This window comes from Euwallacea fornicatus, chromosome 5 (assembly GCF_040115645.1).
Source record: "Euwallacea fornicatus isolate EFF26 chromosome 5, ASM4011564v1, whole genome shotgun sequence".
NCBI lineage: Eukaryota > Metazoa > Arthropoda > Insecta > Coleoptera > Curculionidae > Euwallacea > Euwallacea fornicatus.
The window spans coordinates 4,559,743-4,666,419 of record NC_089545.1 but is presented as its reverse complement, the minus strand read 5'-3'; the positions used below and the strand labels follow the sequence as shown (position 1 = coordinate 4,666,419).

The 106,677-nt window shown below is 33.9% G+C and overlaps 12 protein-coding genes, 1 long non-coding RNA gene and 2 pseudogenes across 25 annotated transcripts; 8 read left to right on the top strand and 7 right to left on the bottom strand.

The window, feature by feature from the left end:
* Positions 1-330: 330 nt before the first annotated feature.
* Positions 331-6,814, bottom strand: LOC136339257 (uncharacterized). Of its 2 annotated transcripts, XR_010732110.1 has the most exons (7): positions 6,628-6,814; positions 6,274-6,385; positions 5,429-5,641; positions 3,168-3,270; positions 1,856-2,077; positions 731-794; positions 331-677 (listed from the first exon to the last, which is right to left on the bottom strand). XR_010732110.1 is itself a non-coding variant. In XM_066282359.1 (6 exons), exons 1-6 carry the CDS (start codon positions 6,641-6,643, stop codon positions 607-609), a joined length of 759 nt encoding a protein of 252 aa, XP_066138456.1. In that variant the 5' UTR covers positions 6,644-6,811; the 3' UTR covers positions 332-606. The 2 variants fall into 2 exon arrangements, 1 of the variants encoding a protein (XP_066138456.1); XM_066282359.1 differs by lacking the exon at positions 731-794 and having other exon boundaries at positions 332-699; positions 6,628-6,811.
* A 4,505-nt stretch (positions 6,815-11,319) lies between these two features.
* On the bottom strand, positions 11,320-14,460 carry LOC136339008 (uncharacterized). Its single transcript, XM_066281886.1, has 6 exons — positions 14,260-14,460; positions 13,690-13,795; positions 12,083-12,310; positions 11,922-12,027; positions 11,667-11,861; positions 11,320-11,600 (listed from the first exon to the last, which is right to left on the bottom strand). Exons 1-6 carry the CDS (start codon positions 14,354-14,356, stop codon positions 11,439-11,441), a joined length of 894 nt encoding a protein of 297 aa, XP_066137983.1. The 5' UTR covers positions 14,357-14,460; the 3' UTR covers positions 11,320-11,438.
* Positions 14,461-15,357: 897 nt separating this feature from the next.
* On the top strand, positions 15,358-23,167 carry LOC136339262 (ATP-binding cassette sub-family C member 4-like). 4 transcript variants are annotated; one of them, XR_010732112.1, is made up of 19 exons: positions 15,358-15,540; positions 15,903-16,151; positions 16,215-16,419; positions 16,476-16,701; positions 16,752-17,084; positions 17,140-17,408; positions 17,546-17,744; positions 17,814-18,070; positions 18,138-18,314; positions 18,372-18,565; positions 19,535-19,946; positions 20,011-20,161; positions 20,226-20,332; positions 20,389-20,512; positions 20,609-20,788; positions 21,248-21,375; positions 21,433-21,678; positions 21,729-21,896; positions 21,998-22,136. XR_010732112.1 is itself a non-coding variant. In XM_066282366.1 (19 exons), the coding sequence occupies exons 1-19, from the start codon at positions 15,467-15,469 to the stop codon at positions 22,269-22,271; spliced, it is 3,966 nt and encodes a 1,321-aa protein (XP_066138463.1). In that variant the 5' UTR covers positions 15,358-15,466; the 3' UTR covers positions 22,272-23,162. The 4 variants fall into 4 exon arrangements, 3 of the variants coding, with proteins under 3 accessions (XP_066138463.1, XP_066138462.1, XP_066138464.1); XM_066282366.1 differs by having other exon boundaries at positions 21,736-21,896; positions 21,998-23,162; XM_066282365.1 differs by having other exon boundaries at positions 20,389-20,788; positions 21,736-21,896; positions 21,998-23,167.
* Positions 23,168-23,220: 53 nt separating this feature from the next.
* ste14 (isoprenylcysteine carboxylmethyltransferase ste14) lies at positions 23,221-26,802 on the bottom strand. 2 transcript variants are annotated; one of them, XM_066282381.1, is made up of 6 exons: positions 26,395-26,802; positions 26,211-26,243; positions 25,309-25,570; positions 25,105-25,214; positions 24,939-25,046; positions 23,221-24,869 (listed from the first exon to the last, which is right to left on the bottom strand). In XM_066282381.1, the coding sequence occupies exons 1-6, from the start codon at positions 26,578-26,580 to the stop codon at positions 24,693-24,695; spliced, it is 876 nt and encodes a 291-aa protein (XP_066138478.1). In that variant the 5' UTR covers positions 26,581-26,802; the 3' UTR covers positions 23,221-24,692. The 2 variants fall into 2 exon arrangements, with proteins under 2 accessions (XP_066138478.1, XP_066138479.1); XM_066282382.1 differs by lacking the exon at positions 26,211-26,243 and having other exon boundaries at positions 26,395-26,800.
* Positions 26,803-27,290: 488 nt separating this feature from the next.
* On the top strand, positions 27,291-31,268 carry LOC136339266 (BTB/POZ domain-containing protein 6-B-like). 2 transcript variants are annotated; one of them, XM_066282373.1, is made up of 3 exons: positions 27,291-27,848; positions 29,549-29,629; positions 29,693-31,268. In XM_066282373.1, the coding sequence occupies exon 3, from the start codon at positions 29,693-29,695 to the stop codon at positions 30,989-30,991; it is 1,299 nt and encodes a 432-aa protein (XP_066138470.1). In that variant the 5' UTR covers positions 27,291-27,848; positions 29,549-29,629; the 3' UTR covers positions 30,992-31,268. The 2 variants fall into 2 exon arrangements, with proteins under 2 accessions (XP_066138470.1, XP_066138469.1); XM_066282372.1 differs by lacking the exon at positions 29,549-29,629.
* A 2,502-nt stretch (positions 31,269-33,770) lies between these two features.
* LOC136339275 (uncharacterized) lies at positions 33,771-52,264 on the bottom strand. Of its 2 annotated transcripts, none has more exons than XM_066282391.1 (5): positions 52,132-52,264; positions 36,752-36,852; positions 36,495-36,699; positions 36,241-36,436; positions 33,771-34,365 (listed from the first exon to the last, which is right to left on the bottom strand). In XM_066282391.1, the coding sequence occupies exons 2-5, from the start codon at positions 36,843-36,845 to the stop codon at positions 34,207-34,209; spliced, it is 654 nt and encodes a 217-aa protein (XP_066138488.1). In that variant the 5' UTR covers positions 36,846-36,852; positions 52,132-52,264; the 3' UTR covers positions 33,771-34,206. The 2 variants fall into 2 exon arrangements, with proteins under 2 accessions (XP_066138488.1, XP_066138489.1); XM_066282392.1 differs by lacking the exon at positions 52,132-52,264 and adding an exon at positions 51,954-52,058.
* A 6,309-nt stretch (positions 52,265-58,573) lies between these two features.
* On the bottom strand, positions 58,574-60,140 carry LOC136339278 (uncharacterized). 2 transcript variants are annotated; one of them, XR_010732114.1, is made up of 3 exons: positions 60,034-60,140; positions 59,087-59,441; positions 58,574-59,028 (listed from the first exon to the last, which is right to left on the bottom strand). It is a non-coding gene; the product is annotated as an uncharacterized lncRNA (long non-coding RNA). The 2 variants fall into 2 exon arrangements; XR_010732113.1 differs by having other exon boundaries at positions 58,574-59,441.
* An 8,011-nt stretch (positions 60,141-68,151) lies between these two features.
* On the top strand, positions 68,152-69,895 carry LOC136339274 (coiled-coil domain-containing protein 25-like). Its single transcript, XM_066282390.1, has 4 exons — positions 68,152-68,340; positions 68,395-68,486; positions 69,077-69,335; positions 69,658-69,895. The coding sequence occupies exons 1-4, from the start codon at positions 68,202-68,204 to the stop codon at positions 69,855-69,857; spliced, it is 690 nt and encodes a 229-aa protein (XP_066138487.1). The 5' UTR covers positions 68,152-68,201; the 3' UTR covers positions 69,858-69,895.
* A 244-nt stretch (positions 69,896-70,139) lies between these two features.
* On the bottom strand, positions 70,140-73,083 carry Tgt (tRNA-guanine transglycosylase). 2 transcript variants are annotated; one of them, XM_066282374.1, is made up of 7 exons: positions 72,802-73,083; positions 72,648-72,737; positions 72,038-72,330; positions 71,265-71,426; positions 71,013-71,181; positions 70,753-70,952; positions 70,140-70,470 (listed from the first exon to the last, which is right to left on the bottom strand). In XM_066282374.1, exons 1-7 carry the CDS (start codon positions 72,931-72,933, stop codon positions 70,326-70,328), a joined length of 1,191 nt encoding a protein of 396 aa, XP_066138471.1. In that variant the 5' UTR covers positions 72,934-73,083; the 3' UTR covers positions 70,140-70,325. The 2 variants fall into 2 exon arrangements, with proteins under 2 accessions (XP_066138471.1, XP_066138473.1); XM_066282376.1 differs by having other exon boundaries at positions 72,648-72,753; positions 72,802-72,910.
* Positions 73,084-75,609: 2,526 nt separating this feature from the next.
* LOC136339276 (gustatory receptor for sugar taste 64f-like) lies at positions 75,610-77,695 on the top strand. Of its 2 annotated transcripts, none has more exons than XM_066282394.1 (4): positions 75,610-76,010; positions 76,363-76,683; positions 77,199-77,288; positions 77,527-77,695. In XM_066282394.1, exons 1-4 carry the CDS (start codon positions 75,927-75,929, stop codon positions 77,596-77,598), a joined length of 567 nt encoding a protein of 188 aa, XP_066138491.1. In that variant the 5' UTR covers positions 75,610-75,926; the 3' UTR covers positions 77,599-77,695. The 2 variants fall into 2 exon arrangements, with proteins under 2 accessions (XP_066138491.1, XP_066138492.1); XM_066282395.1 differs by having other exon boundaries at positions 75,969-76,010; positions 76,348-76,683.
* Positions 77,696-77,747: 52 nt separating this feature from the next.
* LOC136339269 (gustatory receptor for sugar taste 64f-like) lies at positions 77,748-81,550 on the top strand. The gene is made up of 7 exons (XM_066282380.1): positions 77,748-77,762; positions 79,035-79,289; positions 79,352-79,506; positions 79,563-79,688; positions 79,744-80,061; positions 80,872-80,961; positions 81,431-81,550. The coding sequence occupies exons 2-7, from the start codon at positions 79,055-79,057 to the stop codon at positions 81,521-81,523; spliced, it is 1,017 nt and encodes a 338-aa protein (XP_066138477.1). The 5' UTR covers positions 77,748-77,762; positions 79,035-79,054; the 3' UTR covers positions 81,524-81,550.
* A 424-nt stretch (positions 81,551-81,974) lies between these two features.
* LOC136339268 (gustatory receptor 5a for trehalose-like) lies at positions 81,975-86,110 on the bottom strand. 3 transcript variants are annotated; one of them, XM_066282378.1, is made up of 9 exons: positions 85,938-86,110; positions 83,654-83,875; positions 83,416-83,601; positions 83,213-83,358; positions 83,011-83,136; positions 82,806-82,960; positions 82,579-82,750; positions 82,421-82,510; positions 81,975-82,360 (listed from the first exon to the last, which is right to left on the bottom strand). In XM_066282378.1, the coding sequence occupies exons 2-9, from the start codon at positions 83,700-83,702 to the stop codon at positions 82,304-82,306; spliced, it is 981 nt and encodes a 326-aa protein (XP_066138475.1). In that variant the 5' UTR covers positions 83,703-83,875; positions 85,938-86,110; the 3' UTR covers positions 81,975-82,303. The 3 variants fall into 3 exon arrangements, with proteins under 3 accessions (XP_066138475.1, XP_066138474.1, XP_066138476.1); XM_066282377.1 differs by lacking the exon at positions 85,938-86,110 and having other exon boundaries at positions 83,654-85,034; XM_066282379.1 differs by lacking the exons at positions 83,416-83,601; positions 85,938-86,110 and having other exon boundaries at positions 83,213-83,337; positions 83,654-85,034.
* A 779-nt stretch (positions 86,111-86,889) lies between these two features.
* On the top strand, positions 86,890-89,368 carry LOC136339298 (beta-galactosidase-1-like protein 3; annotated as a pseudogene).
* Positions 89,369-90,016: 648 nt separating this feature from the next.
* Positions 90,017-92,667, top strand: LOC136339263 (beta-galactosidase-1-like protein 3; annotated as a pseudogene).
* Positions 92,668-95,717: 3,050 nt separating this feature from the next.
* On the top strand, positions 95,718-105,855 carry LOC136339179 (uncharacterized). Its single transcript, XM_066282202.1, has 7 exons — positions 95,718-96,060; positions 100,806-101,011; positions 101,225-101,360; positions 101,416-101,549; positions 102,593-102,715; positions 103,045-103,177; positions 103,247-105,855. Exons 1-7 carry the CDS (start codon positions 96,015-96,017, stop codon positions 103,312-103,314), a joined length of 846 nt encoding a protein of 281 aa, XP_066138299.1. The 5' UTR covers positions 95,718-96,014; the 3' UTR covers positions 103,315-105,855.
* Positions 105,856-106,677: the final 822 nt, after the last annotated feature.

Sequence of the window (106,677 nt, the reverse complement as noted above, 5' to 3'; positions counted from 1 at the left end):
TAAGGGTAGTCTTAGACAGGTACCAATTTATAGACTAATTCGGAAGCATTTAATATTTCAAATCATTGTACAGAGAATTTACCGCTCGAGCATAAAATGTCATAAATATCAGCTAAGGTCTACCAGTTTGGTTATGACCCCTTTCTAAGTTTTCGTTCATGCCAACCCTTTTGTCTGGTGATGTTCGCTTACCTGCTGGACGAAGTAATATTTAAAGAGAAAAATGTCTTAATGATAAATCTATTCAGCTTTGAAATTCTACTTCAGAAAAATAGTCATTATAAAAATAGGTATGCAGGTATGTATGGGTAGTGGAGTCGCTTTAAATAATAAACAAAATAGTCCACTGAATTTGTATCGGTTTATAAAATCAATTGAGGCATTTTACAGAAATCCAGCTCTAAAGTTAACCTTAAAATACATTTGTAACATTTTAGTTGTTGTTTCATTTCTACTAGAAGAAAAACGTGATTAGAAAAGCATTACAAAGAAAAAGTATCTCGAAAAAATAGTGTTTCAACTAAATATTTGGTTGATAATATACTTATTAGTACATCAGCATAATAAAATTACATAAACAGTTGTTTTGTCCCAAATGTAATTATTTTATGCCAAAAAATGAATTGCTTCTTGTATCCACGCTGACATTTCCATTGGTGCATTTAAAAGCAGATCTTCTATAAAAGAACTTTGTAGACCCTATAAAAACAAAGTAAAAACATGAACCTACCCGCTAAATTTTGTGTTTCCCGCATATGATAAGCAGTGCACATATGTTATATACATTAAAGTATCTGAAAATGATCGAAATGTAATAAATGTATTCAGGGTGTCCCAGGACTTTATAAATTGTCTGATTTATAAAAAAAGTTTTTCTAAGTGTGCTCAAGGAAAATCCCGCACTAACGGGTTTTTCGAGGAGCGGACCGGGTGTCTCAAGAAGATTTCACGAGGTACGAAAAAAGGAGAGTGCTAATATATCTCAAATTTATAAAATTATCGCATTGCTCTAAAATGGTGCTGAATTTGGAGCTACAAAAGAGAGGTAAAAAAATTTGAACAAATACAAACATGAAATTTGATAACACTGTTTTCGAACGTTACATGATTCGTTATTAACTTTAGCAAGTTTTGTGTCCTATAACCGAGCTTCTAGCACTATGCGTGTAGGAAATAGCAATATTAAACCATGGGAGTTGGACCACCCCGCGTTAATCCCAAGTATAGTAACTAGTGGGACAAATACGTCTCAACCTACTTTTTCGATGATAGGACAATAGAGCCACCATTGCCAAGTAGTTCGCCTATAAATACAACTGGAAGAAGCTTAAACCAAATTTTCAGAAAAGATTAAAAAGCAGTAGTTAAAAATCGGAGTAGGGTACCTTAAATGGAACAAATGTAAGGCACATGGAATAATGCAACAAAGTATAGATGGGGTTCGGTTTAAAATAAAATAGTTGAGTGCTAATGTGCTTGTTTTGAACCATCCCATATGTTTAAACCACCTTTGGCCTACACGTTTGCCAACCTTTGCACTCAAACCATTCTTCTATTTCTGCAAGGTTTTGAGATAATTGCTGTTAAGTAAAATCTGGGCCACCCTGTACCTATATCAAATGTTAACATCTGCGAGGGTATGAGAGAAATAATGATACAATCACTTAACGTATTTTACAATGTTGCGAATTTGTGAATCTTAATATAACGTTACTGATGAATATTCAGGGTTTATGCTCATGTCTTTTTAAACTTTTCGTTTTTACCTCTAGATGAATTTTTATGGTTTTCAAATCGATTTTTTCAACTTAACTAGGAATGAAATTTTGAAGAATTACGACTCAGTTACACTTACCAGTAAACATTGACATTCTTCGGCCGGAAATGTAAATTCTTGATTGACTATGTCATAGATTAAGTAATTAATCATAAACAGAAAAATTGGGTTGAACATGCATTTACTAGAACAATCTTGTTCGTAATTATTCCACATTGCCAAAAAGCGATTGGCTTGGGTTAGAAGGGCCTCTATGACTGGATCTAATTCCTCGTTATTAAATATACCGGTGAGGGACATCTAGGAATTTAATTATATTATAAGAAGATTTCGAGGCGAGTATTTATCATAAATTTAGGGCAAAGTGTTGTTTGAAAGTTTATTTATCTAATAATCTGAATTGGACAAATATTTTGTAAACGTAGTTTATTTAAAACGAATGTAGGTAATGTTTAATGTAAAGCATGTAAATCACTAATGGTTACACTTATAGATTATTAGTTGGTATTTGCGCAAATTAAGTTTTATTTATTGGCATTAAGTGTATGTACAGAGCCTTAAAACTTTGCGCGTCACTTATTGTGTGGAAAAAGAGAGAATAAAATCGAAATTTTCATTACGGGGTTTCAAATCAATACCACTAAAGTCGATTTTGAGGGTAAAAAAAACTGTTTTCTTTCTTTTTGAAAATAGCAAATATGGCGTTATGAATAGGTTTTTTTTTCATCACAAATACGCTTTTTGTTCAATCATTGAAGAGCTATTTTTTTAATTAGCTGTGGTTAAGAAAATTCTCATTTATGGTATCAACTTATTCATGATATTCCGTCTGTCATTTTAAAAAGTAAAAAAATAAATTGTTTTTGTTCTTAATCCTTGGTGGTTCTTTGAGACTACGCGATAAAATTTTCAATTTTCTTTCGTTTGTACAAAACGTGAGAGGTAAAGTTTAAAACACCCTATACATCATATAAGTATCTACAATTGTCCCGCATGATTGTTACTACTATATTTTGATTAGGGATTTAATAATTATTAATAATAATCTCTTTTTACCAACAGTAGATAAATTAAGATTCGCCATATTATCAGGAAATAACTCATTTAAAGATAAAAACGCATATTATACCGGTTTGCCGAGAAGGTATATTCTATTCCAAATTGCTTAATAAGATTTTTAAGCAAAATCATTTTTTTTGTCAGTATTAGACAAATATGCAGTATGGAACATTGAATTACACACGGAAAAACTCATGACCTACTAAGAAAATTGAAAAATACGGGATTTCTTATTTTCCATTTTTAAAATGGAAAGCTGTGTATTACCTGAATGGGTCCTTTAGGTCTCTTCAAATTAAATCTAAGATAATGAACAGAAAATAAAACTTACCGGTTGGTGTTGAAATAAAACTGATATGTTAAAGTCTAGAACTATATCCCCTTCTGCCCCCAGTAACCAACAAAATGTTGTATTAACGTCTGTTACCTCGCCCCTGAAGGAAAAAATTTAAATATACAAGATTTCAAGTCGTATCATTTTATTTTTCGTGAGTGATTTTTCTTGATTAATCGTGTCAAAAGAAACTATTTAAAAACCAAACACTAGTAAAGGTTGCAAAACAAGAGACATATATTTTTTTTAAATGTCAGTTCATATTTTTGTCATTTTATTTCTCCATGTATCCACGATTTGTTTATCAGATAATTTTTTAAAAGAAAGATGCTCCCAAAAATTGGGGAAATTTCGGTGAAAAACGCTCTAATCTTATCGCACTAATGGTTTACTTTCTGATATTGTCAGTTAGTTATTTTTGGGCTTTTATTCCATGATTTTGCTCCACCAGACGAAATAAATTCATAATAGGAATGCGAGCTTTAATTTTGTCACAACATAAGCAACAGTTTTTAATGAAATAGTGTATGTGCATTTGAGAAATCGCTTAATCGAGTCATACAGCAGATTTTTTTGCTATAAATGATACTAAAATTTGATTAATTTCCATGTGCAAAAAAATTTACACACTAGGTTTTTTGTAACATAAATGTGACACTTTATTTTAAATTAAAGTTTTTCTAGTTCTACACAGCAAAACAAAGTTAATCAACATCAGACAATAAATACAAATTTTATGGTGGTGTATGGTTACCCTGTATGTGGCCGAAATTTGGCCATATGTAGACCGGTATAAAAATCCAATATGGCGTTAAAAAAAAAAGTTGACAGTCAGTGTGAAAACTCTAGAAGGCAGAGGAGAAATATGGTGGTGCCATGCGCAGCACCTTCACAAAAATGTCAACAATCCAAGTTTCATCAAAATGGGATTGATAAACCGAGGCCAACTAGTGGATTGGTACCTACTTACTCGTTTTAAATAGTTCGAACCATTGAATATACATAAATATGAGGGTTCAAGGGCGTGTTCACTTAATCTGTCCTTTATTTAAGACCTCATTACAAATCCATTTGTTACGTCATCAATTGACATTTTCATAACCGATAATCACCCTGCTTTGAAGCTGAGTTATACTTGATTATGTTTTCTGCGTGTGTTTATCGTTTGCAATTGATTGAAACTAAAGAAAAGTGACATTTTAGACTAATGGGATAATTAGGCGAAATTAATTACATATTTGTTATTTAGAAGTTTATAACTTCGATCAGAATCTGTATTTAAGCACTGCGGCTAAATTTTTATCTAGATGGTCATAGCATTTGTGCATAGTAGAGGCTTTTCTTACGTATACATTGAGGGCCAAAAGTGCAGCAAAAATTCGTTAAAAATTTAAGGAAATATTTGTCATGAAAATGCCAGAAGACGTCAAATATTGTTTTTAGTGGTGCATTTTTTGACGTAACAAAAATGTATACAGGGCCACCAATATAGTAGATAAAAGCATTTTTTAATGTTTTTCTTACGAAACCCATGTATATTATGGTATTTTTGACTTCTTTGAAATATTCTGAATATATTTCAGAGAACACACTCCTGACTGAATTCAACAGTTTTCGAAAAAAATTACAAAAAATAGAAATGACGATAACACTATTAATACTTAAAAAATAACAATACAAAGTACTACAATCTAATGTATTAAATACTTGAACTGTGCCCCATTGATTTACTGAAGGCGGGCAAGTTGCAATTCAAATTCCCCAAGAATCATTCTTATCATTTCAGGAGATGCTTGCAGAGCTTCTTGAGTAATTTTATTTTTTAACATTTCTTTATTGATGGGTTTATTTAAATACAGTGTACGTTTCAGATAACCCCACAAAAATATTCATATAGGTAAGGTCAGGCAATTTAGCAGGCCAATCTGATTGCCCTTTTATTAGAAAAAAAAATTAAAAAGTATATTTATCTACTTTATATGATTAACCTTATATACATGTCTGTTACATCAAGAAATATGCAATGAAAAATTATATTTGACGAGTTGCAGCATTCTGATGAAAAATATTTCCTGAACTTTTTAATGAATTCATGGGGGATTTTTGGTGTTCTATCCATAGACATTGTTACACTATTGAAACAATCGATAATCCTACAGTATTTCGATGAAAAGTGACGTTAATTTATCCACTAGAGTTCGTATTCATTCATAGAATGTTATAGTCAATATTATTATGCTTGTCGAATTATCACCTACCTGTAGGATCCACTCCCGTAAATCGGAATATTTGTCACTCCAAAATCGGCTATATAATCGAAAGTCAATTTAAGTTGAGCCATTGGTAAATCATTAAGGCAAATATCAAAATTTCCAGTACTGGCGTCCGATAGTATATGGATATTATTATTTCCCAGAAAACTCTTATCAATTGTTGCTGAAATTGTTGCATAGTTTATGTTAAGATACCCACTAAAACAAGAGTTTCAATAAATAAATATATTCTTTACACTATTGGTGGGCCTATGTTAACTAACATGAACAAAAAATGCTAGAACAATCTGGGTTTTGTCATGATGTATAATGTAAAAAGTAGGTATAGGCGAATTTCATTTGCCTGATTTCTCATCCGCTATCAAAGAATTACGTTCCTAGGCATTTCATTAATTGGATCACTCTGTACATTATGATTAGTACTTTTTTAGGATTCTGAACAAATTTAGAATAATATTCTAATTTCGTTTATTTTTGAAATTTTGATAACTGAAGCTTTAAAAACGTAAAATTTGTTAACTTACTAGAGACCCAATTACATATCGGCATTTAATGTATAGACGGTTACAAAACTACTAATTTTCTCGACGGAGATAATTAGTCTGGTACTATCACATTACACTGAATAATATATGGAGTTAGACATCATTGCTTCATGGAGGATGCAATTTTTTGCATAATACATAATGAAAAAACCATGATTATTTTCCGTCTCACGGGGCTTTGAACCATTCTGGTATGTATTCAACCCTGCATTAATTTACTATTTTCTTTATAGATGATCAGTTGAAAAATATGGATAAATAAAAGATATATACAGCTATACTTACACCATGTCATTATATGGAGTAAAATTGAATGATCTGGTGTTCCATAGTTCGTATGTTCCAATGAACGACAAGTGGCCAATTATGTCTGAGATGGATGTAAAGATCTGTATGACTGCAAGCACAATAACTATTCGTGAGATTGCTTATATTTAATATCAGGCGATCTAATACATCACAACGAATAATCTAATTTGATTAGAATAAAATTGTCAGTCTGCCATAACTGTGAAAGAAATCTACACATCGTTAAAATTACTTATTTTATTTAATTTCACCACTTACTCCTTAGAGTGAACAATTATTGCATTTGCAATTGCAATACAAAATCTGCAACAATTGATCGTAACAACTAACCTGATAACTGCAACATGTTCGGGATTCAAATAATGCAGGCAGTAAGGATGCAACAGATTTATCGTCAGAATCTACTTAGCACTACCTATATTAAAAATCGAGGAGAAACACCCAAATCTTCATTTATCCTATAATTCTCTGAATGAGATTGTATTGGAGATGTATTTGGTTTATCAGTGATTCTTCATATGGTTGGGACGTTTTAATCAATATAATCGTTTAATCCTAGGATTGCTTATCAAAAATGTATAAATCACAATAATAGCCAGTATTCTATAATGAGCACAAGATCCTTTAGAAGATGATGATATAGGCCACTTTTGCAAAAAATCATATAAATAAAGGACTGATTTTCAATAGTTTTAATAAATACACTGACTTTCAAAAAAACCGTAATACCAAAAAGAACACATTGTATGTATTTGAAATTTTGGTATGATTTTAGACTTGTAAAGAGAAAAAAATGATAAAAATTTCAAGTTCGTATTTTAATGCGATATGAAGTTTTTCTTTACTTTTTTATCTGTGACGATCGTTCTTTTTGTAAATTTTTTTACAGGCGGATAGCGATAAAGGTATTATTGTTAGTACCATATTAAACGTGTGGTAGTGCAAAATGCTTCGTGTACGCCAAAATGCAGTTTATCGGCAGTTAACTCCCTTTGAAAGGGGAAGAATGGTTGGTATGCATGAGGCAGGTTTACCTTTCCGCGAAATTGCACGTAGATTGGATCGAAACGCATCAACAGTGCTAAGAGCTTGGAGAGATTGGTCTAATGAAGGGTCAGTAAATCGTCATCGTGGTAGTGGCCGTCCAAGAATGACGAACCAACGCGAAGACCGGCGACTTCGTCGTTCAGCGACAGGCGCCCCGTTTGAAACAATTCCGTCTCTTGGTGCTACCTGGGTAGCCACCCTAAATCGAAGGGTCCCCCTTAGTACGATGTATCGCAGAATTCGAAGTTTTGGACTAAATTCATATCGTCCTATGCGTCAGCTTCCATTATCACGAAACCACAGGGTGGCCCGACTGGAGTGGTGTCGTCTGAGAGTGCAATGGGTGGATAAGTGGAGAAGAATCGTGTTCAGTGATGAGAGCCGATTTTGTTTATGGCGATCTGATGAACGGTTACGTGTTAGAAGGCGCAGAGGAAAGCGATTAAATTTGGACTTTTTGGAAAGGCGTCATTCTGGTTTAACACCAGGTGTCATGGTTTGAGGTGCCATCCAGTATGGTAGTCGATCTCCTCTTGTTTTTATTTATGATAGATTAAATGCTCAGAGGTACATTAATAGTGTCTTAGAACCGGTTCTTGTACCACACATGCACGACCATCTTGGAAGCACATTTCAACAGGATAATTCGCGACCACATGTAGCCAACGATACTTTGAGGTACTTGGAAGCTGAAAATTTGGATACTTTGCCTTGGCCAGCTCGGTCTCCAGATTTGTCCCCAATAGAGCATGTATGGGATATAATGGGTCGGAGACTTCAACGTTTACCTCGCCCTCCAGAGACCACAGATGAACTCCGCGAGCAGGTGCGGATTGCCTGGAATACAATACCACAGGAAGATATTGACAATTTAATTTTAAGCATGCCACGTCGCTTACAGGAACGAATTAATTTAAGAGGAGATACCACCCATTATTAAATTATTATTAAATTTTTTCACTTATTCACAATAATTTTCTTTTGATATTTTGATCGTTTTTATCTATTACCCGACCCAACGTAATGCCAGAATTTCAAATGTGTACGATGTGTTCTTCTTGGTGTTGCGTTTTTTTTGAAAGTCAGTGTATTTACTCTTTTTTCTTTGTTTTTCATGATGATGATGCATTGCTGCATTTTTACTACAATTGCCAGTCTCCAATTCATTAGAGAAAAAAAGCAGCGTTTACGCCGTGCTTTTGTTGTATGTCAGTTAAATTAGAAGGATTTGAAACCATTAAATAGTACTTTTTTATAATAAAAACATCTCCGAAGTAATCATTTTAGAGCAAAAAATTCAGGTAATATTTTTTTTGGTTAGAAGAACCACTACTTAATTTTATGAATGCACGAAATACAAGAAAGTGAATTGTCTCGTTTGTTTACTTAATTCTATTTTAGTGGTGTTTAATAGAAAATGTTCTGTGAAAAAATGTTTTACGATGTTCACCAACAAGAAATATGCTAATGCGGTCTTTATTTATAGATTTTTACAGCTGCGTTTGAAGCTGCCGATTTCTTACCCTAAAAGACAATTCATTGCATGTGTTTCTCTTTAATTTAGCCGAGTTGTTCACTTGAAATTTACTAACATACATATGCATACGTATACCCAAGAAAAACATGAGCAGCACATTGAAAGAAAGAGATATTGATGATTTCAAACACATCTAACTTAGTTATCAGCCAACAAGATAGAGCTACGTAAGTGCTGCCCAATAGTTGATTTTATGCTCTTTCACATGCTGTACCCAAATTTTTATTATGCGGTAATGCAGAGTACAAATTTTAATAATTACCTAATAATGTGACTAAAAATCTAGAGAGAAATAATAATTTAATCTCTTTTTTATACTGTTGAAAATCGGGCCTATATTTACATATATGACTAGTTTGGTCACAAATGTGCTGTATAATCATCTAACGTATTCTTCTCTCGTCTGTGGAAATAATATAGAGGTTGTTCCAGAAACTATGGTTTAAACTAGTGCTAGAGGGTAAACAATAGAGTGATTCAACTACATTTTTTCTTACTCTGGCTTAGCAAATAGGACATTAAGTCTGCGTCATATATCAAAGAAACACCCTGGGTATGAGCCAACGCATGACGCATCTCTGCCGGCAAAATGTCACCAAAGGATACTAATATATGAGGGCTTCCGGAATGCTGACTATTGTTTGCTTCATCTAGTCCGTCTAAATCGTTGGGTTCAATACTAATATCTACTTATGTTACCTACTTATTAGATATAACAAACGCATTAACCCTAAGTCTGAAGACATCAAAGCATATACGGGGTGTTGGAAAAAGTGCTACGTATTTTCGGTACCTTTGTAGAATTTTTAACTCGTAGACATTAACAGAAAATTAATTAATTAAATAAAAATTCTGTCAGTGTCTATCACTGTAGCAGCGATTGCTGCTTAATTATGAAATACCTGATTTTTGGTATACTACTGTGATCAAAAAATAAGGTGAATTTATTTGTAAAATAAAAAATCTTTAATTGTTCTTCCAAATAAATTTCATCGCCTTCAAAGTACTTTCTGTCCGACACAATGCACTTACGCTATAGTTTTTTCCAATCATCGAAACAGTCAAAAAAGTCTTTTTCCGGGATGGCCTTCAAATTTTTTTTTAATTCGAATTTTACCCCCTCAATTAAGTCGGAACGGTGTCCCCGGAGCGGTCTTTTGGGTTTGTTGAACAGCCAGAAGTCAAACGGTGTTAGATCAGTCGAATATGGTGGAACGATATGAGTCAAGTTTTTGGTAAAATATTCTCGAAGAATCGATACAGTGTAGGACGGCGCATTATCGTGGTGCAAAAACCATTAATTGTCTGCCCATAATTTTGGTCTTTTGAGGTGAATCTAAACTCTTCTATTCTTCACGCAAACCACGCATATCGGTCAAGTAATATTCCTTGTTAACAGTTTAGACAGACGAAAGAAATTCATAATGCACAACACCGTGATTATCAAAGAAAATCGTTAGCATAACCTTGTTTTTGGAGCGATTTTGGAGTGATTTTGGAGCGTTTTTTTCGGTCTCGATTCACCTTTTGCACGATATTCGCTCGATTCATCGTTTGTTCTCAGGTCGTATGTATAGATTCGAGTCTCATCCCCTGTAGTGACGCGTTTCGTGACGTCCTAGTAGTCAGAAATCATTGTATTACAGATTTCAATACAACGCTTTTTTTTTCAAAAAATTTTAGTGTTTTTTGAACCAATCGGGTTTTGACGCGTTCGAGACATAAAACATTTTCTAAAACGGTTAGGGTTGATCGAAATGAACTATCCATAGCATCAGCTAACTCGACGATTTTGGACAACCAAATCTTTGATTTCTATGGGATGGCTTTCATCGGTAGATCCTGATGATCGTCCGGAGCGCTCTTCATCTTGAACTCCTTCTGGGCCGTCTTTGAACTCTTTGTTCCACTTGCAAATATTTTTTTCACAACATAGCTGTATCACCGAAGGTCTTCTGTAACATCCTTCACGTTTCCGCGGCAGAATATTCGTTCCGCAAACAAAATTTAACGTAAATTCTTTGCTCAATAAAATCAGGCATAGTAAAATTGGAAAAATCACTTTTGTATGTTTACAAAAGCACATCTAGCTCTGCAATAATTGAATATAGTGAGATGAAACATTGCATAGAGTCACAGACGATCCTTTCAACCTACAAAAAAAATAATTTCATCATTTTTATAGTACCCGCGAAGTTTACATTAAAAACTCACCTTATTTTTTGATCATATTAGTAGAACGGGTGGTGTATGAAGCGGTCTAGAAAATAGAACGAAATTTGATATATCCACTACATTCCGAATATTTTGGCCAGCAAAATGTCTATTTGATCGAGTAATGTAATCTTCATAATCTTTGATAGGAATTTCTTTGGCCATTTACGAAACCAAGCGGTGCATTGCACTGCATTCTGGGAGTAAGTAAAAGGCACATAGTGCGTAATTAGTTAGAGAATGCTTTATTATTCAGTAATAGTAACATTTATTTTATTAATTACACACGCATAATACAAATGTATGGAATATAGGAAATTTTAGTCTTTGGAGGTAGATCAATTCACAGTAACATGTGATAGGTTTCCATCTCTTTTTCTAGATATTCAGACGCTATTTGTGCATATTTCAATATGTTTGCTTCTGATGCATATTCAAGGAAATCCAATTGATCGTTGTTAAACAAGGTGTCAACAATCGGATAACTCGAATGGGCAGCAATTTTCTAAAATTACAAATTTAGCGGCATTAAGTTCGAATCTATTATCAAGGTCAAGGCAAGAATATTTACCCTGCATCTTTGTATCAAATAAATTATTATATGTTTCTCTTGGTTTAAAACGCATTCCAGTAATCCAGAAATCACGCAGGTTATGAGGTCAATTTCCAACTCCCAAAATAACACAAACAAATTTGCAAATGTGGTTACTAATGTAGAAACAAAGTTATTTAAATCTGGAACTTTCCAAAAACCTGTAACAATAAACTGAAAATGGATAAATCAACATTAACGCATATGTGTATTTAAGTAATTTTAACAACTTGCTTTGACGACGTTCAAATGTGGTTCAATTTCCAAATAGTCTACTTTAAAACCATCTGAAAATGATATATTCATATAAAAACTAGCTTTAACTGAATTAAGGTTAAACCTAAAAAATAATTTGTAGCATCAATAAAGAGTAAGAAAATGTCTTTTTTACTTACGAGAAATTTCCTTCACCGAACAGCGGTATTGTGTTTGAGATACCGCAATCCATATCATACTCGTGTAAATTGAGCCCCACTTCTTCGGGTATCAATATATTAGAACTAATTGTAAGCACTTTGTTGTCTTCATCATATTGAAGTTCGAATATGTCCTTTTTATTTGGATCTACTATTAAATTGTCCAAACCGAATAGTATTAGATCAGAGTGTTTGAGGTATCCAACCCTAAAATATTTTACATACTGCAATGGAAATTTGAACAATTACTTTATAATGTGTGTGACAGTAAACCATAGAGGAAACGAGCATTAACTGGAGGGCCTAAAATTCGTTATTCCTATTAATTAAAGTTGAACCCACCGGAGTTGTGAAAACACGTTTGAAAATACGTATCTGCAAAGAATGCTACGCCATGAAATGAAGCAGAGTTGGAAGTTGATGGATATGGATGATAAACTGGTCATTTAAGAGCACTTTCGACCATAGTATATATTATGGGAGGATATGGATTTCCATGGACGCACCAAATGGAATTTTATTATTTTTTAAAACCAGATAATTTTGTTCTTGGTAAAAGTTTGAGTATTCCTGCGAATTCAAAACGCAGTTTACAAAATTTGTATATCTCACTTCATTTGGGGGAGGTTCGAAAATTATGAAAATGGCCTATGAGTAAAGTACCTTAATTTTTAGTTTTAAAATAAACATGTATTATGAAAAGTTGTTTCAAATTAAAGGATAAGCCCTACAATAAATTTTCAAGTTTTTATTCCATAAAACACTTTTTCGAATTTCTTTATTATTTACCCCGCATAGAAAATAAAACAAAAACTGGCATATAAAATAAATTTGTTTTATTTTCTAAACGGGGTAAATCACAAAAAACACGAATAATATTATTTGCATTTTTGACGTTTCCTCTATGTTTCCTCTAAAATTAAAAAAAAGGTATTTTACTCAAGGGGGCTTTTTCATAATTTTCGATCTTCCTCATATGAAATGAGATATACAAATTCGGTAAACTAAGTTTTGATTTTGTAGAAATACACAAACTTTTCCCAGCAATAAAATTTTCTTATAATTTAAAATTAAAAAGATATCCCATATGATGCGTACTTTCTATAAGTAACTATATACATACGATATACGATACGTATTTGAAACTAAAACGAAGTTTCATCTACAAAAGTAAGAATTTACAGAGTGATCCATTAAAAATAACGCAAGTCTTTAGTAATATTTGGAAAAGGCTTCAATTAATTTTTCTTTGATACCAGAAAATAGTTTAGAAAGTTTTGTAGAACTTTTCTGCTTGACACACTTTCTAAAAGATTTTTAGAGACGCGATCGAATTTTGTCTAAGAAATTTATCCGGAATCCTTTGTGATATCTAAATATAAAGTAATACTATAATATTTCGTCACGTTACTTTATCAGACAAATAGCTTGGGTCGGTCCCAGTTTGCTTACGAAAAATTTTGCAAATTTGGTATAAAACTTTTTACAGAAACTCCTTATTTATCTAGATAAGTCAAGTAGGAATTCCTATAAAATTGATCACCCCCTAGACACATATAAATAACGGGGCTAAAAATGATACTTACGATATTTGACTTGTTAAGTTCAGATTGGCTTTCTTTATAAGAATAAAGTCTTTGAACAATCCGATATATTCTTTTATTAGAATTCGAATTATTTTTGATATTTTCTCTGCAATTAAAATAAAAAGGTTAATAAGTTTTCTGTAAGATACAATAATATTTATAATAAAACTAAACACAAGTAAAGATTTGGAAATCTGGATCACTTACTTTATTTTTAGTATACGCGTAATAAATTAACCTGGAATACATTCTTCTCGGTTTGATTTCGATATCTACAAGCAATGATTAAATAACATTGCAATTTTTTTTATTCAATTCATAAAAAAAAATCTATTTTTCAAAGAACACTTTTGATCTTCGTTTCATAAATCGAACCTACCAGGTTTAGTTGGAAATAATCTTGCGATGGTTAGAAAATTTCATCTTAAGCTTATTTATGTGAACATTTCACAAGGCCTTCAAACAAATCTCTTAATTGAATTCTTCGAAATTATATCAACCAGCAACAATCAATACATTTAATTGAGTTACAAGGGGGTGTCAAAATGTATTACTCTTTCGGACTCTTACCTAGGACGGTCATGTCATCATTGATGTCATCACCTCTAACTTGCTGATGAATTAATCCACAAATAAGTATTAATGATAAAACTAAAACAGCCTTCATTTTTCTGCTGTTCCCCCTATATGTTAGTTCGAACTAAATCTTTCTCCCAAACAAAAGGTTTCGTACATAAAATACGCAGCACCAAGCCTAATTCCACAGACGGATAAATAAATCACTTGAACTTTAATACCCACCTGTTTCTCATGAGACATGTAATTATCAAAAAATTATCTTGTGTAATCCGATAATTGTTTTGATATTGTACGTTATTTCCTTGTTTAACTGACTGTCGCTATTTTTATCGCTGGGAGTAAGTACCTTGGTGGCGGTGACAAAAAGATTAAACCAAAAAACGGGTTTAGAAACATACAAGGATGTAAATTTGAAGCTCGAGGAAATGGTGCCGTGGAATCTGGAACCGTTCCCGCAAAACCCCTAAAAAATGGAAACTCTCCAAAATCGTCTTTTTTATTTGATAATATGTAACAATAATAAATGTTAATCCACGTGTAAATAGAAATTCCAATATGTCTGTATATTTTATTAATCCCCTGGTAGAAGAGCCATTCTAAAAGTAAGTCATTCAGGGAGTTTGTAATTACGTAATTTACTAACAAAAATTTAATTAAAAATTTCATATTGGCACCTCTTTGATACGTAAAAATGAAAAGCAACTTTTCTATTTAAATTACTGTAGCAAGCCTGAATGTTTACAGTGGCTCGGCATTGCTATTTCGAAATGACTACACGAGGCAAACTTTATTAACTTAACCAATGTATGTTATATAAAAACCCTTAACATCCAAAATATCCTCCCGGAATATTCCGTCGGACTTATTAATTCAGGATGTTAATTACAGAACGGAACATCATATTGTATTTGTATTTTTGCACAGCGCTCCATCTGTGCTATCCTCCATCTATGAATTTTATTTACTTTCGTTTTGCACTTTTAAATTTTTACAACATAATGTTTACATACAGATTAACCAATCATAAAACTTAAATCTAACATAATAGAAGTAAATTCTACCACTCATTGAACAGACAATGCGTTATAGTCTCTTGTGTGCAAGATATTTGTAATTTTCACAATATAGCGTGAATATTTCATTTATTTAATTTAGTTTCGAAACCGTAAGTTATAGTATTGTTTGCCACCTTACCAAGATGGATGCAGCTTTCAAACTGGAAAAAGAGAATCCCAAAAAGAAAGCCAATTTTCTTTCCAAGTTATTTTTTGCGTAAGTATTATAGTAGAATACTAAGTATTCGCACATACACGTAAAAGAGCAATTTAAAATCAATTTTACGTCTGAATTAGTGAGTAAGCGGCAGGCCCTTCCAAATACTTCAAACAGGACTCGAGAGAGCTCGGGTATTTATAACTGTCAAAATAACATGAGCCCTACTGTGTACAGCCGTCAAATTAATATTTTTCAAGCCTTAAAGTTAAGACCCCAACACGTCGTTGTAGCTCAAAGACTTAAGTTGTGCACCGTATTCATTATGTAGTTCATCTACTGATTTATTCATTTGCATTATAGTGAATCATCTTCACTCTTACTGATGGTCAATGACTGAACGAAAGAAAAATTACTTTCAGATGGACTATACCACTCTTCCATTTAGGCAGCAAAAGGAAAATCAAGCTCACAGATCTCTATCAGACCTTGCCAGTTGACAAGTCAGAAGTAGTAGGAGAAAAGTTGCAGCGGTACTGGGATGAAGAAGTTAGGATAGCAAAAGAAAAACCAAATGGGAAACCCAGTTTACTTAAAGCGCTATTTAAAACATTTTTCTGGGATTGTTCAGTCTTCAGTTTCTTCTTCTTCGTTCAATGCATAATTTTAAGGTACCGTTGCTTAAGTGGCATGAAAGTGATTCAAATTAGCAAAAACTATTATCTCTAACGTAGGCCACCCCAACCTCTAGCGCTAGCGTATCTAGTAAAAGAATTCGAATCTGAGGGTACTGGAGATCGAACGGTTGTCTACACATGGTCCTCAATACTCATTTTAATATCCCTATTCACAATTTTCTTTATGCACCATGGAAACTTTGGAGGGATGGCTGTTGGTATGAGGGCTCGGATAGCTGTCTCATCGTTGGTGTATAGAAAAGTAGTACAAAGTGCCATTAAGATAACCAGAAAATGCTTACATTTGTCTTACATCAGATTGTGAAGCTGAACAGGCAATCTCAAGGAGACGCTGCAGCTGGACGCATAATAAACATCCTCTCTAACGATGTTCAGAGGTTCGATCAAGTGGCTATTATGCTACCTCACATATGGATCATGCCAATTCAGGTGGTATTGGTCACTTATTTGATGTGGCGGATTATAGGAGTATACTGCTTGATCGGCATTGGAGCAATGATCCTCATAACCGTGCCGTTGCAAAGTGACTATAACATAAAATATATTTTAAGTTTGTTGTAATCATTCTTTTAGCTTACTTTGGTAAACTTGCAACTCAGCTACGCTTACAAGTGGCTCAAAGATGCGACAATAGAGTCAAACACATGAACGAAATCATTAACGGTATTCAAGTAATCAAAATGTACGCATGGGAGAAGCCATTTGAGAAACTCATTGAATGTTTAAGAGCAAGAGAAATCAGCGCTTTGATAAAATCATCACATTTGAAAGGGTTTTACTCTAGTTCCACTGTATTTGTAGAGCGTCTAACTCTATTTCTAACTGTGATTACCTACTCCCTAATGGGCGAGAGGGTTACAGCAAATGTCGTGTTCTCGATGGCTCAGTTCTTCAATATTCTGCAATGTAAAATGTTTATTCGAAGTAATGTTGTTTTCAAATAATATTCATAGAATTTTAGTGGCCATGGCAATCATATACCCCCTGGCAATTACTTTAAGTGCCGAGTCATGGGTGGCTATTAAGAGGTTGCAAGAGGTACTAGTGTTGAATGAAAAGGAGGAGTCTATTATAGAGAAAGTTCCGGAAAAAGTGGTAATTTTGAAAGAAATTAGTGCATCGTGGGTCAAGCATACTACGGCTTTAAAGAACATTAATTTGGTTGTGCCTGAAGGAAAACTGTGCGCAGTCATTGGCCCTGTAGGATCGGGAAAATCGTCACTTTTGCAGGTTTGTATTAAATTCTTTTTTTCTTATTTGACCCACCTCGCATCATGATTGTCTTGCTTATGTGTATGAAACTCCCTATAGGTAAGCTCTAGAAACGGACATGCTGTACATAAATAAGGTATCTTAATTCTTTTTAGCTGCTGCTTGGAGAGCTTACACCTACTGTTGGAACAATACAGTTAGGAGGCAATATCTCTTATTCAGCACAAGAACCTTGGTTATTCGTAGCTTCAGTCAGAAAAAACATTTTGTTTGGCAAAGAATATGATTCTCTCCTCTACAAAAAAGTGGCACGTGTTTGTGCATTGGAGAAAGATTTCGAACAGCTTCCTTACGGTTAGTAGTCCCTTCTAGTGACAAATTAGGTTTAAATAGGATCTAACCTGAGCTAACTTACATGTCCAGGTGACAGAACCTTAGTTGGAGAAAGGGGAGTGTCCCTCAGTGGTGGACAACGGGCAAGAATTAACCTGGCGCGTGCCATCTACAGACAAGCTGATATCTATCTCTTAGATGACCCTTTGTCAGCTGTGGATACTCATGTGGGCAAGCACTTATTCGAGAAATGCATAATCGAATATCTAGAGAATAAAACCCGCATTTTGGTCACTCATCAGCTCCAGTATCTCAAGAAGGCGGATCTAATCATTGTCTTAAATGAGGTAGAAACATGTTTTATTCCTTCTCCGAGCTGAAACGTGAGGTTATATGGCAAATATTCGCATTTAGGGAAGAATAGAATGCGTGGGAACTTTTGATGAGTTGTCCAATAGTAGCCTTGATTTCACGAAATTGCTGGCCACTGCTGATGAAACTGAAGAAGACAAAGAGGAGGAGAAGCAGGAGGCTGATCACTCTGCCATTGACGTAGCAAGGATTAGTTTAAAAAGAAGAACCTCAATTATTGTTAGTCATGATAGCCCTGTGGCTTAAAAATGTTTTTCATCTTTGTGAATCTTGCAGAGCAAAGCTGAGTCTTTATTTGAGCAAACAGTTAGAGATGAAGAGCACGACGAGGATATGAATTATGAAGGAAGCACTCCATTTAAGGATTATTTCAATGCGGTAGGAAATTGGTGCTTTTTTACGTTTGTATTGTTCCTGTTTGCAATGTCCATGGCTGCGTGTACTGGTACTGACTATTGGGTTGCATATTGGTAAGTTCTCAACAGTATGCAATTGAAATCAAATTGATATTCTTTCTATAGATACACGTTTTCATGTTGCTCATACATTTTTTTATGAATGAGTTCCGGAATCTATCATGGTTAGCGCACTCTTCCATTTTATCCGAAATCAAAGATTTTGTGTGTGAAGTCAATTCATTCTTTTAAGAAGTAGCCATCCACTCTCGAACAGGTTCACTCAAATATTGATTTCATGAATTTTCGTGTGACTAAAGAATAGGAATCGTAGGGCCACGTATAGAAGTGTTTGTAGTATGAATGTTTAATTTTAACTTATGTCTATCAAGTCGTAAGAAAAATAAAGCGAATTGCAACTTTTTACTCGTTGTGATTTTTCAATCGCAAGTGCGTGCATCTAAATTTAAAAATGTACGTTTCTACGACTAAACAACCGCACCATTAGACTTAATAAGTTTTGCCAGATGATCTTCCCCTAGATGTTGCCAGATATCTCCACTACCCTCTATTGGTTATCTTTTGAACAGCGCATTGTGAGGTATTGACGCGCCATCTGTATGCAACTTGCGGTATTGCACGTTATCGATTTGCGGTTGGTCGCTTAGTATGGATGCTTTTGCACAATTAACTTAGCATAAGCAGTATTAGTCCAGGCGCATTTCGAAATTTCAGTCTTAATTACAAGTGTCCACTAGGTAGAAAACGTATTTATATGGTCGAATAAAACTTTTTACTTTCGTAGTAGTCGATAGATTTTATTGATAGTTCGATCAAACGATCTGTTCCCACATTCATAATTTTTTCATCTTTTCGGAACATAGAAATAATGTGAGGAAAAATATTTTGAACGACATTCGGCCAACAGATATATAATGTACTTAGGTGTCATTATATAAATTATAATTCAAACTTTAAACTTGTTCGTTAGTTCCTAATCATCGGCCTTACAATGCTCTCGACTATGTACTAAATGAATTTTAGGACCAAGCAGGAAGACATTCGCTATGTATCAAATCAAAACATCACAAACGTTACTACTTTTCTCAATGCATCTAATATAAAAAAATCAACAAAAATCAGCGCCGAAGACATATTTGACGAAGTCGAGGCAGATGGTCAGGGGTATACACTGTTTAAAACTCAAGTGGCCATATATATTTATACTGGCCTAATAGTGGCAGCCGTAGTTTTCACAATAACGAGAGCAATTTTCTTTTACACTATGGCCATGAAATCATCGACAAATATTCATAAAAAAATGTTCCATTGCTTGCTAGAGGCACCCATGAGATTTTTCGACGTAAACCCAAGCGGGAGAATTCTTAACAGGTTTAGTAAGGATATGGGGGCAATTGATGAAGTTCTACCTAGGGTTTTGATGGACGCAATTACAGTGAGCGACATTCTACTTCCCATTAACATTCAAAATATATTATGAAGATTGTTTGCTTTTGTAGATTATACTGGTTATGGCCGGTATATTGGTAAATGTAGCGGTCTCAAATTACTACATGATAATAGCTATGGTAATATTGGGGTATGCCTTCATGAAATTAAGAGGTTGGTACATAGCTAGCGCCAAAGATATCAAACATTTAGAGGGAATAGGTATGTAACGGTTCACAATCATTTACACAATCACTATAATTAATATTATAATTAAAACCTACAGCAAAATCGCCAGTCTTTTCTCATATAACTTCATCAATTAGCGGATTGACTACCATAAGGGCTTTCCAGGCTGAAGAAAATTTAATCCAAGAGTTCGATGAGCATCAGGTAATATATCAGAATTTGCATCAAAATTTAAGATATTACATTCAATACGTTTTTAGGATGCCCACACATCTGCATGGTTTTTTACAATTATGTGCATGGTATCATTTGGATTGTGGTTAGATATTATCAGTGTGATTTTTATAACCATCGTCACCTTCGCCTTCGTGCTATCTATTGAATGTAAGATCATAACTTATAATATTACACCTGCTACTTCGGGGACGCAATTCATGAGTCTCTCTATAAGTAATTTGATATTGAAGCAAATTATTCCAGTTGGAAATACTGCCAACGGAAGCCTAATGGGTTTGGCTATATCACAATCCCTTATTTTGACTGGCATGGTACAGCATGGTATGCGTCAAACTGCCGAAGTAATTAATCAATTAACGAGCGTTGAAAGAGTGATGCAGTATACAGTTCTAGAGAAAGAGGGCCCGTTCAAAACACCAAAAGGTAATAAGTTAAAGTCTGTTTCCACATCACTCTCGAGCTTAAATGTGTCGGAAAAATACTTGTGTCCATTTAGAATACCACTAAGTTTTATTGATACTTACAACCAGAAAAGATCTGAAAACAAGATTCTCGGAAACATTCTTCTGTATAATTCTGTATGCATGTAGAATATAGGACTGATTGGCATGAGTGAAAACACTTGAAACGAACATAATGAGCAGTTGAAGCGGAAGCTAGGGACACGTAGAGCGTAAAATATACCATACGTTTTTGAATATTTTCAAATTGCAATTTAAGCTGATGACTTCTGGGATGTGTAGTCCTATGCCTATGTCTATCGGTTTTGGAGTTTTAAATATTAAAAAATAGGTTTTCACTAGAAAGTTTGTAAACAATTTTTATTCTAATCTCTTTGGGTGAAAGTTGACACCCTCTAACTAATTTTATTTGTTCTCTTAGATAATATGCCAAAGAGAGCATTCCCAGAGAAAGGAGCGATCGAATTTAGAAACATGTCATTAATCTACATTAGAGGTGAACCACCAGTTCTTAAGAACCTTAATTTCAAAATCGAAGGTGGTGAGAAGGTGAAATGTACCAAAAAAAATATGGATCTTTCTCGTTTCTACTCTGTGATTCCATAGATTGGTATTGTCGGGAGAACAGGTGCAGGCAAATCTTCGCTAATTTGGGCCCTTTTCAACTTAGCACCAATAGAAGGTCAAATTATTATAGATAATGTGGACTCCAGAACTTTAGGCTTAAATGATTTACGAAAAAATATATCCATAATTCCTCAAGAACCGGTGCTCTTCAGTGCTACCTTACGGTACAATCTTGACCCTTTCAATGAGTTTGTTGATAAGAGCATATGGGAGGCTTTAGAGGAGGTATTTTCAGATTTAATGTAAAAGAGTGAGATTAGATTGAAAAAAAACAGTTTTTAGGTGGAATTGAAAAACTTAGGAACCACCTTGGATATACAGGTGTCAGAAGGAGGAAGCAACTTTAGTGTTGGTCAGAGACAACTACTATGTCTGGCGAGGGCGTTGTTACGGAAAAATAAAATTCTGGTCTTGGATGAAGCGACAGCAAATGTAGATGCAAGGTTGGTTAATAACTTAATCTTAACTTTTCTAAATTCTATTTTATTCTTCTCTTCGACTTCATCCATAACTTAATCCTAACTCCTTCTAATGAATATCTCAGGACCGACAGTCTGATTCAAGCAACGATACGAAGAAAATTCAAGACTTGTACAGTATTAACGATAGCACATCGTCTAAACACAATTATGGATTCAGATAAAGTATTGGTAATGGGTTCCGGACAAGTGCTAGAATTTGACCATCCGTACATGTTATTACAAAAGACAAATGGACACTTCCATCAAATGGTTCTACAGACTGGCCCTACGATGACAGAGCAATTAAAGGCTATGTCATTACAGGCATGGACATATAGCCATGACCCGAAAGTGTAGAAGTATTTATCTTAATTTCGTTTTCCATTTTGTATTCATTTAGTTTAGATTAAATTCCTCTTCTGCATGCCAAATATTGAAAATGTAGGGTAAATGAACTGTTGGTTTTTTATTTATGTTGAAGCTTTATTTTTATTTCCAACAACTTTGAACATTTGCAATATTACGCTAAATGAAGATTAAAAATGTGATTAAAATTCAAACACTCAGAAAAAGCAGGATTGAAAATGATGTAGGAGTATACAGTGTGTCTTAAGTTTGATGATTTTATAGTCTAGTCAGTTTTTTTTTATTGTTGTGACAGAAGTAAAAGAAAATTCGTCAAAATATTGGTTTTGTAGATACAAGGTGTTTTAAATAAGTTGAATATGGAAGTTTTTTCGTATTTAATTTAAAAGCAAAGCAAAAAATGGATTTTGATAAGAGTTTTTGTTGTATAATCGAGTAGCTTGTTTGTTTCTATAATTTTGAGGCACCCTCTATATAGGGTGTAGACCATCCAGCACCTATCAACCATTTGACCAAAGAATTACAGGTACAGATAACTAAACTCACATAAGGTGAAGAAACTATGGGTATGTGAGGAAAATTTACGGGGACTCATGCATAGACTTTCAAGTAGGTATTACTCACAGAACAAATAATTATAGACTTGGACTTGCATTTAATTTTTCAACTTGATGAGGGACGCGAGATTTCTAATTACATGAATTCAACATTTATTTGCAGCCAAATTTTTATAGGCTCGTCTCTTTTTACCCTTTGGATCACATTGGACCTCACTTCTATCAAATTTTACGTTTAATGTATTGGTAACAAACGGTACAATTTAATTCAATGTTCTAGGCATTTATTTGCACGTTAAACACATGTATCGATATCATTATGATTAATATTGACTTGTATTTTATAGTCTTAAGAAAAGGTATTGTAAGAAAACACAATAAAATTTTGGTCAACAAAAATATATTATTGCTCTGAATTATGTTACATAAGTACCTAAGGAAACATATAATAACAAACATGAACACGAATTATCTACAATAAGTTAATGACTCCTAAAATATAATCGATTATTAGAAGATTATTTAACATTTCAGAAATATTACAACCACTTTAATAAATATTCACACAACGGATTATATATTGTGCCCGAGAATAGATAATCCACTTTAAATAAGTCTTTCTTCTTCTGATTCTATTCTATTTGAAAAGAATTTTAATTCTATAACCTCGAGTAGATACATTCCGATCCAATCGAATTAAGTTACCGTACATCGCGAAGCTTCCCGCACCAGACATTTTTTGATACACCCATTAGGTACAATAAGATGAATATTTTAACAAATTTTGTCGTAAGCTACTTCTTCGAATAAAATAAAAATAAAACATTGCTTACCACCCAAGTACTTCTAGGTAAAGCTTATAATGGCAAAACGTTTCAATAATGACCGTATGAACAGTTAGCAAACGTAAATTATGGTCAATGTGACACCTACAGCTTTTTCCAAGCAAGCTAATATCTATTATTAATTTATTAAATGCTTTTAGTATAAGTTCGGTATTACCCGAACGTTGTCACGTTGTTTACAGATACAATTTGTAACAAATTGTTGTTAAAAGTATGAAACAAAAAAGGCGTCATGCTCATCCAAAAATGACATTTGAATAAAAACCTGAACTGAATTTTAACTGAAAATGAATAATTTGAAATGGTTTTCACGTTTTCTTTTCTTAATTTACTCTAAAGAAACATATAATTAATAGCTGACTGCAAAGACATTAATAAACATCTGCTAATCTTAACAATTTTGGTGTCTTTGCCAGAGCAGTGAATCCTATTCACATACTAAAAAAACCCTAGATATTAGCTCATAGTGAAACAGCAAAGACATAACAAATAGTCCTTAGGGACAAGTATGATTTTTAAAGAACAATACTTAATCTAGTAAAACATATGAAATTAATGCCCAAATGTTACTAAAATTGAAAAATATAAGGATTAATGTGTATTAAAGGAGCCTTTAAAAGAGTTAACTACATACTGGAGACTCTTTGGAACACATGTTAAGATTTGAATTCTCCACATTAACAAACTTACAGTATAAAAACCTTTTTTACGAGATTCCACGAATTAACATTAAAGAGAATTAGTGCTAAAATAAACGCTGAATTTATATTCCCAAGGGGCCATCAAAAAGTAGGGAATCTTAACAGGACTTGTTAAAAGAATTTTGGTTTTCGTTTCTTCTAAAATTAGTACAAATAAATTTCGTAACGTTCTATAGGGCAACTAATAGTCCTTGCATTACTATGAAATGTTCTTCATTTATGCTTACTAAATCAATTAGTCATTTTATGTAGTAATTCAAAAAAGCAATTCAAAACATGGATTGAAAAATTTGGCTTTAGTTTAAGTATTTAAATTTCATATCCTTTAATATAAGGAATTCCTGTTCCCACTCTTTTTTGATAGTCCACATAATTTTGACCAAAAAAGTTTAACAATGTAATTTCTTCAATGTAAATCCGGCTGTTGAAAAACATCCAGGATACCACTGTATAGGCCACAATGCAAAAAGGATTCAGCAAAATAATCTAAATTGTAATAAATAAAAATGTCTCAAAAAGTAAAAGGTTAAGCAACATTTTTTTTTTAAATCTTACTTGAGTTCCAATTGCCCAATAAAACCATCCAACATAACTAGGATGCCGGAAATATGCATAGACCCCCGTCGTCACAAGTGTCTGATCATCAGCTTTTTTTGATTGAACCTATAATCGATTTAATGTCAATTCAGTCATGTTCACATCCATCATAGTAGTGTCTTACCAAATGATTAAAATTGCGACCAGCAGTAATCATTGCAAGTTTCCTTAAATATTCCCCAAAGACACATATAAAAAGACCCACATACGAAATACTCAAGTGTTGTTTAAATCCTAAAATTGTGTTAAAGACCCCAAAATAGAAATACGATTTACGAACAAATAAGTTTAAGTTGAACAAAAATCAATTATACCACTTAAAACTTACCAGGAAAGAAATATGCCTCAATGAAGAACTCAATCCATGAACTGACTGCAGCAGCTATGTATTGTGGGCTGTGGTTAAGTACAAATGAGTCCGTTGAAACTTGAGTAGGTTGAATAATTGCTATGGCAATAAACTCGGAGAAATGGAAAAAACTCATAACAGACATGTAAATTCCAAATATTCGCCAATGCGCTGGACCCGTTAAAAATATTTTTAGTCCAGTAGAAAGAAGGGCACCTAATAAAGCCGCCCGCCAGGAAACCTATAAACATATTTTACATAATTCAATATACAGATTGCCACACATAAGAAGGAATAATAAGGGGATCTCGGAACGGGGTACCGCCTACAGCGGCGGTAATATGGGATTAGTAACATTTTCTATCATCAACTATAGTTTAGAGTCACCTAAAAAACCGGAAAAATGTAAAATTTGCAGCAACGTTTTACTGCAGCACCATTTTCATGTAGAAAACATAGCTCTAAGTAATTCTTTGCACATGGTGATATAAATTCACTGGGAGTTAAAGGTTTTTGTAAAAAATCTATAAGACATTTTAGAGCATTAGTAAGCACACATTAATGAATATGTTATTTCTAGTAATATAGAATTTTAGTTGATGATGAGAATTTTTCATTTAAAGGTTTCGTGTAACTAAATAAACTCCTCAAAAAGCAAATTGTCAGTAATATGTACCAAAAAAATAAAATAATGTTTTTCTAAGCTTAACTGCTTAAATGTTGTCAACAATTTTATCCTATAAAGGTTTAAAACAAGCAAGATCAAAAAATATATTTATAATTACAATAATCGTATAACAACTACAACACAATATAATAATTGTTCCTCACTAGACTGCTTTGACACCTACAATGTTATGTAGTGTAATTTTATTACTTACTTCATACCCATTGTACTTGCCTCTCGGTAAACACTAAAAATTTCAAACTTAAACTACTCTTGGAAAATATATATTTTTGATTTAATTAAACATATAATGTCATTTCAACGTTATTCAAGCGTACCATTTAATTATAAAGTATAGTGATCAAAATATATACAAAGAGGGATAACTTTATAGTTACCTCAAAAGCTTCATGTTTGTGCTGGATCCTAAGACGAATAAAAGTTATAGCAGTGGCAATACTGAAGCAATAGATACTGCTATAAAAGAATATGTTTCCTATAAAAGTGCTGATTAGGCCAAATACAGTATATAAAGTGAAACTTGTACTAAATTCTACAATGGCAATACTTTTGTGAGGGATCATTTTATCTATTAATTAAATTACTTCTTTTTTAATATTACTTGATAAACATAAAATACGTCGTAAGCAAAAAAAACGAAGCCTGAATGGTTGAGTTACATTTCTAGTAAAAATTTGATATGTTTTAATCTGAAATAATCTCTGAAAATAGGCGTCTTGTACATTACTTCTGCTTTATATTCATAAACACTGCCATAACCAAATTCCTCTTAAATTCAACAGATAAATAAAAAATAATCAGTCAGCTGTTTGGAATTGTGTCCAGTTTGTACGTAGGACAATTAAAGCAATGTTGCCACAAGCGAGCTTGGGGGTATTGACGTCTAAAGAAAGTCTGGAAAAAAGAATTTTGAGGAAAATTCAAATTAAAAAACTTAACATATTTTAAAAAATTTAAATATTGTTTGATTGAGAAAATTACATTTTCTGTCTTTTTGAGAGAGATATTTTAAATATTACGTGATAAACAATTATTGTGCCGTTGATTGTCTAAAGTCTAAATTTTTATTTTTTAATATATTTAAAATCATATTGCTTTAAAACGTATGACAATTCTTATTAAGAGGAGGAAAAGTCTTTTCTTTGTATTATTTATTTAGGCGATACAAGAATGGTCGTAGAGCAGTACCCTATGTTGCCTTTCTACTTTTCTGTCTGTTAAATATAAAAGGTGGAAAATATTAACAGATGCGACCTTGCTTTAAATGACGTTATCATTTCCTATTGAATTTAAAAAGACCTAATATATGTAAATAAATAAATACTAATAAATTTGATATTAGCAGATAATTAATAATAATTGATATATCATATATTGTTTGATCGTTACTTTAGGCCACGATCTGGTGCTTTGAACTGTTATCTTATCTGAGGTTATTAATTCACTCTATTGGCCTGCGAGTAAATTCAAAAAGTCTGGGAACGCTATAGTATATTACTGAGCACCATATTATATATACTTTATTCCGCCATCGACAGTATTAGTCGAAGTTCCTTGATATTGAAACATTAGAATTTAAATAATTTTTCTCTCAGAAAAGTAGCCTCTAAAATTCATTCCTATTGCCAAAGTGCAGCAGGCTTCCTATCCTGACCTTGGCTTTGATAATCAAAATCACTCAGTTCAAGGATATATGATACGCATCAACAAACTTGAATACCCGTTTGATTAATTATGCTGTGTCTCAGCATCTAGACCTGTGGTTAGTTTTTGTTTTTCTATTTGTTTGAAGTATTCTTTGAAATAGAGAGCAGTTTAAACACTACTGAAGGTAAGTTTTATATGTTTAAATATCCATTCGTTTTTAGACTAATTATGTAATAGAGCATGGTTTTTGTGCATTTGTTCTATAACATTAAAGCTCAGTTGTTTGGTAATGACTTAAACTAGGTTCAGCTAAATCCAATGTTTATATGCATATATGAACACACATAAGGTATTTATTGGATTTGGACGACCCAAGTTTGTAGCATTATTTGACAAATCAGCTTAAGTATACAGTTAACACCATCCAACTAGATGTGTAGATAAAAATAAATAATAGAGCTCCTTTAGGCGTGTATTACACTTTGTAACTTATTCAAATTTAAGCTTAGTTTGTAGACCCATCAAAAAAATGGTAGTTAAAGTGTCGCTTTGGCCTGATGGAATCAGCATTATTGCTAGTTAAAATATTCCTTTAGTTTACAGTTGATGTTTAACTTGTTTGAAGCAGAGTTTCCAAGATGAGAATGCACTGCTTGCAAGTCTGCATGCAAATCTTGGAAACTCTAAGAAATACAAAGTCAGTTAAATTAGGGAAAAGTTGAAGTATATGGAGACTATATTTACATGGTGTTTGAAAATTATTTCATTTTATTTTTGATTTAGAACTTTAATTTTAATTTTGAACTTATTCTAAAACATTAAGTCAGTAAAAGGAAAATATAGGTGTTTGAAACAATTGATGTGAGTTCAAAAATCTATTAGTACACATTTAGGAATGCTATAATAGTATTTTAAGGCGCAAATTTTCTGAGAAATTTCATAATAGAGCCCATTGAGCATGAATCCAAGTTTGTGGAATGAGGAGTAAAGCAATGAGTTGGCAAGGGATGAATGCGTCTAATGCGCATAGTAACAACGAATACTCAAAAATAATAATTCACTCGAAAGCAACTAACAATATCAAGATTTTTCAAAGTTAACAGTACTGCGCGAAAATAGTTATTTGTAAATGCTGCTTGCTGCTATATGCCGATTATATTATACACATCCATTGTACCCAACATAACGGAGAAACAATTATAGTAGTATGGTAATGCACTTTATAATCAAACTGTTATCAGCAGGGCAAAGTAGTCATAATCTTTTAAAATTAAACCAACAATTTATTTCAAGAGTTAAAGTAAAAAAAGATTTAATGGAGAGGTTGAGAGGTTGATTGCATTGTCTTCGTTTAGAATACTTATTGTTCTCTTAGTAACTTAGTACTCAAATACTGTGAGGTAAGCTATAACTTAAGCATTTCGAATTATTTCGTATGAATGAAATGAAAAAATGATCTAAAGGCTTAACAAAAAACTTTTGTAAATGACTAATGTTTTTTACTAATTTACACTGTTACTGAATTACCAAAAGCATTTTTACCAGATTTTTTTAGAAAAAATAAGTATTATTTCTTAAAACATTTTTTTTATTGATAATATTTATAAGTTGATTATATGTATATTGTCTCATACATAATTGAATGGGATATATTGAGTTGTCTAGAAAGTTCATGCTGATTTTGAAGAAAAATTTAAATTTTAGTATACATTTATTGCAGTATATAGGTGTCATTTTATTTTACAATCTTTGAATTTCAAAAATTTATTTTAAGGCATACGTGAGAAAAACGCAAAATATGAAAAAAAATGTAAAACTTTACCACTATGGAAAATGGCGCAGTTTTGACCATGGATCTATTAGCATTTTTTTTTTATTTTGCAGAGTACTATCACTCCTCCGAAATATGTCCATGATGATATATGCCCTGCATTCTTGCTTTTTCATTTCCTCAAATTATACTAGGTACCTACTTATTCAATTTTGCATAAGGTAAGGTAAGAAGGAGAATTTTTTTCCTTGTTTCAGATGAATTCCATTTCTGTTAACCCCAACTATAAACAGGACCGTCTTCTCAACTTCTTCCACGATCAGAAATTTGTCGACTGCACCTTTAAAATAGGTGACAAAGAGATAAAAGCCCATAGGCTGATTTTAGCATGTAGTAGCCTAGTTTTCGAGAAAATGCTTTATGGTAATCTTGCCTCAAACGAAATTGTTCTCTGTGACATTGAAGTAGACGAGTTTAGTCAAATGCTGAAATTTATTTACACCGAAAGTATTATTTTTACGGGTATACTCAACGCCTGGTCGATGTTTTATATTGCCAAGAAATATATTCTTGATGACCTCGTTGAAGTATGTTTAGAGTACATATCTGACAATCTCACTTTGAGTACTTTGGTGCTCAGTTACGAGTACTCGGAGCTTTATAGTCTGGATGCCATAAAAAATCAGTGCTTCCAAGACATTGTGGATGGAGTCAACGGAGTCTTTGTTAGTGACTATCACATGAAGCCTTCAACTCTCCGGACTATATTGAAGGAAGATCTTGTAATTACAAAAATAGATCTCGTTTGCAAAATACTCGATTGGGCCATTACAGAGTGTGAATTCAAAGGTATTAGCGCCAAACCAGAGAATGTGATAGAAATCCTCAGAGAAGAAGACATTCTACAACACATAAATAAGAAATGGCTTTTGGAAATCACTTGCGAGTATTGTAACGACGTTTTAGTTATGTGCTCTTGCGTTGACGAGCTAACGCATAAGAGTTTAATATATCTTAGTAGTGAAGTGGAGTGGAATGGTGACCCACCAGTAGAAAAATTTGCCAAATTAGTTCCTTATATTTGCAAATCTAAAAAAGTATTCAAAATTGCCCGAAGAATCGATTTGCAACCATCGGAGGAGTTCATCTCTAGCGTCTCTGTCAGTACCGAAATGGTAGTCTCGGGGATGATGCTGTGCACTGAAATGAATTGCTCAGTAAACCTTAATGATGCCGAGGAATACAAAGGTTGTATAGTTATCAGGTTTTGTGAGCAATATTCGGACAAAAATGTTGTGAAGCCCACAATTATGAACAACTTATTTCCATATGATTCTCAAGTGTTTATACCTCTACGCTTTGCAGTTACGTTAAGGCCTGATAAAATTTATGATATTAGAATTTCCTATAAAAATTACTGCTCAGAAAAGAGATCTAGTATTGTTTGCAGTTATATGAGTGACGAATTAATGGATAAGAAAAGAGGGTACTCGAAAATGTACTTCTACGATTTCAATGGGACTTTAATTAAAGGAATTGCATATTATCCAGTTTAATGTCTAATTAAACGATATTATCTTTTGAGGCCAAATATATGTATGTGACATGTTTGTGGATATTGTCAATTTTTATATGTGAAATAGACTCTATTTTGTTTAGGTAATATAGATATTTATTTTATTACTTCAAATGCTTTAAAGCAATCGCGAACAAATTTAGTGATAGTAAAAGCCATTCTTCCCTTTATGAGGGATTGCTAAGGAAAGCTGAATACTTGTGATACTCTTAAGAGATACCTATTATTTAAAATAAATGAATTCGTTTTAACCTGAAGTATCTACAAATTATTCATGATGTAAACATCTTCCCTTATGTTTAAAACTCGAATCACTGCTCCCTGTCATTTCAAAAGGGTCTAAAGACTCATATGTCAGGAATGAGGCATCCCATCACGTATACGTGAAGGTCTTTAAATGACTCTGATATATTAAAAAAACTATTATCCCAATACTGTTTATGTTCTCATTAGTCAATAGGGCACTACATTCATTTCATTTAGAATTAAATACATTTCGAAATCCTCACAAATATATTTCTACATCAAATTTACCCAGATTTCAACTTCAATTTTACCTAGAAGATTTGTCTAGCTAGATACAAGACCAGTGGGGAGATTTGCAAAACGTTTCCGTGTATCCAAATTATTTTCTTAAGAACTATTTGATCGAAACCCATCTACAGAATGTTTCGTAACTATAGAAATTCCATGATGTTGACCCATAGAGGGCAAAAATATCTTGCTGAAGTTTTTGTGTGCGGGAAACATTTTAATCATCTATTTTTTTATCAAAAAAGTACTATAGTTTCAGGTATGGTGGGTTAATCAATTCTCTTGAGGGGATGAGGCCGATTATATGCGAGTGGAATATACTAGGTATATTTTCTCCACGACTAGACACGTGGACTTTCCGCAAACTCACCGAAATTTACATCTAAACGATTCCTTTCAGGCTATCGTCTACCATTTTGTTTAAGCCGACTTCATATATAGATTGTTTAACACAAACATAATGTAAGGAACTTCAAATATGTGTAATCATAATGTAGTTTTTCAGCATATTTATCACATATAGGCATATTTTTGATATACATCGATTTTCAACATCGTTTCTGTTCAGTAAAGGTTCCATAAATTATTGTTTAGGCAAACTGATTCGTATCTACCTATGTATGTATATACCGCATTCAGTTACGAGTGTGTGTGCTCATTTCTCCGTTGTGTTTACATACAGTCTATCCTATTGATAGTGTAGTATCAAATTGTATGCAATATGTATGGACCATATATAGTATGGAAATGGAATTTATAGTGAGAATCAACCTTGTTTGTGTACGGCATTTGGTTAGGAGCATGTGCACATTTCTACGTTTCGTTTACATACCATTAGCCCTGTTAACATGTACGGAAAGTATATAGGATCGAAAGAGAATACATATTGCAGATCAACCATGCCTTAGCTCAAAACGGATATCACCATTCTTTTTGAGTCAAGGAACATGTACGCGGACACAGACGCTATACATAGAGGTATCACCAGTTCAAGTCGAAAGATAGAAATTTTACATGTGGGAAAAGGACCGCACAAGATTTAATATGCTTCTGACAAAGACCAATAACGAAGTGGGCGGAGTCAGTTCGGCCAGCGCGTCCACTTCGATATTCAGATTAGTATCAATTTTGCTCTTTTCGTGGCGAAGGAAATTTTCTGAAATATCAGAGCAAAAAACATTGTAAATAAATAGACTCCACGTGTTAAAACTGAAATTCCTTAAATTCCTAACCTGCACTGGTTAATTTACTTATTTTCTTATATAATTGTAAATGATAAACACACCGTTCCATTTTATTTATCAATTAACCCCGAGTCTACAGTCGGTACTCCGGCTCAGTCTTGAACCCACGAAAAGATCATAAACTAATATTAGTGAATTTAGATCATCATATTTACTAAACATATATCTAATTTATTCCATAATAAATAATAATAATAAATATTTCATCCATCACTAGAACTTATTTCAGTAAAAATTCTGAAACAGGGAGAGATATGGCAATTGGATCTGGACTGACTTCTCCCACATCGTTGCTCTTTCTCGGAGGCACGTGAAAACTTATGCCGTCTTTCTCCCACTTGCACAATTCCTATGTTGCGACTTGAACTGGTGATATCTGTATACGTATCACCGCGTATATGCAAATCGTGTGGTTATGTTAATAATTTATGTACCAGAACGCTGTTACATTGCGTCACACTTACGCACATGAGGGTGCACCATAAAAGTACTTAAAGGAACACTAAAATAAAGTTCAATTTCTCCATCACATCATACATATATCGACAATTCATCATTTTGTCTTCATGATTCATAGAATTATAAACGTAATCGTAGAGAAATGTGATAGGCAACTCGAACAGCAAGGGTTTTATTGGTCTTGGACAAATTTGGTCTTCGACTTGCTTCGTCACGAATATTCCACGAATAAAGGAATCGTGGTTAAGTTCTGAAAATTGATATATCGGGAGAAAATAAAAAGTTTAAATTCCATAAAATTAGTTTTTATGGGGAATTGGCTCACAAAAGATTGAATGAATTGGGCCACGGATAAGGTAATTTTGAGCAGATTTCAATTTTGATTTAAAAAATAGCGGCCGTTAAAAAACAGGAGCGGACAAATTTTCAATCTCCGTCTGTAATAATGACTGAGGGCAGACTATGCATGTGAGTACATATCCGATCTGGGCCACTCTGTTCTAAACAAAGTTAAAAGCAAAATTAAAAAGACACATAAATAAAGTTTATTAATACCAATTCTACGTAAAAAATATAAAATTACTACAGTCGAAGAGATAGAAAAGAAAAAGCAATATTCACAAGCAGAAATAAGGTATCTGGCATATACTTAGAGGAAAGTAGAGCTAATTCACAACGTCGCATAAAATCCTTTTGAAAAACATACATAATTTCTTATTGATCTTTCTTCTTATAGATCTTGCACGAAGTCAATTACCATACTGCATAAACTAAGTAATTTCGTTCTACACTTCTAAAACTGTGAGTGACAGTAAGGTACACGTGGAAGTTAGTGAACGGTCTCATCTATCGATTAAAGAAGTGTAAATAGTTGTTGCAACTGTGTAAAAAGGTTTTTAGAATTTACTACCAGATTTATAGATACATTCACTTTCTTGCCCTGTTGCTGATGAAAGTCTTAAAGACGGATTCCTGGATTTCTGGAAGCCACGAAGTTGAGAAGCTCTTCGCTGTCTTCGCAGACGAAGGGTTTCAGATGGTGGCAAGCTACATCATGCCACTTAGTGCCATCATTGTAGAAGTTGTTGAGGACAGCCAGGCAGGATTCATCATTACCCTGATGAACGAAAAAGTTATAAGAATGTGAATAGAGTAGACATCAACATTTATCGTGAATAGGTGCCGCTTCCATGCAGAAATTAGGAAAGTAAGGGAGTTTTAGTGAGGAATCTAGAATTATGATTTTATATGTATAGCGGATGTTGGTCTAGTAGAAGGAGTCATGTGTATGAACAGTATTTTTAATGATATGGACCATAGACAAAGCAGCATTATCGTCAAGGGTCTTCGTGAATATGAAAGCGCCTTGTCAATTGTAAGCAATTTCCTGGTAACACTTATGTTTACAATGCTGAATAGAAAAAAAATGAAACCGTAAATTGTGTTAATGCTTAATTAATATATTGCGGTCATATATCTCCTTTATATGGTGTAGCTATGGACTTAAAAAAAGTAATAAATTACTAAAGTATTAAGAAAAACATCGAAGATACTTGAAAGATAAAAATTGTGCATACCGTTTTACCTATCTCTGTTTTATCCCTGTATTCAAAATTCCTAATCAAAATATTCTCGAACACGAGTAGCTTAATTTGAATTATTGTACTTAATATTATTTATATAGGCAGGTACTTAGATGCTATCGGAAAAAGTCAATAGAATATGGATTATTATTTAGCACAATAAGTAAAACTTTGTGAAGTGGAATTGACCAGAGGTCTGCTAAAAATACGGCAGGCACATGTTCTTTATCACGGAACCGGCACCCCTTTTGTTTATTTTTCAAATTTCGAAATGAGTAATAGTTATTACAAGGATCATAACTCGACTTTGATTGGTCTTTGTTGCTTATTACATTTCTGAGGCAGTACTTACTCACTGAATTCTTACTGAATTATTATCAAATAACAAAAATGTTTTATTCCGTTTTAACTTGACTTTGAACGATTTCAACTAACGATGAATTAACAATTTACGACATCATCATCAAAATCATGTTTGCAAATCTTCACAGCAATTTCAATTAGGAATGTTACGATGTATCCTCTATTAAGTGTACTGATTTAAAAGGAAGTGTATCTACAGGATGTGTCACTTTTAATTTGAGTGTTTTCAGGGAATTGTAGAAAAGTGAAAAATAAGATGATTTGAAAAACGCATATTAATAAACAAAAATGATTCAAAATATAAAGATTTTTTTTTGTTTTTCTTTGCAACTTTTCCAATTTTTCAGATATTTACAACAATTTAAATACGAGATGCGCATTTTTTCCAAGAGTTCCTTGCCATCTAACGCCAATTCCAAAATTTACGGGGTGATATTTTTTGGGCGTGAGCTTGCATTTTACTACCCTAAACGTTTTTGTAGTATGCCATCGATATTGGCCAATCAAAGTTTAAGGTCCTCGTTTAATTTAGAAACGGTTTGGAATTTCTAATATATCGCATATTGTTCAATAATTAGCAAAAATGTCAGAAAAAATAATTATCTGGTAGGTTTTATGAAATTCATAAGACCCTATTGTTCTTTGGCCACCTAATTCTCTCGATATGGCTCCATTAAATTTTTCTACTTCGACAATTATTAAAAGCTAAACTTACAAAACTTTATTTTAAAAAAATGCAAATCATACGCTGATCGCATATGAATAAAAATCGTTTCCGAAATATGAACGTGTTTATTCTCGCTTAATCTCTTGGAATTCTGAGAGAATCTCTTTTGAGAACGCTAACTTCGAGTTCTTTACTTGGACCTTCCAAAGAACCAACTTAAGAACTCTTGAGTTCAAATGGGTTTGAGGAGCGACATTTTTAAGAAAAATTGAGAGTCTCAACAGGTCTTCACGGAAAAGGAAACATCTCGGTATAATAGAAATAAAATTCCCCAATATCATAAATTTTTGCCACATTATAATATGCAGTTTGGTCTTACCTGTGCAGCTTCTCTGTTGTCGGGTTGGGGTTGACCGTATCCTCCAGTCTGACTCCAGTCACCAGAATTTCTTTGAGTGGTTGGTCCGATTTTAGCTCCGGAACCCGACCAGAACCACCCATTAATGTTTGGAGGTTGCAGGTCTGGACGGTCACAACCAGCGAAGTTACACTTGCGACCCGACGTCCAGATATATCTGCGAATAAATTTGCGATTAGGATTATTTATCTATTTTACAATTTAATATTATTTACCTGACATTTCCTCTAATTATCCTCTGTTTAACGAATTCATTTTCTTGTGGAGTTTCCAATGAGACGGCGTCCATACAGTGCCTCCTACAGATATTTCTGGCATCCAACCAGTCGACTTCCAAGTTCCTGGTTGGAGCATGTTCCCAACTGAAGAAATATGAGTGTGTGACGCCTCTAGCATCCCTGTATGTTGCGTGTCGTACTCCTATAGCATAAGAATGAGCCTTTTATAGAAAAAATTATGAATGAAGTCTTACTGTTCGCACAACTTCTGGGGTCTGGAAGGGCCAATCTTCTTTGGGCCAAGATTACTGTTGCCCCCATGAGAAGGAGGGTTATGTGTTTGATCATTTTGCCTCTGAAACGGCAAAAAATAAGTAAAGAAATTGAAGTATACAGGAAAAAATACATGTGATAATGTTTTGTTTTAAGTTATTAAGAGAATATTAACATGGGTATTAGGTCAAGAGAACCTAATTGATTGGCCTGTTGTTACCATAACTAACAATAATAATTAACTTGTTTGCTATAAGAAAATGTCCTTAAATAAAAAAACATTTGACCCGAATCGAATGGCTATGTGCAATGTAGTAGCTCCAGTGGCCTTGAAAGCATTCTGTAATATTTTCCTCGATAACTAATAGAATATGCTATGCTACGAGAGAGACATTTAGAGTTAAAGCTATGCATACAACCTTAAATTTTTCGAACAAAGAGCTGGCATTTTTATTTCAAGTTTCAAAAGCGCTAGTTATTTCTAAAAAACCAATTTGCCCTTTCTTCGTCGGCCACCTAGTTCTCCCGGTATGAGTCCAATGGATTTCTCTATTTCGAAAATTACTTAAAGCGAAATTTACAAAAGCACACGTGATCTTTCTTCAAAAGCTCAATCTGCTTTTTTGGTAGGACCTTTCGATTAATTGTGGATCGACTTATTAACGAAACTGCTGATTTTTTTGGAAAGTTAGCTCATCGACGCTATCGGAGGTAACCAATCGAAATATCGAAAGGTTGCAACTAAGGAACTTTTATGCGATGAAGGCATTAAAGGGTCCTGGGTTTTTCTCAGTCCAAAGTTTGGGTCTTGTCGCGAACCGCAAGAGTTTTAGGGGGCTCAGTGTCAAATCTTCGATAGATTAGTGGGAACACGACTGAAAAAGGTATGTCTATGTTTGATGTCAATAAAACTACCACATATTTTGAACTTTGGGAATGGTTTCTCAATCCGGAACGCCTGCTCTCATAATTCGATCGATGATAAGTTGATAAGAGCAAATCCACTGACAATTCTAAGCGCATCAAAAAAGTACCTTTATCGACATCTTCCTTTAAAGTCTCCATATGCCATGAAAGGATTTTTTAGTGGGTCCTGAAGGCACTAGAGTTTACCGAACTCTGTCACGGACGTTTTCGATCTGTAAGTACTAACCAACAAAGAAGAAGGAATAAATTGCTTCCAATTTGATTTGGTTGTCTTTGAAGAAGATCAAACCTTACCATTGTTGAAATAAAAGCATTTTTATCTCAGTTTAGAATCAGTAACAAAAAGTCGACCAACACCATGTACTATCACAGGTCAATAGAACGAAATTACGTCAGCGGGTATCCTGTAAGAAGAATTATTGTCACAAACAAGATCAGCTTCATTTGTAAAAACAGCTAGAAAGGACCGGAAAAAGAAGAATGGTACTAATCGGCCGTGAAAGACATTGTCGGGGTCAGGTGGTGACCTACTTGACGTGATCGGTGTCCGTCTTTAGATTCAGAGGAATGCCGGCCACTGATAATATATGGGTGTGCCGGATGTGTTGGTGAAGACTTTGTATTGATTCTTTTTTTTTTGCCCATAAACTGTACCAACACGATAATGTAACAACGTCATGGTCTATTGTTTGCTAGTGGATTATCAGACAATTCTTGATGCAATGATAGGAAAGTATCAAATAAAAGTACTAATATAAACTCTTTCGGTGTCGCATTGACAGGTAGAGTAGGCTGCTGCCGGCGATAGAGTGGGCCTGAGAGGAAAGTTAAATTCTAATCTGTGTGATTAAAACTCAGACAAAGTATGTAATAAATTAGATCATTGTAGATTATTATTTTATCGTGACAGCCGATAAATCTGTGTTACGAGAATTCTAGCCTCAAGTAAGGCAGTAATAGGTGGTCTGGTTCATGCTAAGGATGGGCTGTGAGATTTATCAATGAGATATAACTGATGTTTTTGTTTTCTTACTTTCTATGCTGAGGTGAAATTTAACCACTTAATTCAGTTCAAAGGAAAATGGTTTTAGGTAGGTATTTGCTCCAATTTGTTTATTGATTAATGTTTAGTATGTAAGTACCCTATTATGCTTATATGTGTAGAGTAGAAAAGCTGATAAACAGGGTGTTTCTAATGGATCGTAAAAAATGAAATGAGTGAAGATTGAGCTTATTTTAAGATAAAAACTTCATATACAGAAAGATCTTAAATTAGTTCCATTTTGATTTACATGGTGTTGAAGTTCTATTTTTTTTCGATTTTAATTTATTTTTCTGTTGTTTGCAAAAATAATGAACTCAAAATTGACAGTAATAATTATTTTAGCATTACGAATAAACTGAAATAATAATTATTTAAAATGCTTTTCACGGCATCACATTTTTCAGGGTCGTGCTCAATATTTTATAATACATCTGAACTTTTTTTACAACATTTTTAAATTTTATTCATTAACTTCATTTCATCCCTTATATCTTTTATTCACTTTTTTGTCTGTTCAGCCTTTTATTAGGAACAACAGTTTAAGAGATATTTACTAAAATATCTAACTTTATTCGCTTCAATTGGCATAAGGAAGTGATAAAATGATAAATCAAAATGGAAGCAATTTAGGACATCCCTTTATATGAAATTTTTATCTTAAAATAGGCTCTTGATTCACCAATTTAATTTTTTTTTCATTCATTAAAAAACACACTGTATATTAAGTGATATAGAAACCTGAACATCCCGTGAAAATGTTCCGATTTCGAAAACATTTTGTACAAATGCCAGAGGAACCGAACTAAGTAAATAATTAAAGTAGCAAGAAAATTATATAATTTTAATCCAGTAATTAATAATGTACCACTGCGCCACGATTTCTCACACACTCGTTAATGCTCGCAGGCATACTCCTCATGAGGTTTTTAATACCCTCCTGTGGTATTTTATTTCAGGCAATTTCTGTGTCATGTCGAAAAGTTGCGAGAGTTTGAGGAGACGGTTGGAAAGTTCGCTATCTCCTACCGATAATATCCCACATGTGTTCAATTGGAGATAAATCTGGAGATCTTGGAGGCCTAGGCAGCAGTTCAATTTGAACTTGTTGAAAGTACTCCAATGCTGCCCCTTGTCTTGTTGAAAGTTGGGATTTTGGAGGGTTTTTAAGTTTGGGATCAAATAAGGTTCCATTATGTCTTAAATGTACCGCCATGTGGTCATATTCGTTCTAATAAATGCTAGGGGTGACCTAGAGTTATAGGTAATGGTACTCCAGACCATAACGCCAACAACACGATGAATGGCCTCTCGACAATAGCTAGTGGTTCCCCCATGCCGTCTTGTAATCCTTGTTCGATAGTCATGCATGTCCAAATAGAACCTGGATTTGTTGCTGAAGACTATTGCATTCCACTCCTTTTTCCAGGCCAATTTTTCTCTGCTCCAATCAAGTTGTTTGTGTTCCGGAGTTAAAGGAAAAAAAAATTTTGGTCGATACGAAAATGGTCCAAAGCTTCTGATTCGTCGTTATACATTTCGTATTACAATAATCCTCCCGTGTTCTGTAAACCACTGATTGGTAACTGTTCTGGTTGCAGGGAATCCATCCAGTATAGCAAACAATCTTAGGCAACGATCTTGAAGTGGTGTTCTTCTGCGAATACGCCCGGTAGCCGTCACATCAAAAGTTAGTTTTTCAATTCTTCACAGCAATAATTAAAAAAAATATCCGAAATATGCAGGCCTATAAGGCTGAAAATATAATCACATTTTTTATGCAACATCATAAATATTTGTATAAATTATTAGCGAAATCAGAATATTTATAGTGAGTGTTCGGGTTTCTACGTTACTTAATATATCTATCAACAAAAGCACACATTTTTGAAATGATTTCGAACAATGTGGCAAATATTAATTTCTCAGATATGCAAAGTAGGAGTGTGACTGTTAAACTGGATATTACTTGTCAAAAAAGATTTAAAACGTATCACATTCTTTACTTCAATATATTCAAATTTTATTACTTTTACTTCTCATCATCTAATAACGATAAAACCATTTTTGCGTGTGAACAGACAACAAAAGTATAAATCAAGCTTTGCCTGTATAAGATAACAAAAACCATGAGAAGCGATGAAAGTTGCATGCTTTGAATAGTTCAAAACAACTATTTCCGGTTTTCCGACCCATTGGTTACGCACAAAAACGCTTTTATCCACTTTTTTTATGTTAAATTCAATTATATGATTGTTCAAGTGAATAATTGCTCGATTGACAGGGATATTTAACCAAAATTGGAAACAAGATAGTAGTAAAAGCTTTGAGGTTTAGGAAATTAAAAAAAGTGGATCTATGATAAATGTTGTTCGGCAAAATTGAAAATGGTATAAAAACTAAAAAGTAATCAATTTAACGATATTATTATGTTCCTCAAATGATTATTTTTGCTCTACCTCAGAACAACTATCAACACAATATCCGTGAAATACTTTTTTGTTCGTTTTAATGTCGATCAAAATGAATGGTTTTCAATAGCCTTGATATTAAACCTTTAATAGTACCAATTTTAAAGCTAAATGTGCCGCCAAATAGTAAGTACGTTAAATTGGCGTATTAGAGGACAATACGTGAACCTGAATGACCTCATAGGTGCGTTTCGTTACGTTTCTTTGTAATCATTTTTCAACCAAGGAAATTTTAGCTTTGGCACTAATGGTAAATATAATAACTCTTGGCTTTCTGTGAATGCTGCACTATTTGAAATTTTTTTAAGCAGAGAATTTCTAATAAAAAAAACTAAAATAAAAAATTAAGAAGCTGTCGGTTGGGGAAAATTTCCATGCAATCCGTGCTGTATCGGCATTTTATAATTACTCCCTCTGTGAGCCATTTGAGAAACTAGAAAATATTTTAATTCCAAATTTTCGTTGTAACAGCCATTGAATTCGCAAAAAGAATGTCATAGATTTATATAGATTTCTATATAAATCTAGATTCATTATAAAATTTCTGCACATTAAATGTGACCAGTTTCCGTGATTTACTTATGATCAAATCTAACCCTCGCGCTACTTACGCCCTATAAAATAGGCAAATAAGGGAAACTTGTTTAAAATTGTCCGTTTAAAATCATATTTTACTTGATAAAAACCTGTTATTCCTCGAGCATGTACAAGACGTCCCATATTCGATTCTCAACATAGAGGTTTCTGAAACCGTAGGGGATGTATAGTCAGTTAAATGAAGGCAAATTGTCTCTTTATGAGAGGAGTACTTTGTCTTTTTAATTTTTTTAAAATTTCGATTACTTCCAGAAAAATTACGAATAATCGATAATTGCTATTTTCTTTTTTCGTGTGTCTCAAATTACATAAAAACATGAAAATGGAGAACCTCCTTTTAAGACACTTTTTCCAGCGCTACAAAATGATTTTTTTTTTCAGAGATATGATATTTTCCTGTTATTAGTCTTTATAAAATTAATTTTAAAAATATTCTTTGAATATATGAATGATCAGTGTTTAAAATGTGCATATTTTCAAAATCCTGACAATTAATATTTTTGATTTGGACAATCACATCGACAAATCGGCAAGTGTGACAGCATGGTTTTTTTGTCAATTATCAATAACTAGCCTAATTCGCAAAAAAAAACGTCCCTATTTGACCAAAAGTTGATGACGATATTGGGAAAACGAAACGTTGTATATCAGAAAAACTATTTTAGTGTTTCTATGTAATTTAAAGCAGAAAAAAACAGCAAACAACAGTTATCGATTCTTCCCGGATATCTCCGGAAGTAATCTGAATTAAAAAAAAATTAAAAAGCAAAGTATTTCTCTCATAAAAACGCAAGTTTGCCTCCATTTAATCAATTGTGTATCTCTTACGGTTTAAGATATTCCCATGTTAAGAGTAGAATATGGGGCACCCTGTATGTGCCTAGCCAGTTTATATCCCCGAATTCAATCTACAGATTGTAAAAATATATCACTAGTTTCGATACTTATGATACTAGGTAAAATAAAAATTTGATCCAAGTACTCCATCGAAAGGAAGCGAGTTTTCAGGTCAAAGCTCAACGTATTACCATTGGGTAACGTTTTCAAATAAATTCGATTTTTATCCATACCATGTGGAAAACATTTAAAAGCCACTAACTTTTCTAATAAGTGTCTTTTAAGTGTCGTTTTCACTTGCCTCGCCTTTTGTTGTGTTTTAGCGGTTCGAAGCTTTAAATGCGGCAATTTTATTTGCGCTATGAGAAAGTTATATTGAACGAAGAGAAACTGGTTATTATAAATAACGTAATGAGACTCCAAGTCATTGTTCTGTTCTTACAATTTCGTGTTAAATCGAAGTGTTTAATCAGTTCCTTGTTTGATTAGGTTCCTCGTGCATTTTATCACTTTATATTTTTGAATTGGTTAGGAAGTATAAAGGCAATTCTCGGTCACTAGTAACCAGCAATTAGGTCCAATTTAAATGCCATTGCGGTCACGTTTTTCTCATTTGAATAGACTGACTGCCTATTAGAAAATTTTCCCAATCGTAGGTCCTTAATGGACTATTAGGATTCTTGCAAACTCTTTTGAGCCAAGGAAAGAGTTTTTATTTCCCAACGTTTCCACATTACTTTAACTGACAAAGCGGTTGGCTGTTGGAAGTCCGTGTATCATCTTTAAATCAACAGTTACTACTGCATTTTCTGGTTCGTCAGTTTCATTAGCAATAATTCCGAATCGTTTAATATCAAAATAGTTGAAGGATTGGGAAATGTAAATTTTTAAAAAAATTCAAAAGGTTAACAAACGCACTCTCACTATTGCAATAAACGTATCACGAGACATTCAATGAACGAACATAAGCGGCAAAGGAATAAAGTGATGTTAACATTTAAGACCGTTTTGTTATGTTTCGTTGTGAAACCGTTGCATCTTGTGATGATTTTCACTAAACTGCACATGTCACATATTCTAGTACTAAACGGTAATTTATATAACACCCAAAATGGAAAATAATGATGAAAGTATCCGGCCTGAAAAGAGGAATTTGTGTACAGTTTATCGTTGCCACATGCAATTACCGGGCATTGCATTATGATTCTATTGTTTGCTAAATTTTGTTGAAAAATAATGGAAATTTTCCTTGTCTATTATGTTTTCCCGTATAAAAACATTAAATGATTAAGTGGAATCGATTAATACTCCATGAGTTGCCGAAGTGAATCTCCCATCTCACCAAGCTTCTTCAGAGAAAGCTCTTTGGCAGAAAAATACGGACAAGCCATTAAACCGTATTTTGTTCATATATTGATCTTTGCGACATCTTTTACTCGAACATGTGTTTACATTAGCTGGTCGTGTGGGTAAAAGCTTACTTCCCATGCACATCAGGTTTCGGCCTTGGCACTGACCTGCTAATCTAGATATTGCGATTAAGAATTGTGAGTTTCTCGAAGAATTCGGTAGAATGGTCAAGATTAATGGTTTTCATGCAAAAATTATTAATGTTCAACGGAGTTTTCCATCAAAGAATTAAAGATGAAAAGTGGCATCGAATTAAACCATAGAAAGAACACTCTGATGATAATTAAGAAGAATAAATCTCAAAGACAAAAAGCGACTAGAGAGTTGAAGCAATTGCAACATAGATATTGAGAGGAGAAGCAGTTGACTTATAATCTCGAGGCTATCAATGAAGGTCCGGTTAGCTTCGAAATACCAAATTAATTTACCTTCTATATTCTAAGTGTTTTCACAATTTTATGTACATGACTAGCATTTCCTCGAAATACTTTCTACTAATCAAATTCGTAAAATCGTGTATTAATAGAAAATCATGCATTAATGGGAATCATTAAAATAAGCATTAAGGTTGTAAAGCGCTGTTAATACTTTGAGACAGCTCATTAACCACAACTAATTTCTTCTCCTATACTCCGCTTAAATCGAACACTAACAAATTATTAATACACAAAATTTTCTGTGACGAGGGTAAGATATCTTAAGAGATACAGTTCGTTTCCTACGTAAAAGGTCCTGCAAATAAGAATCCGATATTCAATAGTTTAAGAAACATTTACTTTTTAAACGCGGAGATGTTAAATCTGGGCTGCCGGGAGGCCGTTTTATGAGACTATGGCGTCCAATGCATCTTCCCGCATAATTTCCATTGAACCGCTCAGTAAACTAGACTACCGCTATGAGCTGGAAATTTAAAGAATCATCTGTTCTTTATCAATATTAATAACGTAAAGCTCAAATAAACAATTTCCTATTAACCTTAACCAAATATCAACCACAAACCCATGTTAATCACATAAATGGAAGAGCTGATGTAATTTGCAACTGTTGTTTGCAATTTCGTGTTCCAAAACTTTCAAAGATATCACGTATTATTAGACTTCAACATAAAACCACGAATGATGGATCTGAAGTAATTTCTGGTTCTCACACTACCTTTATTATCTCAGCCCAGTTAACTACAAAATTGCGAAATTACGCAACGCTAGTTGAATGCAACTGATGATTTCAATTTAGCAGGCAACACAATGCAGATGACCTGACATTATTTATTGTTATTGACTATTTCCATTCTCAGCTACTTTTTCGATAATTTAAGATTGTTTGCTAACGCTTTTAGCGCATTTATTGTTCGACCCAAATTCGTGCAAATTAGAGACTCTCCGTCTTGCAAGATCCGATTGGTCTTTTTTTCGGGGATTACCAGGCAAAGCAAATATTCTTTTTGAAAAATGCTTCAGCTGAGATCATCGCAAAACGATTAATATTGACAAGGTACAGAATCTTTGAGTAATTACATGAAACGCTTTTTAGATTTAATGGCACATCAATCATTCGGTTCTCGACATTTGGTACTAACTGTTTTTAAACTTGGCCAAACTGTATACTAATGTCAATAATTTATAATCATATTAACGTACTTAAAGCTTTGAGCCTAATAAAAAGTGAAATACACTCATTCAAGTCAGTTAAAAGCGTATTGCATTCATACTATCTCAATAGCGGTGCATATAATTACTATTTGCGTGAATGTTTCCCAAACCTAAATGTTAATTATTGTTTTTAAGAGAGTATCTAATTAGTTTACACGAGTTGATAAAAATTGCAAAATGTTGCAGGAGTTTCCTCACCTTCTTAATGAGTACCTAAAGAATCTCGCATTTCTTGTAGCATAAATCTCTAAGACGCCACTTGAGGTCGCAATTATTGCAGCAATAAATTGCGCTGATAATTAAATTTAACCATTATTTAAATCATGCTTACACGGTTTCGTCTACAAAAATTATTGTTTAATTCAAATTTTTAATTACCTTCGGCCCATATGGGCCGTTTCACCGGCAGGTCATCAGTTGAGTAACAAAGCTCGTAAAGTGATGATATATTAATTCAACAATGGTCCATTTGACGCAAACCCACGTTAACAAATTATTTCGTGTTTAAAAAAATGCTAAATATTTAATTTTAAAAAAATGTTTAGAAGAGCCAAAATTAAGAGAGCTAAATTGTATGAAATACAATTATCAAGCAAAATCTGTGAAATGTCATGTAAATTCCTCGTCGCAATCACTAATGAACGACAGTTTTTGAACTGAGTCATGTCATCATTTAAAAACATTGATTTGAGGTAAGTAATAGATGGTCGATTACATGCATGTAAATTTAACTATTCATTTCTCTTAAAAATTACAAGAATTTTTAATGTAAGAATCTGCATTTTCTACTAATGATGTATCGTTACCAGGAAACCTTTTCCAAAAAAGTATAAAATGATAGAAAGTGCATATATTATGCACTTTCTTTGATTTTACCACGTACATTCCTAAAATACGACGTAAAGGTGAACTGCAAGATAACGCATAGGTAATAGGTGAGTACTAAATAATAAGGAACAATCGCAAGAATAATAAGCTGTCTGGTCAATAATACAGATCTCACAATGGTAGACATATGCATATACTTGGGTTATTACGTCTTCCAGATATGAGTAAGTGATACGTGAATTAATTATGAAACTGTACCTGAAAAAGTCTAATAGAAGATGCAATAGCCATCATTATTTCCTTTTGATGAACCAATTTTCTATCGGTACCTACTTAACAAAATGAGCAATCGACTATAAAACTGCTAACTATGTGTTTTCTTGCTTTTGCCTTGGATTAATTAGCATCATCTTACCAATCAACTTGAAATTAATGAGCAATACAACTTTCCTCCTGAAGACAAATGATCACATGATGCCGCATTGCACACCATACCAGATTGACCTCGTATCACGTGCTTCTGCATTCAATTATTACATAATTTACAAAAGTACCAACTACATGATTTGCGTATTGGACAATTGCGAAGGAGGTCTATGTCTTCATAACTTATACCTGTTGGTGGTCAATTTAATATTTAAAGGGTTTTTAAAAATTCTTAGATATGCACATGCAAGCAGATAATTAATTATTCATCTAACTGAGATTGGTTTGTTCTAACGTAATGCGTAATCATTGCACGCACCCAACACTCATTATTTACACATTTTTTTTTCATTTTAAAATGTTACGAGTTAATCGCCACTCAAGGGGTTCCATCCATGCAAATCGGGCCAACGAAAAATGTCGCACCCCTATTTACGATTGTCTGGGTCCTGGTGGTTTTGAAAGAAATGCCTGGACACGACAAGTTATTTGTAAAGGAGATATTCTTTTCACTAAAACTTGATTATACAGGGTAATTCATAGAGGTGATACTATGTTACACTTTTGTTTTTTACTTAGAACTCATCGGTTTTACGTAATATTTCTCGTCGCCATGATATTTTTAATAAATTAGGTGTAGCATGTCCTATACGGACACATCTTCGATCGTTCCAAATCAGTACAAATCGTTATTTTAGGTGTGCATTGTTGCAAATTACAGAAGATTAACATATTCATGGAAACGGTAATCTGCGTTAATAACACAACCTTATAAATAATAAAATAACATTTGAGTACGAAAGCCATTTGAATCAAAATGGTTGAACTAGTTACAAAACATGTAATAGTATCTTTTTTAGGAATCATCCCTTATAACGGAATTTCAGTGCGACGTCCCCTAGAAATCGGAATTGTCGTGTTTGGGCGTTCTGTTTTTCTAAATAAACAGGGGTGCGATCGTTTCTTCCGCCACTCTGTATAATTTTCCGTAAATACTCCCATTATTCCTCTTGTTTAATTCAGATTAGGTCGACAAAACCACCATTGTCTTCAAAGGCAGGAACTGATCGGAAATTCGAAATGTTGATCAACTTGCATTAGCAACCAGGCACCTTTAAATGAAAAGTGAGAACTTTCCTATGATTGGTACTGTTCACAGTTACCCAATAAACAATAACTTTCATGTCACATCCAAATAATCATCAAACATTCTATGAAATCGAGAGCTTAATGGAAAATGTGTGCATTACGTATTCCACAAGCGTAAAATACGTACGAAGCAGACGGAACCGATTATCATCAGTTTCACCCGTAACGAATTCCCGAAGTGAAATTTTAATTTTGGAGATTAAACATTTAACAAACACTGCACGAATTTGTGTCTGATAACTGTTATTAGTTTAATTTTTTTTTATTTTGAGTAACCGGTTACACGTTAGGGAACGGTACAAGTATAAAAACGGTTTTCTAATTAAAATAACCTAGCCTAAGACGGGAAATAAGCGAAAATTTCGAGCCTATTTAAAAATATGTAGGAATCTAATGAATTTCTTAGATTAATTTACTTTCAAATAGCAAGAAATTAAGTTTAATTTATATCATATACTAAAATAAAAATCTTCCTGAATAAATGTCCTCTATTGAAATAAGTTGATCCTTAAATAATGTTCGTTTCTAAACGCGAACTTACTCGTAATGTTTTTTTTTTGAATATGTGAAATTTCACCATGTATTCAAGTGTCAACTTATAAATAGGAAACGAATTGGATAATAAATCATTATAATAATATATTATACAAAGCTCATCAAAATCTAGTCATTTCCTATAAATTACATTTGCGCACGAGCCGCAGGCGAGAAAATAGATATTTGAAGAATAAATTTACTAACAATGACGATTGATAATCAATACTTTTTATAGGAATAAAATAGAATTTATATAACCAGTTAGGAAATGTATTGTTTTCTGTAACGAGGGGACTCTGCGATATGAGTGGAGCGAGATGCCTTAAGATGAGGGGAGTTGCACAAAATAATGCGAAAAATTCATAATGAGTTTCGTGCGTGTTTTTTTTTATTTTGCTTCATGAGGAAGGAATTAGAAGAAAAAAGCACAAATTTGTTTTTATTAGTGTGGAGCAACGTATCTTTAGAGCTTCAGCGACCATTAAAGTTACTGCTTCTACTCGTTAAATGAATTTTTTGGTGTTAAACAAGAATGATTTTAGCGGAACACCTGATATTTAGGAGTCTAACAAACGTGGCGGGAATCAGTGAAATTTATGCATGTGACATATTCGCAATGGAAATTGCTAATTGCATAATATCCATTTGTAGGCAACAAACACAAGATTATTTTAGATCAGCCGTAAAATATTATGTGGGTGCCTTCACATTTTAATTTGCGAATTTACAGTCGAAGTTTCTGCTACATATTGTACTACTGTAATGAGTACACAATTTTGATATAATAAATATGAGAAACCTAAATATTTAGTGAGAAGGAAGTGCTGAAATTTGCTGTTTTTTTTTTAATAACGAAAAAATTTTTAAAAATTCTCAACCAACTCGATTCCAAAACAAAATGTGTTTTTCTTTAATATTGAGTAGACCTAGTTGGGATTCGATATGTAAAGATATATACAGGGTACTCCAACTTTTTTAATGATCCTGCATTGGCACCATCGTCTGCTATAGCAAAGATCCTCTTATAACAACGTTCAATGTAGAGATTGACTTTTAGCAATTTGAGAAAATAAGCAATTTTTTGTGTAAATTCTCTAATATCGTATGTCAGAAAAAATCAGTCATGCTGTGCGTGGTTCGTCAATTCATTGTACTGCATAGAATGTTACTACGTCAATATCATTTTCTACATTAGAATTTTTAACCACAAACCATCGAATCACCTAATCGTTTGCATTTTTTATAGTACCAATCAAATAAAGTTACGAACGCTGGCACCATTGATCGACAATAGGGAGGTTCAGAAAAGAAAAAGATTCATTTGGACGTCATAAAATTCTTAGAGATTACCATGTTTTTCTAATCAACATTTCAGACTTTATCGACTCGTAAGCCACATTCTCTGTTTTCATAAATGCCTAAAAGTCTTTTGAACTTTGATATGTTGAAATTTTACTTGGCGATAAAGGATGCCATTGGCATAAAGAGCTCGGTCTAGAGCCTCAAAGCACTTCGCACTCAAACATAACTTTATATGAAAATAATAAGGATAATTACATTTTGAAGTGCAAAAATAACATATATACCTAATAACTGCCGCGAACTAGGATACATGAATCCAATCTTCTCATAAGTGATAGCCAAAGCCCTTCGAAAACACCAGACTTTTTTTAACACCCTATATTTCGGAGATGAAGGGATTCAGGACATGCACATGTTTAGAGAACAACCTGTAATGTTCTATTACAAATGGATCATAATTTTTCTCGACTCGTGAAATTTTTTGAATATAAACTGTTGTTAGTTCTATTGCAGATCTACACAGAATAACAATAAATACAACAAAAATTATGAGTAATTTTTGGTAAGTTTACATGAATGCCAATTAAGCACTCGTGTACTGTTTGTACTCGTTCAGTTTAACTTGCATGAAGAGAACTTCATGAATCACATCCTTGAAGAATACCGCCACAATACCAGGGAAATCATCACGATCATTATACTAATGCAAATTACAGTTGTAATTGGCCAGTAATTGGTTTGGCTGAAAAATGAGAAAATAGCATTGCATTGTTGAAATATTAAATTTGAAAGATGGGTGAAATTCTCTCAGAAATTATGGTGTATTGAAATGAAAATATGTTGACTGTATTGATGATTCCTCGGTAACTGAATTGCTTGATTGATTGTTCTTCGTCATGGCCAATTTTAGCCTTTATGTTCCAACCTGAATCACAAGGCAATTATCACTCTACATAGCACCTTTCTTAGAAAAAAATTTTAGAAATTATAGGCCAAGAATCTAATATATCATTATCACCAGATTCTATTGGTTTTTTGATGTGATCATAGCAGAAATTTTTATTTTTATTAAAACTCATATTTGATTAGGTGTGACAATGAAAACATTCCAAGAAAAGTTGTCCAAAAAATATTGTTAATTTGATTTGCCCTTCTAGATGTTCAATTTTCTGATAGTGTTATTTAGGTGTTTAACTGAAATTTAGCACTTAAGGCGAATGAATGGTGTGTATATGTTGAAATGCATTGTATATTTAAAACTTCTGTTGCGTAAATATCGCATGAACTGTAGGAAATCGTTGAGAAATCATTGTAAATCTGACGCTCTGTTTCTCGGAAATAAATAATTGCCGACTTTAATTTCGTGATTATTTTATCCTCATTTCATTGTGATGAATCTGTTCTAAGCATTTCTTGATTTGATGCTGTAAAACTTCGGAGACTATAATACCACAAGGATGAAAAATTTAATGTTGCTCATTCAGTTGCACGTGCAGGACTCAAAAAGTTCTGCATGTCGATCGATCTGCAAATATCTTCATTGATCCGTTGTGAGCCCAAAATTTATTGGTATATGTTCAATACCTCATGTGTATTCTTCGTAAACCATCCGTGCCACTAATGATCATATGAGATAAACTCTACGTAATGTCAATATATGGATTTCTGAATTATGAAATCTGTATTATGAAATTATTGATTTGAAATATCGTTACTTGTAGGAATTTTAGTTCGCGTTAGATACGAGAGGGAATTAGGTAATTACTTTGTCGTAACTTAACATTTATTTTTATTATTAAATTAAGAAAGTCAACATTCATAAATAGCAAAACGGATACCAGCACCGGAAAAAATAATCTATTCGAGACCTAGACAAACTGATGCATCCAAAGCCGTTTTAACTTTCTTTTCACAGTGCCCTTTGAATGAATTTTCGGTTTCATGTTTAAATTTCTTCAGTTGCCCAAATTACCGCAAATGCTCCATTTAACCCTTCAAAACCACTTACCGTTCTTTCTCCCACGTATGTAATCCAACTGCAGTTACACTAGATACATGATGACTTATGACCCTTATATTACTGCCGCGAATAACATTGTAATATTCGTTTCTAAAGAAACTGAAGACGGATACGTAGGGAGTTACAAAGACAAAATAAAAATTGAAGATGAAGATGAGTGACTTACCTTCTAGGTAAAATGGACGGAACACTATCAGCGGTACACCTGAAAAAACTGCGGGCCAGCTCTTCTGCCTGCGGTATATAGCCGGCCTACATCCCCACAATCGGAGCTGGCCTAGATCGGGCACCTGTGTCGCAGGACGCCCCCCATTTCTTCTGCCACTGCCGCCACTGCTTCGCGTCACTGTTTTCTTCTTCCGAAGAATAAGAGACGGCGGACCGACTAACTCGGTAGTAACGCAAAAGTAAATTGAGGTAACGTCTTCCGAGCTCTCATTTCTTTTTAACTTAAATTTAGAAAAAAGGTTAAAATTCCACTCCATTTCGCGTTTATTCCACTGAAAAATAGTGGCTTACGTGCTGTCCCCAAGGAAAATGTTAAATTTACTCCCTTAAATTTTAACGCTCTCCGCTCCCTCTTTACATACTTTCTTTACCCTTTTATAATCATTCTCATCACGCTTTCAACGTAATTGAATTATTATCCCTTAGATGACATTTATGGCGTTTAAGATGTATTTTGGGGGACTTTGTACTCGTGAAAGATTACATTTGCGTACTTTTTTGTTCGCCACCTGTTTCCCCTGATATGACACCGATGGATTTTGGAGTGATACGAATAACACTCCTGCAGGATATCTGCTCTGCTGATTTCTATACAGGGTGTCACTAAACTATCTAGACAAGCTTCAAGAGGTGGTTCTACGAATCAAATCCCATCAAAAACATGAGGTAGGATAGTTCGGAAAACTCGGCCCATTTTGCTGAAATTGCATTTTTTTATTTTTGAGGGTTCGTCGTCTTTTGTAACTTAAATGCCTCCGCATCTTCCTTGGCGTTGCCGCTACAAAAAAATGCACTTAAATTTCTTATTTTAAACGACTATTGCCAGTTCATCTTGTGTGCAATTTGCTGACTTTTCAGAGGTCTAAAAGTCAAATTTTGTTATTTCTTTTTTTTTTGTTAACTTTTTAATTGTCCACTGCTCCAAAAGGTTCTGCATTTCATACCATTTTACACTCCACGAAAAACATCTACAACCTTTTTACCGTGGTACGGGTTCTTGAGTTTACATTACATGTAAAAGAGTGAAGGAGGTGTCAGTTATTGAAAACCACTTGCACAGAGAAATGTTGTATTTGCAAAAAACTTGGGATACGTTAAAAACACTTGTGTACAAAGATAACGTGAACACAGTTGAAGAACTTGAATAAACAATCCGTGCAGATTGTGTTCAAATAGGTGAGAGGGCAGGAGATATTCGTTGCGCCATCCGGACCATTCTTTAGAGGCGTACGTAGTGTTTATGTCAACAAGGAGGGCATTTTGAACAATATTTGTAACTTAAGGTGTTTTGTTTTGAAATGTTTTTCAATTTTTACAAATACAGCTTTTCTCTGTGCAAGTGGTTTTTGAATAACTGACATATCCCTCACTCTTCTAAAGGTAAGGTAAACTCAAGAAACTGTACCACCGTAAAAAAGTACTTGCTTGTAAATGTTTTTCGTGAAGTGTAAAATGGTATAAAATGGGGAATCTTTCGGAACAACGGACGGTTGAAAATTTAACATAATAGAAAAAGGAGCTACATAAAAAATATATCAAAATTCTTACTTGCCATCTTACAAAACCTAAGTGTACCAAGTTTCCCGTTGATGCTGTGGAAACACAAAAAGTAATTAAGGAATTTTAAAATAAAATTTCAACTTTTAACACTATAAGTCTGAAACGTACAATGATGGAATCCTCTATCTTGGGTTTTGCCATGTCCCATTCCTAATGAATCACCCTGTATATGCAGATCGCTACTTTTATATCGCTTCCATTAAAAGCTTCTATCAAATTCGCACTTTAGCCGCGCTCCTGTTATCGACATGAAGAAGCACTCCGCGAACCTTTTTTGGTTTTGTTTAATTTTTGCTTGTTGCTTCTTTTATAATTATACCACTATAATATATAAAACGATGGCAACAAAAACAAAAAACCTAAGTGAAGTGACCCTTAAAGAGATTTGAAGGAAATCTCAGATTTCTCGTTGATTTTAACACATAACTTTTGATTCCAACACAATGGCACATCCTCACATAATGCAAGAGTTGTACAGGAATATCTTTCTGTAAGATGGACCCGTTCTCGCGTGAATTTTGACAGTGATTCTCACTTCAATGATTGGATCTTCCGACGTTTCATTTGCAAAAGCCATCATCAGAGAGTTTCTCGTCAAAATTTCAATTCAAGCCTTGACATTGCGATAAAAATAGTGCTCAAAATCTAAATTTAGAAAGTACTAAAAAAACAAAACTTTCAAGAACTTAATTCTTCGCTTCCGTACATATATTTTTATAATACGGCATGATCATGGCTTTGTTGCTACTGATACTGTCGTGGTGAATTGAGGAGAAGAAGTACCTCCAAAATACGGCATAAAATATCAGGTCCGTAGTTTTTTTAAATTACATTAGAGCGAACATCGCAGAAAAGAAACGACAAAAGGAAAAAGTGTTAGTTCAGTGTGCGGACTTGAAAAAACAAATCGCAGTTCGTATTGATTTTTTTGAAAATTATTTTCACAGATTTTTATTTTCACTTAATATTTCGTAAACGAAATTACATTTGTCGATGTCGTTTTTGAATCTTAGTCTATCATTAAGTTTAGCATCTTTCGCCTCATTCAACCAGCTTTCTAATTTTAGCGGTTTGGACAACAGCAATAGTGAACTATGACTGTTGGTCCACCCTGTTCAAATATTAACGAAATATTTGAAAAAATTCGTTGTTGCCTCTGAATAAGCCCCAACGACTGGTATCATCAGACAAGGAAGCAAGATCGTTAAAGAAGTTATATGAAGTGCTGGTGCTATCATTTTAACGGCAACTCTGCGCATCTTTGATCTTCAGTTTCGGGTCCGTATGTATATTCAAAACCGTAAAATAACATGATTATGAATGTCGGATACCCAATGAAATATCCTGGGAATTACTTTATCTGAGGTACAAACATGAAGTATAAAATTAATTTGTTCCGAGAAAAATTTTACCAACTTCGTGCTAATAAAGATAAATTATTTTACTTTTCTACACTAATTTTATGCTCTCTTGAGACATTGTTTTTGCTTACACTTAGAATAGTATAAATCAGCATTATAGGACATCAAAACAAAAAGAGTTTTAATCGGAGATCTTCATGAATTATTGTGATTGCATACCAGGAAGTGGCAGAAATTTCCTGTTCCTTCATAGACTTATTATTGTTTTGAGAGGTAATTGAAGTTGACGATTTGCATAAGTAATTTGCATAATCTGACTGCATTGTTTAAGTATGTCTGTGTACGTATGTAAGATTATAGATGCTTTCTATGGTATAATCTTCAAGTGTGAAACTTCGGTAGTGGGGCATGATTATTAGATAAACACTTAACGATGAGAGAAAACGACGTACAGATTGGTATTTAAAAAAATCGAATTAATTATAGAGAATGCAATTTCGACATCTGACATGGTAACTTGCTACATGGGATTTCAAGATTATTGCATAAAAGTAAAGAGATTTTTCTGATATCAAGTTATGTGCGGCGTATTTTTATGCTGTTTGAGCACTGAGGCCTCGCATAAAAGCAGAGGCGAAATTGCGCACTATTTCCAGTTGAAACTAGTTGGAAATAGCATTCACCTTTTACTAAGAGTTCCGAGGAAAATCTTTGTTAACAAAAATTTTCTCAGACTTTTTCTTAAATTTCTCTTCATCACACTACATCATATTTTTCATATTCCCAGCTACCTAAACGGCAGTAAATATCTGCAGCGAAGCTGCCATAAATGTCTTGAACGGATCCTCGAATTCGGGAAACTCTGGGTGTGTCCACAAAAAGCTGATCTGACCTTTGTTTGTAGTTTCCTCCTTTTCCTTTTATCTTTTCTAGGTTACACTCGCAGGCGCGTGTGCTTCGCACATACGCGATATGATGTCAGCGTACCCACCTTGTGCACCCATAGGCCTGATGAAGTCACCAAGTAGAAACGCGTGCTGCTGGGCAGCCCAGCATCGTCTCTCTGTCCCTACTTAAACGTTCGGTTTCTTTTGTGGACATATGCCACGGACTTTGGCTCGCATTTACGTCCATCTGCAAAAAACTTTGCATGTGATAATTCACATAAAAGAAATTTGGAAAGATCTTTTTTGAATTACATTTTTGAATTCGTTATTGGAAAAGCGTTGACGCGACCCTCTAATCCTCACGATTTAATTTTTAAAATACTTTATGCATACTTGTTCTTCATCGTTACTGCTTTTAAACGTACTTAAAACGCCATTATCACGTTAAATTCTATGACGTGGGATTCTATGTATTAAATTCTATTTTACATTGGGGTTCTGCCAGAAAGAAAAAACGTTCAATTCTCCCCGTTTTCACTACTGACATTGTTATAAAAAGCGAAATATCATATAGGGAAAATTCATTGCGTCATTTGTGTTAAATATTGCCAATACCGGAAGAATACTGACAACATGACCAAAATCCGCTGTATAAAATTCGCATACAAAGCAAAGTTAAATCGAGAAAACCAACATTGTCTTTTATTCTAAAAGAATGCCCGTGGCTGGACATAAGCCATTTAACGTACAGGTACATACTATCAAAGTTCAAAGTTCAAAGACGCAATATTAATTTTCTCTTGGAATATGGAGGCCTTTGTTAGCAAGGCTATGATCATAAATTCTCATTGGATGATAATAGTGTTTTCATCCGGTACCTGTTAAACGAAACTCCCTGTTTCTCTTTCCTTAAAAACGTCAGATCATTTACATTGAGGTGAATCATGAATCTCTCATGTGTGTAAGAAAATTACTTTAAACCCGGATTTGGCAAGCATTAAGTTAAACGACTATTGCATAAATTTAATAATGTCTAGCCGATCTATTGTTATGTAAGTCGACATTTCATTCAAAGTTATATTCATCGGTATCATTGAAGCACGTACCTGAAAAATATCATTTTTGGTAAGTAGGCACGTGAGTACGTACCTTTGATAACTTATATTGCTCAGAAATATGTTTCACTTTTATCGCTCAATATATAGGGTGTTTCACTTAAAGTAACTCAAGGAATAATCTCCGATGTCAAATTAAAATTTAAAAAAGTTTCAAATACACATTGCTTGTTTCGGAAGAGAAAGATCAACGCACATAAGACAATTTTTACGTAAGGCCGTTAAAAGATGTTTCAAGATCAATTTTATGTTTTTTTAATGAATCACCCATTTTTTTAAATAAATTTGCAAAGAGCTTAAAAAAGTAAGTTTTTTCCTGCAAAAGTTTTTTTCCTAAAACTTTCGTCTTTCCGACATCGACGAAAATCGAGGTGGCACATTTAAAATCAACATAAAAAAATATGACATGAGTTAAATTACGAAAAAAACTTTGATAATGGAAAATAAAACTTCAGAGATTCTAAAAATGTAGAGGAAATCATAGTAGAAAATATTTTTAAACATTTCTCAGTCGAACAAATACTCAAAATGTTGACCATCCGTATCAAGACATCGATACCCCCCAAAAAAATTACCAGTACATTCTAGTGACAACATGGCTTTTTTTGAATTTTTTTGCAATGAAAAAACCACGAGAAATTTGATTCCACAGATTATATAATTTTTTTGTCGGATAAGAACTCTGTTATCATTTAATGATAATTTATGATAATTGCCTTGCCTACATAGGACTTGAGGTTTCAAGCGCAAATTCATGTTGCAATCTTTGAATTTTTGTGGTGGGTACCTATGTCTTGAATTGTTTATGAGTAGCTACGGACATTATTTAAAAATTAAAATAAACTGTTTGTTTGTTCAGTTTAACTTTGCCTTGTACCAGAATTTTATACATCGGATTTTGGTCATATTATCAGCATTCTTCCGGCAGGACAACAGTTACCATAATTAACTTCAGTAATTTTTCGTATACAATAGGTTGCATTGGTAATGCAGAGATGATTCATATTTCTTGTTTGAGCGCAATAAAAATTGTATGTGTTTAAGGAAAATCGGTGAAACCGATAAAAAGGTTACCATAATTGGGTAATTTGGGTTCATGTTCCCAAAAATTTAAAAATAGTGACGACGCTACATAAGTTCCTTTTCAAGGACTTAAAATAAATAATGCAGCAAAAATGACGAAGAAGCTGCTTTAAGTCTAAAGCATTAAATCCACTCATGTTTTCTTCAAAAATTTCATAAGCTTTTCACTTAAACATAAATTTAAATATCTGATTTCATGCAACTGGTACGTGTTATTAACAATAAAAATTGGTCATTTTTAGATTCACCATCGGCTAGAGAAATTTAATGCCCACTCCAGGCCATCACAAGACGCCGTGGCATAGTGAGTTCTCAATCGTCAACAATCTTCACTGTTATAAGTACTTAAGCTAAAAAGTAAAAAGTTGTCTGTCTACGAAATTAACTTCAATTTATATTAGTTCATACTGGATGAAAACCTTTCAAAATTTGCCTGTCCCGTACATACATACTACCCATAATTATAAGAGCTTAACAGTATAGTTCTGAAAGAGAAAGTAAATTTAAAGTGTATATAAATTTAATATTGCATTTTTAAAAATCGATTTAAAATTTAAAATGGATCATTCAAAAGTCAGTTGTGCTTGTCCACGAACAAGCACAAAGCTTAAACGCTGCACGTAAGTATGCTCTATACGTTTGAGGTATGATATTTTGCGTTGGTAACGCAGAGATGATGCAGGTTTCCTGCATTGGAGCAACAAAAATTGTATGAACTTAATGGAAATCGGTGAACCCAAAAAAGGTCCAGAATAACTTGATAAAAATCTTTAATAAAATCCACCCATATATTCTGGTGATCGGGTGGTGGGTGATTCCCCGATTGTCCCTAAGGGATATAAGAATCGGAATTGAAGAGGTGTGTATGATTTGGATTAGTTAGTTACCCTCTTGTGTCCAATTGTTAGTTTTCTTTTGTTTTGCTCTTATAAATTAATTTTTTCCTGGAACTTTGTTGTGGATTTTTTTATTTCTCTCCTTATGTTTCGTTCTCGTCCGTTATGGAAACACGAATTTTTAATTTTCTTGTACGGCCCGTTACATCCACTCTTTTTCCTTGATCACTGCGAAGACGGTTTTCCATTTTGACTTGCTTTCTATTCTGCTAGTTAGGAATTCCGGAGTCGAGGTTTCTACTCAAGCGATCAGCTCGTCTCTTTGTTTTTGAAAAGTTGCAAACAAAAAAATTGAATGTGCCGGAGCCTCCGTAAACTCTCCAATCCGGGCCCCCTTTTAGAAATTCTGAAATATTAGCAACGCTGTATAAGCCCCCATTAGCCGGCTTAAACTAAGTAATGCAATAAAAAAAATTGCTTTACATTCAAAGTATTAAATAAACTCATGTCGTCTTCAAGAATGTCGTAGGCGTTTCACTTAAACAAATTTAAATATCTAATTTTATGCAACCGGTACGTGTTATTGACAATGAAAATTAATCATCTTTCGGTACACTGACGAATGGCGAAATTTAATGCCTACTCCAACCCATCACGTGATTTGCATTTCGTTTATGTTTAACGTTAAACTTTAGAGAAAAGTACCGGCCGTTAACCTTCTTTCAGTTTTACTCTCTTATTTTTTTATTGTGACAAGGGACAATGCTTTCGCAACTAATGCTGTTTTCGTGGGAATATACGATAATCGAATGGCGAAATAGAATTCATGGATCATAATAGATTGTTGATTGCAAGCAGTCGATTATAATGGTTAAATTATTGACTTTGATAGGTGCTTAAGTGATATTAATGACTATGCTGCTACAAGAGTAAAACTATGCAATGCTAATCTTACTTTTACGCATCTTACTTTTTCACAATATTACAAATACACTTACATTAACGTTACTCATCAGTTGTCAGACGTTGAATACATGAGGTAGAAATGTTATTGAAGTGTTTAATATAGCTATTAAAACCTGCCGCTGAATCACTATTCTCGTTCAAATTCCTGCGTCTTATTTTAGATCTTCTTTTGCTGCATTTATTCGCTCATGCGTTTCAATTCAAGACCAAACAGCCCATATCAAAAACTACACCAATAATTTTTTTTTATCCGACATTTCGATCCCAAGCGACCATCATCGTTACAATTTTTCTGAATATACGTTTAATGTACAGAGAATGTCATTGTGTAGATTCTACTAATGCCCTGATGCGTCTGGTGGGGGACCTGAACGAATGCTCATGTCAAAGTTTGAATTAAATGTTTCAAAAACTGTCAGAGCTGTAGGCAAAATTGCTTAAGACTGTCTACTTCCGCATGGGACAAATTTACCTTGTGGTAGCATTGTCACAGAAAAAATATTAATGGGGTGTCGCGTAAGGGTAGTGACCGTTCTGTCTGAGATATTACTTTGTCCGCATATCCGAAATGAACACGAAAAGGCACATTTTATGGATTAGCATTCGATGCGGCTCTAAATATTTATACCCCCTCTCCCCTCCGCTTCCCCCGTCCTTATTCACTTTTTAACATTTTTTTTTCATTCTAAAGCAGCATTAAATGTGGCTAAATTACTCTGCAGTCTCTGATCATTTCCATTTATTAATAAATTCTTTATTTTAACCCAAGACTCGTTCATGAGCACAAAACGGAAAATAAAACACTTTCCTATCAACAAACTAGTTTTTTCATTGTTTACGTACTATTTAACTGAGTTTGTATTGTATTTTTTTAGATAAAATTTATACGTGTTTTTCTTAAGAGCTAATCGATAGGTTTTGAATCGCAATACACCAATCTTTGGTAATTTAAACGTTATTGAAACGTTTAACGTTCTGTTATAGATTAAAATAAAAGGTGATTACTGAGAAAAATTTCAAGTTGACGTTTAACAATAGGGGGATACCTTAGATAAATTTCCCACCATTATCGATTCCTCATATATTTTATACTAAATAGCAAATGTCCTAATTACCGCTCTACGTTTAACGTCTATTATGAATTTTTACTTAATAATCGTTCGTTATAAACGATCGCCGCGCACACAATTTAAATACATCACACGACACGGTAAAAAACAATTTTTCTTAAGGTAAACTATCATTCGTTAAGAAAAATTATCTAAATTTTAACCATAAAATTGCATTTTACTTGTCATGCATTTCTAATTAGCTATTGGGTCGTGGGAATTCGTTTAAATGGCTTATTTCACGCTAAACTACGCTTAACATATTTAATTAGTGTTTCAGTGGTTCTTGGTCATTTAAACTTAACGAACGAACAACAATGAGATTGAGTAATATACTAGAGAGATTTTCGGACAAAGAACTCATAATTTTTATACGGGATGTTTCCTAAACACACGGCCCAATAAAAAAAAAAATCTTGTAAAAAGTTGCCGTAAACATATGCTCGGACTCGCTTTCTTTCTCAAATACTGGGTGTTAAAAACTACCTTGGTGCAACTCAGTTAAAAGTAAACTGGATTTACATTATTATTATTATTTTTTTTGAGCTGCATTAAATCACATTTTATATGTTGGGAGAATAGGGGTATGTTCAAGAAACACCCTATTCACCCGAAGGTGCAAATCATCGCCAGTATATGTGTTGAAATTGAATCACTCATCAAACATTTACGCACCGGTATATCAAAATATAAAAATTGTCGCAACAAGCTGTGAAAGAAACCATTGGTTTTGTTATAAGAAAGGTGTGAGAAAAACCAATAATTAGCAACTTTTCTGTATATACAGGGTGTAACATATCATCATGGCCATATTTCAAGAAGCAAAAGTACTCTGCGAAATAATTAAAAAATGTCAATAGGCCCATGGTCAAAAACATGTCGTCGTGGTACCTCACGATTGAAAATATACAAAAAAACTTTACAATCTGCCTTTTGCAAAGGTACAAGTCATAGGCCGAACGATAACGATGATTCAATGGCCTTCAAACCTTGAATAATCTTTTACAGCCTTTTTTGCAAGCTTACAACTTACCGATCGAATCACGATAACTATGCGCAACATGCAATAATATACAGGGTGTAACATATTATCATGGAGATATTTCAGAGGGCGATTGTCTTCTGCAAAATAAGAAAAAATGCTAATAGACCCAAGGCCAAAAATGCGCCATTTTCGATATAGAAGACGGGAAAGTTTCAATTTTTTTCTCGTATTTTGCATTTTTAAATTTCTATTAAATTGTTGAAATATGGACGCCTATTTTCTGGAACGCCGTGTACGAATTTTGATACCAATTTTTTTTCTTCAATTCTTTAGCTTTTAGGTATCTTGCAGTACTTTCGTACCTTTGATTGTTTCGCAAAATTTGCAAAAAATATCTATCGATGCCAATCAACGAGAACCAGTCTATATATTTCTGTCTGCAATTTCGAATGCCATCGCTGAATTTCAACCGTTTCAATAATTTCATTTTAATTTTTCAAAAATCGAAATTTCGAAAAGTGAATTTTGCCCCACTGCATAATAAAAATGATGTATTTTTGACCATGGGTGTATTCGCATTTTGTTATTATTTTGCAAAGTGCTATCGCCTAGAAATATCTCCATGATAATATACACCTTGTATAGTGCTGATCTCTATCATAATTCACACTCTCCAATTTGCCCCTTGGACTCTACAAAACATCGTTTTCATGACACAGCACACTCCAGCGGCACCATACATGGGGCGCAAAATTCATAGTTCAAAGCGTATAAACCATTTTCTACGTATAGGATTAGTTTTAATTCAAATTGAAGATATGGAACTGTATATAGATGTAGGCAATGAAGAATTGCTAATTGACAGTACAACAAAGATTACCAAGATTGCTGTGTGTTGTGCGAGAGAACTGGAGAAGTCAACCACCAACGGCCTCAAGAATTCTGAAGATCTTAAAGAACCTTAAAGAAAGAATTTGCTTGGTTATCGGAGATCACATTCAGATGATGTTGGGCGACTGGAATATTTTTCTTATAAAAATTATCTATTTTCTTCCTGTATTTTGAATGCCAATTCTTCGCGACCGTGTGATTTTTCTTCCATGCCTTATGACTTCGGATTCCTATAGGACATATAGAAAACCGCTACCTTCAATTCCTTTCGCCTTTCCATGTAGCATAATTTACCTAAGACAAATCAATGCAGTCCAATTCCTATCTCGCCATTGTATGAAAATTTTATAAAACACAATAACTACTTAAATCGGTATTAACATCAATGGCTACGTTACCATTTTCATTTCGAATCAGGAACTGCAAGTTCATATGAATTATTAAACCATGTAAGTAATGCACTTCTCGGTGATTAAATTACAAAACTGTATTTACGACCACCATCTATTACGGTTGCAGCATCTTCCCATGCAACTGGGCATAGTTTACTGACTTTCATGATTTAGTAGATGATGATAATTATTACGTTTACCATTATTTTGTTGCAAAAATATAAGTTCCAGGCGGTTCCTGTTAAACGTTAGAGTTGATACATAAACGTGTGTTTGAACACAAAAAAAGGAATTGCGTAAATCTCCCACGCTTCTTTGAACTTGGAGTTACTAGTGAGGACGGTTGCTTCGTTTAATATCGAGGTAACAGTGATTATCTTCAAGTTGATATATTCCCTCTCACTAGCATTTCATGGATAACTTGAAATCCTCAGCATTGATCTCATTCAAGCCTATAAAAGGTATCGTGGTTCAACTGTATTGCCGTTTAATTAACGTTTATCACTTCGGAGATTATCAGAAATTATCGATAATTTTTTAACTGAATGCGCGTCATTCTCCCATTTACGATGTGCTAGACAAATGGCGACAACGTCCTTTTCAATTAAAAATAATCTGGTTGAGAAAAACCACCAACCAAAGTCGCACAAACCACCTGAAGCTGAACGAAACCATCTGCTTTTAATGGAGCGAATAAACCCACTTAACTAAATGAACCGAGAGGATACAGCTTCCATATAGAAAGACAAGGTCATGATGATTTAAATTAGTTTGCTTTTCTTATTTGTAAGTCGAAGAGATTGTTAATCACAATCAATATCTTAGGGCACTCAAGGACTCTTTAACACTGCAAAACGATAGTCGATTGCAGGCACCTTTTTTGTTAATGGTGCTTCGCAGAGGTCAACAGCCATTGAAGCTTAGAATGGCTTGCAGTCGAATTTGTGGGTGTTAATTGATTGGCAAAAATGTAAAAACAATTCGTCTCCTGTTGGATAATGCATTACAAATCGCGCCATTGACAGTGGTTTACCTTTGCTTAAATTGATGAAAATCTGCGTCTGTAGAAACAGATATTTAGAGGGCAACAGTCGCCATAAATTTTATAAATAAAATATTATGCAAGACCTTGGTAAATAGATAGATATAATCTCTTATTTATCACTAGAACCCAGGGTTATTATTGAGATGTGAGGATGGACAATCTTAGAAATGCTATCTGGTTAACTACCCACTCGACCCTGTATTTTCCTATGAGCCTGCTCTAAAGTGGCTCAACGAAGCCACTAACTTTTCTACGTTTATTTACGAGTCAAATATAGCACTTTGCGATACTGAAACATATTTTGTTCCCCTACTCCAAAATACCGTTTCACGCTTGTCTGACTGGTCATGTATGGAAGACATCACTTTCCGCACTCGTTAGGAAAATATTTATTACCGCACGAGTCTCAAACTTTTTCAGCTCACAGCAATATTTTATTAGACGTGCAATAGAAAATATCGCATAAAGTTAACAGACGTAGGCTTGAAGAAGAATTACTGGAAAACTACATTTCTCGTAATTTGTATTGAAGAACTTTTACAGGGTTCATTTAAATATACCGATCTATTGTAAGTCGAAAGTTCACCCGGAAGATACTCGATTTGTATGCGAATCCAAATGTCACGTGTGCCAAGTAGACGTTGATGTATGTAACGGTAAAATGCCATCATGTTCTGTGGATTTTCCCTTAATATTTCATTCCATTTCGAATTTTAATTTTGAACTAATATAACCTTCCTATTTAATTTAAATGACTATAATGCGCGCATAGTACCAAAAATATGATCAATGAAGACTATGGATGGAAATCAATTGATTGTTTAGCATGTCTCTGACAAGATCGATTGGATTTAAATCGAGCGACATAGGAGGTCGTCCCATGTTATCCTCAGCTCGTTGTCCTACGACACTACCAACGACCTTCGTTTTAGCTAAAGGTAAATTATTTGTAATTACTATTTGTGTAAAGTGAGAGTTTATTGACCTAGAGTAATTACACAGAGCAGTCTAAATAGGGAAACACTAATTAAGAAACGTTCATCAGAGTTCATCACATAAATGTCAAATATCCTGCAGCATTGCCAATGTCGCAATTTACGCCTGAGAACTTAGAAGATTAGATAACCCGGTCACGTGCGCACAGCTAATTCCCACTTGCAGTTTTATTCTTATTAGTATTAACAAATCGTTATTTGTTTCAATTTTTCTGTTTTTTATTATTTGCCATTCTCATTGGTATCTTTCATTTACTTAGATATCTGTTTGACATTGACAATCATCCAAGTGGATCCCTGAGCAAATCGGTATTGATCTCGGATAGTCTCGTGTAGAGTACACGGGTTTGCGTTATTTATTATGAGTCACCGTCTCCTCTACATTCAACGAATGGGCCACAGCTCTTCTATGAACAACTAGTGATTTCATTATGAAACTCAAATTTTATTCTAAAAAAAAAGAAGTGAGCGTTGACAGCTCTTGGTGAATTGAAACAACACGAGATCTTCTGTGTTGCTAATAAGAATCACAAAGTTCGCTTCGAAGAAAATTTAACAAATTTCATCTCAATTGACGGTAAATAAATAAAATCCACACCCACACAGGATCTATCGCAAATAAGAAGCATGTGTACCTTACTGCGGATACACCGGTACGACATTATGCGTATTACCAATAAGCCGTACCTACTTATTGGGAATAGAAAGCGAGATGTCTGGCAAACAATGATTAAAATTAGATGAAAATTTCTTTTTCGCGCCTTTGTCACAGACTTAATGAAAACGAAACCTCTTACCCGGCCTTTGCCTTGACCACCATTAAACGGATTCTTTGGTTTTCGTGTTTCGGTTTCGCATACCTCTTTACTCATTCAATTATTGGTGTTAGGTATGTTAAACATTTTTATTTTATTGTCGAGATTTAATTTCTAATCGTGAAAGGGCTTTGGATCTGAGTGAATGTACTGGGACTCTATCTATTAGAAGTTTAACCAATTATGTAAAAACGTACTACCTTGAATTGTTCTGATATACGAAAAATTTTTGGAAACTGACTCTCTTCGCTTCTTCATTGAACTTTGACTAACCTGAATTAATCTGAACTTCGACTATTCCAGTAGCTTAAGAACTCTTTTACATGAATACAGAGCTGCTTAAATTCACCACTCATCATTCAGATAGCGAAATCTTTAAAAGACACGAGGTCGGTCGAGTTTTATGAAAATTTAGGAAATTGTGGTTGATTCTAGAAATAATCGACTAGTTGCTGATATAGTCTTCGTCTTTTCCCAAATTAATTTTCAGATATTTCTGTAAATAAAGTTCCCTCCTTCACAGACAAGTTTTATTTTCTAGAAAAAGGTGCCATAAAATTGTAAATATTCCATTTGAAATTTTTGAAATAATCGTCGGCATCATTTATGAAAAATGGACTCGATATTTTCTTATATTTTTTAAAGTCTTTGATCTTCTGAATAAAACCTTGAATCGGGCTGTATAGTAAGTACACGATTATTTTCTAAACAAACGCGTATATGTTAGGTATGCGTTTCCCGCATGGTTTCCAATTATTGTTTTTATATTTTTCTATAAAATCAGTTAAATTATTTCATAAAAAAACAATAATGTAGACAAACAAAGTAAACTTACAGAATTAGAAAGGCTTAACAGAAGCTGTTCAATAAGAATTTCCGTTTGAAATATTGAATATTCCATGAATCTTCCAGCTGGAATTGTGGAAGGGAAATATGTCTAAACAAAACGAAAGAGTTCGTAAAAATCAACTAAATTTACTGAATAATATATATAAGATGTATGATTATAATTTTGCGGTTGTGCTAACTATACCCCCAATGTGCTGTACATTACGGACCTCGGACAATAAAAGGAAGATGGCGCCAGTGGATTAAATCTCGTTAAGGCTCGAAGTACTAGTTACACATAAAAAAATTCGAACCGATCGTGAGGAATATCAAATCGGAATGCATTTGTTTTCCGAACATTGCGTTCACTCTGGTCACCGAAATAGGTAATCTGGCCATTGTTTTATGGGTCTGGAATTAAATATATTTTTTCACAGAGGACGAATTTTTTCAAGATCTTGAGAGCATAGATATGTTGCAACTACTATTACCGCAAATACCGTGAAATTTTTCTAAATAGAAATTATACAAACTAAAAAAAAAGAAGATAAAGTGAAAAATAAAATCGAACTGTAAAACCAAATTTTATATACAGTTAGTTGGATTAATAGTGGATTCCTGGGTGTTACTGATAAGCATCTATCTTACTTCTACCCAATAAAAATAATAGTAAAATGTGAATCCTGTTTTCTTAGCTTAGTTCATCTGTCGGAACAAGAACACAGAATAGGAGTACTCTAGGTACTCCTAAGATAAAATGTGGACGATAGAGAAAAAACACAGTAATTTCATAATAAATTCAATTCTTGAGGTTTCGATTTATACGTGAAACGAATGCGTTTGGTACCCCAAATTGTTAGGAGCTATTTATAAGTAATCATCCAATGACTGGAACAAGGAGATAACATAAACATGGATCACTGTTCGAAATCATCTGAGTGTTCAATTTCAAAAAAGAGTCTTAGGATGAATGTAATGTTTAGTATCTGGCATCGATAACACTGTGTCGATATGGGCAATAGAGTGTATCGTATCGACAAAATAAATCGAGTGAACCTAAATGTATCGATACGTCAAAGCATCGTTTCGAACATTTCTATTATTTAGGTTATTCAAGTTTTGCCGTCACAGATTTTTTGAATGCAATATTTCACTTTTAAAACAGAAACTTATTTTTCCCTTATTTTATTAGAGGTCTTCGGAAAAATGGTATTCTATTTTGAAAGTAAAGTTGTTTGCCCTCCGGCGCTTATTTTCATGGGAATAGACAAGAACGAAAGTAAGCAAATGTATCTCATTTTAAATTCTACAATTTTAACAACAATGTTTTCAGATGAAGACTTAATTAAATGGGGCTGGCCTGAGGACGTGTGGTTCCATGTTGATCAAGTTTCATCTGCTCATGTTTATTTAAGGTTGCAACAGGTTAGTAGATGGTACATGGTCTCTTTGGTAATTTAAATATCCTTGGATATACCTAAATTGGATGAGCAAGGTATGTTCCCCAGGGCTTATGTCTATTAGATTTTATCCAGCACTTTATTTACAGAACGATACTTAGAAATTAATTTACATGAGCTCTGTCGTTTTAAACTCTGGATGTCATTGATTTTTATTCTTTTTAGTACTTATGTACATAATGTTCTTTTTTTGAGTTTGAGCATGGTAATATCAGTCATGTGAAAAGTTACAAAATTGACTAAATTATGGCAATCACATTTAGGAGCTCAATGAAGTTTGTAAAATTTTTAGGGTGGATTGTTTATTTTTCTTTTAAAGGTATTCCTGAACAAACTAAACGAGAAAATAGAAAAATTTGGTTAATTCAATTGTGTACAATTTTCATAAGTTCTCAATGTTTAAACTCAAAAAAATGCTATCCTTTATACATGTCATGAAACACTTATCACTAGATCCTCTTAAGGCCTACATCAAAAACTTTTTGTTTTTTGGGCACCATTCTATCAATACATATATTGTAAATATGATTATACAACACACACATCCACTTACAGGGCCAGACAATAGATGATATTCCATCTGCAGTTATAGAAGATGCAGCACAGCTAGTGAAAGCCAACAGTATTATGGGCAACAAAATGAATGATATAAGTGTAGTGTACACAATGTGGGCAAACTTAAAAAAGACACAGGGGATGGATGTGGGACAAGTGGGATTTCATAAAGAAAGTGAAGTTCGAAAGATCAGAGTGGCCAAAAGGATAAATGAAATTGTTAATCGACTAAATAAAACAAAGAGGGAAGAACATCCAGGTAAGACATATTATTTTTAAGAATGTAAAAACCACCTGAATGAGACGTGGCACAATCAAATGGAAAAAATACATGAAAAGATCCAAAATTTATTATTATTACTGTAAAGTGCCCTCAAATTGGAGTAATGATGGCCAGAAGTTGTAAGTATCATTTAAAAGATTGTTTCGTTCTGTTTAAATTTTAGTCAACTGGCTTTTAATTGTGTGCATAACACATGTAAAAATATTTAATTTAAGAATACATTGAATTAAAACTAAAATTTAATTGTGCATATTTTGGGGTAGTGTTTCATTGCAGTTATTACATATTATTTGATTAGATTTTCGAGCTGAAAGAGAAAAACGGGACAGATTAGAACGGGAAGACAAGAAGAAACTATTAAGGGAACAGAAAAAGAAGGAAGAGGAGGAAGAGAAAAAACGGAAAGAAGACGCAGAATTGAAAAGCTACAATTCTTTAATGAGCACAGACAATATGATGAAATATGATGATGGGAATGATTCAGATGATTTTATGTAAAATGCATTCAGAATTATTAGAACGATTTTTTGTTATAATTGTTTTTTTTTTTGCCTAGTATTTTATTGTACAAAGTTATTCATTTGCTGCTTACTATTGGGATCTTAAGATCTGTGAGATACGAAGTCGGTAAAAAATCCGATATTTACTCAAATCACTTTTAGTTTTCATTTGTATAATACAAATGTGATATAACATTTTTTAATTACTAATCATTTAATTTTCCTGAATTCTTGCAGTGGGACACTTATCTACAATAATAAATCAATTAAACATCAAGTATGAAACTAAAAATTGTTGTATATTTTCAAAAGCAAACATCAAGAAATAATTAGTACCAAACCCGTCGTAAGTATAAAAAAGTAACAAATAAGTGACTAGTGGAACGAAGTAGGTATCAGTGATAAAAATTACATTTTTGGTTTTCAATACTGTTACAAGTAAAATTTGCCGAATGAAAAAGGATGTTTATAACAACGTGATATTAACGGCAGCCATGGAATCTTTTACCCACGATGGGTAATTTTTATCTGGGTGCATGCCTAACATAAAATTCTGCACAAATTCAACAAATGTTCCCTTGAGGATGTGTTCTCTCATTGACTGCATTAATCTGCAAATGATAAAAGTAGTTAATATCAATTAGTAGGTGTCTAAGGGCAATTAATAATGAATATTATTTAAGATTCCATAAGATTAATGGTAGTCGCAGGTACTGATTGGTACCTACGACTAAGAAAAAAAATTGGGAATATTTCCAAAGTCTAAGGAAATAAAAAAAATGCCGGCCAAACTATTTTTTCTGAATATTGTAAAATTGTTTTTCATTTAAGGACCAGATAAAAAATTTTGCGATTTCCATTTTTATTTGAATACTAGACGAGAGTGTCCATACCGCAACTGAAACGTCAAATTATGTTCAGTAACCAAATGACACGCAACGGGAAGATCGTTTACAATGCCATGTAAGTAGGCCCTTGTATAATTTTTGCAAGTGTTGCATGGACAATCTTTATCTATCGGATTCAAATCTCTTGCGTAATTGCTCTTTTTCAAGTTGATCTGTCCAGTCGTTAATAAAGCACATCCAAACCTCTGAAAATATTGCATTATTATTATTTGAATATCACAATAAAGGATTTCTGGCCAGCTTACTGCGGTCCTAGTTGGGAAAACACAGTCAAACATATCGACACCTAATGCAGAACATACCACAAGATCTATAGCAAAACCAACTCCCATTAAATATATAGGTTTGTTCTTAGGTAGTAAGTTGGTGCATAAATGTACTATTTTCCAAAAGTCATCTTTGCTTTCACCCCCGCTAAAAGAGAATTTAATGAATATACAAATACTGAAAGACAACTAAAGAAAATTAAATAATATATTACAATATTATAAATTTACCTTAAGCCACCAATGGCAAATCCATTTACATCTCGTTTTATGTGATCGGCTACGCTTATCCTCCTCAAGTCTTCATACAGTGTACCCTGAACTATTGGAAATATATTTTGAATGGTGGGATTTTCATGAGCATGTAAACACCTGTCTAACCATCTTGTAGTCCTAAAATAAGGGATATTGATTATATTTTATTATACATAAAATGAGGAACTGGTATTCAAATTTTGGTTACAAACCAATCAATTGCTTTTCTTGAAGTAAATTCACATTTCTAGTGAAAACAGTATGATTTTAAGTCAACTTTAAAATTAAATTTTACTCAATATCTGGTTTATTTCTTGTGCTATGAGAGAAAAAGATGTGGAGAATTTTTTCTTTAAGGCGATTGGCCCCTTTTGAAATATTTACTCCCGATTGTGGAGCCAGGTGGTCTTTTCACACACTTCAAAACGCAAATCCGAAGGAGGGCGTGTTTGATACAAATCCACTGAGAGCCAAATTTGATGACCACATCCAACTGGAGATGGCCACTGATATTATGTCCCCTGTAAGAAACTATAAATCGACATATATGGTTTTCATAACAAGGAAAGACTGGTGCAATGCAAATTATTGTACCCAATGCTTGTGGAAATAGCATCATCTGGGGAAATAGCATTTTGCACATATTTGAAGTACGTAGGTACTATATTTATTTACTTCTTCAAAATATTATAGATAATATTATGTACTTCACCATAAAATTGTTTAGTTCTCTGTTGAATTTGATTTACCTATGAACAGATTCTTCTATTCGAGCTTTATCAGGCACAGTAGTTTTTACTACATCATCTAGTTGCATGATAATATCCGCCCCTATGGCATTTTGTATTTCTATTGAATGTTCTGGAGTCAACATCACTTCATCTTTGTGTTCATTCAGAGATTGAAACTTCACTCCTTCTTCAGTGATTTCTGCCAGTTTCAACAGGGATACCATTTGAAATCCTCCAGAGTCTGTAAGCAGATTTTGATCCCAGTTCATGAATTTATGAAGACCTCCAGCTTTACGTAAAACTTCTATTCCCTTAAAAAGTAAAATATAGTTTTACAAGGTGTGTTTTAAACATGTGGCTTAAATTTAAGGAGATATTCTTTCCTGATGTTTTCAAAAATTCCTAAAATTAGGAAAAATGGATAATTATCATTAATTATCAAATAACATAAGTGGTGTCAAAGAAAGTTGTAGTGTTCAACTTCTTGTCTAATGTTACATTAGTTTCATGTGAATCTATAAACTGGATTTTAATATGAAAATGTTCTGGAAAATGTGTATCTTATAGTCACTCTTAAAGGATCAGTCAAAATTCTCAAGCTTAGTGGTTGACGAAATATTGAACTTACAGGTCTTCTTCCCAAATGATATGTGTTTGAAAGCATAATTTGCAATCCCAATGCTTTCAGTTGTTCTGGTAACATCCCTTTCAAAGTACCCTACATTTCGAATAAGCTAAAAGTTCTGGTAACTCTTCAAACATGTGGTAAGATTAACACTTACTTGCGTTCCTACGGGCATAAATACCGGCGTATCTACTGGCCCATGCGGCAAAGTCATTCTTCCAACACGCGCCTTGGTAGTTTTACATTCTCCTAAAATTTCGAAAATTAAAGCACTTTTCATAGATGCCATTCTTCAAATTAGAAAAATATTTTGAGTTAATGTTAAAGAAAATTATTGAATATAAAAAAATAAATTTTCAAATTTAAAATCTCAGACTTTGAATAGAGGTTATGGAACTTTTTTCGATTTTGACAACTGTCATATTGACAGACGGACATCCTATACGAGCCATGAAGCAGCGGCACTGCTTCTCGTTAGGACGGGTCCGAATTTATATACTGGGCGTCCAGATGAATCCTAGATAAAGGAGATTAACATGGAAATCGTTTTTTATTTTTTTGCGCCTGCACGGATTATTCAATTGGAAAACTCTTACATGAATGTCGTAGTACTCAAAACCTATGAGCATTACACATTTTTTTCAACTTTTTAATTAGAGCCGTTTCAGTTCAAAATGCTTCCAAATTTCGATTCCGTGTAACCGTTCGAGGCCACGATTGGTCAGAGTCAAGGTCGAAATTTAATAAATATGAAGCCGTCAACAAAAAGAACATAAGCGTAAAAACTCCCATTCAGGTGAATTTTTATTTTAAATCAATTTCTAAAGAATTTTTAACTTATTTAGCAGTTAATTCAGCGAAGAATTAATGGAAAATCTAAGAATAATTGTCATGTGATATACATTGATGTCCCCACAATAAATAAATAAGTTTGTTATTAATCTATGATAACACAAAGACATAACGTATATCTTTTATCACCCATGTTAATTTCCTATGCCCAGGTTTCGTCTGGATACTGAGTATATGAGAGTGAGAATTGAGATGTTGTCCATGTTGATTAGTTAAAAAATTTTATTTGCCAATATCATTGAACCAAATCTTCTTCCTCAGTTTCATATGTTCCTATGGTATCCTTACGTCATTGGCAACATGCTCGGTTCCGTTGCCTGCGTAGGAATGACTATTTTGAGGGAATTCGTTGTCTCTGGCGTCGGGTAATGAATTTAAGTTCTGACTCACATGAACTGTGAATTAAGAAAATTTTTAATTGAAAAAAATTATTCTGTTAAGTTTTTATATATGTTTGTATATGTTATAAATATAAAACCTAACAAAATTTAAATTATATGGAGAACATTTCTTGATACTTTGGTGACAAAAAACCTGACGATTGCATTAAAAATGGTGGTTTCGCCCTACGCCTCGTTTCGGGCCCTTGAAAACAACTACTGTTGAATAGGTCAACAACTATATCGGTTAACTTCGTGCGATTCGAAGCAAATCCTCTTTAATAATCCAAAAATATACGAATAATAGTATGTGAAAGATACATCTGATAGATAAAAAGATACTGTATAGAGACTTGAACACATTTCCAGCTTTTTTATTATTATGGCCTTTCTTATATATATTATTTGTATTATAATACTTGTTTGTTTTTTATTTTGACAAAAAATTCAGCGCAACTTGTGAAAACAGTGGACTATTAGTACACTTATCATAGTGTTAAAACAGACATTATGGAAATTAAAGACCACAAACAGTTCATATAATGTAAAGACAAACAATTTGTTCTTTTCTTTAATATTATTGATTGACAGAACTAGTATTCGAAAGATGGTTTAAGGCAAAAATACTTCCTTCTTTATTCGTTACTCCCTAACGTGCCTTGATGTGAACAAAAACTTTTAGATACAAAAACTAAATAATGTTGCGAAACTTAATCACGAGAACAAAACCATCTGAAATAAATCCCATCACAAATTCCATAATAACATTTCAGAACAATATGGCAATCCCCGTAAACATTCTGAAGTTGTTTTGGATATTTCCCATAAAGTGGTCGAAAGAGTCGGTTCTGGATTTTTCAGAATTCCAAATTTCTCCTTGGAAGGTGATATATGCTATTTTTTCTGGAGCACTTCATGTCATATATCTCATTTTATATTGCTCACTGTACATGAGCGATATCGAAAATGTTACCATAAAAATTCGTAAGTAAAAATTTTGCTTGATAAACATCCAAGGTTCTTGAAAAGCATAAAAATGCCCAACTACCTAACTTTGGGAATTATAGGGTTCGTTTCTAATAAATTCGTAGTAATACACTTGCTAAGTTTTGACAAATATTATATCGAATACTTACATATATCATCACTGTCTAAAACACCTCAGGTAGAACTGGCCCTTATTTATTTTGTTTTTATTCATGTTAGATATTTTAAATTAAATTTCTTGAATGAAAATTGTTCACAATGAACGTCAGATAGTTCCGTCAGTAACTATACCACTTTTGCGTTTACACAGTTTTGAATGAATGCTATTTATTTAAACTAATTGATTTTGCCATCTTCGCATCAGTATAAACCCAATAATATCAAGAATCCAATAATTAAGATTTAAAGTTGTTTCATTTGAGAATAAAACATTCAACTCATAACATTTTTTCGAAAATAGCACGTCTGACGAACATAGCCAAGGTGACCGTTTGATGCACGATATTCTTAAATCCCGCATATCATATCTGATTCTGCTAGTTCTATAATTACCTGAAATAATTGGACATTTCCATACTCTTTGGATACGCTGGATATGTGTTGATATATTTTACTGATTTTTATTTATAGGAGGACTCGCAATGGCAATCGAACCCCTCATGCAAACTTTAATTTTTGTTCATTTGTCGTACTCGTGGAAACATATAGTTCACCGATGGGAACAAATAGATATATCTATGCAAAGCTATGAAAAGCCTTATGTGAATGTAAAAAGAAGTGTTAAATATATAATTGTGTTTTTTCTTGCGCATTTGACAGGTATAGTTCTTATGGGTTATGATGTATATTGTGAAAATTCGTATTTTAGTAGAGTATCTCCAAGTCGTGCTCAACATAGCTATAAATGGTCTCCAACATAAACAGTTATCAAAAATGGGTGTTGCTGTTCTCATAATGCGCTTTGTGAGCTCATTGAATCCACAAATCGAATTCTTATTTTAATCGCTAATTTTCATTAAAGGTCACATTATTGCAAAGATTATTTATATGGATATTTCGTGATATGTTCATCATTGTTATCAGTACTTGCTTTGCGCAACGATTAGAGCAAATGCGCTACAGATTAAAATGTTTAATTCGCTTGCAAGTGAGTTTATGGACCGTTTGTGAACGTTTAAATTGCTTCCATCAAATTCTTCTACCTTTGATGTCTTCAGGATTGCATGTGACACAATATGGATGAAATAACTGGTGATCATTAAAGAAAACTTCATATCAGGTGGTGAACTATAAATGAGAGGTGTTGATTAAGCCGTTTAGTATTTACACACATTCATATTATAACTGAATTTATCCAACACAAGCCTTTAATATTATATTTCATCGCTTACATGATGTTTGTTTTAATGATCACGTCTTATCTTGGTGACATTATCGATCAAAGAAAATTAGGCAAACTAAATAGAGACCCTCTGATATAATAGGGGCCCACATTCCAGATAAGCACCATTCATCTTTGGCGTTCCACCAGAGAGGACTATGTTAAACTTGCGAAACTTTGCAGAGCCGTAGATAACCACTTAGCATGGATAATAATATTTTCCTATGTCAGGAATATACAGACTCTTTTAATGGACGTTTTTTCATTGTTCGCAGAGGATAACAGTCATACTATTTCAAATCAATTACAGTTATACAGAATTGCCGTTATGGTAATGCGAGTGGTACTCGTAACTTTGTCCGGAGCATTTCTTCAGGATAAGAATGAAGATATTTTGCAAACGTTGCTTTCTGTGCCTTCCGAGATCTATAATCAAGAGGTAAGCAGAAGACGTACATGAATAACTTTTACGGGATTGGAATTTTCAGATTGTTCTGGTTTGTTGATGCATAGAATGATGTAATGACCCAAATTTACTGTCATTCTGCGATAATTGCTTTCCGATCATTTACTACCTTTGATTTAATCTAGAACTTTTTTTTTGGTTTTAGTATTACTCAGCTCCTTGCCCGATTCATAGAATATATAGACTTGTGTTTTGATGCTGCAAAGCTCATCGTTTCCAAGTAGGTTTAGGTTTGCTTGTGTGCGCGAAGGTTTACTTCGCAATCAGGCCAACTAACAAGCAGGGAATATATTTCCAAACGGCTGGACGTTTCAGTATAGATCAATAAAATACACAAATTTGAAGTTCATTTTGAATTGCCGCAAAAATGGAATAAGCATTACGAACGAAAATCACTTTCTCAGTCTTGGATGTTCGCTAGCCTAGGAACAATCGAGAATATGTTGATTTTCTTACCAAATACATAAAATATGTACTATTTCCTTCAGGTGCAGAGATTTGTGTATCATGTAGCTTCTAGAGAAATAGTTTTGACTGGTCTCAATTTCTTCACTATTTCTCGAAACCTGCTATTAAAGGTATGTGAACAGGATGTGTGCAGTATCTAGTACCTGTTGTATAAAGGACATGATTATCATCGATCAATAGTGCTCTTTTTATTTAGAGTCTAATCAACTAGATTACGTTTTACTCGTTACCATTATGGGACATATTATTGCTATTGTGTTCTCAATTAATATATCATGTTCGTTGTAAACAAAAACCGGAGAGGCCAAATTTGATTTCTGTTAATCTCTCTAACCATTTCATTTTTAGGTCGCTAGTTCAATTTTAATATACGAACTCGTAATAATTCAGTTTGTTCAAAACTTTCGAGAAATTCATTAGGACTGAATTATATTTCGGCAGCCGCCACTACGTAAATAAAATTTATTGTAAATCGTCTGTTATCTATTACTCATGCCAAATAAATAATTCCTTAAAATTGGCTTTTTTACTGTAAAGCCCGTAGAAGTGACGAATTCTGGCGTTTTTTTACGTCATTGTTCCAGGTAGGTTCGGTTAAGTTTAGCTGGCTGGAAATGCCCGTCACTTAACGCTTGGGGCAAATGACGGGTCGGCAAAATATTCCCGTGCAGCTCTTGCTGTATAGTTTACATTTTAGGTTTGCACATTTGAAAAAAATGTATGTGAGTCTCGCAGAAAAATCATATTTGCATAAAATCATAGTGTAAAGTCGACCAATGTTTCATCAGTGGAAACTGGGCTTAACCAGCGATATAAAATTCTCGGAAAAATATTTGCCGCAAATTTTCCTGAAAATATCGAAATTAGATAACATTTTAATTTGGTAAAAGTTAGGTCGCTGCTCTTCTAAGAATATAAAAAAAAATCAATTGAGAATGGTCGATTGCGGCTAGATAATTACACTTTTAAGCTTTAGCTTCATATTATGGTTATTAAAATTAAAAAATTAATTAAATCGTCATTTTAGGTTCATCTAAACTGCCAAAATTGCGTCAAAAATTAAGATTGATTATGCTGTGAGCCTATCAATTTCAATTTCACGTTCGGAATGAGTGCTTTCTGATGCAGTGTTATAGATATATTATTTCGAGTGTTGTTATTTATTTCGAAGTTTCAGCTCCCTGAACGGGAAATTGAAAGAGAAAGAGATGTAAAAATTAAATTATTCATCCGCATAAATAACCACAGTTCGTTTGCCAACTTCAAACCCCCTAGAAGTTTCAAAAAACAAACACGTGTTTTTGTTATTGGGTTTGATTAAAAACTAGTCGAATTCTCAAAATCATAAACGGATCTTTGTGATCATATGATCATTATGTTATATTGTGGCACAGGATTTTTAGCGGTTTATAAATAAGTAGTGGTTCGACTATTCAATCAACTTTTCGGCATAGAGACATCTAAACCGTAAAAAAATGCATGAAAACTCAAGATCGATTACTCGCCCTTGCATGGGTTAGTGGCTGCCACTATTTAATAGGAAACACCCACCCGAAAGCTGTGTCAACATAACACATTATTTTATTAACAACCAGTGTTTGCTTTCTTGTTCAAACAAAGTTGAACTTTATTACATGCTGTACTATCGACCACGTTTCAGATAAAAATTTTCTCTTAGAAAAATAAAACTAAAATGACACATCCGAGTACTAAAATGACAATAACTAAGTGTTTGAAAAAGTTAATTCTCTTAGGTCAGGTTTTCGGATACTTTCCAATTCTTGCTATTTCATTCTCAACTCAAAAGTTTAGCTACAAATCATTCCGAATGCTCTACTCGGTGTTCTCTTTGTCAGGTTCGTTATGCCTTCTCGTGATGCAATTGAATAAAGCTCTGCGCTCTAAAATGAGTATTGATCAAATTGATTATATCGCCAAATACTTATCAGCAAGTTATGTGGCTATAGTGTTCATAGAGCTTGCCAAGAAATGGCCTAAACTTATAGAGTCCTGGAGGCAAGTTGAAATAGACATGAAGGGGTATGGGTTTCCCAAGAAGCTCAATAAAAAAATATCCATCTTGATGTTGTTTTTCATGGGCACCTTTCTGGGTGAGTATTAGAATGGTAAGCTTTAGTGTAGTAAAAACATTTAACCGTTGATTTTTTTTTAGTGGAGTACATTTTGCACCAAACGACCCGAATATTCAGAGCGGTTGAATGCCATGACGACCTAGAAAAATCCTTAAAGTTCTTCTTTAGCAACCTCACTCTGTCGCACGTGTTCCACTATATACCTTATAATATCCCTTCAAGCTTAGTATTTCAAGTAAATTTTCTGCTACCTAACGGAGTAATTGAAATCTTTAATGGAACCCCTTTTAGTATTGGTTCTGTCAGTTGGAGTTTGCCTTTACTTACACTGATATATTTGTTATGGTAATTAGCATGTGCTTGGCAAGTAGAATGCAACAAGTAACTGAAAGGATAAAAATTACAAGTCAGAAACAAGTACGTTTAATTATTTGGTGCATTAACTTTAATTTAAATGGCTGTTGTGCTTCAGGTCGCGAATGAGAAAATCTGGAAAAAATTGCGTAAAGATTACACTAGACTGGAAACCCTAGTGGAGCTTGTAAACAAGAATATATCTAATATCATATTAGTATCATTTCTCCCGAATATATTTACGATACTAACTCAAGTCTTTAGCGCCCTTAAACCTAAGCATAATTGGGTGGAGTCGGTGTATTTTTACGTGTCCCTGGTTTTCTTGGTATCTAGGACCATAATGGTTTGCATATGTGGAGCCATGGTAAACGAAGAGAGCAGAAAACCCTTGTATTATCTGAATTCCGTTCATTATACGATTTACAATGAAGAAGTAGGTATTGAGTTGGTAAGGGATGCGTCATAATTCGTCAATTGATCTATATAGAGGGTGTCTTATAAGTGCTTGCTCTATTGCTATCTCCGAAGCGGCTGTAAGTTATTAGGTCACAAAAACGGTTGAAAGAATGTGGTTTCAGATGTACATACTTTGGAAAACGTGGCTCTGAGTCAGAATTTGTTGTATATACGAGATTATGATAAATATTTCCAGATATCCACGTATTAAAAAAAAAGTTTCTTAGGGGTTGAAATTAGTCGTGAATCGCCCGCTGCGGGAGGAAAAGCCAAAAAACAGGAAAGAAGTTAATATGATTATTAAGTATTGAAGATAGCTATAAATATTTTGCCTTAAAGGGAGTAAAACAATATTTTTCAGTTTTTTCTAACTTACTTGGTGTATGAGGTGAAGATATTAAAGATTTTTTCAATTTTCATATTTTTTCAAATATTTCGGAAAATAATAACCCAAGCGCTTCGAAGTTAACAGCAATGCAAGCACCACCCTCTAAGTAGATGGCATAAAAGGCAATTGTTGACTATTCCCTCTTTACTATATCCGAAAGTGTTATAAACGTAGAGAGCAACAATAATAATTACATAATTTACTATTTCGCTACTTCATAAATAAAAAATGAGATGCAAAATGTTATCTTACCGGAACGGTTACGAATGGAAACCGGACTTTCTTATTCATAGCCTCGTCTTCGTCTTGGCTGTAAATAACGCTGCAACAGTAAATGTGCCCCTTTTTGCCCCCTTTAACTAAATAATTAATATATACTGAAATTCCTTTCAATTTCAGATTGAAATTTTCATTAACCAGTTATTAAATTTCGAAATTTCCATGAATGGAAAGCATTTCTTCGACATAAAAAGATATGTAATACTAGAAGTAAGTATCCATTTTGCTAGAAAAAATTGTGGCACACTCTGTTAATTCTCAGAGAATTTGGCGCAACTATTCAAACTCAAAACAATACTTATCACATAAGTCTTGTAGACTCCGTTCTTTGAATCACGGCTTGAATGTAACTGATCTAGCTTAACTACCGCATGTTCACAATTACCATTAGTCTATGTATTTTACAATATAAGGTTGAAATGAAGAAACTTAAACAACAAAGGCCACATTCGGCTAGTTTGCAGCTGAATAGGGCCATTACCATTGACGGGGAAATTTTAGACAATTCGAAACAGTTGCCCAATAGTTGAACAATTGTTTCTACTGCCGAATGTGGCCAATGTATGTATTTAATTAGTTAATTCAGGGAAGTGTGTTGTTCAGTAGACATCTCAACAGTTGTATAATTTTGACTGCCGAATGAGGTCATTTTCAATGTAAATGAAAAATAATGTTTCAGTTGGCAGGTGCAATCGTGACTTACGAGCTAGTGCTGATCCAGTTTAACCAGAAAAGCTTAAATTCGGAATCAAAGTCTACAAGATGCATATGAGTTATGGCAATAAATTAATGTAATTTATTATGTGTTTTATTCCATTGTGAAAATACGTTCCCAACGTTTGAAACGCCAACAAAATCGGAATTAGTTGAGCTAGTAGGAAATTTAAAGAAACTAGATGGATCTTCTTAGGTACTTATTAAGAGTGGCAAAGAGTTTGAGGAATTAAAACCATATTTTCAGTAAATAGATACTTGTTTATTTACGTAAGTTTGATGTGTGCTCGGCAATTCCCCTATTTGCACCAATGGATGTTTCTATTATTATCACTCATCAGTCAAAGTTTTATATGTTTGTCTAAACTGTCAATCTGTTGTCAAATCAGACAGATGACAAACTGTCAAGATTACAATACTTTTGTTTTTTAAGTGGATCACCCTGTATATGTGTATTCTTACAAACTATGTTCGCTTTAGCTTAAATATCTAAGAAATAATTAAAAATAAACGTATAAACACATATGTATTTGTATTTTCAAAACAAGGAAAAATAGATGATTTCATTTCTATAAATATATACGAGGTAATCTATATAAAGGAGCTAGCGTATGTTTTCTCATCTGTTCAATTTAACAGCAGATTTCGATGGATTTAACAGCGAGTCACCCTGTACAAAATAGATGGACTTAAACGTCTAAACGGCTTAAAAACTTGAAAAATAAATAGGTATAATAATTGGTCTCCGTAGTAAGAGGTACAATTTGCAATAAGTTAAATATGAATTCGGGGGATTATTATGAATATAATAAACGAAGTTCAGTAGTTTTCCATTCCATCAATACTTTTGAAATTTCATTATTACCAGCTCGTATATTATTATTGATGATGCTATCTAAAAATAAAAATAATTTAATAACAATTATGGTCCAAAGAGAAGGAAACAATGTATTACTTTCAACAGGAGTGACTTTTGAACCTTGAATATTTTTGCTCCGGTAATTATTGGTGGGGACGTTTTTAAATTAGATATAAATCTCTCTATCTAGAATGGGGATGAGGTAAGAAATATCAAACTTCCAGTTTATTCTATTGAGAACGGGTCACTCATACCTCAATATTGTACACTTCACTTGGGGTTTCAAAGAGCTTCAATGCGATATCTTGACTTTTCAGATCAATGAAAGAAGCAAAGAAAATCACTCCAGCTAAGCGTAGCAATATATAAAGGAAAGAAAAAGAGTAGTAAAGCCTGTTTATGACGTCTATTCCATATTTTTCACCACTGAAATGTATTAAGTGTTACGAAATTTAATGGGGCATCGCAAGTAAGATCATACTCTAATAGTCCTAGCAGTTGGTACAAAACCACATAAAACTTGTTAGCAAAAGAAACTAACACCAGTGGAGAAATGCTGCTTTCCAGCTCGCAACAAAGTTCCCCAAGTTTTATAAAGTGCTCTCTAACTTCTCTCCAGTGAGATACGTCTTTCACCTATTATTTACAGTATTTAATTATTTTTACCTTTTAAAAACAATGCTCACCTTTAATTTTACAAGAAAGCCCACTTTATGTTCGATTTGTTTTAATCTAAAAGTGAAGCATATGCATAATGCAATGAGGAACGCATCCACATAGTTCCATATAACGGTCCATAGCCAATTTAATATCTGAAATAATCTTTGGTTATTTTAATAAAGGTAGGAAATTATCTTTAGCAAGTTTTTTTGGGTTTTTATTACACACCTGCACAAAAAAAGCTGCAAATATGCTGTAAGGGAAAATATTAAACACAAATCGGAAAATTTCGGTGAAGTAATTCTCCAGGTCTTCCTGCAAAGGCAGCCCACGCTCAAACAGTCCGAAGGAACCTATGAAAAAGACGTGTTCGGCTGTAACAGGATCATTGCAGACACATACAGAGAGCTATAGCTAACGCTACAGCTTACCAACAGCAAGGGCCATTAGTGAGTAATAAACCAATTTCATTTTGAAAACATGGTTTTCTACTATGGTGTAGTTGCGCATTAAATTGTCAACTTCCTCCCATTTGAGCATCAAATTAGGAAATGCTTGTGCAAAATTTATGAACAATGTTTTATATACAAAAATGGTGAGATAGAACGTGAACCCAGCTGAAAAATTCAGTTTCAACAATTGTACAAAAACAATAATCGAGATACTCACAAGTTGAAGGGAATTTCTTCTCTTGCGAAAACATGTAATTTAAAAACATAGAAGTTGCCACAAAAGACAAAACTACTAGTATTAGCGACGTTATTGATCTTCTAGAAACCCATTTAAACCCATATTTGTTGTCAGATGAGAGAGTAACTGGTATTAGCAGGAACCACTGACCCAGTCTAATGACAAATCTTAGAGCATCTTGCGTAGACTGGACATCAGGACCTATAACCATGGTTCCTGATGTTATTACTGATATCGTATGAATATTTGAACATCTGGAAATCAAGTAGCTTCGTGTGTATATATTAAAATATAGATATGTATAGTGCTATCCAAGATAATTATGAAGTTAAACACTAATCGCAATTATAGGCATTAGATACACTAAAGCTGGATTTACTGAGGGAATAATAATTATTGTTGTTGAGCTGGGGTTATGCGTAGAAGTTTTACCAATTTTAGACATAAATCAACAAAGCTTAACTAGTTGTTTATACGTTAAGAGTTATAATGAGAGTTTCTAATGGTGATAATGTCGGCCACTTATAATGTTTTATTGCCATTAATAGTCGTAAAAGTACACTGACTTTCAAAAAAACTGCAACACCAAGAAGAACACATCGTACACGTTTGAAATGCTGGTATTACGTTGGGTCGGATAATAGATAAAAACGATCAAAATATCAAAAGAAAATTATTATGAATAAGTGAAAAAATTTAATAATAATTTAATAATGGGTGGTATCTCCTCTTAAATTAATACGTTCCTGTAAGCGACGTGGCATGCTTAAAATTAAATTGTCAATATCTTCCTGTGGTATTGTATCCCAGGCAACCTGCACCTGCTCGCGGAGTTCATCTATTGTCTCTGGAAGGCTAAACGTTCAAGTCTCCGACCCATTATATCCCATACATGCTCTATTGGGGACAAATCTGGAGACCGAGCTAACCAAGGCAAAGTATCCAAATTTTCAGCTTCCAAATACCTCAAAGTATCGTTGACTACATGTGGTCGCGAATTATCCTGTTGAAATGTGCTTCCAGGATGGTCGTGCATGTATGGTACAAGAACCGGTTCTAAGACACTATTAATGTACCTCTGAGCATTTAATCTATCATAAATGAAAACAAGAGGAGACCGACTACCATACTGGATGGCACCTCAAACCATGACACCTGGTGTTAAACCAGAATGACGCCTTTCCAAAAAGTCCAAATTTAATCGCTCTCCTCTGCGCCTTCCAACACGTAACCGTCCATCAGATCGCCATAAACAAAATCGGCTCTCATCACTGAACACGATTCTTCTCCACTCATCCACCCATTGCACTCTCAGACGACACCACTCCAGTCGGGCCACCCTGTGGTTTCGTGATAATGGAAGCTGACACATAGGACGATATGAATTTAGTCCAAAACTTCGAATTCTGCGATACATCGTACTAAGGGGGACCCTTCAATTTAGGGTGGCTACCCAGGTAGCACCAAGAGACGGAATTGTTTCAAACGGGGCGCCTGTCGCTGAACGACGAAGTCGCCGGTCTTCGCGTTGGTTCCTCATTCTTGGACGGCCACTACCACGATGACGATTTACTGACCCTTCGTTAGACCAATCTCTCCAAGCTCTTAGCACTGTTCATGCGTTTCGATCCAATCTACGTGCAATTTCGCGGAAAGGTAAACCTGCTTCATGCATACCAACCATTCTTCCCCTTTCAAAGGGAGTTAACTGCTGATAAACTGCATTTTGGCGTATACGAGGCATTTTGCACTACCACACGTTCAATATGGTACTAACAATAATACCTTTATCGCTATCGGCCTGTAAAAAAATTTGCAAAAAGAACGATCGTCACAGATAAAAAAGTAAAGAAAAACTTCATATCGCATTAAAATACGAACTTGAAATGTTTATCATTTTTTTCTCTTTACAAGTCTAAAATCATATCAAAATTTCATATACATCCAATGCGTTCTTCTTGGTATTGCGGTTTTTTTTGAAAGTCAGTGTAGTTAAATGAGGCAAGTAAAGCTAACAAAAAACTATGAGATATTATCTACTTATAATGAATATTTCTTTTTCTAGGATGGTCCATATTCGATGGGACTCTATGAGGTTTGCCGAAATTATCGATACTTGTCGATGTGAACGCTGATTTCACTTATGGAAAATATCGTAAAAAGAATCAATCCAAAGAAGCATAAAAATATATCAAAATTTTTTGAAGTTTATTTTGAGATCAACAATGTTGTTTTTTAATGAAAAAATGACCAGTATCCTTACCTTACCGCGTCTTTTAATACACTCCATAAAAATCAATGGGTGATAGGTCAGGAGACCTGGCCGGCCTTTCGACTAAAACCAAACAACTCTCAGATCATCTTCACATAAATTGGAAACAAGTCTGGCAATCAATTCCAGGAAGAGGATTATCATTCCTTTCACCAAGAGCTAGAAAAAAGCTGTGTTTTTCGTTGGATTAACAACAGTGTCCATAAGAGAAATAAAAAATCAGTGATAAATTATGACGTTGAGCTCGGAAAAAACCGCTTTTAGTTGGACAATTATGGTGGTTCAAATTCGGCACAATTAAATTTTTTTTGGTATCTGTAACACAATAAACTTTTGCGGGATTCGATTGAAAAAATTAATTCGCACCAATCGCATTGTTCTATCACATTGTTAGTTCTCACGCTACAGGGGTCATCCGTAACTTGATGTTGATTTGCACCGGACTAAATTTTACGGTAACATATGTGTTAACACTAATTGCGTTTACGTGTTCATAAGGTACCATTTATTTTAGTGGCTTTCTGCTATATCTACCAATTACAAATCTAAGTCCATGCAGGTATCTCCCTTCATTAATATTAAATAAACAATTAACATTTTGTTCAATGCCTGTTGAACTACAATAACAAAGAAAAATCAAGTGTTGATTGCATGCAAAGACTTTACGATGAATGAAAGAATTTATTTAAGTGTCTTAGGTGTGATGGAAACGAGACCTAAAATGTTAAAACCTATGAAATTAAGCAGACGCTCTAGTTTCACTAGAAATGTGAACAGGGGTTTATTGTTATATTACACAAAAACCATTTAAATGGTTTAAAAGTAAAGTTTTTACTATCATCATCAGCACTGTGTCACTTACAGATAACTTCAAGCACATCTTCATCATTAATAAATATTTTAAAAGCAAATTCATATGTTTCATTCACAATTTGCACCTACAATGACTGTTGCGAGACTAGTGACGGTTCCACCCTCCTTACCCACAAACTACAAATATTTCACTGGTGGAGGCATTAAATATGGTTTGAATGTCAACCAGAGTCAGTTTACATTAAATGAAAAACTGATAAGGATCTACAGTGGTGCAATGCACTACTTTAGGGTGCCTAGACCTTATTGGAGGGATCGGCTGAAGAAGATTCGGGCTGATGGACTGAATACTGTCGAGACCTATGTCCCATGGAATTTGCACGAACCGCAATCGGGTAAATATTGTTGGCCTCAACTGGGTGCTCGCTTTATTTAAATGTTATAATACCAAATTTCATAGAAAAATATGATTTTAGAAGCGGTGGGTCTGAATTTGAAGATTTCTTGCATTTGGAGGAATTCTTGAATGCTGCGAGAGAAGAGAATTTGTTCGTAATTTTGAGAACAGGCCCGTATATTTTCTCAGAATACAATTATGGAGGATTTCCATGTTGGCTTCTGCGAGAGGAAAGTATGGGATTCAGAACTTCAGAATCCACGCATATGAAGTTCGTGATAAGGTACTTGTATGGATTTACGTCATCGATTCGTAGTAGATTAAATGCATATTAAATTTGTGCAGATACGTCAATGTTCTTCTGACTCTCTTAGCAGCTTTCTAGTTCACCAAAGGAGGACCAGTAGTAACTTTTCAAGTGGAAAACGAGTATGGAAATCAAGAAGCTGAAGATTTGTTTCAACCAGATAAATTTTATCTACAAAAACTCAGGCAACTCTTCCTTGACAATGGTATAGTAGAGTTACTAGTAACGTCGGATAGTCCCCTATCACATCAAGATAAAGGTAGAAAAATATTATTTAAATTTTTAGAAAATACCTAAGTATGTAGGAATTCGTGAAATTTAGTAGTTTCTTTTTGTTAAATTAGTTGATCAATAGATTCCGGGGATATTTTACTGAATCACTGAATGAGCTCTCTTAGTGACAACCTCTTAAAAATAAAAGTTCTAGGAACCTTACCGGGGTTATTTCTGCAGATGGCAAATCTTGGAGGTACAGTAAACGAACAACTTGACAAGCTAGAAGAACTCCAACTGGGAAGATCATTGATGGTTATGGAGTACTGGTACAGGTGGTTTGACTTTTGGGGCACCAATCATAGCACTAAGTCCTTCACTGATACTCGGAAGTATTTGTCTCAGATTCTTGACCGAAATGCCTCGTTTAACGCCTACATGTTTCTCGGAGGAACCAATTTTATTTTTAACAGTGGCGCAACTTTATGTACTACATTGTATATTCTTTAGTCTTTCAGAGCAATCATTAATTTCCATTTTAGCCAACACTTTACTGGATAATTCTAGCTTTGAGCCGATAACCACCAGCTATGATTACGACTCTCCTCTTAGTGACAATGGGGCTTATACTGACAAATACTACGTCTTCAAAGATTTAGTTACATCAGCCAATCCGGTGCAAACACACCTTCCCGATGAGCCAGAATCCATAGATTCAGTTGCTTATCCCTCTGTTGAGTTAGAGAAAGTAATTCCTATGAAATGCTTGCTTGATGAAAATGCTCCTATTGTGCTGTCCAGGAAAAAACTTCTTTCTATGGAAAAGATTGACATTAACGAGGGATCAGGACAAAGCAACGGTTACCTTGTATATAGGATAGAAAAGGTGGATTCAAAGAAAGAATCAGTTCTTACTATTGGAGGTTTGGGACTCTTAAACCATTTAATATTTATAGTAAAATTATGGATAATTTTAGGAAACGTTTGTGACCACGTCCTTGTTCTGGTTAATGGAGAGTTGATAGCTCCGAAACAGATGAAATATTTAGAAGACTTGAATGGTTTTGGCTTCTACAGATTGAAAGATTCCAACTTGACTTTAAATGAAAATGCGTTGGAAGGAGCAACAGTTGATCTCGTTGTTGAAGAGTGTGGACGTATGAACGGAAGAAAATATTTCCAATACAACCAAAGCTTCAAAGGACTGTGGCAAGGTGAAGATTACATCTCACCTCCGTTTTAACAGGAGATGTAAAAATAAACAAGGAGAAAATTTCGGATTGGAAAGTAATTCCATTAGAACTGAAGAAACAATGGTTCAACGAACTGAAGGGGTGGCAAAACATTTCCAAACCTTTAACTGGTCCAGCGATGTATAGTTCTATATTAAAGAACGATAATGAACCACTAGACAGTTTCATTGATATTAGAGGATGGGGAAAAGGTACAAGATATTGTTGAAACTATTATAAGTGTCTGAGTTTGATTCTCTCGTCTTTCCAGGAATGGCTTTTGTTAATGGGTTCCCACTTGGGCGATATGCTGCAATAGGGCCCCAAAGAACACTTTACCTCCCTGGACCAATTTTTGAATAAGGGAGAAAATCAAATTAACATCTTCGAATATTTCTATGCCCCTGCAAATGGTCTCCTGAAGTTTGCCAATAAACTCGTAGTTGAAGATGTCCACTAAAATGCGTTTAAATAAATAAATAAATTAAGAGATAGTTTGTTTTATTTCCGGGATTTGAAATATTCCAGACTTTTTAACGAAACTACATTTTGATCAAGTCCAGAATTGACCCAAGAAATAATTTTCAAGTAAGTTCACTGTAGCAAAGAAGAAATATTGATTTTGAATGCTTGAATTGAGGCTCTGGAGAGTAAAAGTAACCTAATTATAAATATTAGTTTTCTCCACTTATAGTGTGAAGAATAAATATGTGAAGGAAGGTATATGCAGTTCTCACACAAAATCCCTATTTTTTTATATAAAAACTTCAAAATGGTTCCCACTGTGTTTTTCGGGCAGACAGGCCAATATAACATCACTTTACAGCGCTTATGTGAGTTTATGATATAATGGTGATAAATTTGTCCCTCATAAATATTTCCCTATGAATTATTTCAATTCTCATAAATTTTATAACACTTAATCAAGCAAGTTCTTAGGCGAAAATGTCTCCTAAATCCTGTGAGACACGTTGTTTATCAGTTTATCCACTTGTTATGAATATTGTATATTCGTACTTGTATTCCAACTTTAGATAGAAAATAAGTAAATACTTATCTGGAGTATTTCGTTATTATATTTTATCGGAATATTAGGTACTATATGCATAGAAGGTACCATTTGTAACAAGCGAACACATCTCATCCAGAATTTAAATCCCATATGGCTCTTGGTGCGACTTTAACTTCAGTTTCGGCATCGTTGCCCACAAACTACGAATACTATACTGGCGAAGGAGTTAAATACGGTTTGAATGCCAATCAAAGTCAGTTTACTCTAAATGATAAACTTATCAGGATTTACAGTGGTGCCATGCACTACTTTAGGGTCCCTAGACCCTATTGGAGGGATCGTCTGAAGAAGATTAGAGCTGCTGGTTTGAATACAGTGGAAACCTATGTTCCTTGGAATTCGCACGAACCTCAATCAGGTAAACGTTAATAAAGTTTAATTAATTAATTTTAATTATCTTAAATGTGATGTTTTTAGGTAAATGCGACTTTGGAACTGGTGGTTCCGAGTTTGAGGATTTCTTGCATTTAGAGGAATTCATAAATACAGCCAAAGAGGAGGATTTGTTTGTAATTCTACGTACTGGCCCATATATTTGTCCAGAATATAACTTTGGGGGGTTTCCAAGTTGGCTCCTATGAGAGAAAACTATAGGATTTTGAATCTCCGAACCGACTTACATGAAGTTTGTCTCAAGGTATTTTTCAGCAGGTCTCACTTTTTCATACTTTTGTTGTTGGTCTACTTTACGCAGGTATTTCAATATTCTCTTAACTCTGCTAGCCGCTTTCCAATTTACTAAAGGAGGACCAGTAATTGCATTTCAAATTGAAAATGAATACGGGTACATTGACGCAGGTGATGAATTCCATCCAGATAAGCTTTATCTAGAAGAATTGAGGCAACTTTTTATCGACAATGGCATAGTGGAGCTATTGGTAACTTCAGATGGTCCGCTGGCTGAACAGGATAAAGGTACAAGATTCAGAAAGATCCTTTTTTAGTCACTTAATTTATTTTCCCTTCATGTATGAGTTGTCTTATGGAATAAGGCCCTCATTAGATTAATATTTTTAGGAACTTTACCTGGAATATTCCTTCAAACAGCCAATACTGGCAGTGAGATAAATGCGCAACTCGACATGCTAGAAGAACTCCAAACATTCTACCAAATCGCTCTCCGACACTCGCACTTTTCTGTCTCAAATCCTGGATAGAAATGCTTCATTTAACGCTTACATGTTTCATGAGGGTACCAATTTTGCCTTTAATAGTGGTGCCGGATTATGTATGTAGCTGATGTGAAAAATCTATTCCAGATTATCGTTAGACATATTTAACCCAGCTTTGAGTCTGTTTGCTATTTCTTGCTTATCTTCTTGATAAGAAGGAGATTAATAGCTGAAAAATGTGACACTTCAAAGCTAATGAGATAGATTTTATTTTTTCACAAGTTTATTCATCCATTACTTAAAATAATGTTCCTTTATGAGTTTGTTTTCAGCTAATGGATTATTGGATAACTCTGGCTTCCAGCCCATCACAACCAGCTACGACTACCATTCTCCATTAATCGAAAATGGAGCTTATACTGAGAAGTATTATATCTTTAAAGAGCTAGTTACAGCGGCTAACCCTGCGCAAACTTATCTACTGGATGAACCGAAGCATGTGGATACTAAAGTTTATCCATCTATAAAGCTGGAGAAAGCAATTTCCATGAAATCATTGATTGACAATAATGCTCCTGTAGTGTTTTCTAGTAAAACTCTTCTCGCCATGGAATAGCTGGACATTAACGAGGGCTCCGGTCAAAGCAATGGATATATCGTTTACAGGATTGAAAACGTTGATTTGAAGAAAGAGTCACTATTTACTATCGGCAGTAACAATTTAGGTTTTTAAAACAAAAAGTCTTTAGCAAAATCTAATGATTTTAGGAAATGTCTCTGATCACGTTTTCGTTCTGGTGAATGGAGAATTGATTGCTCCTAAACATTTGAAATATGTGGGACATTTGGATGGATTTGGTTTTTATGGATTGAAAAATTCAAATATAACCTTAAATGAAAATGCACTGGAAGCAGCAACGGTAGATCTCGTTGTGGAAGAATGGGGACGTATGAATGGAGGAATGTATTATCAGTACAATCAATCAAACCTTCAAAGGGTTGTGGCAAGGTAGACGCACAAAAAATTATTTCTAAATTTTCCATAATTGTTTAATAGGCGACGTTAAAGTTAACAACGAGAAAGTTTCCGATTGGAAAATAATTCCTTTGGAAATGAAGAAACAATGGATCGATGAATTAATAGAGTGGCAAAATATTTCCAAACCCTTAACTGGTCCAGCGATGTATGGAAGTGTACTTAATATCGACGATGAAGTACTGGACACTTATATTGATACCAGAGGGTGGGGTAAAGGTATGCTCAGAATATTTGTATACATTAAAATTTTACAGTTAAGTTGAAAAATTGAGTCTATATTAATTCAGGATATGCATTTGTTAATGGTTTTTCACTTGGACGATATGCAGCCCTAGGCCCTCAAAAATCGCCGTACCTTCCAGGTCCATTTTTGAAAACGGGAGAAAATCAAATAAACCTTTTAGAGCATTTCTACGCTCCTGAAGATGGCGTTTTGAAGTTTACTGATAAACTTGTAATAGAAGAAGTTCGTTAATAATATGTCAAAATTGTTTCTTGTAAAAATAAAATAAGCGTTTATTGCTTTCTTATGGTAATCCCACGCTTGTTTACATTGCATAATACTCCTAAATATACGATTTTTCCGAGGCGTGTAACATATCAGTGCAGTAAATCATAAAATAATATGATGACCCTAAAGAAAACTAAAAATAAAGGTTCTAATTTCAGTATTCTAAATTAAACCATCTGTCGGCAAGTTTTAATATCATCGAGACAAGACACGATGAAGTTGTTTTCCGTTATCAAAATGCAGAGAGGTACTTTAGAAAATTATGTAGAGAATAGAGCCACTACCAAGACAATTAATATTAGTTATTTTCAAGGCAATTTCTCCACAGGTTCCCGAGATATCGGTGTGCAAATTTTGAAAAGTGGCAAAAAGTTGCTACCTACATTGATCCTGTGTACCTTAATTGAGGCCCTGGAGCCTTGGATTGACATTTTTAGGGACTTTTCTGTCTAATCTGAAGTAACCTGATTTGACCTAAACTGACTGAAACTTACTTTCGAGACTCCTTCTGACAACCTGTTATTAAACTTCCCGTCAAACCAAATGCTGCAACAATGTTCTTGGTTACTTTTGAAGGGCTGTATAATGCCGTCATGTTGAAGCTTATTGAGAAGAGCCCTTTGGAGAACTGGTTTTATTTTTCTTCTCACGATCATCTTTAACAAAAAAAAAATCAAAACGTATTTTTTTCCAAAAAACCAAACCATTTATTTGATTATCTTATATGGTCTTGTGAGATATGGGTTAATGAGGGTTGTTTCAAGAGTGAGTCAAATTGCCTGTATCACTCTTACAATGACACGGCTCTATTTTTATAAGAGCATGGTTAATAGTGCGTCATAAATCAATAAGTTCCACGTTTCTTCCTTGCTAAATAAACCTTCAATTGTGCAGCTCGTTAATAATCTCGCAAAGCGCCAAAATGCTTCATGGAAAGACAATAGGAGAGCATGTAAATGGAATTTCTCTAGCAACATTAATACTTACACGATTGTGAGTTATGTTTTGTTCGGTTATTAAATACAGTAGTAAACCGAGATTGTTTCGAAATAGGAGTAATCGGCTTATGAAATAATGCCTTTTCGGTAGCCTTCGTAAAATATATTAAAGATTAATGATAATATGTATTGCAATGCATTGCATCCATACTCTACATGTTATTCAGACTGGTGTTGCCTGTGTTATGCATAATCTAAAAATTGCTTTTGCATAATATATACAAACATTTCAATTTTGAAAACACGCGGATTTTTAAAAACGTTTTTACTGCATGTTGTACCATGTTTGTCGCATTTTACGTGACATTCGGTCAAGGATATCTCACTACTAATACAATTAAATCCGATTGTGTATCTGATTAGTAACAAACTCCCCCGATGGTTTTTATCATCATCAGTGTCAATCTTAAATTTAATTTTAAAAAGTTCAATCATCCCTCGTAATTCAAATCGTTACACCAATAAGGTAATTGCATATGAGGTTAACTTCAATTTCCCTTTCTTAAAGCCTTAAAAAATAACTCGACGCCTCTTTGGCCACTTAAATTCCACATAAATTTAACCGACAGAGAATTTTTAATTCTGTTATTGTACTTTGTAAATATAGCGGCATAATTTAACCATTCAATTACGACTCGTTGAGCCTAATGACTCATTTGCTTTAATTCCAGCTAATATAGAGCAGAATCCTAGGAGTAAGTGCCATGGGTTATGGTTGGTTAATTGAATCAATACGACAAATTTCTTTAGGTGATTCGAGCACTTAACAAAGTTGAGAAAAATACGTTTAAACGGCGGGTTTTTGTTTTGAAAGTTCGCTGCAATCATCTAATTGCGACGAATTTTCGTTTCCCTTCCAGGCATGAGAGCCTTGGCCATAAAATACCAGACAATGGCATTCTTTCATGGAACAAGTTGATGGTTAACCTCCCCCAAGGCCTTAATAAACACATGCAAAGGGTCTCACCCTTCGAACTATCGCGCCCTTTTCCATTAAAGAAAAGCCATAATTTCTAACTATTACACCACGCTCACGCAACTTCACATGACGTAAACAGCCCTTATGCGATTAGGTTAAAGTAGGAATACCTTTCTTAATTGAACAATTAGGGCTTTAATTTAAAATAGCGTTTCTGTGTCTGGTTGTAAGTCTACGTTTAAAGTTACAGAAAATCAGAGAAAGAGAATTGGAACTTCTCTTCGCTCGTCCCGCAAAATTACCAGAGTCAAAGTTACAGCAATATGTCGGTTACGGGGATAAAAATAATTACATTAATCTCAGAAAGTGTTATGGCTTGACCAGCGAACTGACCGCTCGCAAATCATTGACAACCATGTGAAATCTGCCTGTCACACCTTGTCATCAATTTGAAAGCAACGCTTCATTTGACATATTGCAAGAATGACAGTTCATTAATATCATTCTGGTGTGGCGTCAAAATGAAAATGCGGCGCCATATCTTCAATCTGTCATTTCAATTTCTCATTCTCAAATCTCATTCTCACTTCCATCGCAGCATTGTTTGCTACTGCTGGGATAATATATCGCTCCTCATGGAATATCCATATATTAATTTATCTTGAGACAAATTGTCGAGGGTTAATCTAGCCGAAGAAGTTTGAACACCCCCCCAAAAGATCTATGAAATTTTGTCGAGTTAATTCGCTAGATTTCCATAATGTCAATATCTTAATCCTAATCAAGGCCCTTAACTTGTTTTTTTTTTGTAGATCTGCGTTTGAACTGATCAGCTTTTTGAGATGAATCAAGATGCTGAGCTCAGTTGTATATTTCAATTTTAAGCTTGACCTCGGTTTTAAGTCTTGGACTTCGTTGTCTAAATGTCCAGTTTAACTGCAAATAGAGTTTAAGGTGGAGGTATGGAGCCTCAGTGAATTTGCATAAGATCGTTACCAAACCGCATTTAACCTGCCAAATGGTGCGGCTATAACTGAGGCCCGTAAAGTAATATGATTTAATCGTCCTCAAAACGACAAAATTTAAGTTTTTGCGGCTCCTGTGGGAGTGGCGTCGGCTCCATGCGGACGACTCGGCGCTCTTTCGTGTGTTGGCCCCTCTTTAGTTTTCGCGCCAAGCTCCAAATGAAAGAACGCGTGCACTGTACCGGATGTCCCTTGTTTTGTCTGTGTAAAATCCCCGACACCTCAAATGGAAATTGTTGCTTTATTTCGTTGGAAAATTATGTTGTTTAGTCGTGTTTAAGTAGCGTGACAGCGCGACAATGAAACACAGATCACATCGTATATGTGAAATATGATGGTAATAAGTTTGATTAACAAGAGTGGAACAGTGGTTGGCTAGGGCTAATAATACCTGTAATAACTATTTTTTGTCCGAAACTTGGGCGGAGGGATGGATTTTCCAGCCTTAACAATTATCGTTATTTTCTTATTACATGGTAAGTATAAAATGTTTCCTTTAGCTGCTTTGAAAGGTGACTATTGGGTGCAATGAATGACTGTAAAGTGCGTTTTTTCACCTTTTTTTTAACAGTTCACCGACAAATTAGCAACGACACGTATTTGGCGCATGGGGGCTAATCAGCCATAATACCATCAACCCCTTTGTCGTTTTATCTATGAGTTGCTATGGAAATGATTGTCAAATGAAATATCACTTTAATGTAAGGACCTAAGACGGATTGTCTTTTTTTTTAAATTTATACTTGATTTAAAAAAGTTTATTGAAATTTTATAAAATCGACTTAAATCTAGTAGCAGAGCGAACGGTGTATAGGGTGTTGGAAATTTGATGCCACAAAGTGACCATCTTTGCATAAAAAATTGAAAGTTGCTTAAAGAGGGAAAAAAGTGCAATTTTAGATTTCAAAAATATGCGGAAACGACTATTTTTTAAAAATTCGAATGTCTCTGGGGATATCTAATTAAAACTAAAATAATCAATTTTTTTGTTCATTTTTTCGGTTTTATTCTTGCTATTTTCAAAAACCACTAGCACTACTGACACTTTTTTAGGATGCTTTTTTAGTCTCTTCAAGGAAATTAGTTCATTTGTTAGATATGGCACTATAAGGAGAGTCAGATTAACGTAATTTTTTTAAGTATCGTCCTGAATTTTTTCATTTTCGTAAACCTTTCCCGAAAATCCTCAACAAAAAAAAAATGCTGTGAACATTGACGATCACCCAAACTAAAAAATTATCTTCATATTAAATACTCCTTTCATGATTGAATAAGCAGGAAAATACTGTTACTTCAACTAGATCAATATTCCTGATAAACTTGTTTTAATGTCGTCTGCACGAAGGGGAGACCGAGGGAAAATATTCAAAATATATTCATTTACATTTTCACAAAAAAGTGGCAAGAAAAACTCTTCGTTAAACGTGTTTTGTGGGTGTCTGAAATGTCATTTGCAAATTTTATATATTGTTTTGAAAGATCGAAAAGGAAAAATTTTACTTAAAATGAAACGATAAATGTTTCATTTGCCGTAATTAGATTCTATTGTGTTTGAAGTAAGAAAATTCATACGTTTTTGGCCGACAATGTTGATACAATAACAAAGTTGATAAGACGCCACCGAGTTATTAAATATCAAAGACCAAGAATATGATGTTCTTACGTAATGTATATACTATTTTTTTGTTTGCTAGTGAATTAGTGATCTCCGACTGTTACCTGTAACAATTTTTTTTAACTATATGCGATGATTAACGACTCAAATTAAAAGTTAAAATTTTAAATTGTTTTAGAAAATTATGCATTAACATTTTGTTAAAGGCAACCCAAAACGTATAACTAACAATGTACGTCAATCGTTGACTGAACCAACCTTAAGATGTGATTTAACAACTCGACTTAAACGTTTTTTAACTGAATTTTATTTTTCTGAATTAAATTGCTTTCGCAGGATGTATAATATTACCTAAAAGATCGGTCCCAATTTTGAAAAAAAATTATACTGACTTTTTCTCTGAATTATTCTTGATCACGTTTTGGTCATTTGTTTTCTTTATTCGGCAAGTTTTCTTGGCAATATTTTTTGAACTAACAGAATTATTCCGTTCGTTAAAAAAAAAGGTCTCGCTGCTTTGATAAAGATAAAGCACTCACATCGTTCTTAAACTTCCTTTAAGTTTTCAAGTCAGGTGTACATGCAATTTGCTTTGACGTAGCTTCCCTTTTCAGTAACTTTCAGTACACAGTTATGAAAGTACGAAAATTTTAAATTGGAGAATGAGCAAATTGGAAACAGAAAAAAAAATAGATTGAATGAATGACATTAAAAACGCGCATTAAATAACTTTTTTTGGAGGAAGACTTTTTTAACAATTTTTCTTCAACAGTGGAAGAAGGATATTCAACACGGTATTTTTCGGCGAAGTTCATTTGATTGCTTTACTACAGCGGATCTGCGACTTTTCCTATAATATTATAATAATAATACAGAAATACATTATTTTTGTCAAAAATTGCAATATCCTATTAAACTTGGTAAAAAACTGTTCCGCGTGTTTTAATGGGTCTTATACACTTTTGGTGAAAAAAAGAAAGCCCCAAAATCTTTCGATGTGATTTGTAAGTGCAGTGTTTTCCATGCTGATGAAACTTGTTTTTCTCAATACACAAAGGGCCACAACCTCAGGACTAACCCCAATTACTTACAACTGATATCTTGTAGTATTTTTTAAATAGCTGAATTGATTCGTTATCAGTTTTTCTTCCACTGTGAAAAACAAAACAAGATGACTGAATGGATTACTTGGAAAGTGTTTCCCAAAGACGCACCGCATATATCTCCATTAAAGCTGACATTTTATTACCCCTGCCAAAACAGACCCCTGGGGCGATACCATTCAATAATTTAAGAGGGGTAAAACTTGCTTCTTCAGACCATTAATTTTGTATAATAGCTTAAGTTTTTTCTTGTGGGAAGCATTGATGAACGCACGTTGTCGATTGCTACGTAAAAACAGCTGATGTGACTGAGAAAATCCGTACTTGCTCTTGTTCGTAACAAAATATGAAAAGTTTTCCTTTGGATATTAAAAGAAAAAATAAATTCACATATTCCTAAGTGATGGTAAAACTATTTTCGCAGCTCCAGAATCCTATAAATAAATACGGAAGAGAATTAATGACAACATGTATAATATGAGCTATTTGTCCATGAAAGTGGTATGCGCGAGGTGTCACTACTTTCAACAAATTGAAATTAACTCATAATGGGCTTGGGTGAAAGACCGTTAATTATGATTCCACTTCTAAGCTTTAAATAGTCTTTCGAGAAATAAATATCATTTAAGAATTCACTGGATTAGTAGGTCGACTGCATAAGAAAAATAATACTTCATTGTCATCCCAGCACGAGTCTATATTCTAATTATGAGAAAATAGAGTTATTTCAGTATTCGAAGGGTGTTTCCGTTAAAACTACCCCTAAAGCCGATCATCTTGGAACCGCAATTGCCGCTTTACCCTTAGAAAACAAAATATTGCGTTCAGTGTTTGCGGACGGGATGTATGGGGCCTTAGTGACTCACGACGGGTTAATTTCCTGCATCCCTTAGGTTTCGACATCTTTGACAGATTACTTTTACCCTCGACAAAGAACCTATTCTAAGAGAAACTTTGCTGATGTTGATGAAAATAATTACGAGTTGTTTGATCGGGGTCCGTGAGCAGTGAGGTAGCAGCTTTTCTAACAGAGATGGATGGATATAAGTTTTGCGCGTAGCTGGCAAATGTTCCTTTTTCCATGACGAAGCCAAGAAAACACTTTATGAATGACTGTCCGCAGCCGACTTCCAGATGTTCAGCTATAAATATCGAAGATTATTTGAGCCTTTTCCTGAATGAGCCGAGTAAACATGATCGTTCCGTTCTTAGGTGTTTAATGTAACTAGCGGAAATGGTGGTTGTTGCGAAACACTATTTCTGTCACCACTTCCAAACAGCTTTTTACTAATGATTGGCTATAAATAGGTTAAAATGCATGCTTGTGTCGGGTAGATTGAAAATATGTCTTTTCAGTATCCGCGATGGTGTCATCCCTTAAAAATGCACCTGGCAGCGAGCTAGACGCCCGGCATTAATACAGAGTGGTTCAAAATTGAGTGTAAATATTTTAAAAGAGTATTTTTGATGTCAAAATAAGACCTTCCTACAAAAGTGTGTCCTAAAATGCACTCCTTCGGAGCAGTAATCATCGAAAGTCAAGCAAAAAAATCGATTATAACAAATTGTAATATAAGCAAAAAATTTGCAAGCCCTTGTTTTTTTAGGCAGTCTATTCATGTTTTCCTTCAAAAATTGTGTTAACTTAATTTCAGAAGGGTTGGAGGGGGTGGCTACTTTGCATATTCCACATTTCATGTTTCCACCGAGAAACTCTAAATTTAGTTATCATCATTTAGTAGACCATGGAAAAATCTAAAATTTAGATATCTTGCGTTCTTTCGGTAGAACTAATCGTTTGCAAGAAAACCGGCATTGAAGTAAAGAGCAGTGTTATGAACATTGCATTTTCAATTATCAGTTATCTGAAGTAGAGTGACAGAAGAACATAGAACATATCTGGTCAACCGAGATTGGTTTTTGTAATTTTAATTTTTCTCGGGACATCTCCGGGACCGCTCGGAAATTTCTAATTCTCAAAAAAGGATTTTGATGGGTGCCTCCCTTTCGAGCTCCACTGGCGACCCTCCAATTTGCACCACCCTGTTCGAGATTTTGACATAATAGCCGGTCCAGCAAAGTCGAGACACCTTGTATATCTGCAACCTAAGCCCCAAAGACTCTGGAACCTTTATAGGCAAAGTTTGATTTTATTAAAAGTTCCTATGTAGTTATAAGATAGATAAGATTACATCTAAAAGGTCTTCCTGTGCTTTCTCCATTTTGTAGCAAAAGTAGAAGAAAATCATGTATGAAATTCATTAGAAAACGCAGTTTTGATGCTCGCTTTGCTCATCTCCCGGTCTCACTAGTTATATAAATTCATGCATATCATAATTGCTTTTGCGAATGCCTCTTTCATAATGGTTTCAGATTTCCTAATGCCAAAAAACGGGCCATTCCTTTATTTCTAATACGAAGTCTTACGAAACTTTGATCGCCTTTGGTTTATCGATCTGAGCATATTAAACCAAACTGAAGCTAAAATTATGTTATTTCTCAGGAATCCACTCACTAAAGAACGTACGGGCGGTTGTTCCCTTGGCTGCAAAAGTTCATGACTCTATTCTGTTACAATGCGATTTCGACCTTGAAGGCGAACCTCTTTACACAGTTAAATGGTACAAAGGTGGGAAGGAATTCTTCCGATTTGTGCCAAAGGAAGATCCAAAAATGCAGATTTTTCCGGTCAATGGCATACAGGTTGATGTAAGTAGAGGGCTTGAGATAAAAAAAAATTAAAGAAAAATGCGAATTTTTGAATATCATTAGGAGGATGATCGACATTCAATTGATCAGTGATCTTTCATTGAGCCAAATTTTAATGTCATTCAAATTGTTGATCTTGAGAAATCATGAGATGAACTAGGCTCAAAAACACATGCTGGTTTATGAAAAGTTTTTTTTTGGTATTGATTTCAGTTAAGCCGGAGTTCTGCAAATGAAGTGGTTTTGCTCGACATCAATTCCAATGCAACTGGCCGCTACAAATGTGAAGTTTCAACAGATGCTCCAAATTTTTACACTAAATTCAGTGCATCCTTAATATATGTTGTTGGTAGATGTTTATGTCATAACCCACCATGCCTCCTGTTAATTTTGTTAATTTTTAGATGTTCCGGAAGAGGACCCCATTATGGAAGTCGACAAAGTTAGCACTGGGTTGTCAAATATAATTAAAGCAAACTGTACAACACCCCCTTCCTTTCCGGCTATGAATGTGACCTGGTATATAAATGGCATAAAGGTAAATTCCATTTTCCATCACATGCTGAAACGAAATAATATGGCTAATATTAGAGTTAAAAGAGACATTGAATGAATTTTTTCGGAATTCCATCGTCCTTTAAATGTTTGAATTACACATTTCAAATGGCGATATTTCTTTTTTTACTCTGAAATCGAAACACAAATTGCAATAGTAAAAAATACAGTTACACTCAATAGGAGGATTGAATATCTAACCTAAAGAGCAATAAAATTGTTAAGGTTCATAGGCTAATTTAGTCAGAAAAGGCTTTACTGGAAACGATGGATTGAATCAATTTCTACTAATTAAGTTTTAACTGATCAGATTGATCACAGATGATAGTCGGCTAAACCAATCTATTGAGAATCAACTCGTCGGAACCAATCAGATCCAGACCCATTGTAGAAAATGCCTAGCAATGAGTACGCTTAGAATCCAATTTAACCATTTTACTTACTTTTTGATTCAGTTTAGAATTTTTAGTGTTTACGCAGATGTAAGCGATAAAATTGCAGTATGGAAATTTAGTTTCAAAATTTCTCCGCAGAACTCAGAACTTTAAAGTGTTGAAGTTTCGTCTTACCAACACTATGCTTAAAAAGTCGAAGATCTGGTTAGTGCGTGGGGGGAAATGATACAGTGGGATGATTGTTAGGATAATTGAGAGATAATTGATTTCTTCAATTGCCTCAACGAAAACAAACGAAATTGAGAACCGGATTATAGCAATTCAATTGGGAAAATATAGTTCGACACGTATACTCCCAAGCACAAGTCTAGCCCTTTGAAAAGAGTGGGTTTGACTAGTAAAAGTGGTTCAGGAGATATTTCCTTTTCAAATTTGGCTTTATACTAAATTTACCAAAGAATGGTAGCCTCAGAAAATTTGTATTATAACAGAGAATAACAGGTTATTCTCTTCTATTCTGCGGAAAAAGTCAATATATGACAATCTGCACGTCGCAATATATATACTTTTAACACGTTCATTCTTTAATCACAAAATATTAATTTAACAAAATTGTCGATTACTTTTCCAGATTAAAGAAAGTGACAGTAAATTTGTCAGCTGGGATCCTGTCTATTCCTTCTCGACCAACGGTAGAGCTCCCCATATGACAATCTCTTATATTGTGAAAGAAATTGACGACAATATGTTTCAGGTTAGTATTTTCTACAGTTAACTAGCACTAGTCTCACATGCCGGGGTTACACCACTAGTTTTTGCTATAGAAAGGGCTAGGAACTGAACAGAGTTAGTTTAGGTTAGTTTGGGTTAGCATATATGCAACGGAAAAATAGCTAAATTCGTGTAGCCAGGCTAGCCGGGTTCGGTGTAGTCCCGGCGATAGATTTCCAAAAATAAGGCATCAACTATATATAGTTTTTTCAAAAAAATTAAATTCAATCGTGTTGTTCTGACAAGTCTTATTTGGTATTTTGAAATTCGTGAAAAATTTGAGTGAAGTTATAATTGGTATTCAATTTCTAGGGTGGTGTAATCAAAGTGCAATGCATTTCATCATTGTTCAATTTATACAAGAGTGAAAACGTTCGATATATTGAAGACTACCGGCCACAGCCGTGGCCATCCTCGGTTATAGGGCCTACCAACGGAGTTCAGGGTAAATATATATTTTTTCAGAAATGTTCGCTAATATCACTATATCTTATAACAATATCTTTAATTTCAGGTACCTCAGTTTTTTGGTTATTTTGGGTGCAGTCGATGTCTCTTTTCGGCTTTTGCGTGGTGAGGTAGAATTCCATCTTTGGTACTTGTGTGTCTAGTGGAAGAATCAATTCAAGAGGATGCGACCTGGTATCACCATGTTATGTAGCGACACCCCAATTAATGAAGTTCAATTGGATTTGTATCATACATATGAGAATATCGCCCGCTGTTGCTGGATGACTATTTAACTATTATACTATAGCTCTACTATCGATAAGGACAGACGTAGACGTATGAACGAGGACTATGTCTCACAAATGCCTCTTAGTCATAAAGAAACACAAATAAGTAATGGGTGCTTGAGAAATGTATTTTCTTATAAGAAATTACATTTGGGCCGAGTAATCTGCCCGGTCTTTTGTGAATCAGGCATAACTTTTTCCTAAAAATATAATATACTCTGAAATAGTATTTTCAGTATAAAAGTAGTTTAAATTTGAGATAAGATTAATTTTAATCTTAAACCATATCGTTAGTCTACAGCGAAGCAAAAATAGTAGTGCGCGAGCACCCATTGCGCACACTCTAATTTTCGGAACATGACGGCAACTTTAAATATTCGTTTTTTTTTGTAGTTTCTGATTCGAATTTTCTTTCTAACTCAAATGGTTTTTAACCTAAAGTACTATCAGTTTTATAGAACACCTGATACTACCTTCGCATGTAGGTTGCACGAAAAACGTGTTTCATACCCTTGATCGATTTTGTGACTCGGCCACGCTTTGTCATAAATGTTTTAATCTCATTTCCCAAAGCTTTACTTTGTGTACTTGATCCAAAATAACTAAGCTATAATTTAACTGTTATAAGTTAAGGTCCGAACGTGAGAGTTTTCCAAGCAATTTTTTTGCTCATTTACAACTCAGGTGAATACCCTAAATGCACTTTTACAAGAATACCATACACTATTTTTTCTACAAACATTACTTGGCTACTTAAAAGTTAGAAAATGTTTCTTCACTGTCCATAGAAAAGGACAGCGGCCCGACAAGCTTAGCGTCGAGCATATTTATTACTCTAGACAGACAAACACTTTCCACCGTGGTGTGTGTAGCATTTTTTCCACTATTAAGGTCGTTTTCTCGCCTTTTTTCCTAAACAGTTAAATAACAGGGTAATAACGACACGTAAATCGCTCATTATTTACCTAGCGAGCTAGCCACTATCACGCCATTATTGTTTTAATTGGGGTTGCCATGGGAACGAATTTCAAATGAAACCTCTCCGTTATGGTTCAAGACACATTGTCCCTTTTGTGATTTGGATTTGTACTTTATTTAGATTAAGTTAATTCTAACCTTACAGAATCTAATTAAGTCTAGTAGTGGAAAAATCGTAAAAAATGTACCGCGGTTGTGAAATATTTATTATTTTCACCTGTTATACCCCTCAGAGGCATTGTTCCTCTCTCTTAAGGTATAATCTCACGTTTACTTAGGTGGGAAATGATAGACGGTAATCAGACAGATTTTTGTTAATATAAAAGTTACAAATATTATCAAGGCGCATTCACCGGGCGTAACAGTTGTGCAACAGTTTTGCAAATGTTTGCAGGTCGAAGTAAATTGTTGTCAATTCTCATTTAAATCGATTTAAACGTTCAGAAATCCCGACACATACACAACTTTTCACTCTGCCAACCCGATCATTGCAAACATGGTCGTCAATAAAGATCTATATTTTGATCTTAGATCTTCTCACATTGCACTGACGGTATTTTATATTGAGTTAATTTGTAGGTATGTTGATTATGTAGGTATAAGGAGTCAAAACGTATTATACCGATTGAGTGCTTTCTACTACTGTGTACTGTAAACAGAAAGAAAGGTAATATTGGCATGTAAGAGTGCAACAAAGCTTCCTAAATGAAGCATCATCGTTGATGTTTCATTCTTGAATTCAAGACTCATTGTTCTTTTATCTGTTGCGAATCTAAGGCATGTTCAATCTAGGTAAGTTTATTGTAATTCTATAAAATTGAGTTAAATTTATTGGTGGTTTTTTTTTGTGGCACTTTCTCTATACAAGATGTTCGATTATAAATGTTGTGTGCTCTGCTGTTGAACTTATGCGCTTGCGTTCTAGCGACGCATTGTTCCATAACAGAATCTTAAATAATAAAATGGAAAAATTCATTCAAATTTTCCCGTAATTTTTCTAGATATAATGCTTCAAAGTGAAGAATCGACTTTCTTTGAAACTGATATATCAAAAATACACTCAGTTCCAAAAAATGCGCCTCACACTATTTTTTGATTAAGCTCAAGGCTTAATAAAGAATATATAAGTTTAACACAATTTTGATACAACTTTCATTCCGCAACTGAGTGTATAAATAATGCAGAACACACTAGAAATACGCACAGTGACGTAAAAAGGTTTTACTTCTAGTCATTAATATCAAAATCATTAATATCGAAAATACGTCATAAATGCGTCTTTATATTGCATTTTGTATAGTTAGAAACATCCTGCATGCAACGTGATGTGATATTATTTTATTATATTTTACTATATTCTGTGGTACCCACCTACCGTATATGTAAATAATATAAACTTTCAAACATACGTTTTCTGTTATTTATTTTATTTTAGAAATATGAATGACAATTTTTTAGGAAGCATTACCTGTTAGGGACATTATATTTTATTTTGAAAAAATCGCAGTTTTATCAGTTAACCAAATGTTATACAGGGTCTCTTGACTAATAAATCGGTTTGAAAATAACTTTAGATATTTCAGACCAATCACTAGATACATAATGACATTATTTTCCCAAGTTTCCTTAGTGCTTTGTTTTAACAACTGGAAAGCACAAACCCAACTTGTCGACTATTGCGAGGAAATTTTTATTTAATTGTCTATATATGTATTATGACGAATTAGTAGGAAATTGCTACTAAATTACTTAAAGCTTTGGCTCAATTCTCTAAGAAATTGGTAGATATAAATATGTAAACATTTACATTTCTGGCATCATTGAAAGTAGACTGCTTCAGTTCTGAAAAAAGAGACGATGTGTTAAAAAAAAAAGCATTATTTGTACAGGCTTGGGGTGTTCATCTGCGCAATTTAACAGCAGATTCTGATGGTATGAATGGAACTATGAAACTTTGGTGTTTTACTTATGTAGTATCGGGATTTAATGGGATATCAAACTCCAATACTAGAGTAGATATGGGATGGTGGTTATATCTACTAAAGAAATCACAGTTCAAGAAATAACGCTATAAATGTGCGTTTATTAACGGAAAAAGGAACAAAAGAAAGAAGAGCAAGCGGACCGAGCCCTGTCTTATCTCAGATCGTTGGTTTTTGGGACTGCCCGGGTCAGCCTCTTCTTTTACTAACTAAACTTACTGCTACTTGGGTTCTCACCCCGCTTGGTC

Coding starts and splice junctions, on each gene's coding strand:
- LOC136339257 (XM_066282359.1), bottom strand. Junction 2,078..3,167: donor TTTTATTTCAACACCAACCG/GTAAGTTTTATT, acceptor TTAAATTCCTAG/ATGTCCCTCACCGGTATATT. Junction 700..1,855: donor AAGAATGTCAATGTTTACTG/GTAAGTGTAACT, acceptor TTGTTTTTATAG/GGTCTACAAAGTTCTTTTAT.
- LOC136339008 (XM_066281886.1), bottom strand. CDS start 14,356: ATGAAGGCTGTTTTAGTTTTATCATTAATACTTATTTGTGGATTAATT. Junction 12,028..12,082: donor TTCGGTGAAGGAAATTTCTC/GTAAGTAAAAAA, acceptor ATTATTTTTTAG/GTTTAACCTTAATTCAGTTA. Junction 11,862..11,921: donor CACATTTGAACGTCGTCAAA/GCAAGTTGTTAA, acceptor ATCCATTTTCAG/TTTATTGTTACAGGTTTTTG.
- LOC136339262 (XM_066282365.1), top strand. CDS start 15,467: ATGGATGCAGCTTTCAAACTGGAAAAAGAGAATCCCAAAAAGAAAGCC. Junction 17,409..17,545: donor GAAAATCGTCACTTTTGCAG/GTTTGTATTAAA, acceptor AATTCTTTTTAG/CTGCTGCTTGGAGAGCTTAC. Junction 21,376..21,432: donor AAATCGAAGGTGGTGAGAAG/GTGAAATGTACC, acceptor GTGATTCCATAG/ATTGGTATTGTCGGGAGAAC.
- ste14 (XM_066282381.1), bottom strand. CDS start 26,580: ATGATCCCTCACAAAAGTATTGCCATTGTAGAATTTAGTACAAGTTTC. Junction 26,244..26,394: donor ACAAACATGAAGCTTTTGAG/GTAACTATAAAG, acceptor TGAAATTTTTAG/TGTTTACCGAGAGGCAAGTA. Junction 25,047..25,104: donor GTCGCAATTTTAATCATTTG/GTAAGACACTAC, acceptor AATCGATTATAG/GTTCAATCAAAAAAAGCTGA.
- LOC136339266 (XM_066282372.1), top strand. CDS start 29,693: ATGAATTCCATTTCTGTTAACCCCAACTATAAACAGGACCGTCTTCTC.
- LOC136339275 (XM_066282391.1), bottom strand. CDS start 36,845: ATGATCAAACACATAACCCTCCTTCTCATGGGGGCAACAGTAATCTTG. Junction 36,700..36,751: donor CCCCAGAAGTTGTGCGAACA/GTAAGACTTCAT, acceptor CTTATGCTATAG/GAGTACGACACGCAACATAC. Junction 36,437..36,494: donor ATAATTAGAGGAAATGTCAG/GTAAATAATATT, acceptor ATTTATTCGCAG/ATATATCTGGACGTCGGGTC.
- LOC136339274 (XM_066282390.1), top strand. CDS start 68,202: ATGCAATATTTCACTTTTAAAACAGAAACTTATTTTTCCCTTATTTTA. Junction 68,487..69,076: donor TTTATTTAAGGTTGCAACAG/GTTAGTAGATGG, acceptor ATCCACTTACAG/GGCCAGACAATAGATGATAT. Junction 69,336..69,657: donor AAAGAGGGAAGAACATCCAG/GTAAGACATATT, acceptor TTATTTGATTAG/ATTTTCGAGCTGAAAGAGAA.
- Tgt (XM_066282374.1), bottom strand. CDS start 72,933: ATGGCATCTATGAAAAGTGCTTTAATTTTCGAAATTTTAGGAGAATGT. Junction 72,738..72,801: donor TTATGCCCGTAGGAACGCAA/GTAAGTGTTAAT, acceptor TTCGAAATGTAG/GGTACTTTGAAAGGGATGTT. Junction 70,953..71,012: donor TTTTCCCAACTAGGACCGCA/GTAAGCTGGCCA, acceptor CAATATTTTCAG/AGGTTTGGATGTGCTTTATT.
- LOC136339276 (XM_066282394.1), top strand. CDS start 75,927: ATGTTCATCATTGTTATCAGTACTTGCTTTGCGCAACGATTAGAGCAA. Junction 76,011..76,362: donor AATGTTTAATTCGCTTGCAA/GTGAGTTTATGG, acceptor CCCACATTCCAG/ATAAGCACCATTCATCTTTG. Junction 76,684..77,198: donor CCGAGATCTATAATCAAGAG/GTAAGCAGAAGA, acceptor TATTTCCTTCAG/GTGCAGAGATTTGTGTATCA.
- LOC136339269 (XM_066282380.1), top strand. CDS start 79,055: ATGCAATTGAATAAAGCTCTGCGCTCTAAAATGAGTATTGATCAAATT. Junction 80,062..80,871: donor ATACGATTTACAATGAAGAA/GTAGGTATTGAG, acceptor TTTCAATTTCAG/ATTGAAATTTTCATTAACCA. Junction 80,962..81,430: donor AAAGATATGTAATACTAGAA/GTAAGTATCCAT, acceptor ATAATGTTTCAG/TTGGCAGGTGCAATCGTGAC.
- LOC136339268 (XM_066282377.1), bottom strand. CDS start 83,885: ATGGTTATAGGTCCTGATGTCCAGTCTACGCAAGATGCTCTAAGATTT. Junction 83,602..83,653: donor GAAGAAATTCCCTTCAACTT/GTGAGTATCTCG, acceptor TGAATTTTTCAG/CTGGGTTCACGTTCTATCTC. Junction 82,751..82,805: donor CAACTGCTAGGACTATTAGA/GTATGATCTTAC, acceptor AATACATTTCAG/TGGTGAAAAATATGGAATAG.
- LOC136339179 (XM_066282202.1), top strand. CDS start 96,015: ATGGATTTTCCAGCCTTAACAATTATCGTTATTTTCTTATTACATG. Junction 101,012..101,224: donor TCAATGGCATACAGGTTGAT/GTAAGTAGAGGG, acceptor TATTGATTTCAG/TTAAGCCGGAGTTCTGCAAA. Junction 103,178..103,246: donor GCCTACCAACGGAGTTCAGG/GTAAATATATAT, acceptor CTTTAATTTCAG/GTACCTCAGTTTTTTGGTTA.